At 43.4% G+C, this 112,330-nt stretch overlaps 6 protein-coding genes across 7 annotated transcripts; 2 read left to right on the top strand and 4 right to left on the bottom strand.

The window, feature by feature from the left end:
• Positions 1–3,597: 3,597 nt before the first annotated feature.
• LOC115007141 (gastrula zinc finger protein XlCGF17.1-like) lies at positions 3,598–9,519 on the bottom strand. Its single transcript, XM_029429859.1, has 4 exons — positions 8,954–9,519; positions 8,447–8,869; positions 3,992–4,045; positions 3,598–3,602 (listed from the first exon to the last, which is right to left on the bottom strand). The coding sequence occupies exons 1-4, from the start codon at positions 9,504–9,506 to the stop codon at positions 3,598–3,600; spliced, it is 1,035 nt and encodes a 344-aa protein (XP_029285719.1). The 5' UTR covers positions 9,507–9,519.
• Positions 9,520–12,339: 2,820 nt separating this feature from the next.
• Positions 12,340–35,744, bottom strand: LOC115007132 (zinc finger protein 135-like). Its single transcript, XM_029429846.1, has 6 exons — positions 35,326–35,744; positions 34,192–35,184; positions 16,851–16,903; positions 12,857–12,913; positions 12,547–12,698; positions 12,340–12,460 (listed from the first exon to the last, which is right to left on the bottom strand). Exons 1-6 carry the CDS (start codon positions 35,495–35,497, stop codon positions 12,340–12,342), a joined length of 1,548 nt encoding a protein of 515 aa, XP_029285706.1. The 5' UTR covers positions 35,498–35,744.
• Positions 35,745–42,835: 7,091 nt separating this feature from the next.
• Positions 42,836–50,120, bottom strand: LOC115003782 (fascin-like). The gene is made up of 5 exons (XM_029425739.1): positions 49,053–50,120; positions 47,011–47,167; positions 46,743–46,864; positions 46,293–46,463; positions 42,836–44,167 (listed from the first exon to the last, which is right to left on the bottom strand). Exons 1-5 carry the CDS (start codon positions 49,885–49,887, stop codon positions 43,962–43,964), a joined length of 1,491 nt encoding a protein of 496 aa, XP_029281599.1. The 5' UTR covers positions 49,888–50,120; the 3' UTR covers positions 42,836–43,961.
• A 4,904-nt stretch (positions 50,121–55,024) lies between these two features.
• Positions 55,025–70,054, top strand: iqce (IQ motif containing E). Its single transcript, XM_029459785.1, has 21 exons — positions 55,025–55,462; positions 56,047–56,088; positions 56,180–56,225; positions 56,310–56,459; positions 57,481–57,582; positions 57,764–57,834; positions 59,003–59,116; positions 59,211–59,261; positions 59,354–59,424; positions 59,518–59,590; positions 59,730–59,770; positions 60,519–60,670; positions 62,812–62,867; positions 62,950–63,179; positions 63,415–63,522; positions 64,800–65,022; positions 65,132–65,218; positions 66,089–66,216; positions 66,290–66,372; positions 67,602–67,700; positions 68,283–70,054. Exons 1-21 carry the CDS (start codon positions 55,391–55,393, stop codon positions 68,396–68,398), a joined length of 2,115 nt encoding a protein of 704 aa, XP_029315645.1. The 5' UTR covers positions 55,025–55,390; the 3' UTR covers positions 68,399–70,054.
• Positions 70,055–71,551: 1,497 nt separating this feature from the next.
• LOC115028222 (protein tweety homolog 3-like) lies at positions 71,552–97,928 on the top strand. 2 transcript variants are annotated; one of them, XM_029461845.1, is made up of 15 exons: positions 71,552–72,033; positions 73,522–73,707; positions 80,445–80,641; positions 84,572–84,683; positions 84,789–85,009; positions 85,454–85,549; positions 85,675–85,747; positions 85,886–85,961; positions 87,013–87,068; positions 87,497–87,589; positions 87,810–87,902; positions 87,985–88,121; positions 89,939–90,112; positions 92,888–92,963; positions 94,987–97,928. In XM_029461845.1, exons 2-15 carry the CDS (start codon positions 73,582–73,584, stop codon positions 95,119–95,121), a joined length of 1,665 nt encoding a protein of 554 aa, XP_029317705.1. In that variant the 5' UTR covers positions 71,552–72,033; positions 73,522–73,581; the 3' UTR covers positions 95,122–97,928. The 2 variants fall into 2 exon arrangements, with proteins under 2 accessions (XP_029317705.1, XP_029317792.1); XM_029461932.1 differs by lacking the exon at positions 89,939–90,112.
• Positions 97,929–97,938: 10 nt separating this feature from the next.
• LOC115006363 (beta-1,3-N-acetylglucosaminyltransferase lunatic fringe-like) lies at positions 97,939–107,731 on the bottom strand. Its single transcript, XM_029428568.1, has 8 exons — positions 107,227–107,731; positions 104,119–104,167; positions 103,595–103,697; positions 103,348–103,501; positions 102,265–102,350; positions 102,007–102,166; positions 101,828–101,913; positions 97,939–101,018 (listed from the first exon to the last, which is right to left on the bottom strand). The coding sequence occupies exons 1-8, from the start codon at positions 107,608–107,610 to the stop codon at positions 100,952–100,954; spliced, it is 1,089 nt and encodes a 362-aa protein (XP_029284428.1). The 5' UTR covers positions 107,611–107,731; the 3' UTR covers positions 97,939–100,951.
• Positions 107,732–112,330: the final 4,599 nt, after the last annotated feature.

Here is a 112,330-nt window from a genome sequence, read left to right as displayed (position 1 = left end):
CTGGACAGGCCGCCACATACTCCCTGACCGCCTTCTCCATGGATGGCGACCAGAAACGCTGCCGGATGACAAACAGGGTCCTCTGAATTCGGGATGACAGGAGACATCTCTCAGTGGATGGCTGCACACCACTTGAAACTCAACCTTGACAAGTCCTAACAGCTTTTCCCATCCAAGACCTTACCATCAACATCGGCTCCTGGGTTGTTTCCCTGACTTTAACTGCAATGAATCTGGGTGAGACACTGGACGACCAACTGTCCTTCAGTGCCAACATCGCTGCAACATCCCGCTCCTGCAGACACACTCTGTACAACATCGGGAGGATTCGTCCCCGACTGACTCAGAATGTGACGCATGTTCTTGTCCAGGCTCTTGTCATCTCATTTGGCTTTTTTTAAGCTATTGTACTGCATTTAAATAATTAAATCAATTTGAAGCTAATGTACTTAGAATATTCTTGTTGTTCGGAGTTGTATCCTCATGATTGTTTGCACTTATTGTAAGTCGTTTTGGACAAAAGTGACAGCTAAATTAACTGTAATGTAATAGGGGATGGCAGACCGTGGTGGTGGTTCCCCTATTCAAAAAGGGGGACCAGAGAGTGTGTGCCAACTACAGGGGTATCACACTTCTCAACCTCCCTGGTAAAGTCTACTCCAAGCTGCTGGAAAGGAGTGTTCGGCCGATAGTCGAACCTCCCATTGAAGAGGTGCAATGCGGATTCCGTCCTGGTCATGGAACAACGGACCAACTCTTCACTCTCGGATCCAAGGATCCTGGAGAGGGCCTGGGAGTACGTCCATCCGGTCTACATGTGTTTTGTGGATCTGGAGAAGGCGTATGACCGGGTCCCCCGCGTGTTACTGTGGGAGAGGCTGCGGGAGTATGGCGGGAGTATGGGGTGAGGGGGTCACTTCGGAGGGCCATCTAATCCCTGTACGCCCAAAGCGAGAGTTGTGTCCGGATACTCGGAAGTCGGACTCGTTCCCAGTGAATGTTGGCCTCCGCCAGGGCTGCGCTTTATCACCAATCCTGTTTGTGATTTTCATGCATAGAAAATCGAGACGTAGTCGTGGAAGACAGGGGTTGCAGTTCGGTGGCCTGAGGATCTCATCGCTTCTCTTTGTAGATGATGTGGTCCTTATGGCATCATCAGTCTGTGACCTTCAGCAGTCACTGGATCAGTTCGCCGCCGAGTGTGAAGCGGTTGGGATGAAGATCAGCACCTCAAAATCTGAGGCCATGGCTCTCAGCAGGAAACCGGTGGATTGCCTTTTCCGGCTAGGGAATGAGCCCTTACCCCAAGTGAAGTAGTTCAAGTACCTCGGGGTCTTATTCACGAGTGTGGGGAAGAACGAGCGAGAGATTGGCCGGAGAATCGGAGCAGCGGGGGCGGTACCGCATTCTCTTTAACGCACCGTTGTGACGAAAAGAGAGGTGAACCAGAAGGCAAAGCTTTCGATCTACCGATCGATCTTCGTTCCTACCCTCACCTATGGTCATGAAGGCTGGGTCACCGAAGAACGAGATCACGGGTACAAGCGGGGCTGAAATGGGTTTTCTCAGACGGGTGGCTGATGTCTCCCTTAGAGATAGGGTGAGAAGTTCAGTAATCCGTGAGAGAATCTGAGTAAAGTCGCTGCTCCTTTACGTTGAAAGGAGCCAGTTGAGGTGGTTCGGGCATCTAGTAAGGATGCCAACTGGGCGCCTCCCTCGGGAGGTGTTCCAGGCACATTCAGACTTCGGGGAAGACCCAGGACTCGGTGGAGAGATTTTATCTCCTCACTGGCCTGGGAACGCCTCGGGATCCCCCAGTCGGAGCTGGCGGATGTGGCCCGGAGAAGGGAAGTTTAGGGTTCCTTACTGGAGCTGCTGCCCCCGCGACCCGACTCTGGATAAGTGGTAGACGATGGATGGATAATATAATGTATCAATTATAACAGCACAATGATCTGACAGACAAGCATCAATTATTTCCATTTTGCAGATCAGAAAACCAGACGATAACACTAGGTCAACTGAGGGCCTAGGTTATGAGTAGGTCCAGTGGAAAGCAGAGCAAGATTTAAAGACTCAACCAGATGCATAAGTTCACTTACAAGAGGCTTAGCAGGACAGCAGACATGAATATTAAAATCTCCAAGAATCAGAAGTCGATCAAAGTTGTGTATAGTGTTTAAGAGGAAGTCCGCAAATTGAGTGACAAAGTCTTATGTATTTAGACTGTTTTAATTAATTGCACCTCAAAGCTTGGGAAATGATCAGCGTTCAGTATGCGGCAGTTAAAATGTTTCTTAAACACAGCGGCTACACCCCCTTCCGCGGCTGGAGGGTCTAGATCTGAAAAAGTTATAATCGTTGGAAAAGAGTTCAACAAGTGGAACAAGATCACCAGCATTAAGCCCGAATTCTGTCACCAGTAAGAAATAAGCAAGAGGATAAAAGTCTTATTGGATATGGAATTTACGTTGATGAGCACCACTTTGACTGGGATATAAATATAATCCGTCAACAGCTTGCACCACAGAGGGCGGAGATTCCAGAGAGTACACACTGGAAATTACTAACTAATAAAAAGTATTAAATCAATGTACGCTCTGAGAGGGCTAGAAAGCCTCTCTAAACCAGCGGTGCTGGTCTACCAGCTAGTTCCCATTAATGATGCTGGTCCATCAGCATGCTGTTGCTGGTGAAGCTGAATTACCATTTTAGCTCATTTCTCTGTACATAAATATGCAGCCAGTACTTACATGGCCCGTGTAGTTGTAACTTCTTTGATTGTGTATTTCTATGTATAAAATAAGTGAAATACAAGAGAACTGAAATAGAAATTAGGCGAGAGATTTAAAGGAGATCTTTAAGGGAAGTAAATACATTTATTGTAATTACTTGGCATGAAATACAACACATACCATTATCTCCATGTTCATACAAATGCATTTACAAAAACAAATTAAAACTGTAAAAACAAATAAGAAAATATTAAAGAACGTTAACATTTGATTGGTATACTTTTTTTTTTAATTACTTGATAGCATCTCTTCAAGACAATGTATACACACATTCATTATTTACAAACCGTAAAATGTGATGCACCATTCTACCTTGGTAACAAACATGTGTGATATGAATACGTTCTCCTTAAGCTTCTATATCTTCTGGCCTTTCCAGCAATAATGTTAGTCAGTCTTCAAACAATATGCAGCAGAATAACAAATTATATAAACAGTGTTGCTACAATCAGCCATGCAATCCAATAACCCAAAAAAAACATACAATCTTCCTCTAACGAAGAAATAACCTCAGTGACCTCATTGCTGAGGTAGTGTGTAGAAATAGTGTGTGATCCAACACTTATTACAGAGTGTAACCCTGAAGTCAAGAGTGTCAAACTCCTTTTAGTTCCACCCGTTACTCTTTAATCTCTGGAACCTCTGTGCTGCAGTGCTGCACCTCCCCCACCTCCCCCCCATGTGCTTTCTCATGACGACTTTCAAGGTATCATTAGACTGGATTTTCTTTTTGCATGTTGTACAAGAATATGGCTTCTCACCTGTGTGGGTTCTTATACGTCTCTCTCGTGATGATTTATACTTAGTCTTTTCCACATGTGTCACATTTGAAAGGCTGTTTACCTGTGTGAGTATCACAGTGCATCTCTGACAGGTGAGGGTTGTCTACATTGTTACTGTGACTTGTGCTTTCGTGATGTAGATTCTGTTCATTTGGCTCTGCAGTTCTAGTTGAGCCTGAGTCTCCATGCTTGCCTCCTTTCTGATCTTGGCTCTCAGCTACATGAGAGTTGTGAGAGAGGAGCTGGTGGTCACTTTCCTCATCAGTAGGAGTCAACATAAAAAGGTATCAGTCTCCTGCTTCAGTACAAGCTGCTCTCCCTCCTGACTGGTGCAGAGTTCCTCCTGCTCCTCTTTAATCTGTGGAGGCTCTGGGTCCTCTTGGTCCAGACTGGAGTTCCTCTCCTGAATACAGAGCTGCTGGTCAGAGAGGACCTCCTGATCCTTACAGACATGTTGCTGTGGGAGCTCTGGAGGGACAGAGAACAAAAGGAATAGAATACTACTGTGGTGGCAAAGTAAAAGAATGCAGACAACGGAGCAAATTAATACCAGTTCATATTTAAACACATGGAATTATATATAAATCTAATTCCTTTGTTTGTTATCAAACTTATAAAAGTTGTACACACAGTCGAGGAAGAGGACGCAAACATTAGAGCTAGAATGGAAGAAGAGCATGTAGCTCTACAGAAGACTCTGGAGGACAAACGGATGAAAATACAGCATTTGGAAGCATTGAAAAGTCTCAATGCAGCACAAGCAAGGATGTGGGTGTATGACCAAGAAGATTCCATAAAAGAGTGGAAAGACATGCTGAAGAATGAGATGGGGGTAAATGACCAAGTGCGGACTCCCACAAGGCCTGTTCCACAAGCTGTGGTCACCTCCTGAAATGAAAGCACAGTAGAGTTGGTGAAGACACTAGCAGGTGCTTTAACTGCCAGTAGAGTTCCAGTTCCTGAAGCTTCGGTATTCAGTGCGAATCCATTGAAATATAACGACTGGAAACTCTCCTTTGAAACTCTGATTGATCATAAAGGAATTCAAGATAAAGAGAAACTATACTACCTTCATAGATATGTAAGTGGACAAGCACAGAAAGCAATCGATGGCTATTTTCTACTCGGAACTGAATCTGCCTATGTTGCAGCAAGGGAGATTTTGGAGGAGCGATATAGTAATCCTTTTACAATTGCGAAGTCCTACCGAGACAAGCTCCATGCGTGGCCCAAAATAGGGTCTAAGGATAGCTTTGAGCTAAGAGAGTTTGGTGATTTTCTCCGTAGTTGTGAGGCTGCCATGGTCCACATCAAGGCATTGGAAATCTTAAATGACTGTAATGAAAACAGGCAAATACTTTCAAAGATACCGGATTGGCTAACTGCGAGATGGAACTGCAAGGTTATTGAAGTACAAGAAGAGATGAACCAATTCCCCTCCTTCAGCCAATTTGTCAAATTTCTGACAAGAGAAGCAAAAATTGCCTGCAACCCTATCACATCACTGCAGTCACTGAAACGGAAAAAACAAAAGTCCAAAGACGGCAAAGCTTTGGAGCAAAGGCACTGACCACAAGCTCCTATGAAAAGACTTTTGTTACGTGCATTTTCTGTAAGTCTATTGTAAGTCTAGTCCCAATCGGGCATATGTTGCACAAATGCAGGATGTTCATGGAGCAAACAATTACAGATCGAATTAAATTCATTCAAGCTGAAAAGCTATGTTTTGGTTGTCTCAGGACTGGTCATCACTCAAAGAGCTGTAGTAGTAGGAGTGTTTGTGACGCGTGCTGCAAAAGGCATCCTACCTGTTTGCACGAGGATCGAACCAAAGAACATTGACCACCAAAGGCTAATCAAAAGCTAAGTACAACTCAAAGGTACACAGAAAGACCTCAATCAACACAACACGAAGAAATGACCAAAGCCGCTACTTCAAATAGAGTAATTTGTGATGAAGTTAACACACAAACGGCTGCTATAGTTCCGGTCTGGCTTTCATCCACAACGCAACCAGCAGAAGAAATTCTTGTATATGCACGGCTGGATTCTCAAAGTGACACAACCTTTGTGCTTCGTGAAGTAGCTGAGGCTTTGGAAGCAGACAAAGTACCAGTCAAGCTCAAGCTCTCTACTATGACCTCAAGGTCCACAGTAGTAAGCTCCCAAAGAGTAAATCACCTACAAGTTAGAGGCTTTTACTCCGGTAAGAAGATCCCTTTACCACTGGTCTACACACGTGAGTTTATTCCAGCCAACAGAACTCACATACCAACAGACGGAACTGCAAGAGTTTTGTCCCATCTAGAGCATCTTCAAGAAGAGATTGCCCCTCTGCAAGACTGTGAAGTAGGTCTGCTCATTGGTTACAATTGCTCACAAGCCTTACTTCCAAGAGAAGTATCTGGCAAAGAATGTCAGCCTTGATAGATTATTATTGGCCATGGGAATCCCTGTGTAAATTATGGCGACGCCACTGGAATCAGCAATCGTATAGTAGTGAAACAAGTGACACCAGAGGTGGAACCTTCTCTCAATCTCAAAAATGAAATACACTATGTGAGCCGACTCAAAGTCCCTCAGACATATTAAGAGTCCTTGAATCAGACTTCTCAGAAAGGATTGGAGAAGATGATCCTGTTTCCCAAGAAGATCTCAAGTGTCAACGTTAAGAGAGAGCATCACACACAAAGAAAATGGCCACTATGAGATGCCATTACCGTTTAAAGGGGAAAGACCGAAATTACCGGACAACAAGACATGTGCGATACACCGCCTGAATAATCTTAAAAAGGAGACTGAAGAAAGATCCAAAGTACTACAAGGACTACGTAAACTTTATGGATGACATCATTTCACGTGGAAATGCAGAGAAGGTCCCTGAAGAAGAAATTGATAAAGATACGGCTTGGTACATTCCTCATCATGGAATTTATCATCCACAGAAAGCAGGAAAAATACGTGTAGTATTTGACTGTTCTGCTAAGTATCAAGAGACATCCCTCAACGACCATCTGCTCATCGGTCCTGACTTAAACACATTGGTGGATGTTTTGTGCCGCTTTCGACAAGATTCCATTGCAGCCATGTGTGATGTTGAAAGAATGTTCCACCAGTTTCAAGTGAAAAGGGAAGATCAAGATTATTTAAGATTCCTACGGTGGGAGAGTGGCAACTTGGAAAACAATACCTCAATCTACAGAATGAAGGTCCATTTGTTTGGAGCAGCCTCGTCTCCTGGCTGTGCCAACTTCGGCCTTAAACATCTGGCAGCACAAGGCCAAGGTCAGTTTAGTGAAGATGCCATTCGCTTCATTCGAAGAAATGTTTACGTCGACGATGGTTTGGCGAGCTTTCAAACTGAGAAGAAAGCCATCGAACTGAAAGAAGCCAGAGAACTTTGCCACACTGGAAAGCTAAGACTCCACAAGTTTGTTTCGAACAGTGAGAATGTGATGGAAACCATCCCAGAAGAAGAACGCACCACAACCAAAGATTTTAACATGGCCTTGACTTCACCGCATATGGAGAGAGCTTTAGGAGTAGAGTGGTGCATCACATCAGACTCTTTCAAATTCAGAGTGCAAGTAAAACTTAATCCTCTAACAAGAAGAGGTGTACTCTCTACAGTAGCGTCTGTTTATGATCTCTTGGGTTTCATGGCACCTTTCGTCCTTTTGGGTAAACAAATACTCCAGCAAATGTGCTGAGACAAGATCGGCTGGGATGAGGAACTTCCGGAAAAACTAAGGCCTCAGTGGGAGTTCTGGGTCAGAGACCTAACCAATCTGGCAGAAATATAAATAAAAAGATGCTTCGTACCATCAAGTTTCGGCAATGTCAAGACATATGAGCTGCACCACTTTGCGGACGCAAGTGTCTCTGGATACGGAGAATGTACTTACCTGCGTGTCATCAACGAATTAGATGAAGTCCATTGTAGTCTGGTAATAGGAAAGTCAAGAGTTTCACCAACCAAGGTTACAACTATACCAAGACTTGAACTCTCGGCCGCAGTTGTTGCAGTCCGAATCAGCGACATGCTCCGGAAGGAACTAGAAATCCAAGGTTTAAAAGAGTTCTTTTTGGACGGATTCCACAATTGTTCTTGGATATACAAACAATGATGTTAGAAGGTTTCAAGTCTTTGTAGCAAACCGCATACAGAGAATCAAGTCAAATACAAAGCCTGAACAATGGGCTTACATTGCCTCTGAAAACAATCCTGCAGATCATGCCTCTCGAGGTTTGACTGCAGAGCAACTTCAGACCTCCAACTGGTTAAGTGGACCAAAGTTTCTTTGGCAAAAAGAACTACCTGACAGAGAACACAAGGTGGGAGAAATCAAGGAGGATGATCCTGAACTTCGCAAGGCGGTTGAGTGTAACACTAAGGCAAAGGAAGACAGATCATTAATAGATCGCCTATAGAAATTCTCTGATTGGTCAAGGACAGTAAGAGCAATTGGTAGATTGAAAAGGCATGACAAATAATTCCACGGTTCAAAGGAAAGAACCAACAAATGTACAAGTATAGAAGCAGAACTTGTTATTATCAAGTTAGTGCAAGAAGAAGCATTCTCAGATGAGATAAAGAGATTAAAACAAAAGAAGCAAAGACATTAATCTGTACAAGTTGAATGCATTTGTTGCCGAAGATGGTATCGTAAGAGTGGGAGGACGCTTAAGTCAAGCCTCATTGCACCCACACGTAAAGCACCCTACAAAATTACATTTATTGTTGCATACATTTATTTGTTCTTGTCTGTGCTGTGTTGCTCTGTGAAGCACTTTGGGCGCTATGTATGAATGTACTGTATGTATGAAAGGTGCAATATAAATGAAGTTGAGTTGAATATTGTTTCTCACCTGTGTGGATTCTTGTATGATGAGACGTCAATGCTGATTTCCAAGTGAAACTTTTCCCACACGTGTTGCAGGAATATGGCTTCTCCCCTGTGTGGGTTCTCATGTGGCATGTCAAGCCACCACGAAATCTAAAAGCTTTCCCACATGTTTTGCAAGAATATGGCTTCTCACCTGTGTGGATTCTTATATGATAGTTCAATGATGATTTCTCAATAAATTTTTTCTCACATATTTTGCAAGAATATGGCTTCTCACCTGTGTGGATTCTTATATGACAGTTCAATGCTGATTTCCTAATAAATCCCTTCCCACATGTTTTGCATGCAAACGGCTTCTCACCTGTGTGGATTCTTATATGACAGTTCAATGATGATTTCTCAATAAATTTTTTCTCACATATTTTGCAAGAATATGGCTTCTCACCTGTGTGGATTCTTATATGACAGTTCAATGATGATTTCTCAATAAATTTTTTCTCACATATTTTGCAAGAATATGGCTTCTCACCTGTGTGGATTCTCGTGTGGATTGTCAAGTGACTATTATTTCTGAAAGCTTTCCCACATGTTTTGCATGCAAACAGCTTCTCACCTGTGTGGGTTCTTATATGACAGTTCAATGATGATTTCTCAATAAATTTTTTCTCACATATTTTGCAAGAATATGGCATCTCATCTGTGTGGATTCTCATGTGCTGTTTCAAGTGATCATTAAGTCTAAAAGCTTTCTCACATATTTTGCATGCAAACGGCCTCTCACCTGTGTGGATTCTCAGATGTTTCTCTAGTAATGATTTAATCTTAAAGTCTTTACCACATGTGTCACATTTGAAAGGCAGTTTACCTGTGTGAGTATCACAGTGCATCTCTGACAGGTGAGGGTTGTCTACATTGTTACTGTGACTTGTGCTTTCGTGATGTAGATTCTGTTCATTTGGCTCTGCAGTTCTAGTTGAGCCTGAGTCTCCATGCTTGCCTCCTTTCTGATCTTGGCTCTCAGCTACATGAGAGTTGTGAGAGAGGAGCTGGTGGTCACTTTCCTCATCAGTAGGAGTCAACATAAAGGTATCAGTCTCCTGCTTCAGTACAAGCTGCTCTCCCTCCTGACTGGTGCAGAGTTCCTCCTGCTCCTCTTTAATCTGTGGAGGCTCTGGGTCCTCTTGGTCCAGACTGGAGTTCCTCTCCTGAATACAGAGCTGCTGGTCAGAGAGGACCTCCTCCTCCTTACAGACATGTTGCTGTGGGAGCTCTGGAGGGACAGAGAACAAAAGGATCAGGATATTACTGCAGACATGCGAGCAAATTAGTACCAGTAACCTAACCTATTAAAACACATGGGGTTAAATATACATACAATTCCTCTGTTTTGTGTTATTACGTTTTACTCACCTATCCTGTGTAACTTTATTTCGGGTTTCCAAACGACATCCAGCAGTCTGCGCTGACGATGGATCTCTGCCTCGTACTCGACGACAGCTTCTTGGAAAACTCCGAATATTTCTTCAGCAACAGCATTTAGTCGCTGGTTGACAAACTCTCTCAAACACTCAACTGAAGACATTGTTGCTTAACTAGAAGTCAAATATTCATCCACGCAACGACTACAACCTCGTCTCCCTGCTAGTTTCATACATCCAGAGAGCTGAGCTAACGCTAATAGTGCCTGTACTGTTAACTTCCGCTGCATGGCTTCTTCTTCTTCTTCGTTGGTTTTACGGCAGGTTGTAACCAGTGTTAAGATGAATTACCGCCACCTACTGTGTTAGAGGATGGACTAGACTAGAAGGGTAGAATCATCTATTCCTTAAATGAAAGAAAGAAGAAGAATACACTTCACCGTAAATTCAATTATATTGATAAACTCAGTTTATTTCAAATATTGGACTAGTCTCCCTAACCCAATGTCCAAACATGTTTAAGACTCAGTTCTTTCCCTCCAAGCTTCCTGATTTCTGTTTTTTGTGTTTCTCGTTCTCAACAGTATTTTTGAAAGTGAAAAATGACATGCTCCACTGATTCCTCTACTTGACAGTGCTCACATAATCCTGAGGGAGGTTTCCTTATGAAGTGCAGTGTTTTATTAAGTCTGGTATGTCCTACTCTCAGCCTTGTTAAGCTGTTCTCCTCTTTAGTGCTCCTTCCAGCTGTCCTCACAGTGAACACTTCTCGCTGTAATGCGTAAAGTTGTAGTCCTGTGTTTCCTGTATCCCAACTGTGTTGCCACTCCTTAATTATGCTTCTTTTGATTATTCCTTTGGCTTCAGATTTACTGAGTGGAATGTCCATGATTTCTTTATGTTTAAGAGCATGTTTGGCTAATGTGTCCACAATTACCTTAAGGGAGAAGTATCTTTGTAGTTGGATGTTGAATCTCAGAATGCCTTTGAATATTTGCCCAGTAATGCTTCATTAACTGTTTGCGTCTAATAGGTAATGACATTTCACCCATCTCAACCTGTAGAGCAGACACTGGAGTAGTTTAGAAAGCACCACAACAAAGTCTCAAACCTTGAGCTTGTACCACCTCCAACTTTTTTAATGAAGTTTTTGGAGCGGAACCATAAGAAACACACCCATAATCTAACACTGATATAATCAGCGATGATAAATATTTTTTATAACCTATCTGCTACATTACATCATTATTACATTACATTACATTACAGGTCATTAAGCAGACGCTCTTATCCAGAGCGACATACAGTGAACTAACTACAGGGACAGTCCCCCTGGAGCAACTCAGGGTTAAGTACCTTGCTCAGGGGTACAAAGGTGGCAGCCCTGGTATTGTACTCACAATGATTTTGTGTTCTGTTTGGAAGCCTTACCACTAAACCACTAGGCCATCACCACCTAGCTAGCACGTGCTAGTTCCTCAATCAGATCTTGTTAGACATCTCATTACATTCAATATCTTTTTACACTTGTTGGTGTTTATCTTATGAATATGTTCACTCCATGTTAGCTCTGCATCCAACCACATACCTACAAATCTGAAAACTTTCACTCGTTCTATCCGTTGTCCATACATCTTTATCTGTGCATCAACCCCTCTTTTTCTGGTGAACAATACTGTTTTAGTTTTTCCTACTGAAAACTTGAATCCCCACAAATATGACCACTTTTCAACCACATTAACTGCCTCTTGTATTTTTCCCATATTATGATTGCTGTTCTTTCCTCTTTTCCACAAGGTCCCATCATCAGCAAACAATGATGTTAGAGCTATTGGCTTGAAGTTCATTGGACTGGATGGGTCCTGGCCTGTTTTCCTAATAGGAATAATCACTGCCTCTTTCCAACCCTTTGGTCATTTTCCCACTTTCTATACTTTGTTATAAAAACCTAGCAACCTCCTAGATACTAAATGTCCTAAATGTTTTCGCAGTACATACCAGATTTCATCCTTCCCAGGAGATGTTAGTCCCAAATAAGATATTGCTCTCTTAATTTCTTTCAAAAGTAGATGGAGCATCTGTTGTACTGTTCATATCATCTCTTTTCTTGATTATTATTATTCCAGGATGAGCTGCTCTGTTAATTTCCCTTCCTTTCTTGCCCTCTTCAGTGAAGTTATCTGACCTATGGATTTGAACGAGCGCTTTCGCTATCGACTCTGCCTTCTCTTCATCAGAAGGAGGTGGGGGTTTAGTTGTGGGACCCAAATGGTTCTCCTTCACAGGTTTCACTCGATACACGTGAAAAGTGGGTTGTACTCGCATGGACCGTAGTAATTGCAACCTCACCGCTACTCGGTTGATTACCCTGGAGATAAGGAATGGACCCACAAACCGTGGAGCCAACTTGCGAGACTCCACCTGTAACAGAAGGTCCTTGGTGGACAACCACAACTTAGGTCCCAGTGTATATCTGGGCGCAGGGATTCTCCTCTTATCAGCCATCCTCTTGTAGGTGGCTGAGCTGTGGAGGAGAGCTTGTCTTGCCCGACTCCACATCTGACGACAACGAAGAACCATGGCTTGGGCTGAGGGAACACTGGCCTCCAACTCCTAATCTGGAAACAGAGGTTACTGATACCCATACACAAACTGGAAAGGGGACAAACCAGAAGAAGAGACAGGTAAAGTATTATGGGCATACTCAACCCAGACTAAGTGCTTGCTCCAGGTTGTGGGGTTCTGGGAGATGGGAGAAGTCTCTAACTCCTGATTCAGCCTCTCAGACTGTCCGTTGGATTGTGGTTGGTATCCAGACGTAAAGCGGACCTTAGCTCCCAGAAGCTCACAAAAATCCTTTCAAAAACGAGAAACGAATTGAGGACCTCGATCGGACACCACATCTTTCGGGAAACCATCGATCCGGAACACCTGAGAGAGAAGTACCGCCGGCGTCTCTTTTGCCGTAGAAGACCCAATGGCGGTTTACGTGAGTACTTGTTGCGTGCACATACTGGACAGGCCGCCACATACTCCCTGACTGCCTTCTCCATGGATGGCGACCAGAAACGCTGCCGGATGACAAACAGGGTCCTCTGAATTCGGGATGACAGGAGACATCTCTCAGTGGATGGCTGCACACCACTTGAAACTCAACCTTGACAAGTCCTAACAGCTTTTCCCATCCAAGACCTTACCATCAACATCGGCTCCTGGGTTGTTTCCCTGACTTTAACTGCAATGAATCTGGGTGAGACACTGGACGACCAACTGTCCTTCAGTGCCAACATCGCTGCAACATCCCGCTCCTGCAGACACACTCTGTACAACATCGGGAGGATTCGTCCCCGACTGACTCAGAATGTGACGCATGTTCTTGTCCAGGCTCTTGTCATCTCATTTGGCTTTTTTTAAGCTATTGTACTGCATTTAAATAATTAAATCAATTTGAAGCTAATGTACTTAGAATATTCTTGTTGTTCGGAGTTGTATCCTCATGATTGTTTGCACTTATTGTAAGTCGCTTTGGACAAAAGCGACAGCTAAATTAACTGTAATGTAATAGGGGATGGCAGACCGTGGTGGTGGTTCCCCTATTCAAAAAGGGGGACCAGAGAGTGTGTGCCAACTACAGGGGTATCACACTTCTCAACCTCCCTGGTAAAGTCTACTCCAAGCTGCTGGAAAGGAGTGTTCGGCCGATAGTCGAACCTCCCATTGAAGAGGTGCAATGCGGATTCCGTCCTGGTCATGGAACAACGGACCAACTCTTCACTCTCGGATCCAAGGATCCTGGAGAGGGCCTGGGAGTACGTCCATCCGGTCTACATGTGTTTTGTGGATCTGGAGAAGGCGTATGACCGGGTCCCCCGCGTGTTACTGTGGGAGAGGCTGCGGGAGTATGGCGGGAGTATGGGGTGAGGGGGTCACTTCGGAGGGCCATCTAATCCCTGTACGCCCAAAGCGAGAGTTGTGTCCGGATACTCGGAAGTCGGACTCGTTCCCAGTGAATGTTGGCCTCCGCCAGGGCTGCGCTTTATCACCAATCCTGTTTGTGATTTTCATGCATAGAAAATCGAGACGTAGTCGTGGAAGACAGGGGTTGCAGTTCGGTGGCCTGAGGATCTCATCGCTTCTCTTTGTAGATGATGTGGTCCTTATGGCATCATCAGTCTGTGACCTTCAGCAGTCACTGGATCAGTTCGCCGCCGAGTGTGAAGCGGTTGGGATGAAGATCAGCACCTCAAAATCTGAGGCCATGGCTCTCAGCAGGAAACCGGTGGATTGCCTTTTCCGGCTAGGGAATGAGCCCTTACCCCAAGTGAAGTAGTTCAAGTACCTCGGGGTCTTATTCACGAGTGTGGGGAAGAACGAGCGAGAGATTGGCCGGAGAATCGGAGCAGCGGGGGCGGTACTGCATTCTCTTTAACGCACCGTTGTGACGAAAAGAGAGGTGAACCAGAAGGCAAAGCTTTCGATCTACCGATCGATCTTCGTTCCTACCCTCACCTATGGTCATGAAGGCTGGGTCACCGAAGAACGAGATCACGGGTACAAGCGGGGCTGAAATGGGTTTTCTCAGACGGGTGGCTGATGTCTCCCTTAGAGATAGGGTGAGAAGTTCAGTAATCCGTGAGAGAATCTGAGTAAAGCCGCTGCTCCTTTACGTTGAAAGGAGCCAGTTGAGGTGGTTCGGGCATCTAGTAAGGATGCCAACTGGGCGCCTCCCTCGGGAGGTGTTCCAGGCACGTTCAGACTTCGGGGAAGACCCAGGACTCGGTGGAGAGATTTTATCTCCTCACTGGCCTGGGAACGCCTCGGGATCCCCCAGTCGGAGCTGGCGGATGTGGCCCGGAGAAGGGAAGTTTAGGGTTCCTTACTGGAGCTGCTGCCCCCGCGACCCGACTCTGGATAAGTGGTAGACGATGGATGGATAATATAATGTATCAATTATAACAGCACAATGATCTGACAGACAAGCATCAATTATTTCCATTTTGCAGATCAGAAAAACCAGACGATAACACTAGGTCAACTGAGGGCCTAGGTTATGAGTAGGTCCGGTGGAAAGCAGAGCAAGATTTAAAGACTCAACCAGATGCATAAGTTCACTTACAAGAGGCTTAGCAGGACAGCAGACATGAATATTAAAATCTCCAAGAATCAGAAGTCGATCAAAGTTGTGTATAGTGTTTAAGAGGAAGTCCGCAAATTGAGTGACAAAGTCTTATGTATTTAGACTGTTTTAATTAATTGCACCTCAAAGCTTGGGAAATGATCAGCGTTCAGTATGCGGCAGTTAAAATGTTTCTTAAACACAGCGGCTACACCCCCTTCCGCGGCTGGAGGGTCTAGATCTGAAAAAGTTATAATCGTTGGAAAAGAGTTCAACAAGTGGAACAAGATCACCAGCATTAAGCCCGAATTCTGTCACCAGTAAGAAATAAGCAAGAGGATAAAAGTCTTATTGGATATGGAATTTACGTTGATGAGCGCCACTTTGACTGGGATATAAATATAATCCGTCAACAGCTTGCACCACAGAGGGCGGAGATTCCAGAGAGTACACACTGGAAATTACTAACTAATAAAAAGTATTAAATCAATGTACACTCTGAGAGGGCTAGAAAGCCTCTCTAAACCAGCGGTGCTGGTCTACCAGCTACTTCCCATTAATGATGCTGGTCCATCAGCCTGCTGTTGCTGGTGAAGCTGAATTACCATTTTAGCTCATTTCTCTGTACATAAATATGCAGCCAGTACTTACATGGCCCGTGTAGTTGTAACTTCTTTGATTGTGTTTCTATGTATAAAATAAGTGAAATACAAGAGAACTGAAATAGAAATTAGGCGAGAGATATAAAGGAGATCTTTAAGGGAAGTAAATACATTTATTGTAATTACTTGGCATGAAATACAACACATACCATTATCTCCATGTTCATACAAATGCATTTACAAAAACAAATTAAAACTGTAAAAACAAATAAGAAAATATTAAAGAACGTTAACATTTGATTGGTATACTTTTTTTTTTAATTACTTGATAGCATCTCTTCAAGACAATGTACACACATTCATTATTTACAAACCGTAAAATGTGATGCACCATTCTACCTTGGTAACAAACATGTGTGATATGAATACGTTCTCCTTAAGCTTCTATATCTTCTGGCCTTTCCAGCAATAATGTTACAGTCAGTCTTCAAACAATATGCAGCAGAATAACAAATTATATAAACAGTGTTGCTACAATCAGCCATGCAATCCAATAACCCAAAAAAAACATACAATCTTCCTCTAACGAAGAAATAACCTCAGTGACCTCATTGCTGAGGTAGTGTGTAGAAATAGTGTGTGATCCAACACTTATTACAGAGTGTAACCCTGAAGTCAAGAGTGTCAAACTCCTTTTAGTTCCTCCTGTTACTCTTTAATCTCTGGAACCTCTGTGCTGCAGTGCTGCAGTGATGCACCTCCCCCCCCCCCCATGTGCTTTCTCATGACGACTTTCAAGGTATCATTAGACTGGATTTTCTTTTTGCATGTTGTACAAGAATATGGCTTCTCACCTGTGTGGGTTCTTATAAGTCTCTCTCGTGATGATTTATACTTAAAGTCTTTACCACATGTGTCACATTTTAAAGGCTGTTTACCTGTGTGAGTATCACAGTGCATCTCTGACAGGTGAGGGTTGTCTACATTGTTACTGTGACTTGTGCTTTCGTGATGTAGATTCTGTTCATTTGGCTCTGCAGTTCTAGTTGAGCCTGAGTCTCCATGCTTGCCTCCTTTCTGATCTTGGCTCTCAGCTACATGAGAGTTGTGAGAGAGGAGCTGGTGGTCACTTTCCTCATCAGTAGGAGTCAACATAAAGGTATCAGTCTCCTGCTTCAGTACAAGCTGCTCTCCCTCCTGACTGGTGCAGAGTTCCTCCTGCTCCTCTTTAATCTGTGGAGGCTCTGGGTCCTCTTGGTCCAGACTGGAGTTCCTCTCCTGAATACAGAGCTGCTGGTCAGAGAGGACCTCCTGATCCTTACAGACATGTTGCTGTGGGAGCTCTGGAGGGACAGAGAACAAAGGAATAGAATACTACTGTGGTGGCAAAGTAAAAGAATGCAGACAACGGAGCAAATTAATACCAGTTCATATTTAAACACATGGAATTATATATAAATCTAATTCCTTTGTTTGTTATCAAACTTATAAAAGTTGTACACACAGTCGAGGAAGAGGACGCAAACATTAGAGCTAGAATGGAAGAAGAGCATGTAGCTCTACAGAAGACTCTGGAGGACAAACGAATGAAAATACAGCATTTGGAAGCATTGAAAAGTCTCAATGCAGCACAAGCAAGGATGTGGGTGTATGACCAAGAAGATTCCATAAAAGAGTGGAAAGACATGCTGAAGAATGAGATGGGGGTAAATGACCAAGTGCGGACTCCCACAAGGCCTGTTCCACAAGCTGTGGTCACCTCCTGAAATGAAAGCACAGCAGAGTTGGTGAAGACACTAGCAGGTGCTTTAACTGCCAGTAGAGTTCCAGTTCCTGAAGCTTCGGTATTCAGTGCGAATCCATTGAAATATAACGACTGGAAACTCTCCTTTGAAACTCTGATTGATCATAAAGGAATTCAAGATAAAGAGAAACTATACTACCTTCGTAGATATGTAAGTGGACAAGCACAGAAAGCAATCGATGGCTATTTTCTACTCGGAACTGAATCTGCCTATGTTGCAGCATGGGAGATTTTGGAGGAGCGATATAGTAATCCTTTTACAATTGCGAAGTCCTACCGAGACAAGCTCCATGCGTGGCCCAAAATAGGGTCTAAGGATAGCTTTGAGCTAAGAGAGTTTGGTGATTTTCTCCGTAGTTGTGAGGCTGCCATGGTCCACATCAAGGCATTGGAAATCTTAAATGACTGTAATGAAAACAGGCAAATACTTTCAAAGTCACCGGATTGGCTAACTGCGAGATGGAACTGCAAGGTTATTGAAGTACAAGAAGAGATGAACCAATTCCCCTCCTTCAGCCAATTTGTCAAATTTCTGACAAGAGAAGCAAAAATTGCCTGCAACCCTATCACATCACTGCAGTCACTGAAACGGAAAAAACAAAAGTCCAAAGACGGCAAAGCTTTGGAGCAAAGGCACTGACCACAAGCTCCTATGAAAAGACTTTTGTTACGTGCATTTTCTGTAAGTCTATTGTAAGTCTAGTCCCAATCGGGCATATGTTGCACAAATGCAGGATGTTCATGGAGCAAACAATTACAGATCGAATTAAATTCATTCAAGCTGAAAAGCTATGTTTTGGTTGTCTCAGGACTGGTCATCACTCAAAGAGCTGTAGTAGTAGGAGTGTTTGTGACGCGTGCTGCAAAAGGCATCCTACCTGTTTGCACGAGGATCGAACCAAAGAACATTGACCACCAAAGGCTAATCAAAAGCTAAGTACAACTCAAAGGTACACAGAAAGACCTCAATCAACACAACACGAAGAAATGACCAAAGCCGCTACTTCAAATAGAGTAATTTGTGATGAAGTTAACACACAAACGGCTGCTATAGTTCCGGTCTGGCTTTCATCCACAACGCAACCAGCAGAAGAAATTCTTGTATATGCACGGCTGGATTCTCAAAGTGACACAACCTTTGTGCTTCGTGAAGTAGCTGAGGCTTTGGAAGCAGACAAAGTACCAGTCAAGCTCAAGCTCTCTACTATGACCTCAAGGTCCACAGTAGTAAGCTCCCAAAGAGTAAATCACCTACAAGTTAGAGGCTTTTACTCCGGTAAGAAGATCCCTTTACCACTGGTCTACACACGTGAGTTTATTCCAGCCAACAGAACTCACATACCAACAGACGGAACTGCAAGAGTTTTGTCCCATCTAGAGCATCTTCAAGAAGAGATTGCCCCTCTGCAAGACTGTGAAGTAGGTCTGCTCATTGGTTACAATTGCTCACAAGCCTTACTTCCAAGAGAAGTATCTGGCAAAGAATGTCAGCCTTGATAGATTATTATTGGCCATGGGAATCCCTGTGTAAATTATGGCGACGCCACTGGAATCAGCAATCGTATAGTAGTGAAACAAGTGACACCAGAGGTGGAACCTTCTCTCAATCTCAAAAATGAAATACACTATGTGAGCCGACTCAAAGTCCCTCAGACATATTAAGAGTCCTTGAATCAGACTTCTCAGAAAGGATTGGAGAAGATGATCCTGTTTCCCAAGAAGATCTCAAGTGTCAACGTTAAGAGAGAGCATCACACACAAAGAAAATGGCCACTATGAGATGCCATTACCGTTTAAAGGGGAAAGACCGAAATTACCGGACAACAAGACATGTGCGATACACCGCCTGAATAATCTTAAAAAGGAGACTGAAGAAAGATCCAAAGTACTACAAGGACTACGTAAACTTTATGGATGACATCATTTCACGTGGAAATGCAGAGAAGGTCCCTGAAGAAGAAATTGATAAAGATACGGCTTGGTACATTCCTCATCATGGAATTTATCATCCACAGAAAGCAGGAAAAATACGTGTAGTATTTGACTGTTCTGCTAAGTATCAAGAGACATCCCTCAACGACCATCTGCTCATCGGTCCTGACTTAAACACATTGGTGGATGTTTTGTGCCGCTTTCGACAAGATTCCATTGCAGCCATGTGTGATGTTGAAAGAATGTTCCACCAGTTTCAAGTGAAAAGGGAAGATCAAGATTATTTAAGATTCCTACGGTGGGAGAGTGGCAACTTGGAAAACAATACCTCAATCTACAGAATGAAGGTCCATTTGTTTGGAGCAGCCTCGTCTCCTGGCTGTGCCAACTTCGGCCTTAAACATCTGGCAGCACAAGGCCAAGGTCAGTTTAGTGAAGATGCCATTCGCTTCATTCGAAGAAATGTTTACGTCGACGATGGTTTGGCGAGCTTTCAAACTGAGAAGAAAGCCATCGAACTGAAAGAAGCCAGAGAACTTTGCCACACTGGAAAGCTAAGACTCCACAAGTTTGTTTCGAACAGTGAGAATGTGATGGAAACCATCCCAGAAGAAGAACGCACCACAACCAAAGATTTTAACATGGCCTTGACTTCACCGCATATGGAGAGAGCTTTAGGAGTAGAGTGGTGCATCACATCAGACTCTTTCAAATTCAGAGTGCAAGTAAAACTTAATCCTCTAACAAGAAGAGGTGTACTCTCTACAGTAGCGTCTGTTTATGATCTCTTGGGTTTCATGGCACCTTTCGTCCTTTTGGGTAAACAAATACTCCAGCAAATGTGCTGAGACAAGATCGGCTGGGATGAGGAACTTCCGGAAAAACTAAGGCCTCAGTGGGAGTTCTGGGTCAGAGACCTAACCAATCTGGCAGAAATATAAATAAAAAGATGCTTCGTACCATCAAGTTTCGGCAATGTCAAGACATATGAGCTGCACCACTTTGCGGACGCAAGTGTCTCTGGATACGGAGAATGTACTTACCTGCGTGTCATCAACGAATTAGATGAAGTCCATTGTAGTCTGGTAATAGGAAAGTCAAGAGTTTCACCAACCAAGGTTACAACTATACCAAGACTTGAACTCTCGGCCGCAGTTGTTGCAGTCCGAATCAGCGACATGCTCCGGAAGGAACTAGAAATCCAAGGTTTAAAAGAGTTCTTTTTGGACGGATTCCACAATTGTTCTTGGATATACAAACAATGATGTTAGAAGGTTTCAAGTCTTTGTAGCAAACCGCATACAGAGAATCAAGTCAAATACAAAGCCTGAACAATGGGCTTACATTGCCTCTGAAAACAATCCTGCAGATCATGCCTCTCGAGGTTTGACTGCAGAGCAACTTCAGACCTCCAACTGGTTAAGTGGACCAAAGTTTCTTTGGCAAAAAGAACTACCTGACAGAGAACACAAGGTGGGAGAAATCAAGGAGGATGATCCTGAACTTCGCAAGGCGGTTGAGTGTAACACTAAGGCAAAGGAAGACAGATCATTAATAGATCGCCTATAGAAATTCTCTGATTGGTCAAGGACAGTAAGAGCAATTGGTAGATTGAAAAGGCATGACAAATAATTCCACGGTTCAAAGGAAAGAACCAACAAATGTACAAGTATAGAAGCAGAACTTGTTATTATCAAGTTAGTGCAAGAAGAAGCATTCTCAGATGAGATAAAGAGATTAAAACAAAAGAAGCAAAGACATTAATCTGTACAAGTTGAATGCATTTGTTGCCGAAGATGGTATCGTAAGAGTGGGAGGACGCTTAAGTCAAGCCTCATTGCACCCACACGTAAAGCACCCTACAAAATTACATTTATTGTTGCATACATTTATTTGTTCTTGTCTGTGCTGTGTTGCTCTGTGAAGCACTTTGGGCGCTATGTATGAATGTACTGTATGTATGAAAGGTGCAATATAAATGAAGTTGAGTTGAATATTGTTTCTCACCTGTGTGGATTCTTGTATGATGAGACGTCAATGCTGATTTCCAAGTGAAACTTTTCCCACACGTGTTGCAGGAATATGGCTTCTCCCCTGTGTGGGTTCTCATGTGGCATGTCAAGCCACCACGAAATCTAAAAGCTTTCCCACATGTTTTGCAAGAATATGGCTTCTCACCTGTGTGGATTCTTATATGATAGTTCAATGATGATTTCTCAATAAATTTTTTCTCACATATTTTGCAAGAATATGGCTTCTCACCTGTGTGGATTCTTATATGACAGTTCAATGCTGATTTCCTAATAAATCCCTTCCCACATGTTTTGCATGCAAACGGCTTCTCACCTGTGTGGATTCTTATATGACAGTTCAATGATGATTTCTCAATAAATTTTTTCTCACATATTTTGCAAGAATATGGCTTCTCACCTGTGTGGATTCTTATATGACAGTTCAATGATGATTTCTCAATAAATTTTTTCTCACATATTTTGCAAGAATATGGCTTCTCACCTGTGTGGATTCTCGTGTGGATTGTCAAGTGACTATTATTTCTGAAAGCTTTCCCACATGTTTTGCATGCAAACAGCTTCTCACCTGTGTGGGTTCTTATATGACAGTTCAATGATGATTTCTCAATAAATTTTTTCTCACATATTTTGCAAGAATATGGCATCTCATCTGTGTGGATTCTCATGTGCTGTTTCAAGTGATCATTAAGTCTAAAAGCTTTCTCACATATTTTGCATGCAAACGGCCTCTCACCTGTGTGGATTCTCAGATGTTTCTCTAGTAATGATTTAATCTTAAAGTCTTTACCACATGTGTCACATTTGAAAGGCAGTTTACCTGTGTGAGTATCACAGTGCATCTCTGACAGGTGAGGGTTGTCTACATTGTTACTGTGACTTGTGCTTTCGTGATGTAGATTCTGTTCATTTGGCTCTGCAGTTCTAGTTGAGCCTGAGTCTCCATGCTTGCCTCCTTTCTGATCTTGGCTCTCAGCTACATGAGAGTTGTGAGAGAGGAGCTGGTGGTCACTTTCCTCATCAGTAGGAGTCAACATAAAGGTATCAGTCTCCTGCTTCAGTACAAGCTGCTCTCCCTCCTGACTGGTGCAGAGTTCCTCCTGCTCCTCTTTAATCTGTGGAGGCTCTGGGTCCTCTTGGTCCAGACTGGAGTTCCTCTCCTGAATACAGAGCTGCTGGTCAGAGAGGACCTCCTCCTCCTTACAGACATGTTGCTGTGGGAGCTCTGGAGGGACAGAGAACAAAAGGAATCAGGATACTACTGCAGACATGCGAGCAAATTAGTACCAGTAACCGTAACCTATTAAAACACATGGGGTTAAATATACATACAATTCCTCTGTTTTGTGTTATTACGTTTTACTCACCTATCCTGTGTAACTTTATTTCGGGTTTCCAAACGACATCCAGCAGTCTGCGCTGACGATGGATCTCTGCCTCGTACTCGACGACAGCTTCTTGGAAAACTCCGAATATTTCTTCAGCAGCAGCATTTAGTCGCTCGTTGACAAACTCTCTCAAACACTCAACTGAAGACATTGTTGCTTAACTAGAAGTCAAATATTCATCCACGCAACGACTACAACCTCGTCTCCCTGCTAGTTTCATACATCCAGAGAGCTGAGCTAACGCTAATAGTGCCTGTACTGTTAACTTCCGCTGCATGGCTTCTTCTTCTTCTTCGTTGGTTTTACGGCAGGGTTGTAACCAGTGTTAAGATGAATTACCGCCACCTACTGTGTTAGAGGATGGACTAGACTAGAAGGGTAGAATCATCTATTCCTTAAATGAAAGAAAGAAGAAGAATACACTTCACCGTAAATTCAATTATATTGATAAACTCAGTTTATTTCAAATATTGGACTAGTCTCCCTAACCCAATGTCCAAACATGTTTAAGACTCAGTTCTTTCCCTCCAAGCTTCCTGATTTCTGTTTTTTGTGTTTCTCGTTCTCAACAGTATTTTTGAAAGTGAAAAATGACATGCTCCACTGATTCCTCTACTTGACAGTGCTCACATAATCCTGAGGGAGGTTTCCTTATGAAGTGCAGTGTTTTATTAAGTCTGGTATGTCCTACTCTCAGCCTTGTTAAGCTGTTCTCCTCTTTAGTGCTCCTTCCAGCTGTCCTCACAGTGAACACTTCTCGCTGTAATGCGTAAAGTTGTAGTCCTGTGTTTCCTGTATCCCAACTGTGTTGCCACTCCTTAATTATGCTTCTTTTGATTATTCCTTTGGCTTCAGATTTACTGAGTGGAATGTCCATGATTTCTTTATGTTTAAGAGCATGTTTGGCTAATGTGTCCACAATTACCTTAAGGGAGAAGTATCTTTGTAGTTGGATGTTGAATCTCAGAATGCCTTTGAATATTTGCCCAGTAATGCTTCATCAACTGTTTGCGTCTAATAGGTAATGACATTTCACCCATCTCAACCTGTAGAGCAGACACTGGAGTAGTTTAGAAAGCACCACAACAAAGTCTCAAACCTTGAGCTTGTACCACCTCCAACTTTTTTAATGAAGTTTTTGGAGCGGAACCATAAGAAACACACCCATAATCTAACACTGATATAATCAGCGATGATAAATATTTTTTATAACCTATCTGCTACATTACATCATTATTACATTACATTACATTACAGGTCATTAAGCAGACGCTCTTATCCAGAGCGACTTACAGTGAACTAACTACAGGGACAGTCCCCCTGGAGCAACTCAGGGTTAAGTACCTTGCTCAGGGGTACAAAGGTGGCAGCCCTGGTATTGTACTCACAATGATTTTGTGTTCTGTTTGGAAGCCTTACCACTAGACCACTAGGCCATCACCACCTAGCTAGCACGTGCTAGTTCCTCAATCTGATCTTGTTAGACATCTCATTACATTCAATATCTTTTTACACTTGTTGGTGTTTATCTTATGAATATGTTCACTCCATGTTAGCTCTGCATCCAACCACATACCTACAAATCTGAAAACTTTCACTCGTTCTATCCGTTGTCCATACATCTTTATCTGTGCATCAACCCCTCTTTTTCTGGTGAACAATACTGTTTTAGTTTTTCCTACTGAAAACTTGAATCCCCACAAATATGACCACTTTTCAACCATATTAACTGCCTCTTGTATTTTTCCCATATTATGATTGCTGTTCTTTCCTCTTTTCCACAAGGTCCCATCATCAGCAAACAATGATGTTAGAGCTATTGGCTTGTAGTTCATTGGACTGGATGGGTCCTGGCCTGTTTTCCTAATAGGAATAATCACTGCCTCTTTCCAACCCTTTGGTCATTTTCCCACTTTCTATACTTTGTTATAAAAACCTAGCAACCTCCTAGATACTAAATGTCCTAAATGTTTTCGCAGTACATACCAGATTTCATCCTTCCCAGGAGATGTTAGTCCCAAATAAGATATTGCTCTCTTAATTTCTTTCAAAAGTAGATGGAGCATCTGTTGTACTGTTCATATCATCTCTTTTCTTGATTATTATTATTCCATGATGAGCTGCTCTGTTAATTTCCCTTCCTTTCTTGCCCTCTTCAGTGAAGTTATCTGACCTATGGATTTGAACGAGCGCTTTCTCTATCGACTCTGCCTTCTCTTCATCAGAAGGAGGTGGGGGTTTAGTTGTGGGACCCAAATGGTTCTCCTTCACAGGTTTCACTCGATACACGTGAAAAGTGGGTTGTACTCGCATGGACCGTAGTAATTGCAACCTCACCGCTACTCGGTTGATTACCCTGGAGATAAGGAATGGACCCACAAACCGTGGAGCCAACTTGCGAGACTCCACCTGTAACAGAAGGTCCTTGGTGGACAACCACAACTTAGGTCCCAGTGTATATCTGGGCGCAGGGATTCTCCTCTTATCAGCCATCCTCTTGTAGGTGGCTGAGCTGTGGAGGAGAGCTTGTCTTGCCCGACTCCACATCTGACGACAACGAAGAACCATGGCTTGGGCTGAGGGAACACTGGCCTCCAACTCCTAATCTGGAAACAGAGGTTACTGATACCCATACACAAACTGGAAAGGGGACAAACCAGAAGAAGAGACAGGTAAAGTATTATGGGCATACTCAACCCAGACTAAGTGCTTGCTCCAGGTTGTGGGGTTCTGGGAGATGGGAGAAGTCTCTAACTCCTGATTCAGCCTCTCAAGACTGTCCGTTGGATTGTGGTTGGTATCCAGACGTAAAGCGGACCTTAGCTCCCAGAAGCTCACAAAAATCCTTTCAAAAACGAGAAACGAATTGAGGACCTCGATCGGACACCACATCTTTCGGGAAACCATCGATCCGGAACACCTGAGAGAGAAGTACCGCCGGCGTCTCTTTTGCCGTAGAAGACCCAATGGCGGTTTACGTGAGTACTTGTTGCGTGCACATACTGGACAGGCTGCCACATACTCCCTGACCGCCTTCTCCATGGATGGCGACCAGAAACGCTGCCGGAAGACAAACAGGGTCCTCTGAATTCGGGATGACAGGAGACATCTCTCAGTGGATGGCTGCACACCACTTGAAACTCAACCTTGACAAGTCCTAACAGCTTTTCCCATCCAAGACCTTACCATCAACATCGGCTCCTGGGTTGTTTCCCTGACTTTAACTGCAATGAATCTGGGTGAGACACTGGACGACCAACTGTCCTTCAGTGCCAACATCGCTGCAACATCCCGCTCCTGCAGACACACTCTGTACAACATCGGGAGGATTCGTCCCCGACTGACTCAGAATGTGACGCATGTTCTTGTCCAGGCTCTTGTCATCTCATTTGGCTTTTTTTAAGCTATTGTACTGCATCTAAATAATTAAATCAATTTGAAGCTAATGTACTTAGAATATTCTTGTTGTTCGGAGTTGTATCCTCATGATTGTATGCACTTATTGTAAGTCGCTTTGGACAAAAGCGACAGCTAAATTAACTGTAATGTAATAGGGGATGGCAGACCGTGGTGGTGGTTCCCCTATTCAAAAAGGGGGACCAGAGAGTGTGTGCCAACTACAGGGGTATCACACTTCTCAACCTCCCTGGTAAAGTCTACTCCAAGCTGCTGGAAAGGAGTGTTCGGCCGATAGTCGAACCTCCCATTGAAGAGGTGCAATGCGGATTCCGTCCTGGTCATGGAACAACGGACCAACTCTTCACTCTCGGATCCAAGGATCCTGGAGAGGGCCTGGGAGTACGTCCATCCGGTCTACATGTGTTTTGTGGATCTGGAGAAGGCGTATGACCGGGTCCCCCGCGTGTTACTGTGGGAGAGGCTGCGGGAGTATGGCGGGAGTATGGGGTGAGGGGGTCACTTCGGAGGGCCATCTAATCCCTGTACGCCCAAAGCGAGAGTTGTGTCCGGATACTCGGAAGTCGGACTCGTTCCCAGTGAATGTTGGCCTCCGCCAGGGCTGCGCTTTATCACCAATCCTGTTTGTGATTTTCATGCATAGAAAATCGAGACGTAGTCGTGGAAGACAGGGGTTGCAGTTCGGTGGCCTGAGGATCTCATCGCTTCTCTTTGTAGATGATGTGGTCCTTATGGCATCATCAGTCTGTGACCTTCAGCAGTCACTGGATCAGTTCGCCGCCGAGTGTGAAGCGGTTGGGATGAAGATCAGCACCTCAAAATCTGAGGCCATGGCTCTCAGCAGGAAACCGGTGGATTGCCTTTTCCGGCTAGGGAATGAGCCCTTACCCCAAGTGAAGTAGTTCAAGTACCTCGGGGTCTTATTCACGAGTGTGGGGAAGAACGAGCGAGAGATTGGCCGGAGAATCGGAGCAGCGGGGGCGGTACTGCATTCTCTTTAACGCACCGTTGTGACGAAAAGAGAGGTGAACCAGAAGGCAAAGCTTTCGATCTACCGATCGATCTTCGTTCCTACCCTCACCTATGGTCATGAAGGCTGGGTCACCGAAGAACGAGATCACGGGTACAAGCGGGGCTGAAATGGGTTTTCTCAGACGGGTGGCTGATGTCTCCCTTAGAGATAGGGTGAGAAGTTCAGTAATCCGTGAGAGAATCTGAGTAAAGCCGCTGCTCCTTTACGTTGAAAGGAGCCAGTTGAGGTGGTTCGGGCATCTAGTAAGGATGCCAACTGGGCGCCTCCCTCGGGAGGTGTTCCAGGCACGTTCAGACTTCGGGGAAGACCCAGGACTCGGTGGAGAGATTTTATCTCCTCACTGGCCTGGGAACGCCTCGGGATCCCCCAGTCGGAGCTGGCGGATGTGGCCCGGAGAAGGGAAGTTTAGGGTTCCTTACTGGAGCTGCTGCCCCCGCGACCCGACTCTGGATAAGTGGTAGACGATGGATAGATAATATAATGTATCAATTATAACAGCACAATGATCTGACAGACAAGCATCAATTATTTCCATTTTGCAGATCAGAAAAACCAGACGATAACACTAGGTCAACTGAGGGCCTAGGTTATGAGTAGGTCCGGTGGAAAGCAGAGCAAGATTTAAAGACTCAACCAGATGCATAAGTTCACTTACAAGAGGCTTAGCAGGACAGCAGACATGAATATTAAAATCTCCAAGAATCAGAAGTCGATCAAAGTTGTGTATAGTGTTTAAGAGGAAGTCCGCAAATTGAGTGACAAAGTCTTATGTATTTAGACTGTTTTAATTAATTGCACCTCAAAGCTTGGGAAATGATCAGCGTTCAGTATGCGGCAGTTAAAATGTTTCTTAAACACAGCGGCTACACCCCCTTCCGCGGCTGGAGGGTCTAGATCTGAAAAAGTTATAATCGTTGGAAAAGAGTTCAACAAGTGGAACAAGATCACCAGCATTAAGCCCGAATTCTGTCACCAGTAAGAAATAAGCAAGAGGATAAAAGTCTTATTGGATATGGAATTTACGTTGATGAGCGCCACTTTGACTGGGATATAAATATAATCCGTCAACAGCTTGCACCACAGAGGGCGGAGATTCCAGAGAGTACACACTGGAAATTACTAACTAATAAAAAGTATTAAATCAATGTACGCTCTGAGAGGGCTAGAAAGCCTCTCTAAACCAGCGGTGCTGGTCTACCAGCTACTTCCCATTAATGATGCTGGTCCATCAGCATGCTGTTGTTGGTGAAGCTGAATTACCATTTTAGCTCATTTCTCTGTACATAAATATGCAGCCAGTACTTACATGGCTCATGTAGTTGTAACTTCTTTGATTGTGTATTTCTATGTATAAAATAAGTGAAATACAAGAGAACTGAAATAGAAATTAGGCGAGAGATTTAAAGGAGATCTTTAAGGGAAGTAAATACATTTATTGTAATTACTTGGCATGAAATACAACACATACCATTATCTCCAAGTTCATACAAATGCATTTACAAAAACAAATTAAAACTGTAAAAACAAATAAGAAAATATTAAAGAATGTTAACATTTGATTGGTATACTTTTTTTTTTAATTACTTGATAGCATCTCTTCAAGACAATGTATACACACATTCATTATTTACAAACCGTAAAATGTGATGCACCATTCTACCTTGGTAACAAACATGTGTGATATGAATACGTTCTCCTTAAGCTTCTATATCTTCTGGCCTTTCCAGCAATAATGTTACAGTCAGTCTTCAAACAATATGCAGCAGAATAACAAATTATATAAACAGTGTTGCTACAATCAGCCATGCAATCCAATAACCCAAAACAGACATACAATCTTCCTCTAACGAAGAAATAACCTCAGTGACCTCATTGCTGAGGTAGTGTGTAGAAATAGTGTGTGATCCAACACTTATTACAGAGTGTAACCCTGAAGTCAAGAGTGTCAAACTCCTTTTAGTTCCTCCTGTTACTCTTTAATCTCTGGACCCTCTGTGCTGCAGTGCTGCAGTGCTGCAGTGATGCACCTCCCCCCCCCCCCCCCATGTGCTTTCTCATGACGACTTTCAAGGTATCATTAGACTGGATTTTCTTTTTGCATGTTGTACAAGAATATGGCTTCTCACCTGTGTGGGTTCTTATACGTCTCTCTCGTGATGATTTATACTTAAAGTCTTTTCCACGTGTCACATTTTAAAGGCTGTTTACCTGTGTGAGTGTCACAGTGCATCTCTGACAGGTGAGGGTTGTCTACATTGTTACTGTGACTTGTGCCTTTCGTGATGTAGACTCTGTTGATTTGGCTCTGCAGTTCTAGTTGAGCCCGAGTCTCCATGCTTGTCTCCTTTCTGATCTCTGCTCTCAGCTACATGAGAGTTGTGAGAGAGGAGCTGGTGGTCACTTTCCTCATCAGTAGGAGTCAACATAAAAAGGTATCAGTCTCCTGCTTCAGTACAAGCTGCGCTCCCTCCTGACTGGTTCAGAGTTCCTCCTGCTCCTCTTTAATCTGTGAAGGCTCTGGGTCCTCTTGGTCCTCTTGGTCCAGACTGGAGTTCCTCTCCTGAATACAGAGCTGCTGGTCAGAGAGAACCTCCTCCTCCTTACAGACATGTTGCTGTGGGAGCTCTGGAGGGACAGAGAACAAAAGGAATAGAATACTACTGTGGTGGCAAAGTAAAAGAATGCAGACAACGGAGCAAATTAATACCAGTTCATATTTAAACACATGGAATTATATATAAATCTAATTCCTTTGTTTGTTATCAAACTTATAAAAGTTGTACACACAGTTGAGGAAGAGGACGCAAACATTAGAGCTAGAATGGAAGAAGAGCATGTAGCTCTACAGAAGACTCTGGAGGACAAACGAATGAAAATACAGCATTTGGAAGCATTGAAAAGTCTCAATGCAGCACAAGCAAGGATGTGGGTGTATGACCAAGAAGATTCCATAAAAGAGTGGAAAGACATGCTGAAGAATGAGATGGGGGTAAATGACCAAGTGCGGACTCCCACAAGGCCTGTTCCACAAGCTGTGGTCACCTCCTGAAATGAAAGCACAGCAGAGTTGGTGAAGACACTAGCAGGTGCTTTAACTGCCAGTAGAGTTCCAGTTCCTGAAGCTTCGGTATTCAGTGCGAATCCATTGAAATATAACGACTGGAAACTCTCCTTTGAAACTCTGATTGATCATAAAGGAATTCAAGATAAAGAGAAACTATACTACCTTCGTAGATATGTAAGTGGACAAGCACAGAAAGCAATCGATGGCTATTTTCTACTCGGAACTGAATCTGCCTATGTTGCAGCATGGGAGATTTTGGAGGAGCGATATAGTAATCCTTTTACAATTGCGAAGTCCTACCGAGACAAGCTCCATGCGTGGCCCAAAATAGGGTCTAAGGATAGCTTTGAGCTAAGAGAGTTTGGTGATTTTCTCCGTAGTTGTGAGGCTGCCATGGTCCACATCAAGTCATTGGAAATCTTAAATGACTGTAATGAAAACAGGCAAATACTTTCAAAGTTACCGGATTGGCTAACTGCGAGATGGAACTGCAAGGTTATTGAAGTACAAGAAGAGATGAACCAATTCCCCTCCTTCAGCCAATTTGTCAAATTTCTGACAAGAGAAGCAAAAATTGCCTGCAACCCTATCACATCACTGCAGTCACTGAAACGGAAAAAAACAAAAGTCCAAAGACGGCAAAGCTTTGGAGCAAAGGCACTGACCACAAGCTCCTATGAAAAGACTTTTGTTACGTGCATTTTCTGTAAGTCTATTGTAAGTCTAGTCCCAATCGGGCATATGTTGCACAAATGCAGGATGTTCATGGAGCAAACAATTACAGATCGAATTAAATTCATTCAAGCTGAAAAGCTATGTTTTGGTTGTCTCAGGACTGGTCATCACTCAAAGAGCTGTAGTAGTAGGAGTGTTTGTGACGCGTGCTGCAAAAGGCATCCTACCTGTTTGCACGAGGATCGAACCAAAGAACATTGACCACCAAAGGCTAATCAAAAGCTAAGTACAACTCAAAGGTACACAGAAAGACCTCAATCAACACAACACGAAGAAATGACCAAAGCCGCTACTTCAAATAGAGTAATTTGTGATGAAGTTAACACACAAACGGCTGCTATAGTTCCGGTCTGGCTTTCATCCACAACGCAACCAGCAGAAGAAATTCTTGTATATGCACGGCTGGATTCTCAAAGTGACACAACCTTTGTGCTTCGTGAAGTAGCTGAGGCTTTGGAAGCAGACAAAGTACCAGTCAAGCTCAAGCTCTCTACTATGACCTCAAGGTCCACAGTAGTAAGCTCCCAAAGAGTAAATCACCTACAAGTTAGAGGCTTTTACTCCGGTAAGAAGATCCCTTTACCACTGGTCTACACACGTGAGTTTATTCCAGCCAACAGAACTCACATACCAACAGACGGAACTGCAAGAGTTTTGTCCCATCTAGAGCATCTTCAAGAAGAGATTGCCCCTCTGCAAGACTGTGAAGTAGGTCTGCTCATTGGTTACAATTGCTCACAAGCCTTACTTCCAAGAGAAGTATCTGGCAAAGAATGTCAGCCTTGATAGATTATTATTGGCCATGGGAATCCCTGTGTAAATTATGGCGACGCCACTGGAATCAGCAATCGTATAGTAGTGAAACAAGTGACACCAGAGGTGGAACCTTCTCTCAATCTCAAAAATGAAATACACTATGTGAGCCGACTCAAAGTCCCTCAGACATATTAAGAGTCCTTGAATCAGACTTCTCAGAAAGGATTGGAGAAGATGATCCTGTTTCCCAAGAAGATCTCAAGTGTCAACGTTAAGAGAGAGCATCACACACAAAGAAAATGGCCACTATGAGATGCCATTACCGTTTAAAGGGGAAAGACCGAAATTACCGGACAACAAGACATGTGCGATACACCGCCTGAATAATCTTAAAAAGGAGACTGAAGAAAGATCCAAAGTACTACAAGGACTACGTAAACTTTATGGATGACATCATTTCACGTGGAAATGCAGAGAAGGTCCCTGAAGAAGAAATTGATAAAGATACGGCTTGGTACATTCCTCATCATGGAATTTATCATCCACAGAAAGCAGGAAAAATACGTGTAGTATTTGACTGTTCTGCTAAGTATCAAGAGACATCCCTCAACGACCATCTGCTCATCGGTCCTGACTTAAACACATTGGTGGATGTTTTGTGCCGCTTTCGACAAGATTCCATTGCAGCCATGTGTGATGTTGAAAGAATGTTCCACCAGTTTCAAGTGAAAAGGGAAGATCAAGATTATTTAAGATTCCTACGGTGGGAGAGTGGCAACTTGGAAAACAATACCTCAATCTACAGAATGAAGGTCCATTTGTTTGGAGCAGCCTCGTCTCCTGGCTGTGCCAACTTCGGCCTTAAACATCTGGCAGCACAAGGCCAAGGTCAGTTTAGTGAAGATGCCATTCGCTTCATTCGAAGAAATGTTTACGTCGACGATGGTTTGGCGAGCTTTCAAACTGAGAAGAAAGCCATCGAACTGAAAGAAGCCAGAGAACTTTGCCACACTGGAAAGCTAAGACTCCACAAGTTTGTTTCGAACAGTGAGAATGTGATGGAAACCATCCCAGAAGAAGAACGCACCACAACCAAAGATTTTAACATGGCCTTGACTTCACCGCATATGGAGAGAGCTTTAGGAGTAGAGTGGTGCATCACATCAGACTCTTTCAAATTCAGAGTGCAAGTAAAACTTAATCCTCTAACAAGAAGAGGTGTACTCTCTACAGTAGCGTCTGTTTATGATCTCTTGGGTTTCATGGCACCTTTCGTCCTTTTGGGTAAACAAATACTCCAGCAAATGTGCTGAGACAAGATCGGCTGGGATGAGGAACTTCCGGAAAAACTAAGGCCTCAGTGGGAGTTCTGGGTCAGAGACCTAACCAATCTGGCAGAAATATAAATAAAAAGATGCTTCGTACCATCAAGTTTCGGCAATGTCAAGACATATGAGCTGCACCACTTTGCGGACGCAAGTGTCTCTGGATACGGAGAATGTACTTACCTGCGTGTCATCAACGAATTAGATGAAGTCCATTGTAGTCTGGTAATAGGAAAGTCAAGAGTTTCACCAACCAAGGTTACAACTATACCAAGACTTGAACTCTCGGCCGCAGTTGTTGCAGTCCGAATCAGCGACATGCTCCGGAAGGAACTAGAAATCCAAGGTTTAAAAGAGTTCTTTTTGGACGGATTCCACAATTGTTCTTGGATATACAAACAATGATGTTAGAAGGTTTCAAGTCTTTGTAGCAAACCGCATACAGAGAATCAAGTCAAATACAAAGCCTGAACAATGGGCTTACATTGCCTCTGAAAACAATCCTGCAGATCATGCCTCTCGAGGTTTGACTGCAGAGCAACTTCAGACCTCCAACTGGTTAAGTGGACCAAAGTTTCTTTGGCAAAAAGAACTACCTGACAGAGAACACAAGGTGGGAGAAATCAAGGAGGATGATCCTGAACTTCGCAAGGCGGTTGAGTGTAACACTAAGGCAAAGGAAGACAGATCATTAATAGATCGCCTATAGAAATTCTCTGATTGGTCAAGGACAGTAAGAGCAATTGGTATATTGAAAAGGCATGACAAATAATTCCACGGTTCAAAGGAAAGAACCAACAAATGTACAAGTATAGAAGCAGAACTTGTTATTATCAAGTTAGTGCAAGAAGAAGCATTCTCAGATGAGATAAAGAGATTAAAACAAAAGAAGCAAAGACATTAATCTGTACAAGTTGAATGCATTTGTTGCCGAAGATGGTATCGTAAGAGTGGGAGGACGCTTAAGTCAAGCCTCATTGCACCCACACGTAAAGCACCCTACAAAATTACATTTATTGTTGCATACATTTAGTTTTTCTTGTCTGTGCTGTGTTGCTCTGTGAAGCACTTTGGGCGCTATGTATGAATGTACTGTATGTATGAAAGGTGCAATATAAATGAAGTTGAGTTGAATATTGTTTCTCACCTGTGTGGATTCTTGTATGATGAGACGTCAATGCTGATTTCTGAGTGAAACTTTTCCCACACGTGTTGCAGGAATATGGCTTCTCTCTTGTGTGGGTTCTCATGTGGCCTTTCAAGTGACCATTTTTTCTGAAAGCTCTCCCACATGTTTTGCAAGAATATGGCTTCTCACCTGTGTGGATTCTCATATGACAGTTCAATGCTGATTTCTTAACAAATCCCTTCCCACATGTTTTGCAAGAATATGGCTTCTCACCTGTGTGGATTCTTATATGATAGTTCAATGCTGATTTCCTAATAAATCCCTTCCCACATGTTTTGCATGCAAACGGCTTCTCACCTGTGTGGGTTCTTATATGACAGTTCAATGACGATTTCTCAATAAATTTTTTCTCACATATTTTGCAAGAATATGGCTTCTCACCTGTGTGGATTCTCATGTGCTGTTTCAAGTGATCATTAAGTCTAAAAGCTTTCTCACATATTTTGCATGCAAACGGCTTCTCACCTGTGTGGATTCTCAGATGTTTCTCTAGTAATGATTTAATCTTAAAGCCTTTTCCACATGTGTCACATTTGAAAGGCTGTTTACCTGTGTGAGTATCACAGTGCATCTCTGACAGGTTAGGGTTGACTACATTGTTACTGTGACTTGTGCTTTTGTGATGTAGATTCTGTTGATTTGTCTCTGCATTTCTTGAGCCTGAGTCTCCATGCTTGCCTCCTTTCTGATCTTGGCTCTCAGCTACATGAGAGTTGTGAGAGAGGAGCTGGTGGTCACTTTCCTCATCAGTAGGAGTCAACATAAAGGTATCAGTCTCCTGCTTCAGTACAAGCTGCTCTCCCTCCTGACTGGTGCAGAGTTCCTCCTGCTCCTCTTTAATCTGTGGAGGCTCTGGGTCCTCTTGGTCCAGACTGGAGTTCCTCTCCTGAATACAGAGCTGCTGGTCAGAGAGGACCTCCTCCTCCTTACAGACATGTTGCTGTGGGAGCTCTGGAGGGACAGAGAACAAAAGGAATAGGATACTACTGCAGACATGCGAGCAAATTAGTACCAGTAAGCCTAACCTATTAAAACACATGGGGTTAAATATACATACAATTCCTCTGTTTTGTGTTATTACGTTTTACTCACCTATCCTGTGTAACTTTATTTCGGGTTTCCAAACGACATCCAGCAGTCTGCGCTGACGATGGATCTCTGCCTCGTACTCGACGACAGCTTCTTGGAAAACTCCGAATATTTCTTCAGCAGCAGCATTTAGTCGCTCGTTGACAAACTCTCTCAAACACTCAACTGAAGACATTGTTGCTTAACTAGAACTCAAATATTCATCCACGCAACAACTACAACATCGTCTCCCTGCTAGTTTCATACATCCAGAGAGCTGAGCTCACGCTAGTAGTGCCTGTACTGTTGACTTCTGCTGCATGGCTTCTTCTTCTTCTTCTTCGTTGGTTTTACGTCGGGTGGCAACCAGCGTTAAAATGAATGACCGCCACCTACTGTGTTGGAAGGTGGACTAGAATCATCTATCGAGGAGAAGCGCTGAATTTCTCCTGCAGAAGGACGGAGGAAGTGGAGTAGGTTACCTCCCTCTACCCTCGCCTTCCTTTCTCTTGTACAGTTTTGGCTCAGTGAAACCCCAAGGGTGCACGATGCAGGTACTTTCATCCTTCTCTCACACAAAGCAGCATTTGCAAAAATCATGACAATGGATTTTTTTCTTATCAGAACAAGATGGTTGCTACATGTGATAAACCGAGACAAGTCACTAAATTGAAGCCGAAGATGGCACATTTTTTATTTAGGTTTACAGAGGAGGAAGGTGACAAAATGTGGCTCATTGCTGGAGCGCTATGGTACAGAGGAATAAGCTACAATATTATGTTCTAGATAAATCAAATTCAAATCAAATTTATTTATAGCCTATAGCCCAATATTACAAATTACACATTCGTGTGCTTTACAGACTGTACAGCATATGACACCTTCTGTCCTTAGACACTCGTATCGCATAAGGAAAAACTTCCTAAAAGAAACCAACAATTAAAGGGGGAAAATGGAAGAAACCTCAGGGAGAGCAACTGATGAGAGATCCCTCTCCCAGGACGAACAGACGGCCAATAGATGTCGTGTGTACAGGATAAACAACATAGTACAAATCAGTGACGTACGGTGAGGTTCATGGCTGGGGAGGCACTGACTCTTTCAGAGTCAGATTTACAAATATATGAACCCAACTGAGTAGCTTATTCACCATTTTTTTGGCAGCATGAACATTGACTACTAGTTATTTTTCATATCTCATATCAGGATTATTTATACACACACAGGTAAGGTACATATTTGGCCAACAAAGAACGTTATATTACATACAGTAACTGGACTGTGGAAAGTCAGGACGCACAATAAAAGTGTCTGTAAACATTATATTGGCGACATACAGAGAGATAGCAACAGCCAAATGCATGCGCTCAACCTAGTTTGCAAGGGATTGCACAATCCGAGGGGAGTCTCAGGTCGTCGCTGCCTCAGCTCGCATCTCTCCTGTATCTGAACAGAGAATACGCACATTCAGCGAGTTTGACTATAAAAATGTTCAAATTATTTGAATCATACAGAAAAGGCAGTTATAGCACAGACCAGTGGACAAATATACATTAACATTTATTTTATTGTTATTTGTGTTTTTACTTTTCATGATGACGGAGGAGGCTCTACCTCCCCTGACCGCACGCGCCTGGTACAAATACAAATACAACATCCATTTGACATAAATTATGTTGTGATCAAAAAAGAGAAAGTATGGATGAATCCAGGATAAAGTCAAAAAGGCTTCCCGGTTTGTCCGGCAGGACCAGGGCACCAGGCGCAGCCACGATTCCTGATCCTGACGTAAACTTTATCAGTGGCAACCTGCCACATGAGAGACACAGAAACTCCGGGGATGATGCCCCAGGTGATGAGTTAGTAACATACATTTACATAAATGCATACAGATAGAGAGGGATAAGAAGAAAGGGAGGGGAGGAGAGAGGAAGAGAAGGAGGAGAGCAGAGAGGTGTCCCCCGGCAGTCTAACCCTATAGCAGCACAACTAGGGGCAGATCCAAGGCAAACCTGAGCCAACCCTAACTATAAGCTTTATTAAAAAGGAAATTCTTTAGTCTACTCTTAAATGTGGAGAGGGTGTCTGCCTCCCGAACACAAACTGGAAGCTGGTTCCACTGGAGAGGAGCTTGATAGCTGAAGGCTCTGGCTCCCATTGTACTCTTAGAGACTCTAGGAACTACAAGTAACCCTGCAGTCTGGGAGCGCAATGCTCTAGTTGGTTTATAAGGTACTGTGAGATCTTTAAGATATGCTGGAGCCTGACCAGTAATTGCTTTGTAAGTCAGAAGGATTTTGAATTCTATTCTGTATTTTACCGGGAGCCAGTGCAGAGCAGCTATTACAGGAGTAATATGATCCCGTTTCCTTGTTCTTGTCAATACACGTGCCACTGCATTTTGGATCAACTTAAGCGACTTTTTGGGACAACCTGATAACAATGAGTTGCAGTAATCGTAATAGATACAACATCCATCCATCGTCTATCGCTTATCCGGGATCGGGTCGCGGGGGCAGCAGCTCCAGTAAGGAACCCCAATCTTCCCTTCTCCGGGCCACATCCTCCAGCTCCGACTGGGGGATCCTGAGGCGTTCCCAGGCCAGTGAGGAGATATAATCTCTCCACCAAGTCCTGGGTCTTCCCCGGGGTCTCCTCCCAGCTGGACGTGCCTGGAACACCTCCCTAGGGAGGCGCCCAGGTGGCATCCTTACTAGATGCCCGAACCACCTCAACTGGCTCCTTAGAACGTAAAGGAGCAGCGGCTCTACTCCGAGTCTCTCACGGATGGCTGAGCTTCTCACCCTATCTCTAAGGGAGACGCCAGCCACCCGTCTGGGAAAACCCATTTCGGCCACTTGTACCCGTGATCTCGTTCTTTCGGTCATGACCCAACCTTCATGACCATAGGTGAGGGTAGGAACGAAGATCGACCGGTATATTGAGAGCTTTGCCTTCTAGCTCAGCTCTTTTTTCGTCACTACGGTGCGGTAAAGTGACTGTAATACCGCCCCCGCTACTCCGATTCTCCGGCCAATCTCTCGCTCCGTCGTCCCCTCACTTGCGAACAAGACCCCGAGGTACTTGAACTCCTTCACTTGGGGTAATGGCTCATTCCCTACCTGGAGTAGGCAATCCACTGGTTTCCTGCTGAGAGCCATGGCCTCAGATTTAGAGGTGCTGATCCTCATCCCAACCGCTGCACACTCAGCTGCGAACCGATCCAGTGACTGTTGAAGGTCACAGACCGATGATGCCATAAGGACCACATCATCTGCAAAGAGCAGCGATGAGAACCTCAGGTCACCGAACTGCAACCCCTCTCCTCCACGACTACGCCTCGATATCCTATCCATGAAAATCATGAACAGGATTGGTGATAAAGCGCAGCCCTGGCGGAGGCCAACATTCACTGGAAACGAGTCCGACTTACTGCCGAGTATCCGGACACAACTCTCGCTTTGGGCGTACAGGGATTGGATGGCCCTCAAAAGTGATCCCCTCACCCCATACTCCCGCAGCACCTTCCACAGTATCACCCGGGGGACCCGGTCATAAGCCTTCTCCAGATCCACAAAACACATGCAAACCGGATGGGCGTACTCCCAGGCCCCCTCCAGGATCCTTGCAAGAGTAAAGAGTTGGTCTGTTGTTCCACGACCAGGACGGAATCCGCATTGTTCCTCTTCAATCAGAGGTTCGACTACCGGCCGAACCCTCCTTTCCAGTACCTTGGAGTAGACTTTACCAGGGAGGCTGAGAAGTGTGATACCCCTGTAGTTGGCACATACTCTCTGGTCCCCCTTTTTAAATAGGGGAACCATCACCCCAGTCTGCCAACCCCTAGGCACTGTCCCAGACTTCCACGCAATGTTGACGAGGCGTGTCAACCAAGACAGCCCCTCAACACCCAAAGCCTTCAGCATTTCTGGACGGATCTCATCAACCCCTGCGGCTTTGCCACTGTGGAGTTGTTTGACTACCTCAGTGACTTCCATCAGGGAAATTGACGATGATCCCCCATCAGCTTCCAGCTCTGCCTCTACCATAGAGGGCGTGTTAGTCGGATTCAGGAGTTCCTCAAAGTGCTCCTTCCACCGGCCGATAACCTTCTCAGTTGAAGTCAGCAGGGTCCCACCCTTGCTGTACACAGCTTGGATGGTTCCTCGCTTCCCCCTCCTGAGGTGCCGCATGGTTTTCCAGAAGCACCTTGGTGCCGACCGAAAGTCCTTCTCCATAGCTTCTCCGAACTTCTCCCACACCCGCTGCTTTGCCTCTGACACGGCAGAAGCTGCCGCCCTTCTAGTCCTTCGATACCCTGCAACTGTTTCCGGAGTCCTCCCGGATAACATAACCCGGAAGGACTCCTTCTTCAGTCGGACGGCTTCCCTGACCACCGGGGTCCACCACGGTGTTCGAGGGTTACCGCCCCTTGAGGCACCTAAGACCTTGAGACCACAGCTCATCACCGCAGCTTCAGCAATAGAGGTTTTGAACATCGCCCACTCAGGTTCAATGCCCCCAACCTCCACAGGGATGGCTGAAAAGCTCCGCCGGAGGTGTGAGTTAAAGATCCCCAGGACAGGGGCTTCCTCCAGACGTTCCCAGTTCACCCGCACTACCCGTTTGGGTTTACCAGGTCTGTCCAGAGTCTTCCCCCACCCCTTGATCCAACTCACCACCAGATGGTGATCAGTCGACAGCTCCGCCCCTCTCTTCACCCGAGTGTCCAAAACATGCGGCCTCAGATCAGATGATACGATTACAAAATCGATCATTGACCTTTGGCCTAGGGTGCTCTGGTACCACGTGCACTTATGAGCATCCTTATGTTCGAACATGGTGTTTGTTATGGCCATTCCATGACTAGCACAGAAGTCCAACAACAAAAGACCGTTCGGGTTTAGATCAGGGAGGCCCTTCCTCCCAATCACGCCTCTCCAGGTGTCTCCATCGTTTCCCACGTGTGCGTTGAATTCTCCCAGCAAGACTACTGAGTCCCCTACTGGAGCACCCTGCAGGGCTCCATTCAGGGTCTCCAAGAAGGTCGAATACTCCGAACTGCGGTTTGGGGCATCGGCACAAACAACAGTCAGAGTTTTCCCCCCCATAACCCGAAGGCGTAGGGAGGCGACCCTCTCGTCCACCGGGATAAACTCCAACGTAGCGGCGCTCAGACGGGGGCTAGTGAGTATCCCCACCCCAGCCCGACGCCTCACACCTTGGGCAACTCCGGAGAAGAATAGAGTCCAACCCCTATCCAGGAGTACGGTTCCAGAGCCAAGACTGTGCGTGGAGGTAAGCCCCACCAGATCCAACTGGTAGCGATCCACCTCCCGCACTAGTTCCGGCTCCTTCCCCCACAGAGAGGTGACGTTCCACGTCCCCAGAGCCAGCCTCTGCTGCCTGGGTCTGGTCCGTCGAGGTCCCTGACCATCACTGCCACCCGTGTGACAGCGCACCCGACCCCAGCGGTTTTTCCCATGAGTGGTGGGCCCACAGGATGGATGGATTGGAGGCACCACGTAGCTTCTTCGGACGGGGGCCCCGGGCTTCCTGAAACCTGTTCCGGCTCTCCAATCCGAGGCGCACTGGAGAGACCGGTGACTACAAATGCCAAGCCAGCTCGACAATCGGGGCTGCTGGTGTTGTCAGCCATATGCTTCGTACTTGTGTGTGTGGATACTAGATTCTGTATATCGTATATTGTCCATTGAAATTCTGTGTTCTGTATCCTAGGTGTTGGAACTAGGTTTACCTTTGGCGTTAATTGTTGAGAAGTTTGCAGCGTTTTCTGTTAGACTTTAGGGTGCCCTGGCGCTGTTTTATGTGTTCTTTTGTTATCAAGTTTTCACCCCGAGTTTGTTTTGTTAGTTTGGCTTTGATGCCTTATTTGCTCTTGTGTTAAGAGCACTCCTTTTGTTCTTTGTGGTGTCGTTTAAAGCAATTGTTTGTCAAATTGTCCATCATATTTAATATATATATCTTATTTTACCATCAACATCTGGTCATATGTTACTCCCTTTTCCCTTGCCGAGCCGGGGCGTAACAGATTTAATGAAAACAAAACAAGCCTTTTAAACAATAATAATTGTTTCAGTTAAATGCTTATTTCTGATCGGACTCCAGCTGTTTCAGATGTGTTGTCAATGTGACATCAAGATGACAATAAGATTTCTGTCCCTCAGATAACCTCTGCAGCCTGATCATACATGTTGCACAATTGAGCCTGTTTTCTCTGCTTTCAAGTATCTGTTCACACAAATTACTTGCTTGGCCGACACTGCTGAGTTGGCAGTTTTGGCAGTCTATCCAGCGCTACAATGGCGAATGTGCTCTTGGACGGGTAGATACATGGTGGGCTAGTATAGAAATAAATGAACTTAAATTTGAACATTTAAATTGGAGGATACTACGACCAACCTGGCACTTAATATGTTGCGTTAGCTTGGCTCCAGTCGATTCGTTTCACAATTACATGCTAGTTAGCTAAAATGGATCGATTTCTTATAAAAAAAATAGTTGCACACCAGGTGGACAGAAACATGACAAACGAGGAAAATTAAGATTTGTCTTTGGAGCATCAAACCACAGCGGAATCGAGAGGAAGATGCTGGAGATGTGATTTGTGGACAGACAACAGCTGCTCCCGTTAAAAAAAGAAAAGTACGAGCCATACAAGACGAGCAAAGGAAATTTTAAGACAAGTGGACAGAGGAATTTGTATTTGTCCTCCACGAGTCGAACCCTTTGTGCTTAATGTGCAAACAGACCCTGGTTTCAAGAGAAGTCATTTGGAGCCGCATTTCCAAACAACGCATCCAAAATTCAACGAAACTTACGCACCTGGAAGTGAAATTAGTAAAAATAAATAAAAATAGAGCAGCTTATGACTGGATGTAGCTTTTCATACTTTGCGGTAAAAGTGGCTCTCCTATTGACTTTGACCTATCAATGTGGCTCTCACGTAAAAAATAGTGAAGACCACTGGTTCACATCAACGCCAGCAGCTCTGTACGGCTGCCGAGTACAATGCTAACACCAGAATGCTAACATGCTGATGTTTAGCAAGTAACGTGTACCATGTTCACCATCTACAGTACGTTTAGCATGTTTGCATGCTTACATGCTAATTAGCCCTTAACACAAAGTAGCTTACAGGTGTTGTTCAGACACAACTGTCTGAACAAAATGGATTCCATCCAATTGTATTCACTTTAGAAACACAAAACCTTGTGGTGGAGCTAGCGGAAACGTTGGGATCTTTGCTGTCTGGGCATCATGTATATCTGTTCAAAACGTATTGAAATGGATCAGTCTCAAACAAAGTGTTGGAGGACTGACGGACTGACTACCATTGCAGTTCCTAGAGCCACAACGCTAGCATAGCGCATACAATACACAGACTCTAATGTTAACAGTAATAGAAAATAAATCTAATTTAAACTGTTTTGCTGAAAGGTCTGTGGAATATCTATGTATCAGATCCTGGAAAAATAAAACCAATTGCAAAATAAAAATCAAGGCGAACATCCACTGTTAAGAGGGAAGATTTTATTGGGGTTTAAACTTTAGTTCAAATGTAAGAAGATGAAAAAGAAAAGACTGAAATGCTCTATGGAAGGCACAGACACAATAATAGCCAGAGAGACTCTTTCATTATGTTCACACAGCAGCGCAGTAGCACCCAATTTAAGACATTTCACTGCAACAAACATGTGCTTTTCACTTCTTGCAGTTGGACCTTAATGTGCAGATTTTGAGTCATAGTTGGAATAAATGTATCTATGACTGCATATTTGTATATGTGCATTTTAAATGCTTAGTAATTTACCCACAGTCTCCCCTTTCACTCGTTCTCAAAAGCTCCTTCTGAAGTATAATTGAAAAGCTTACACTACTAATCAGAGGAATGGATTACAGACTTTAAGAGAAACCTTTGACTTCTGAGATACATCTGTTCATATACAGATTGTGTCTGCCTTCATATCTAAGATTGAGAAAGGAAAAGGTGCAGCAAGTAGCACATAGAAGAAGAACATGTTATTTCTTTCTTATCACCCTCAACACACTTTTGCATTGTAAGTCTCCATGGTTACTATGTTTCTGAAGCAGTCAGTGACAATGAAAGCCTTATTTACAGCAGAAACATGTAAATCAGTAACATCCCTATATCTGATGTGTGTTGTGCTTAATAGTTTGAAAGAGAGCAGGAAATGAAAGCAGCGCAATAGAGCAAGCAGGACATTAAACAGGAGAAGGTTAGATATTGTAAGTTATAGCATTCAATATGTGTGTTTAGTAGTTACCACAGTTAGGCACAACTAGAGATAATAAATGTCCTGACATTCATCAGGTACAGGTTTTGTAGATTTGATGGGAAGTGAAACAGTTAACCTATGATTCATTCATTACACAACAAGTCATCAGTACATCCAGTTAAAAAGCCCAGTAGGAAGAGATAATGGTTGTGAAAGAAAATACAAAATAAAAAAACACCTGTAGTGCTTTGGTGCCATGACTTCCAGTTTATCAGTTTCCAGTTTCACATCCCACACACACACACACACACACACACACACACACACACACACACACGCACTAACTATCAATAGTTTGAAGCATTGTGTCAGATAGTGGAGAAGTCCGGCTCTGCTTTCTCAGTATTCCCAGCGGGTGGCGCTGTCCAGGGAGTCGACGCTGGCCTTTAGCCCTCCAGCATGGTCCCCTTTAAGGTACTTCCCCCCGAGAGCACGGATGGCCATCTTGTTGAGGTCACAGAACTCAAACTGGAACTGGACAGGTGTGGAGCTGCTGCACCCCACCGCTGTGTCGTCTCCAACACACCAATACTTCCCCTGGGAGTCTGGAGAAACAACAGTTTGTCAAATGGCCACTTGAGGCAAAAGGGAGTCAATGCCATGTTAAAATGCCCAATTTTAAAGCCTGGCACAAAAAGCTGTTAGTCTCTATAGCTAATCGTTACGACTCGGACACAGGGAAGGAAGACTCAATTGCACGACTCCAGACACAAATGTAAAGTGTAAAAAAACCAATACTTTACTTCAATAAAACAAAATCTTAACTCAAGCGCTCACTAGGAAGATAAACAAAGTTCTCTGAAAAAACACACTGGTACTTGGAACACTGGAACTTACACATGCTATGACAAGACGAACTGGCACAAGACAAAGGGAGACAGGACAATTTGTGCAGGAAACCACACAAAGACAGGAAGTAAACACAAGACATGACACAAGGAAGGTGAACTCTACAAAAATAAAACAGGAACACAAATCCAGAGTCATGACAGAACCCCCCTCTCAAGGGACGGATCCCAGTCCAGAGGAGGGAATCCAGGGGCCAACATGGCTCAGTAGGCCGGCGGAAAGACCGGGCAGGAGACCGGGCTGGAAGCTGGCGAAGCCACTCGGGAGGCCAGCGGACAGGCCGGGCTGGAGGCGGGCAGAACCGCTCAGGAGGCTGGGCTGGAGCCACTCAAGAGGCCAGTGGAAAGGCCGGCTGGAAGCCGGCGAATTCGTTCGGGAGGCCGGGCTGGGGGCCGGAGGAGACGCTCAAGAGGTCGGACTGATGGCCGGTGGAGCTGCTCTGGAGGCCGGGCAGGAGTCACTGGGGTCTCGACAGTCGGGGGGAACACATGGATCTCGAGAGTGAGGGGGAACACGGGGATCTCGGGAGTCAAGGGAAACACAGGGGTCTCGGGAGTCAAGGGAAACACGGGGGTCTCGGGAGTCAAGGGAAACACGGGGGTCTCGGGATTCAAGGGAAACACGGGGGTCTCGGGAGTCAAGGGAAACACGGGGGTCTCGGGAGTCAAGGGAAACATGGGAACTGGGGTCTCGAGGGTCGAGGGAAATGCAGGAACTGGGGTCTCGAGGGGATGGGGAAACGCAGGGACTAGGGTCTCGAGGGACCAGGAGAACGCAGCGACTGGGGTCTCGAGGGACCAGGAGAATGCAGCGACTGGGGTCTCGAGGGACCAGGTGAACGCAGCGACTGGGGTCTCGAGGGACCAGGTGAACGCAGCGACTGGGGTCTCGAGGGACCAGGAGAACGCTGTCTGCGGAGGACCGGCAGCAGGAACGGGGGTCTGCCGCGGCCCAGCAGCAGGAACCGAGACAGGAGAAGAGGAACCTGCAGCGGGTGACGTCACTGCAGGAGCAGTCTGCAGGTGAGTGAGGAGCTGTTGTATCTGTGTTGTCAGGAGGTGTACTTCAGAGAAAACAGAGGCTTGGAACTCTGTTTCACGGTCTGCTAAGTCCTGGATTCCTCGACTGACTGAAACCAGCTGATTCTCATGCTGCTGGATCATCACGCCCCGGAGTGATAGGGCGTCCTGAAGCTTTTTGGTCCATTCTGGCCAGTTCGTTCTGTTACGACTCGGACACAGGGAAGGAAGACTCAATTGCACGACTCCAGACACAAATGTTAAGTGTAAAAAAAACAATACTTTACTTCAATAAAACTAAATCTTACCTCAAAGCGCTCACTAGGAGGATAAACAAAGTTCTCTGAAAAAACACACTGGTACTTGGAACACTGGAACTTACACATGCTATGACAATCAGGGGCGGGGCAGATGCTGATGATGGCGGGAAACCACACAAAGACAGGAAGTAAACACAAGACATGACACAAGGGAGGTGAACTCTACAAAATAAAACAGGAACAGAAATTCAGAGTCATGACACTAATTTCCCTATTCATGGCAACAGTAGGGGGGTGAATTTTTATATCAGTCACCCCTTTTAATTATATTAAGGCTTAAAGTTAGGCTTAATTAAGGGGTGTGGCCGCTTTCAGTGACAGGTGACCTATATCGGGATATTTTGACCATATATACATATAGGTCAGCTCTATTATGTGCAGGATTTACACATTTCTGACTTTGGCTCACCCATGTGCAAGTATCAAAAAAGGCACTCTGACAAACATGCAAGAACACCACAACAGTTCTGTAAACTGCAAACCTTTAAGTGAGTAAGCTCCGTTGTGAAACTCCAGCTGGAAAACGTCGTATGATGCTCGGTTGGAGTCGAGGGTAGCCATTCCTGCTTTACGAGCCCCGATGAAACCGTGCTCCCCACGAAGGACTATGATCGGACGGTTGATCAGCTTCATCAGGAACTGTTCAGCCTCCCCTGAAGAGACAGGCAGATCAGGGTTGTGTCAAACAGATTGTTCCCCAAAAGCATCTTAAAGCTAATAATAGATAATTATAGCCCATCGAGATACAATTTTACAAAGATTATCTAAAGTTAAAGATGGTTTTAGAGTGTCTGGTGTGTCAGTACTTATATATCCTTTAGAATCCAGATTTTTAACTAGAATTAACATTATTTCCAATGAAGTCAAAAAAGTACATGTGCATGAAACTGGTTCATCGAGAGCATTTCAGAAACATAAGAAACGTCACTGACCTGCGCTGTCAACAGTAGCAGCTAGCTGCCCGTTCCTCTTGGCAATCACATATTTGTTGTTAGCCGCACGCACACACACACGGCCGTCACGCCACTCAAGTTCAAAGTAACTGTCGGCCGACCTGTGACACACACACACGTTAACAAACTCAATGAGCAGACAGTGAGGGATGTGTGTTATATTCAAAATGATACAGTGTGTGTGTGTGTGTGTGTGTGTGTGTGTGTGTGTGTGTGTGTGTGTGTGTGTGTGTGTGTGTGTGTTTACTTGGTGGAGGCAGTGCACTGCAGTCCCCCAGATGCTGTCAGAGTCCAGTATTTTCCGGCAGCGGTTCTGAAGGCACACTTCCTGTCTTCACGGCTCATCTCCAACTGAAAGACTTCCTGGTCTCCTTCCTCGTCCTGATTGGCTGACAGATCTATGCCTAGAAAAGTGGGGCAGTCTGTTGTCAGATTTAATTTGTCACTGGAGGTTTTCCTCCTTGTCTGAAACTCTCGATCTAATTTATGAACTTCCCAGATAGACTCTTAAAGGGACACAACAACCTGAACTCTCTGTGCCCAGCTGTTGAAGGTATGGTTACACAAGTTGTAATATGGCACCCATGCAGGGGGATGTGCGAGTCCTGAACATGACTAAGTAAAAGGAGGGGAATGATGGTGAAAATGATAGCTGAACAGAAAAAAAGATGAGAGTTGCAATGATCACACATGCCAAAAATGTCTTGTGACTGCATTCTGGTCTAATACTGTGGAAAAATAATAGGCTAAGTCCCAGTTATGTTACTGAGGCTCGGTCCCAGTTATGCAAGAGCAGTCGTAAAGCAGTATCAATGGATTTATGCCACCGTGGAGCAGAACAAGCTGTTAACAACACTGACATATAGTCTACTTTTAAAGTTGATTTGGTGGACATGTTAGCAAACAGATGCCAGTACATCAAGCAGACATGCAGCATTATTAACATTGATTTTGAGTCATGTTTCTGTCCAATATTCACTCCCTTAAAGCTCTACTTTGGTGTCCACCATGAGACCAGCTCTTTAGCTGCCTAATGCTTCACGATCTTCACCGGCTAGTCACTTACTGTGTCTGTGTGCCGTTTGGTGCTTGATAGGTAGAGTTTTTACATTAAAAACAGCTGCCTGCTGCATTTCAGGGTGATCAAAATGGGGTTGAGTAGTAAAAACAAAACAAAACAAAACAACGAGCTGCAAGATGCTAAAGCGCACTGTAGGGCTGAAGGGAACTGCAGTCAGGTGATAATTCTCTGTTTGTTCGTCACTACGAGCGACACCTTTCACATAACAGGTTGTCATTTGACCCATTGTTGACACAAAACCACTAATTAGTGCCTCTTTGAAAGATGACATTTTAAATCAACAGACCGGAGAGATTTGCATTTTCACCTGCAAGTTGCTTTTGAAGATATGAAAAGTGACTTATCTCTAATGACACAGCTGTAAATCTCTCCACCGTAGAATAGTTCAGGAATAAAAGCTTCGTTAAGAGACCTGACGCAAAAATCTGATTTTTACCGTTGAGCTGCCGGCTGACAAATTGTCTGAGCATGCCCCCACTGAGCCTCCCATCCCATTAGTTATCTACTGATGCAGAAGCACAGGTGGTCCATTAACAATAATGTTTACTACTTCAGTGAAAGACCAGGTCACAAGTCACTGGCCTGCACTGACCTCATTAAAACATGATTATCTTTCTTCTTCTGCAATCCCTCTCTCCTGGAATGCACACACACCATCTCTGAATGCTATCGACTGCATGACTGCCGTTAATGATCATTCCCATGTGCATGGCAGCACAGAGTGAGACGAGACAAAGAGGTTGCATGTGGCATAAAGATCCACATTCAGGACCGTCTGAGTCACACCTCACTCTGTTTTCTCTGCCTGTCCTCCATTTTATCCCTTTTGTCTCCGAAACAAATCCCTCCTCATTTTCTGTCTCTACTCTCAGTCTATTCTGAGATAAAGAATGATGGATAACTGTAGACTGAAGCTGACCCTGAACCGGCAGCCACAATGCAGGGGTAGAATTACTGCAGAAAAATGTTAGGCAGAGGCTGCCCAAAAGAAGGGAGGGGAGGGGGAGAAAGTAAGAGCATGATAATGAAAAACACATGGTGTGAGGAAAATGAAGTAACAGGGGTGTCTAATGCTCTTCTGCTCTCTCTCTCACAGACATAAAAGCATGCAACAGCTGCATCTGGTGTGCGCCCAGATATGCAGTGAATTCATCTGTACAGTGAAATATGATTTTTCTTTCTGGCTCTGTGTGGCTGCAGAGCCTCACCTTGCCTCGTGGAGACGTTTCTCTCGTTGCCTGCAGTCAGCACGACCTGCGCGTGGCTGCGCTCCAGGCCAAACAGTTCATCCTTCCCAACCCGGGCGCTTTTCCCAGATCTCATTGTGCCGGTTGGGCCCGTGGGCGCCAGGTAGCGGCCGTTGCAGTCGCAGAATGCCACTTTTCCAGAGCGGAACTCCAGCATGTAACCGGTGTCCTTGTCCGTTTTTGTGGACAGGCTGCCATCATTTCGGAGGAAGCGGTTGTCAGAAGTCTCGAGGTGGTAGCGCTGGTCACGGTAGACCAGTGTCACAAGCGAATCCACCCCCCAAGGGACATCCCGGTCTATTGACACCTCCTGCCGCTCCCCGTGCGCGCTCAGGTGGGCGAAGCGTTTGCGCGTAAAACTGTACAGGTTAACTTGCGGGTGCACAGCCAGGTGCACGCTCCATCTCTCTGCCGGTGTGGCAGTTTGCGCAAAGCAGGTGATCCGGTCCTCGCTGCCGCCGAGGAACCGGCCATAGGGCTCGGACTGCAGAGACCACCGCCCGTCTTCGTGCGCGGTGATGACGAAGCGGCAGTCCCGTCCGCCGCGCGTCTCGCTGTCCGCGGTAACGTTGCCGTCTTTGTCCGTGGCGAGGTAGCGGCCCAGGTGGGAGCGGAGGAACACGGCGCTGCCGTCCTCTCCGGTCTGCTCCAGGGTCCAGGTTTGCTTCTTCTTCAGGCTGCTGGCCGAGGCGTTGATTTTGAAGCCGAAGGTCTCCGCCGTCAGATACTTCCCCTCGCTGTTGATGAGCCCCAGAGGGATCTGCAGCAAGTCCCCGTCGACGCCGTTTGCGGACATGATTGTGTCAAGAATAGAAAAGAAAAGAGATGTTCGTGTTTAGAGAGACGGACAGGGAGAGAGAGAAAAAGAGTAAATGTGGGGGTGTCTGAGCGAGGGACAGAGAGAAAGAGAGAGAGAGCTGCTCTGCTGATGAGGAGGAGGAGGAGGATGATGAGTGTCCCCTGACTGCAAATCCAGGCTGCCTCGCTGGAGCTGCAGGAGTTACAGGACTGGGAGGTTTTTTTCTTCTTCTAACGGCAGAACACGCCCCAGATAGCTACAGGCAGAGGAGCTGGAGGGAGATTACTGCACTTTTGGAAAACCACCCCTCCCCTGTTCACCTACACATATATACATATAGTCTAGTCAGTGGGGGGAATATGTAGGCTGTTAGTCATGCAAACTATTACTAACAGCCTACATACCCCCCTCCCCCCCCTACTTTCCCTCCCTTTGAAAGTCGTGAGTGTGAATTTGGCTTTAATTGAGATCTGCTCACTCTCAGTTCCACATGGATAGAGCCATTCACCCACTGACAGAACAGTGTTTGTCTGCAGGGCTGCGTGTCTGTGCTGGGTTATGAAGACATTGAGGTAAATAGAACGAGATGATCTCGGCCTATATCTGACCAGAAGTATGTCTGTTCACTTTTACTGTGTGATGGAAGAAGCATTCATATCCTTAGAAGTGCCAATACCATAGGCGACTCTAAAGATACTGGGTTACAGAGGTAGTCTACTATCAGCAACATGCCTACTTAAAGGTTCAATGTCAAATTTACCAGAATTTAAACTTCAACCTTTACAAAAATGATACAATTAACTAACTAGCAACAGAATGTGAAGAGGCGTCAGATGGTGTTGTCCTATAGGATTAAGAAAACCCTTAACTCTTTCAACATAACAACAACGGCAGGTCCATAAAGAAACAGTTTCAGACTCTGCTGTGCACCAACCTCAATCCAGTCCCAACATATTTGGGGTGAATTTGAAGAGATAGAAACACACTCAAGTAGGCTGCGGTCAAATGATGACGTCCTATGTCTTTTCCTAACCACTTCTCATTGACCTCGATGGAAAACCTCATGAGGTTATGGCAACATTTGAAGGAGAATTCATAAGTTTGAGGGTCTAAGGACAGAGTGTGTCATATGCTGTAGAAATCGAACAACCTATTGTAGCTCCCCATTGATATCAGGATCTGTTGCAGACTGAAAACCCATCTGTTTTGACTGCACCTTGTCCAATAATATTAAAATAAAAATACATTATTTCTTTGATTTTCTCATTTGAAGCTAATATACTTGCAAGATTCTTGCTGTTCTGAGTTTTGTATCCTTATGGTTGTTTGCACTTTGAACAAAAGCGTCAGCTAAATGAAGTGTAATGTCTGCTATAACGTTCTCCCTCTCTTTGTTTTACACACACACACACACACACACACGCTGTGTTTTTGAATACACACATGGAAATCAGACGTCCACAGCAAAGTTTCTGTTATGAGCTTCAGTTGTTTCCTGACCTCGTTCCACCCGTTTCCATCCATTGGTGTCGTCAGCCCTGCCTGCCTCTTCCGTCCTCTCCCTGCACTCTGTCGTGACTCCTGCCTGCACAGTGTTTACACTGGACAGAGTTACCGGGTGTGTGCTTATCTTTTCCTCACACCTAACACAATAATATTAGCAGAGTAATGCAAAACCACATGAAAATCTAATTTATGTCGTTAAGTCTTTCGAGCCGTTTTAGTTTGTTTCTTCTCCTGCGGCAAGTCTCTGACTGTGAATGTGATGATGTTAATGAAATGTTTTGACCGTGTGTTGAAATATGATACAGCGGCCTGTAGTGTCCTGCAATGTCCATAATTCCAAAGTCCAAAGTCCCTAATTTGACCAAATCACCAATTAAATTAATATCCACTAAAACAGATACTGAAAGATTCAACACAATATCACACACGATAAGATTTATATTTTTGGAAATATTTGTCTCTTGCTGCTATTATGAAATATAAGTGCATTACTGTACGTTAGCATGCGGCACTGCAAGTAACAGTTTCTAACATTCACTGACAGTTAATTCACTGTGAGTTTGAATCCTGAATGCAAGAGTTGATTGGAAAGTAAAGCTGTACGTTTGTATTTTTCTTTATAGATCAGTGTATGGATAAAAAATATCATCTGTAGAAGAGATACATGACAACAAACATCTTGTAGCATACAAGAAAGCAGAAAAGAATACATGTAAAAAGTATTTATTTGTGATAGATTATGGGTTTTTGGTGGTCTCAATGATACACACAGTGATCAGTGTGAGAGGAGAATATAGATAGAGTGTGGAGCTGACAATGCAAACAGGCCACGGTTCTGAATACAGCTGGGAGTAGGACTTGGCCTCTGGTGGTGGGCAGGACATGAAGACAGATCTGGGACAGGTCTGGGCCTGTGAAGGTCATGTGAAGGTGGGACAGTTGGACAAAGCCTGGCCTGCTCCTGGGCAGCTTCATGCTGGAGACCGTGGAGCTCCTCAGACCACATCGCCCCCATCTGGTAACTCAGAGAACAACAGCAAAGACATGGATCTGCATGATATGCAGTTTGACAAAAAACAACAACCTTATTTGAATAATTAGCAAGCCTGAATACAGTGAGACTAAATATGCAACATTTTTTGGAAACTGTAGTTTCTCTGCTGGAGTTTGAAGACCACGTCCTGTGTGATGTCTTTAACGTGACGTGGGCCACACATGTTGACATGGCGCAGTAGGAGAAGCCCAGGTGTTGCTAATAACGTTAACGACGCCTCAGTTATATCCAGGTGTCAGTAAGACAGCGACCCTGAAACCAGAGCAGCTAATTAGATTTATTATTGACACCTGTGCGGTTCCTACTGTGACATGTCAGCGTGTCTTTCATGAAAAAGGCTTGTTCGTGTTCATTTACAGTTTTGTGGTTTTATCTATTTCTTTCAGGAACACTGATCTGTATTTGATACTTTTATTTAGCCCAAATGAATTGTCTTTTACATCATATTAATTCTGTAACTGATATCATAGTTGTGATATGATTAAGTTAAAGGGTAATGAAAAGACTGTCAGAGAAACTATAATTGTGATGTGTTGTTGGTGGCAAATGTTCAGCAATAGTTCAAACACATGTTTCTAAATGGCTAATTTTCCTGTTGGGGGACTAATAAAGGAATATATTTTCTTATCTTAAAACAGCTCTAACATGTTATAGTATTACATTCTGCCTCAGCAATTCTCAACATTTAAAAGTTGTGTTTAAATGACCAACACTGTTAAGGATCTATATTCTAAATCCCTGCTGTTCTCTGACCTCCAGGCAACGTGCAGTGCAGTCTGACGCTCACGAGGTGGCAGACATGCAACCTGTGCAACATTTAACATCCCATACGATATTCACAATACACACACAGGCTGTGCTCCGTATAGCCAGCGACAATGAAAAGAGAAATGTAATGCTGGTTATTATCTATATCAGGTGCAAGATTATTTTTAATTTCAATACCATGCACACTATTTTAGTTTACTTATTTAACTACATGTATCTTTTATTGTTATTCTATTAGGCACTAGGGTTAGTATTACTTCTTGTACACCTTATATTTATCAATGTATTGTTCATTAATGTTTATATCTTTTACTCTACTGTTTCCATTCTCATTTTAGAGCACAATAATCTTCCTCTGGGATAAATACAGTTCCATCTTATCTTAGAAGAATAAGGATTTAGTCTGTGAGGTGGTTGTTTGCACTTAATTCTTGTTCAAATGTTAGTCACACAGAAACAACGTCAACAATACATCAGACTCTGCACAGCACATTTCCCACATTATTAGGTGTTGATTCTGCAGTAACAACGAGAGACACAAGTGTTGATTGGGGTGTTGTTTGCTCACTCACACAGCTGATGTGGTGACTAATCTTCTAACACAACAACCACAGCTATGGTGTTTATGATAATAGCGAGTTAATGTTGTTTAAAACTCATGAACTCATGTCTGCAGATATGGTCAAACAGATGATGTTTTTTTAATTACACGTCCAGTAAATAAAAAGGTCCACAGCTACAGCACTAAGTGTGCCGGTTTGTTCACTCACAGAGTCAGGAAGTAGTCTTGTCGACTTCCCTGAGCTCCCAGAAAAACATTTTGTTGAACTAGTTTAACTCTTTTCTAAGAAAACTGACAATGTGTATCTTTGATGAGATCTGCAATAAGTTTGTTTGCCCTGAACGAAAGTATGCTGGTGTGCCTGGCTGTGAGGCTCCGGGGGTCCACCACCTGTAACAACAGTGTGCATGAGAATATGATACAATAACAAGAGGCCGGTCTCTGCAGAGCTGGAGAGAAGACGGGAGTGTGAAGAACAATGTGACGGGAGAGAAGTTCTCATATATTCCTGTTCATTAACATATAATGTACAGAATTCATTCAGCAATGCAGAATTGTGCATGTGTGGAGCTACTTTTGTTTTACCTGTATATTAATTAAATGCTCTTTCCTTTTACAAATCGGTTGCCTCGTTCTCACTTTCTTCACTTGGGTTATTTAATTGCTTGTTGTTGCTTCCCCACCAGCCCTAGACTAGTAGGGAACGTAACAATAAGTATTTTCAAATATGTTTTTTCATATGCAATCCTATTCTGTATATGTAAAATGTTATATTATATAGTGAACAACATGGGAGTCCCATTTTGACATGCTGTGGTGAGAAGGGAACACTGGATCAGCCTCAAAAGTCTCCTTTACCTTCTCCTGCAACTGGAGAAAAAACACTTTAAGTCCCGCCTTCTGGCACCTTTCTACCAATGGGCAACGTGAGGAATTGAGTCAGAAGGAAGGAAGGATATAAAATACTTTTGACACTCAACCCTGGACTATGGTTATAGTTATTAGCTCAGTCAAGCTAAACAAAGCCAAAAATATACAACCGATTTGAATTTTCAAAATAAGCCACATATTTAAAAAAAGTCTTGCAATAGTTAAAATGTAATAGTTATTTGCACTTTTTGAAAATGAATGTAATAAAAATTCTATAATAAAATGTTAATATATTTGACTAAACACGATTTAATATAAATTTGCCATCTTTTTATCCGGTGTGTACTCTTATTTTGAAGGCACATTTTAGTTTCCGGTACATGTTGGACTGCTTCTAGCTGGGTTGACGCAGCTCACTAACAGCTGCCCCCGTTGCTAGACGACTCAATGTGTAACACTGATGTGAAAACAGAAACCTCTACATGGAAAGAAAACAGCATTTGAACGGATTTGAGGAAGATATGGTCCACAGTGTGTACCACCGGCTCAGTGCGCGGAGAAACCGCAGTGTAAAGGTGCACGAACATCGGAGTTGTAGTTTAGCTAACGTCTCTTTTGTTGCCCCATGTTTGTACCACCAACGTTAGCAAGAGAGGAGACCCGGAAAACAATGAGAGGATTCACGCACACACGGAGGACATCACGTTTCTATACTTAATGTAACTGTTTGTTTACCAGCTATGTTTACTGCGACTGCTAAGATGTCTCTGGAGGCGAGTGATGTTCAAAGTGATGAAGACTGCGAGGAGCTGGTGAGTCCTTCGCTCTGGTTGGGTCCAGAATACGATTTACTTTTTAAATTAGTTATTTTAATAAGTAATAAGTGCTTATTTAAAGGCTGTAGTTGTGCCATTTACAAGTTTACTCAAGTAGAGTACAAATCCGAGGTACTTGATTATTTCCATTTTATGCAACTTTATACTTCACCTACTACATCAGAGGCACATATTGTACTTTATTTTCCTTATTAACCATGACAACAATGCATCATGTTTAAAATATGTGCTATACAAAATATATGATGAACATAGAAAACAATAATAAACTACCCAACAGCATTTAAAACAGAAACATGCTGCTTACATGTGAATGCATCAGGAATACTAATACAATATATAATAGTAAAACACTTATGAGTATTTTTACTTTGTACTTACATACTTTAACTTAAGTAATATTTTCAATGGAGGATTTTCAGTAGTCTAAGGGGGTTGATTTGACACACAAACTAAACATAGGCTAAACATTTCAAGCTGAAACCTGCATTATATATATTTAAATGATTATTACTACGGGTTAATGTTCTCTCTCTCACTCACTCTTGTGTCCAACCTAGGTCGAAGATGGCTTTTCTTTCTCTGCTGATTTTTTGGAAAAGGTAAACAAATGAACTGTTAATATGAATTTCATCTGCGTTCGATGAATACACGTCTCCTCTGCTTTAACGCCTTGTATTTGTTTACTATCAGAGAACAAGGGGGAAGAGATCTTCAAGCAAGCCTCCACCTTCTCCACGTAAGCTCAGCTGCTCTGTGTTGCAGATACTGTAACAAATCCACTTTTCTTTACTTTGTTTATATGCAATATGTATATGTGTAGGTTCTCCATACCTCTCCAGCATGAATGTGAACCCCAGAAGAGCAGCAGTGGCGGCCTGGAGACTGCCGAGGGCCTCCCTTGGTGACACCAGAGGGGACACTCCTGGGGAGAGTGGCTCAGCTCGCCTCACATCCCTCAGCAACGGCCATGGTAGGCACCGTACACACACACACACACATCTGAAGCTCCACAGACAGTGTCTCTCCTCAGAAGAGGAAGGTGGGATGTGTGTCTGCTGAGGCTTGCATCGAGAGCGAGGATAGAGCGAGAATGAGAGGCTGAAGTTTATCCAGCTGCTTTGCTGACTTTGTAGATATCCTGCTCAGTACTGATGCAGTTTGGAAACTGAGAAAAAGAAACTCTGCAAGTGTTACAACCGTTCCGTTTGATAAATCTGGGATTTTACTACATAATAGAAAATCAGTTCTATACCTTTTTAAAGCTGCGTTATTTTTCTGGCCACCTGGGGGCAGAATGACTCAGCAACAACCTTAAAAACATTAAATCGAACATATTTTCAGTTGACAAAGTTTCTACGTCTAACATTTAGTTGCTTCTTTATTAGGACCAACTAGCTCAAACTAATGTAGTCTAATGCAACAGTCCTGCACTAAATCATGAAGGTGTTAATAAATAAAGTTTTGTTGGACGATATATTGTCCCAGATATTATGCAATAAACGATATTGTCATTTTAAGACTATTTTTGCCACTGATATAATGATGATATAATGATGATATAATAATGCAAGTACATCCTTTCAAAGAGCAATGAACTTTTAATTATTTATAATATTTTGACATTGTAATTGTAAAAAGTATTAAAATATCCTGAAAAACAAACAAAACATTTACAAAAAAAGACGCAACGAAAACAATAAATAAAATGGACTCTCGTGCTGTTAACAAAGTGCATATATCGTACGATGAGTTGATAATAAAAACGATTGCGGTCATGTCCATATGTTGTACGAGAAGTCCATAACATAATTATTGTGCCTAGTTGAGAGCGGACAACCAAAAGAAAAAGGTTCTGTGGAGCTGCAGATTCTCTGTCATTGTGCATACTAATCATTTGATCCCTTGTTATATAGTAACATCTGATTGTTGTTCTTTAAGTGCTCACTTGTGTTGGGAAACATCTTGAGCATCTCTCCGTCTACCTTCTTCAGATGTGTCCCAGACGCTGAGATCAGAGTGTGATGTCACACCAGAGCTTCTCAAACAGACGTTGAGCATGAAGAAACACAAACAACTCGTCTCTGGATCCAACGGTGAGACAACGCGTATGTAGAAGAAAGTAGAGAAGGGGGGGAAGTTGAAGGGCAGCTTTTGTGCTCAACAGAGGGTTTGGCTGAGGAGGGGAGAAGGTATCAGAAAACAGGCTTACATAACTGTAAGGAGAGAATATGTGTGCTGTTATGGACCATCTGCGCATTATTGTCTGTGTTGCAGGCATCACCCTCAGCACAGGTGACTACAGAGACAAGGAGGACATGTACGATGAGATTATTCGCCTCAAGAAGGTAACGAATTACATAATCAATGCTGTGTCTTCAACTAGTTCATGAATTAATGTTATGCGTTCGGGGAAACCCCCCCCCCCCCACTGTTGTGCATCAGGGTGTCAGTCGTAGTGAGGTGAGGGGTTATTCTTGTGCAGGAGAGTTCAGTGTAACGTGATGTGTGCATCTCTGGTCTGCTCAAATGGCCTTGAGCAAAGCATTGGATGCCTACCCGCTCCAGTGTGCTGTTCTGTAGCTGACTCAGCGGCAATTCACGAAGGATTGTGTGGCTTTAGAGGCCCATAAACCTCCGGCAATAACACAAAAAGTAACCGTGCAATTCTCAAAGCACCTGCAAAGGGTCAAATGCACCCTTAATTGCGCTGCCAAGCAAAAAGCATCTCGTTGCTCCTGTGCTAATGGCACGTATTTATAATAATATATAATATATAATATATATAGTAATATGCAAACATTGGGCCCCTTTCATAAATCCTCCACTTCACAAAGGTCGCACTAATAGTTAACAGTTCACACACACGCAGTTACTGTGAGAGAGTTGTTGGTAACAGAAGAGCATTGTAAAGAAATGTCTGCTTACTTTTTATTTTGGGATGCAATGTTCTGTTCTGCCATGAAAATAAAAAAATAATAAAGCCCCCCCGATATGTCAGTTTGAAAATACATGAGATCAATAAGGTTATTATACAACTAAACGAGTAAACGCCTCATTTCACCGACTCCTGGGCTTACAGTCTTCCCTTTCCTCTCTTCCTTTGGGAGGTTTGGATGGAAGTGGCACTCTGGTCCGCCCCTCCTGACTCTCACCCCTCGTAACCAAACGCATTGGCCTCGAGCCCATTTATACTTTGCCACATGGATAATTGCAATCAGGTGCAAAAAAAGAACACACTCAGCTGCAAAGCTTTATGGACGTTTATGCGCTGTAGTGTCATTACTGCAATATCTTTTCCGAATGGCATTTCATGTTGCTATCAGCTGCCGCAATCCGTTCTTTGTGAATGTGCCCCTCACACTTGTATTCCTCTGCAGAAGACAGGTTTTCCTTCACAGATTTATAGTTTATTTAGATTTCGCACCTCAGGATTTCCATATGCACACTTTATATGTTTACATTTTCCTTTCATACCTTTGTGGATGTGTGATTAATCTCCAGTGATCTCTGCAGAGTCTCCAGGCACAGAAGTCTGATCACCAGCAAATGAAAGCAAAACTACGCCGCCTGGAGGAAGATAACGCCAAAAGAGAGAAACAGATCGAAGAACTGTTGGATCCCACTAAAGTACGATCACTAAAGGAAACATTTTGTCGTACAAACTTTGAACAACGGATACATTAAAAAAGAAAGAAAAAAAAAAAAAACATTTTCTCTTTAGGGATCTGAATATACTCGTAGTTTGGTGGATAAGAAGAAAGAAGGCAGTGTGGTGAGTGTGTCCAGTCTGGTGATGAACATACAAAAGATTATTTTTTGGATTGATGTTTGACAGATTTGGTCAACTTGATTCTGTCCATCAAGGTTCTCAATGGGCTGAAACAGAGAATCCTGAAGCTGGAGCAGCAGTGCAGGGAGAAAGAAAACGCCCTGAGGTGAAACACTCTCCCACTTTTGCACGAGTCCATTTGTTTTATGTGTAACGCATCAATAATGTTCAGGTTATTTGGGTTGTCTCTTCCCCACAGTAAACTACAAAGTGAGCTGAGGACCACCAACCTGGAGGAGCTGAAGATCACAGTAGAGACATACTTTGACGAGGTAACACCTGTCCCTTGACGGTTCTGTGTTCTGTTGCTGTGACGGAAGATGTTATCGTCACATTCATGTGATCTCAGCTGTAGAAAAGGAAATCTCCACCTAACTTGTAAAGTGTTCGTTATGTTGGTTCACATTTCAGATCCAGAGGCTGAGAATGCTTCTAGAAGCTGCAGAGAAAAGGTATGCATCTGCTGAATTTCTATTTCCTTGTTTATTTGTGCTAGAGGACAAACGGTGTCACAGGAAGTTGTAAGAACATGCAGTTCTACCACATTCAGCCCGACACAGTGACCCTGAATAAATCTGTGTTTATGTCGGTATGACTGAGTGAAGGCGGGTCATCAGGCGGGGGTCTAGTCTAATAATGGGATTACTTAAGTTTCACGTTCTTTATTATCATCTGCACAATTATAGTGAAGCAGTCGTCGGATCAAAAGGCTGTTCAATAAATATGTATTAAAACAAAAGGAAAAGTTAAAATATAGGGCTTAAATACATGCAGGAATCAAATATACAATAAAGTAATATACATTTGTGGTAGACAACTTTAACTTCAGTTCATTTTGTCTGTGACTTCGTGCCCTCTGCTGTTCTTTATCTCACAAGTATTTGAACATGATTGCAGGCGGTTGCATTAACTTTTCATAAAGCTGCCTAGTAAGCAAAATACATTTTATAAGGATATCGCCCTTTGTTTGCAATGTCATGATGAAATGGCAAATATTGTTTTTACAGAGCTGACATTGGACCATTTATTTAGTTTATTGAGTTGAGTTAAGATACGTCCGTCTGATATACAGTAGGTTGTACCTGTGTGTTTGTTACTCAGGTCACTTTCCTTCCCCTTCAGGCTTTTGTTGCCTCTGTCTTTCTCATTACATCATGAAATCCCCCCCCCCCCCCCCCCCCGCTGTCTTTCTGTCTGCAGTAGTCGAGCAGAGAGTAAAGGTTCCCAGAGGCAGCAGAAAGTTTTAAGCTCCACGGTTCATCGTCTGTCTGAGAACCTGAAGCAGCTCCAAGAGCAGAACACGGCGCTCAGGGAGGAGCTCAACACTGACAATCCTGCAGGAGGAATCAAAGGTCTTTGCTCACACACTAAACCGCACTGACGCTCTCATCCCAGCGCTTTAACAAAAACCAAAGAGTCAAAGAAATGTGCTTCATTTATTCCTTTTATCAAGTTCTAATTTTATTTTCGCTCCACTTTAATTCGCTCCAGCTTTGTTGCTTGACTTTCCTCCCTGTTCTGCTGTAACAGGTAACAACTAAACAATACTGTATATAGGAGTGTGCAATATGGATATAATCTTCTATTACGATATCTGTTATTTTATATCTTTTCAATATTGATATTTATCATGGTGTAGGATCCTGCAAACTCAATTGAGTAACTCTTTTTTAGATAAAATAACTAGATGACAACATTGATGAAACACTCCTGTAAATCTGACATTGCCATAAAGTAGTCCTGCCCATTGATTTGTAACATTTCCCACAATGACCTAATACCATCCAGCAATATTAAAGGACTAACTACCTTGGTATAAGCAGTATACACCTCCTTTTTCTATCGTCTTACAGTGTAAAACATTATCTGACCGCAAACAATACAGTAACACATACTGATTATTTTAACTTCATTTGACTGATTTCATTCTTATGCAATTTAGTTTGTTTTGTAGCCAAATATACTGTATGGATGAGTGATACGGTATAGAGCAGTGTGAATGTAGGAAAGTACTCACTGAAATAAAAACTAATAGCTAGATATAAACCAGCAAAACAAAGTAGCTAAATATTGTGCTTTAAAAGTCGTATCCAGTTCTATACATGCACACTCTTAGAGTGTGCGGGCCCGCCGGCGGGCCAGCAGGAGTTTTAGTGCCTGTACATGGACATTTTTTAATTCTGAAAAAAATATTTTTGTAAAGCTTAGAATCTCGTCTATTTTAATATGGAGATGAAAATCACAACAGCGGTACAATCAGCTCCTCAAACTAGCAAGTACACTCCAAATCAAAATCATAACTTTGAGCCCACTTACCTATAAAGCCTCATAAATATCCTCTTTTCAGCAATATTTTGAAAAAGACGCTCCTAAGGCATTGCCAGAGGTCCACACGTTCGTTTCCGGGGAAAAGATATCCACTGTGAACATCGTCACAATCGATAAAAGTCCATGAACAGGTGTTGCAATCTGTGAAATCAGCTGATCGATTTTTACATTGTGTGATCATAAACAGTCATAACTTAATATGTCGTGCGCTGATCATGGTACAGACACGTCCTGGTTTTAGCGCGGGCTCTCAGCATTAGATTGACACTTCATTTGAGCCAATCGGAGCTTCGATGGGTCTTTTAGAACCTTCATGAGCCAATGAGTGTCAACTTGATAAGAAAGTGCCCACCCACGTCCTGGTGGCGCGCGCATCGTAAAGGAAATGTGCGCCTCTTTCGTTAGATGCGTCACTTCCCATGGTTTGTTTTTTCAAAATAAAATGTATTTCCAAAATAATATTTATTATTTATTGTACAGAAAAAAATACAAAAAATACATATGTCTTTATACTTCACTTACTCTGTGTGATTACTACTAACAGGGAATATGGGTATATAATAGTTATTTATAAATAGATAAAAATAACATTAATTAATAAATATTATAATATGTACATGTACATATTGCACAGTTGGTGTACACCTGGTGTTACTCTTGGACAAACCTGTCTAATAAATTAAGTTTTTATCCTTTTTATCTGAAATTTGGTGGTGAACTTGATAACACTTGGTTCTATGTTTCTATTGTGTATTTCAGCTCTGGACTATCAGCTATACCCATCTTCAGACATCTTTTTCAACAAAGAAATTCTGGCGGAGTGTATTTTCTTCAAATTCAGTATATTCAGACCACTATTACTCAGTGCCAGAAGCACTTGGAGTGATTATTCACTGTTTTGCAAGAACAATAAGAGAGTTATCTTTTGAATGAGACCAAAATCATGCAGCTGGTGAAAATGGTTGAAGAGCAGCTTTCAATTTACTTTGGGTATGTCGTTCGTAGGTATTTTCGGGTAAATTCGTCCACCTTCTAAGACAGAATTCATACGAGTCGTCTATTTAAAACAAGTAGAAATTCTGCATTAAAAAACCCCATTGTGTTATTGTATTCTGCACTGTAATGCTGATGAAAGAATGTGTGTGTCTGTGTGTGTGTTCTCTAGGTTACAGAGAGTGGAGTAAACAGAGACTGTTGAGAAGGCTGCTGGAGGTGGAGAAGGTGAGAGGAAACTAGTTGTCCGTGTAAACACATGCAGTCACCTGTGACACAAAGCCAACCGACTCCTCTCTCCTCCAATCAGAGGCTGGAGGACAGCAGAAGACGCGCCCAGTCAGCAGAGCAGAGCGGCCGATTGGAGAAGGAGGTCCAGGCCACACCCGTGGAAAGTCTGGGGTTTGCCATAGCAACAGAGGCAGTGGTCTCCGTGGGAACGAGCACTGAGGCATGGGAGGAGGCTTCTGATGTGAGCGAGCGCCTCGGCCAATCGGAGAAGGAGAGGGTGGAGCTTCAAGAGACGCTGTCAAGTGCACAGTGAGTGAGCTGCAGTTTGTATATGTGACATGCAGTGCATACATCTTTTCAAGCAATACTACATGTTAATACTCTGAATCCATCATATACACCAGAGACCAGAGGGAGAACACTGTTCTGAGGAGGTTCATCAGACTAAGTTGGGCTGCACTCTATAATTACATCAGCTGCTATGGGTATAAAGCCTCCGGGTTTAGTTTTTGAGACTGACTCTGTGTCGTGTTTGTGTTTTCAGTGATGAATTAAGACAGTTAAGGACAGAAAGAGAAGAATTGGAGACGGAGACGGAACGATGGAAAGCTGAGCAGACTAATGAACGTGACAAAGAGAGACAGCAGCATAAGTATGTTTTAGTTGTGATGATGTGTCATCAACAGGCCATAGCATAGTATACTGTATGTAACATCTCTAGGGCTGTACCCAATGTGCCCGTGTCTTATGAGGATTTTGAAGGAAGCTTCGAACGTCTGTCGTCATATTCTATGACTCATTATCCTAAAAATGTAAATCCTCAATTTGAAAAGTGATTAAATTAGTTTTTTTATTCTTAAATGAACTTTCTTTAATGAATACATCTCGTCTAAAGATAACGTCTAGGCTAAACCCCAACAAATATGGATTGAAGCAGAATATTTCATTAGACAAAAACATGTTGTGAAGTTTTGACTTTTTACAATGAATTTTGACTTTTAGACTTTTAAACTTTTGAGTAATTGAAAATGTTTGGATCACACGTGGAATATACTGTAATATTAATATTCTAGGTTTAGCCTAACCCTTATCTACATCTGTGTAGAAATACCAGGTTGAAACTCAATAAAAAGATGCACAGATATAAAGCTTATGAATGAAGCTGTTGGGTACAGCTCCACATGTAACATCTACAGTCAGATTTCTGTTCTGCTTGTTTTTAAAATCCAAAGGCATTCTTACACATGTACATATTCTTTGAATGTGTGGTGGAATTTAAAAGACAGCATTTCCTTATGGATTTACATTTTGAGACAGTAATTTTATGCCCGTCGCACAGATCAAAGCTGATGTGTCTGTCACACAGACGCTTTGTAGTTACTTCCAAAATGTCCCAGCAAAACACCGTTGGCATCATTACAAAGATCCACTGGAGAATTGTCTGCATGCAAATAATGTCTAAATATATAACAGCCAGGCAAGAAACCGAGATGACTCAAAGGGATGTGGCTGTGTGTGAAGGTCAAATCAATATTCTAAAGAAGTGAAATCCTAAAGCAGAGTTGTTTACAGATGCAGCATCTACCACCTGGAAAGAGTCGCTTTTGCAATTAGTTTCACCTAAACAAACAAACTACAAGCCAATTTGTATGCTAACTTATACTAGATATGTTAGTTGGTGTGTCTGATATGATCAAAACAGCAACGGCAAACTCACTCTCATCCCATAATAAGTGCTTGAGTCCATGATTGAAGTCAAATATGATGTGGAAAATAAAACGTATATTTAGCTCAAAACAAAAGTCACAGGTGGAGAAAGCGTCAGCTGACTAATTGCTAACTGTTTAAGTACATCCACTATGGCTGCTAGTTGTATCACATGTTTGAGTATCATTTATGTGTGTGTGTGTGTGCGTTCGTGTTTCTCAGACAGGAGTGGGACCAGTTGTGGACGAGGATCCAAACTCTGGAAGACGAATGTAAACCTGCACAAGCTGAGCTCCCCTCTCTCTCTGCCGCATCGCCAGAAGAGGGAGGAGAGAGGGACACTGGAGGTAAAGCAGAGAAGGAGGGGGAAGGAGATGCAGAGAACAAACAAAGAGAGAAAGCGACGTTGGTCATCCAGACAAACTGGAGGGAGCACAGAAACAGAGTATGTAACGCAACACCTGTCAAATGTGTCAGCGAAACATTATATAAAATGTCCTGACACTTTCTCCCAGATTTATCTTTTCATCTCCCTCTCTGCATTCTCTCTGCAGGACATTGTGTTGTTGCAGTCAGCATTAAGAGGTCATCTCCTCAGAGAGTCACAGCTCAAGGACCTGCTGAAAAACACACAGAATAAGGTTTCACCCACACACACACACACACACACACACACACACACACACACACACACACACACACACACACACACACACACACACACACACACACACACACACACACACACACACACACTCACTCTATATCTGCATAGCAGCAAGACTCCCGTAATACTTCAGAATCGTTGTGCATCCTGTTCATATCACAGCTACCTTTTAATACTATTGGCCACTGTAAAAAGAATAATGTTTTAAGTGTATACTTAAAGGGATAGTTCACCCCTGTAGTGCTGTTTATCAATCTAGATTGTTTTGGGGTGAGTTGCAGAGTTTTGGAGAGGCTTCTCTTGAATATAGTGGAACAGACGGCACTCAGCTTGTGCTGCTCAGTTATATCTTTCCACAAATGATGACCCGATTACTCAAGATAAGCCACAGACCTTATTGTGAGCAGGTTCATGTAGGAACTACTTTCTTTCTACAAAACTACAACCAGTAAACAGTGAGCACGAGCCTCTCGCCCATGAGCAGATGCAGATGCAAACGTTGTTCTACGCGGTTGATTGTGGTTGGTACGTGCATAATGCCCATAGAGGAACACATTACATAAGTAGAAAAGTGAAAATTGAGAGAGTGGGTAGTAGCGCTTGACGTATCTCATGATGTGCGTCACAGGAAGCAGCGTGGCGGCATCGAACGGCACTAACGAGAGAGTAAAGACTAAATCATAAAGTGTGATGTATGCCCTTGTCTCATCATCGACAGTCAAACTTTCTATGAGTCTCTCCCTCTGCCTCACCTCGCACTGTATATGTTGTTCTCTGTCTCCCCCACTGAACATCCGCTGCCCCTCCTGTACGTTTATGTCTCTTCATCATCTCCTCTTTTCAGGATGTAGAAGGAACAAACCGCAGCGACGTCGCATCCTCCGTAGAAGGAGAGCTGGATGTGGTTGCCTTGACGATGGTCCAGTCTGCGTTCAGGGGACACCTGGCTCGCTGTAGTCACGCAATAGAGAGGTGACTCATTTTTATCTTTTTAAAGAAAACCGATCCATAAAGTGCATTTTCCAACTTTATGTTTGTGCATCAGCTCGAGAGTCTCTGTGCCTTCTCCGATGGGAAACACGCTGGTACCAAGGAGAGCTCGCTCAACACACACACCCAGCAGCACAGGTGAGGTTCACACTTTATTGTTTAAACGAACAAACACACAGAACAAAGTGGGGAAGAAAGTAACTGATTCATACTAACCATAAGGAACAAAGCCCTTTCCTGCTCCACTATTTTACCCTATCCCATATCTATCTTCACCAAATCTCTTATTAAAGGAAGTTATTTCATGCTACTTGCCTAATACACACAGTACATGACATGACATAAACTGCAGTCAAGAGAACAGAGCATTCCTGCACACTGTTGTTTGCCTGCAATGAAATGTACTAATTACACATCGTTAGATGAAGCTCTAGGGACTGAACCGTCGTGTAACTAATACACTTCACTGCAAGTAACAGACAGTGTGTGCGTAAACATCTAAACACAGAAATGTGCATACACCTGCTGTATTTAATGCCTCTGTGCCCTTTGCATTCATTTATGTGTGGAGGTTCATGATGTGCGTCTACTTTCGCTGGAGAAAGTTATGTAACGTTGACAGAAAAGGCGCCATTGATAAAACCACTGAAGAGTGTCAGGCAGGCTTAATGTTTACCCGAGTATGTAACACCATGGCATCTCCCGACCTCGATATCTCTCATCACGTCTACCTTGTCGCCTTTATGAGGCGTGATGAATCCTTCCTGCACACTGATCTTATTCCAGGCTGCCGGTCTACTCTGCATCAGACGGAGCTTTTACAGCCTCCCTGTCATAGACTGACGAGGACACTCAGCAGCCCTGCGGACCAATAAAGTGGCGACCTCATATGACCCCTAAAGATCACTGTTCAAGTGCCATATTCTAAGCTTCTACCTCAAACCACCCTGTTAGACTCCACCAGCTTCCCCATGGCTTTCCCCTCCGTCTCCCTGACTTTCATTTAGGTTGACAGCAGATGGGTGCATCGACCAGAGCAGCATTGTCAGCGTTATTTTTCTGCATGCTTACAAGTCTTCCCCTGCATTTGATGTGCGGGGGGCTTCACTGAGAGGCTTTGGACTGCACCAGTTTTAGTCGCGTACCTGATTTATTAAGGGTTGTTGTTGTTCTTCTGCGATGTTGCTTAAAAACATGCAATAATGTACATGGTACAGTGTTATTGTATGTGGCATGTAAATGAAGAAAGCTTTAATTCCAGCATGACTTGGCAACGTCCATATATTTAAAAGTATCCTGTTAAAATGACTATAGCTACATCACGAGCTATGTGTCTGAATTTATTTGCGTATGTTGTTTGCTGCCAGGCGCTGCATCCCCCCATAAAGACGAAGAAAAGCATGACGAGGGAGAAGAGCCCTGGCTCGTCTCTAGCACTCAGTCCTCCAGGATGACGCCCACAACAGGTTAGAGACGGGGGACATTTGCCTTTTTGTGCTTTGCCCGTTAGAAGCACACAAGATCTTTGGTACAGCCACCGTTTTGTATGTATGTGTATATACTTTAACTTTGATATTAAACAAGTGTTATACTGAAATGATCTTTACCAAATGATAAATATTCATGTTAAAAACTACTTAAGATTGATTGCACTTTCTATCGTGTCATGTTGTCAGGTACAAAGTCTTGAAAGTTTGTAAAAAATGCTTAAATTTAAGCGTTATATTTTCAAGGTTAGTATTTGTGAGGACCACAGCTAGCTATGCATTAAATAATCGGAATCAAAACATACAATCAAAGTGAATATGAAGAGCTGGTAAAATTAACAATATACATTGTGATGCTGTGGGAATAAAATAATTCTGTTGATTTTATTTTTCGCAATTGCATTCATAGTTACAATTTAGATGTGATGATAAAAGCGTCGAGATTCAGGACATTTTAGGTTTAGGTACCTTGAAAGTGCTTGAAAACCCTTAAAAAGCTGTATGAACTCAGTGTTTGTTTAGGTTAAATATAATAAATTGATGCCTGTGTATCTCCTGCAGAGCTTCATTGCACAGCTGAGTCTGGAGGAGCCGCTGCAGTTGATTCTGACGATTCTGATGACATCATCGTATCTCCTTCACGTCCTCTGAGAAGCAGAGAAGTCTTAATGTTATAGACTTTCTGGGTTGTGTGTTTGTGTGTGAGAGAGAGAGAGAGAGTGTGTGTGTGTGTGTGTGTGCAGGAAGAATTTCTGCCTGTATGTCAGAGACTTGCACAGTCATACAGCAGCAAATCTTTGTGGTTTGGGTTCTTACTGAACACGCAGACGGTAGTTGGAATATTCCAACGTTAGTAAGGATAACATTCATACACGATGGCTGTGTCAGAAATCACTCAGTACTCACTATGTATCAGAATGTATCGTGAGAATTAGTATACCCTAGTGGACTCAAAGTATCCCACAATGCATCGTGAAAAGTAGATATACATCCATGTGTACAACCATTCTTCACTAACAAAGCACTACCAGCATGCATTGCGCTGAAGGAATCATGGCGGAGGGAAGAGAGATAGAGAGCAGCGCGTATCCATGGAGTTGTAGCGCAAACATTTTTAAGAAGAGCAGCGCATCACAAAACAAACGCACTCACCAAAGTACTTTGTATTTATTCATTTGGGAAAAGTATAAACTATAATATCATGTGTTTTTCACAAACGCATGGAGGTATTTATTATGGATGGTTTCACCAGCCGACGCTGATCTGGCACGTTTTAATTGTGCGACTGGAATGACGTAATTAACGGCAGAGAAAGTGACCGCGGTATGAAGCTGTGCACATGGGAGAGGTTAGGCTGCCAGAGATCTCCTCATGTTAACACAACTCCATCATGGCTTGGGTTCAAAGAGATCCTTTGTTGTTGGCAGAAAGCCCTGAAGACTAACTTCTCCCACGTGCGAGTCGTCTCCAAAAGTGGATTCTCCTTTTGCCCATGAGCTCATGATATAGTCCTCTACATAGAACTCCCTATGAATGAGTGAATGATTTCGGACACAGCCAACATGTGCTGTCTGCAAAGAGCGTTTCCTCTCTACAGTAATAACCAGGATATTCTGGGGCGTCGGGGGCAGGTTTATGACATGAAGTTACGAGGCACTTAAACGCCTCACGTTGATCTTATTTATAATCCTGTCCTGGACAATATGTTGATGCATCCCAGTGTTGACATGAGGTTATAGGATATTCTCTTAAATATCATCCCCCTTTAATGTTTGTGCTTTATCATTTCAGCCAAATAGCTTTTATTCAGTAGTCTTGTTTTCTCAATAGTTGTTTTGTTTACCAAAGTGCCTGCTGCATGGTTATTCAAAGTTAGACTACGGTAATAAATGTATTAATTGATCTTAACCTGGCTGGCTTAAGGGAGCCACGTCCCTGTAAACTCCTCTGGATTTCACAGGCTTTAAATAATTAATACATCTTCTTTTAACATGCCTGATTTGTAACACACAAACGTACACTACACTAATCTATCATGTGCGCTTAATAAATAATGGCTGATTCTGAGGTATGATTGAGGGATGACGCTCAACTACTGCACTATTGAGTCAAACTGTGAATAAATTATAGATCAGTCTGCTGCAATACGAAACACACAGTCAGTACAGTGGGGGATACACAGGGAGTATGTCTAATGCCAATCATGTTTGTGCTCTGAAATAGACAAATGATGACCTATAAGGTGGTCAACAGAGAGAATGTGCAGTTTCCCCACATGATGTGTGTAACTTAACTTCTGAGACATTTAATAAAATGCTGTTTTTATAGTGAAATCTGTGCGTCTGTAGTTTTTGACAGAAAGCAGCGCTGGAAAGTGTTGACGTGCATCATGCTCCATGACTGTATTATACTTCTATATTTGTACTCCACTACACTTGTTCTCTTTTAATCAAATTATTCACAAAAAAACAAGACTCAAGAAACGTCCAAAAGAACATGTGCCTGTGGCACACTATAACTTATAATACTTAAGTGTTAAAAGTATTCATTAGAAATGTAATGTTTTGCATTATTTAGCTTGACTAAATGATATGATGGCTAAGCAACGTTTTTGGTTGACTTTTTGGGGCTTTATGTGGACCACAGTGGGTGTTAGGAGACTGTATGGGACATGACACAATATAATATAATGGATTAAATGTCAATAAACTACACATGTCTGGCTCTTGATGGGATTCTCAATTCCCAGTGTGGCTCTCAGTGAAGCTGACACAACCCTGAATGACCTTGCACCGCTGTACAAGGTCAGCTCTATTAAGAAGGCCCAGTCAATCCTGGATGATCCTGGTCACCCCGCCTAAGAGTTTAAGTTGCTTCTGATGCCGGACCAAAAGACTTAAGAACTCATTTGTGCCTGCTGCCATTGGCTTTTTAAATAAGTGATCTTTCTATTATTAACAAAAATAATAAATGGAGAAAATAGGGGAGTAAAAAACAATACTTACTTCCAAAATGTATAGAAAGTATAAAGTAGCTTTAAACGTAAATACTCAAATACAAATACCTCCAAGTAAATGTAATTAATTACATTCCACCTGTTTGTTTCTACTATTTAAAATAAATAAATAATTTGTACAGGCAAGAAATACACAGTAGGATGAGATGATGTTCCACCACTTATACTTTGTTCACTTAAAAGTAAAGCTCCTTTGTCTGTAACATGTACTACCATCAGTTCAACGTTAGAGGGCGGCCTCTTTGCGCATTTGCTCTCTCTCTCTCTCTCTCTCTATCTATCATCTCTTCTATCTTTCGATATCTTTTCTATACTCGCTCTCGCTTCTTCTCTCTCTCTCTCTCTCTTTCTCTCTCTCTCTCTCTTTCTGTATCTCTCTCTCTCTCTCTCTTCTTATCTCTCTCTCTTTCTGTCTCTCTATCTTGCTATCTCTCTCTTTCTCTGTCTCTCGTCTCTCTCTTTCTATTTCTGTTATCTCTCTTTCTGCTCTCTACCTTTCTGTCTCTCTCTCTTCTGTCTCTCTCTCTTTCTTTCCTTGTCTCTCTATTTCTGTCTCTTTCTTTCTGTCTTCTCTGTCTCTTTCTGTCTCTCTCTCTCTCTCTCTCTCTCCCCCCATGTCTCTCTCTCTCTCTCTTCCAGTCTCGCTCTCTCTCTCCCCCTCCCCCCATGTATCTCTCTCTCGCTCTCCCCCCATGTATCTCTCTCTCTCTCTCTCTCTCTCTCCCCCCATGTATCTCTCTCTCTCTCTCTCTCTCTCTCTCTCTCTCTCTCTCGCCCCCCCCCCCCCCCATGTATCTCTCTCTCTCTCAGAGCTGCCGCAAAGCCCCGTCCTCCAGGGCTTTTTAAACACCGTGTTTGCTTCACGCTCCAACAATATCATCCAATTGAAGAGCCGCAGCGCTAAAAGCACTGAACCGACGGTCAACGTGGGAACAGCGCCGACGAGCACAAACCGTTATGTTTTAAGAAAGACAACGACGGCGTAAACCAAATTGAAGAAGATATTGTGTTGCGGGTCAACGAATTTAACCCCCAATCTGCCGTGTCGGGGGGGGGTAGGCAGTATCAACAACGGGGCGTCTCGGTGAAATGAGAGCGGACCGGGTCGGTGACCGTTATTCCGTTGTTTTCAATGCGGTTGGGGCTAGCTCGGTACGGCCGCGTTGATGCAGCAGCGCACGGCTGTGGTGTTCAAATCCACCACCGGATCTGGGAAGACAATAGGTGAAATACACGCCGGCCTGGACTCCCAAGACAACACTAAACGAGAGTCTGCATCCGCTTTGGCTTCACTAGGTAGGTTGTAACACGGTTCCTATCCCCCCCCCCCCGACACACGGAGACGTTGATGTCCGCAGACACGAAGCCCTGAAGGGAACTACGGCCGTTTCTCCTCCTCGTTGCCTTGACGACTCTGTGAGACTGCGGTAGTTTTAACGGACACAGCGGGATAACGCGGGACAAAGCGGGATAAAGCTAGCTAATCCGTTTGTCTTTTTAGCTAACAATGTATTAAAACAACCGAGGCTTGAATATGTGAGGAAACCCTCGACTGAGTTGACCTACATGCTGTTGTACAGTAAAGTCAGTAGGCTGTACAAGAAAGAGTCGTGGCGGTGTGTGGGGTTTAATATATATATAAATATATATATATATAATATATATATAACGGCCATTTCATCGTCCACAACATATTATCTCACCAAGCCTGTGTGTTTCTCCGTATGGGCGTAAATTGGGGGATGCGATGTAGCTGTCAGCCATGATATTGTTATGCTATAATTCACGAAGAGTATGACCTCATGTGTTTGTATTACAATGGGCTATTTAAAATGACATTTTTAGGACAGATATCATCATCATATCAATGTATATTTAATGGCTTGTCGTTGGTTGGAGTGGGAATGACGGACGAGCTGTTTTACTGACACTAATATTACTCACAGTTATCATGATACAAGCACATTACATATCGCAATGCTGTAACTCACAGTACAACAGGAACTGTAAAGGAGAACAGCCCAGCAAATGGCAAAACAATCATTTTTAGCCAATCAATATAAATGACTTCCAGCTTCACAGAATCTTTAAAGAAAACTGAAATGGAAAAATATGTCATATTGCAGTGTTTGCAGTGATATTGGTCCTAAAATGCCATTTTAAATAGCCCAGAGGACAAAGGATATATTTTGGCTGCTTAATATGACGTTTTGGGACACATATCATCATCATATGAATACATTTAATGATTTGTTGTTGATTTAGAGTGGGAATAACAGATGAGCTCTTTTACATTTTACATTTATCATGACATGAAATACAGAAACTGCCAGTCCATAGTGAAGAAGGGATGTGTTTCACAATTAAAATCTTTTCAATCGATACAAATGATTAGAAAAGCAAATTATTAATGTAAAACTGTATAGGGCATCTTCATAAAACTGTGCAAGGAGTGTGTGCAATATATTGACATGTTGATGTTAACTGGCACGTTTGTCCCACCCCTGTTAGTGACTAATCACAGATAACTCATCACATTGACTTAGTAATAATGTCAGTCATGAGTAATTACTCCAGTTGATTGAAGCAGGCTTTGATGTTTTGGTGGTTAACAGTATAAGCAGCCAGGACTGTGGATACTGAACCTTCATCGTACTTATATGTTTAGTGAAATGACATCAATACTACTTTTCTAGCTCTGCCTGACATGACAGGTGGTGTGAGTTGTGCATGAAGTCATCTCAGTGCACTGTTAACCCACGACGGTCGTGCATTTCTCTACAGTGTCTGCGTGAGGAATCGGTTTAGAGAGTGAAGTGACAGCCAGCCGGTAGCTGGATCAGGATGGCGGCTGTAGTGAACTATTCTCCGCCCTGGTGGGTGAATCTGCTCCACCGGTTGCCTCATTTCAACATCGAATTTCAGGTTGTGAGCAGTGACTTCAGACCGGAGGACTCTGAGTACCAGAAGGTAAGACAAGTACGGGGGATATATAACCTCCCACTCAGAATTCATCATCCCCTTCATCATGCAGCATCACCTTATCATCCCACCTTCTGCCACCTGCCCACACTGTAATTTCACAGCAGAGTGGCCAAGTGGTGACTGAGGCTGTCCTGCAACCGCAGAGCTGTGGGTTCCCTCCCTGCGTCGATCAATGCTTTGTGTGTGTGTGTGTGTGTGTGTGTGTGTGTGTGTGTGTGTGTGTGTGTGTGTGTGAGAGAAATGTCCTTGAATCAAGTCACAGATCCCCTCCCTGCTCCAACATTGTTATTGATAGATGTAGTGCAGAATGTATTATTTGATTAATCAGTAGTCATGTGGTGGAACACTTAATGGTTGCAGTATCTGAGGAATTGCAAGATTAATAGTGAGATAGGAAAGAAAAATACATTTTTGCTCAACAAAATTGTGATTGTTTTTGACATTTCACAAATGATTGCCGTTTCCTTTGATTAGACTATTAGATGATTTTAAAATGACACTGTGGATGAAGTGCTTGCAGCTCCTACACATCATCTACACAATGTGATGGCTCTCAATATGTCTCCAGATAAAGAGTGTGGGAACCAATGGTTTTGTCAATGATCGTGATCATGACAAGTTTAAGTACTTTATAAAGTCAAAATGCTTAAAATGTTATTGTTCCAGTTTATTAAAAACGAGGATTTTCTGCTTGTATATATTTGTTTTCGATTTAGTACCTGGTTGAATAGTTGAAAAAGCAAGCGATTTAAAAAACCCCATCTTGGGCTAATTTATGATGGCTATTTTCACTATTTCCTTAAATTGTTATTGAATTTAACGACTAACTCACTAATTGAAAAGATATCCAGTTAGAAAAACAATCATTGGAATGAGTTAGAAGCACTCGTTCTATGATAAACACTGAGTCTGCAGCGCTGCCTTGTTACAGAGCAGCTCTGTCTCAAAGAGGGGCTTTGGCCCAGTTTTGCTGCATTTCATTTGAATCCTCAAACAAGGTGACTTCCAGGTCTCTGCACCAGAAAACACATCCCTGCGAACCCACAAAAAGCCGAGACACATCGTTTAGAATCCCACATTTCATGGGCTGCAGTCACCCCTCAATGTAATTTGCTGACATGTACGGGGAAAGGAGGGAGGGCGTGCAAGTTCAAGAGCTGAGCGTGGGAAGGCACCCACAGCCATGAACAAGGGAGGGAGATGGGAACTGGAGAGAGAAGCAGGGAGAGAGGAGGAGTGAGGAAGATAAAAAGAGACTGATTGGAGGCGAGAGGAGAGAGAGAAGGCTCGATGAGCCATGGGAGGTGCTTCTAAATTGCCAAATAGCCACTTCCTGCGAGCTATTCAATGTTTCACTAAGGGCCTTTGTGAGTGTGTGTGTCAATGTGTGTCACCACTGGAATTTTAAGGACTCCCTTTTTAGACTAATTACATCCTGGCATATTTTCGCCGACGAGGCTGTTTCTATGTCAATGAGCATCCTGCTCTCTTTCATATGTTTGTTTGTACGTTATTTGTATGTACAGATGTTGTGCATGTTATATATGCTTGTATGTTCATATGCCACATACAGTATGTTCCCTTTCTGTGTCAGTGCGTATTTAGCACTTAGTGTTGTTTGTCGAGGTGAGGTCACAGATCTCCCTCAGGGGTTGTGTGTGTGTGTGTGTGTTATTGTGTTTGTGTATGTGTGAATATAGGGGTTCTATTCAGGGTGAAATCATTAATTCTGGCTAGACGGGAGGAGGGAGAGGGAGGAATAGAGGGTGAGAAGAACAAGAAGAAGGAGGTTGAATTGGATTGAGGGAGGGAGGGAGGGAGGGAGGGAAAGGGGGGGGACAGAGAGTGGGAAGGGGAGGGTTGTAGTCTGTTGTGAAAGAATGCTCTCTTTCTTTCTTTCACTCTTTCACTGAAGCCCGTCTTTAGATTGGCTCAGTATATCTGTCTCAAAGGCTTTCATGCATCCAATCATCCAGCTGAGAAACACACACACACACACACACACACACACACACACACACACACACACAAGGTCCTACACAGTGTCCTTCAGTGCACTGAGTCCGTCACCACAACACACAATAGAGAGAGATTCTTCTGTGCAGTGTTTTTCTTTCTGATGTGATTTGGCACAGGTTCATTTGTATTCAGCTCTTGAGCTCTGAAGCTGCTCAAAACTTTCTTCTCACACAATGTCATTCACTCATTCACTCGTGTTTCTTATTCTAGAACTTTCTTCTCTTAAACAAACACAATAAAAACAACAACAACTGGTGAGCATTCATTCAAAGGAGCAGTTGGTCTCTGATGGCTTTATTTGGGATGCTGACTCCGTGTCTTTTTGCAAGACAACTGTTTTATTTTTTTCTCCTGAGGAGCTGAAATAGGAGCTGTTATCCTGAGGTTCTGCAAAGGCATTGGAATAACTTGTGTGTGTGTGTGTGTGTGTGTGTGTGTGTGTGTGTGTGTGTGTGTGTGTGTGCTTTCGTCTGTTTGTATTATGGTAGAATCGCAGAGTCAGCTACCAGCCGCAGTTTAACAGCTGCAGAACATTACAGAGGAATCATGTGACCTGTAATAACACATTTTCACAGTTGTGGAAAGTAAATCTGTAATTGGTATTTTAAATAGAATGCTGTAATTTGCACAGTGGAAGATATTATCTCACAGCTTTTTTTTTTTTAAAGGATCAAAGTGGATCCAACGAGAAAAGGTGCCACTCTTTAATCTTTTTCTTGTGTTTAAAATGGTAAAGAAGCCACACATGTCATTAAAGGCCTTTGTCTGGCTACAGATTTAGCCGTTGGGGCTTCGGTTGCTCTTTGACACAGTAGTGCAGGTGAATACTAGCAGAATGAACTCGAGGTCAGTCAGAGCCTCAGGAAAGAAGTGGAGAGGATAGCAGGCAGGGCCCGACTCCAGGGTAACACGCGGGCAGGGAGAGCGCAAGGACAATTCACCGAGGTGGAAGGGATTGATCCTGTCGGCTCAAACACACACATGCGCATTCACAGGCGTGCACGCACACACACACACACTTAAATGGACAGATTGAAAGTAGATCACTGTGCTTGGGCGTTTAACATTTAGCCACTCCTCCGGCCTGCGAGCTGATCTCCAGTAGCGTAGTGTGCACACACTCTTAAGTACACACATGCACAGCCGGGCTCACCGTGCTTATTAGTAGCTAATTGATCCACACTTAATCTGCCCTGATGGTTTGTCAGCCTGACAGTTAATCTAGCAGTCATCATACACAGCGAGAGCAGAGACCTGCTTTTAAATCAGATTACAAATGTAACGTTCATCCCATACGCCAAATATCAACAGGTGTTGTTGCTTTATATTCAAACTGGTGCTGACGTGAGCAGAGTTTACTGTCAGGTAGTCGTTAAAATCATTTGTCAATGTCAAGCAAAGATGTCGCACATAAGCACTTGTCTTTGTTTTATCACAGCAGATTGAGTACTTTTGTGTTCAGGACTAAGGTTTAGGAAGTGTTTTACATTGAGATAGTCCTTTACTGGATTTACTGGAATAATGAGACTGCTTTAAATAGCTGCAACTAATTATTCATTTCATTGTTGATTATTCTGCTCATTAGTTTCTCTATTCTTCTTTTTTCCCCTATAAAATGTCAGATAATAGAAAACAAAATGCACATTTTAATTTCCCAAAGAACAAAGTCACATTGTCTGTTTTATCCCACCAAGAGTTCAACAAGTTGAATATATGGTAACAAAAATAAAATGATTCTTTGATTAGTTTTCTGTTGATTATCTTATCGATTGACTGATTCAGCTCTACAGTTCAGTTCATAATGAAAATAACCAGCGTTCTCTATCATACCGTGCACATCAGTGTGTCTGTGTCGTCACATTGTCTTTCTTGTTGCGTGATTTCTGAAGGACGGTCATGAAAACATCCACCGTTATATAGCGCAAGGTTTCATTCTCGTTCTTTAAAGCTTATTGCGTGTTACTCTATATTCAAAGACACAAGAGATCAAACAATGCATTAGTGGAGCACAGTACGCCTTTACCATGGCACAACGTCTCTAGCACTAAGCCTATAGATAATAACATCGGATAATACCAGAGACTAAGAACGGAGAGCGCTCATCTCCCCCTTCCTCTCCCATCCTACGCTCATCTTCTTTAACCTGTTGGAGAAAAAGCAATCAGCTGACTCTTATTCCACTAATGGATGAGTTGATCCACAGAAGAATATTTGATAACTGTTTTGATTTTAGAAAATGCTGTTTTCAGCCTCTGAAATATTGAAGCTTTCTTCCTTTTCTCTTTCACATCATATCATATTAAACTGAATATCTTTGGGGTTTGGACTGACAAAACAAGACGTGTAAAGACATCACCTTGGACTTTATAGACCAAACGATTAATCCATTAATATAGAAAACAATCAGCAGATTGATTGATAATGAAATGAATTGTTAGCTGCAGCCCTATAACTGATTATTGTACAAGTTGTAACCCTATAGAGCCACAATCTCTTTGTTATATTTAGACTGAGATGGTCTCCACCACCATGTGTGAATATTTAAAGTGAATTTTAATGCTTGTAATTCATATCTCCTTGCTGAGAGCTCAGACAATAGAAGTACAGTGATGCCTCAGCAGGGACTGAGGCTTGTGGTCTGGACTGCTGCTTGAACATTAGTCCTCTTCTCTCCCTTCAGATGTCACATCACACCACCGCAGGTCGCATCATATTATATATCATAATGTATCATTTCTAATGTTCTAGTGACCCACTAGCCTGGCTGGATTTGCTGTAGCCCTTCAGATTTGATGCATTGCCCTTTGCTGGCCTGGTTATCCATCTGCCACAGTTCACACTTTACTTGGAAACGCTGACCTTATTAGGCTGCATTGTTTCTCAATGTGAAGGGAGATTTGTGCCTCGGAAGTCAAGCTGGTGACAGCATCTCAGCTGGCTCCAGTGTGACCCGGGCAGCGTGAACGGTTATTTCTGCGATGCTTCTGAAGGTCAGGAATTTCCTCGGAAAAGGCGGCACGACAAATCAGGCTCCAGAGATAAGAAGCCATCTTTCAGATAAGCAACAGATCACATTTGGTATTAACAAATCTCAAACTATTCTTAATGGAGATATGAGTGTGGGTCCAATGCTTCGGTCGGACAAATCTCAACAATTATCAGATGAAGTGCCAGAAGGGCTGCTTCCTCTGAAGCGAATAGTCGACTAAGTCGTTTTGATCTTAGTGGTTCTTTAGTCAATCTGTCATTTTTAATGCTTTCTTCATGCTGATTGACTTATTTCCAAACGCATGAGCACATCTCTGGTGGCGCTTTTCCATGATTCTTTGTAGAGAAACTCAGTTTTTACAGATCTGTCCAATAAATCAACTAATCAATTAGCGAGTGATCGTCAACTAAGCATGTCTTTAGTCGAGGACAGCCCTCACGACCAGGAAATCTTTTACCGACATTCATGGTGTCCAGGGGATGAATCGTAACAACTTTGGAGATCCCTCTCATCAGATCAGCACTAGTTGAGCTGAAAATGGTTTAAATTTATGAGCTCTACTTTATGTTTTGTGCTAATTAACAAATGTCTAACACGCCGGAACGTTATGCTTTGCTTTGCCAAAATGCAATCCCCGATACATTTTAAGAAACGAAACATTATAATTAATGCATTTTTGAGTATGATGTCAATTTTGGCACACATACACTCATACAATACCCACGCATATTTACAGCAGAGGGGCATAAATTGCCGCAGGTTGGGGAAATCGCTAGCTGGCAGGGAGGGGAAAATCAAGTCAGCACAAAAGCCGGCAGTTAAAAGGCCCGTGAAGCCAGGAAGTCTGAGGATCTTACAGGCGGAGTCAGGTTTAGTTATCATCCATAGAGGAGTCCCCAGAATCACACTGCCGGTTTTCTAACAGAATTGTGGCACAATTCCTTTGTCTACTGTAAGTAGTCGAGCAGGTGGAGAGTTTTGGTTTTCCAGAAACGTGCCTTTGACTCTCCACGGTCCTGCAGTACAATGACTATTCCAGACATTCCAAAGAACTACCATTGGTGTGTGTGTGTGTGTGTGTGTGTGCTATAAAAAAAGATTTCATCAGTTCCAGACAAATTGCTGTAACAGCCCTCATCTCCGTCTTTACCCATTTCTCCGTTTTTAGATTTCAGTTCAGTCATCTTCTTTCACATCTTCTTCTCTTTCTGTCTCTCGCGCGTCTCTTTTCACCCCACCCCCCCCATCACTACTCCCTCTGTCTGGCCCCACCACCCCCTTCCTTATGTTACACTTCAAAGCTTTTAGAGGGTGTGTGATCCGTGCGGTGGGTCTCTAGCGCACACAGCTCCCCAACTGCACTGCTTCCGCTCACCCCATGGAGGTGTGCGTGTTTGATGGTGTGCAAATGTGTTTTTCATAGTATCCATCAAACACCCATTTAACAGCCACTTTCTCTTTTCTGGCCTCAAATAGCTAAAGCGAGGAACACAATCTGTGCGCGTCTGTGCACACAGGAAGAACTAAATCACGTGTTCTGTCTTTGTATCTTGGTTTCTGCTCATATCAGCCGATTGGCTTCCTGTGTATTTAACCTACTTCCTAAATGGTCCCCTTGTGATGAAGACTAAAAGATTCAAGTTCAAATGTTGACAGAAATATAACATAAACTGTATTATGACATTGTTTCCCCCCCCCCCCCTCTTCTCTCTAGTCCATTTTGCTGCTCGGGTCTGTGGCGTTGCTGTGTTTAGGCCTCGACCTCCTCTTCCTCCTCTTCTACTCATTCTGGCTTTGCTGCCGGCGACGCAAGAGGGACGACTCCTCGCACTCCCATACGCACTCCCAGCAGCCCAGCCCTGACTGCTGCTGCACCGCCTGGTGCGTCATCATCGCCACGCTCGTGTGCAGGTGAGAAGTTATCCACATTACTTAAACGTCTATACATTTATAATAAAGTTATGTGTGTTTGAATGTGTTTAACCCCTGCAACCATAAGATTGTTTTATGAAGAATGCTTGAGCGAGTAAAGATTGATAGTTTTAATTATTCCGCCAAATTAAAGGAATTTCCCTGTAGCCTTAAGTGGAGTTTCTATCTTTCCTCTGGGGATTGATGGGGGGGGGGGGGGGATTGGCACTCATTTGCTGGCTCTGTACATTACAGCCTGTTGCTGTACAGCTATATAGGCCATATCACGAAAACTGAACACGACAAACACTGTGTTTGAGTCCCATAGTTACACAATTAACATGATGTGCAGTCACTGTGCTGGTAAATTGGTATTCCCTTTAACATTTTTGTATATTTCTACCCAATTATGCACATTTTCAATTTGCACTTGATTAGACTGATACGCTGAAGAAAAGACATCTTTAAAAAACATTTTTTTTACGATTGTCTGAGGTTAAAAAGTTGGCATGTCGACTCCACCGGTAACCCCAAGAACAGAACATTAATATAGTGCGAGTGTCAGTGACGTACATACAGTAACTGCAACGTCCCAGGTTTGAGTCCAGAGGGCGCCCATTGCTGCATGTCACTACTGCATATATGACCACAGCAGCTGATAAAACAAACAACATTGTAAAGATGGATTATAACAAGAAAACTCATTCTGGAAAAGTGAATGGAAACAACAATGTGATGCCATAACATGTCCGAGTTACTAGAACTCAGTTATTTGTGCAATCTTGTCGTGTTCTGTTCCTGGACGCACACTGATTCACAGTAAATCTACATACGTGGCAACAATCAAGTCCACTCAGTCCATGTGGTGTTACTGGGAGGCAGCCAGGTGGTTACACTCCACTGTTTGTGTTTATGTGACTCTGCAGGCTGTGCAAACTGTGAGATGTTTCACCCACTGGACCCCGCAGCGGGTCACAGAGAGGTGTCTGACCACAGATCCTGAGCTGCTGTGTGGACTCTGCTCTTCTAAACACACACACACACACACGCCCACAAACATACAAACTGTTCCTCTTTCATTCACTCCTCATCCCTTTTCTACTTCGCATCTCCAGACATTTTCACCCTCTCGTCCCCTTTTCTCCATCTCTTTTAGCCCCCCCCCCTTATTTATTATTTCTCTCTGATAGGCCTTCTCTCTGGCCTAGAAAGGTTGCCATGGAGACAGAAGCAGATTTGATGCAGAGACGAGAAATGAATTATACAGTCGGGGGGAGCTACGTCTGTGTGTGTGTGTGTGTGTGTGTGTGACTCAGAGCTGAAGAGTGTTTTAATATTTTATGATTACATATAATATTTCTTATTGAATATTTGATATGGATCTGAGCATGTGTGTGTTTGTGGGAGAAAGTGTTTGCGTGCGGGTCTTCCCATGCCATTCTTTAAACACAATTGAATATGACATCATACTTTATTTTTGGCACAACACCAACCACATGTGTGGACTTCCTCCATGTGTGTGTTTGGTTCAGATAAAAGAAGCTGTGTCTTGAATTCTACTGTTTATGCTGCTGAAAGATTTAGTCAACCAGTCGATCAACGCACAATTCCTCGAGATTTGGATTTTCAAATCATTCTTTGAGTCAATTATCGAGAGAGTATCTGCCAATACCACGTACTCACCCGATACCAGTGCTCACTTTCCCCCATTGAACTCATTGTAATAATTCTTTCTGTAAGGTGACATGAGGCCAGAGATGCTGCTGCATTTAAACTTATGATACTTAATATTTCAGTCCTGGTAATTAGTCTGCACCCGTGGCTCCTGGTGGTGCAAGTAGGGAAATTAAATCCAGCATGGGAATGGCGAACATCGGCAGTGATGATCAAAGCTACTCAACGGAGAAGTTCTTACAGAATGTAAACATTAACTGCTGAATATATGTCAGCAATACATAGAATCAAAAATGGTTGATCATGAACATATTAAGGATTATAACTTTGATGTGGATTGCTTCTGAAATGGCGTTACCCAAAGCGCTAATTAAAGTCAATATGGGCGCAAATACAGAAAAAGAATCATTTCATCAACATGTTATCACTGTAGTGTGTAGTTAGTGCGGGGATTAGGGGTCTGTATGATGCCAACTGTTTACATGGAATAGCAGTTTGTGTAATCATGTTCTCAAGACATTTACTGTACCACTTACTGGATGCGTTTGGACTTGAACTCATCATGGAGCCAATTCTGACTGAATTCAACATTTACTGTCATCTCTTGAGCTCCAGCTGCGTGCATTGTGTTGTGCTCATTTAGGTACAGCGCAGCGTTCTTAGCGTTATGATGTCAGTCCATTTCAGCTGAGAGTGGATGTAAGCAGAGACCAATGCAGCGCTCCATCTCTCTGTCTCCGTGATGTATGTGTGTTTTCTGACCAACAGTCGCTGTCAGTTAATTGACTTCTGAACTTTTGCCTCGGCCCCTCCCTTTTACGTCTCATATCGTAAGCGGTTGTTTGTTATTCAAGTCAGTAAGCCCTTGATAGGAGCGGCAGGTATTAAAGCATCGACATAAAAGTCATAGAGAGAGGAGGGATGGAGAGTGGAGTGAGAAGGGAGTGGCAGGAGAGAAGAAGATGATGATTGAACAGGAGTGGAGGGAGAGGATTTACTGTTAAAACTGAGATGACATGGAGGATGAAGGAAGACGGCAGGAGGCGGGGATGGGGGGGGGATGGGGGGGATGGGAGGGGAACTGGAAAGATAAAAGAGAAGATATTTACTTCATTCCTTTATTTAACATTAGTCTGTTTCCCTCTGTACTTGTTATTTTATGTCAGATGTACACATAAAGTCCATCGTAAAGCTCTGAAACACACACACTTACACAATGACGTGTGTGTGTGTGTGTGTGTGTGTGTGTGTGTGTGTGTGTGTAAACCAGCTGTAACACGGGGCTACTTAAGATCTAATGGGCTAGAATGAATTGCCTTAACAATGGCCATTAATGTCCCTCTACAAATCTGTCTGTTGTTAGTGTGCAGGCAGAGACATCATCAATACAAAGAGTGCAGTCATACACACACATGCGCACATACAGTACACTAAGACAAAAGAGGGAGCTGCAAGAGCTTTGCAGGGCCGAGTGAGAAAATAAGAGCACGGTGGGGAGGGGCTGAGTGGTGAACGAGGGTTACATGTGAAGAATGAGTGTAAACGGGATTTCTTTGGAAGAGGTGGTGGTGGGGGTGTTGGTGGTGGGCGAGGGGTTAGTCCTGATGTGAACATGGTTAAGGAGTACAAGGTTTTTAAAGAAAGGGTGTTGGAGACCTCAGATATTGTATAGCATGTGTCATGTGTGAATGTGGACGCAGAGCTGCAGAAGGATCATATTATGTGCGGTCTGGTGACCCAATTATTGTGTGTGTGTGTGTGTGTGTGTGTGTGTGTGTGTGTGTGTGTGTGTGTGTGTGAGAGTGAATCATTCCTGGTAGTCCTGTGCCCGCTGGAGGCCAGAGGGTGACACCAAAGCAAAGAGCTCAGCGTCGCCTGTTGCTGGTTAAAAGAGGAACTGCACTTAATAACAACCTTGTTTTGTTGCGTCTCCTCGATATGAGGTTGATATGCGATAACGTTTTTGAATATCAAGATAACGATATAACGTCTCAGTTCTGCCTTCCTGCTGCTTTCAGTTCACTGCTAGAATACAACAAATTGCTTGCATTCTTTTATTGAGCACATTAAACATGGAGTACACAAAAGACGGCAATAAAAAGGGATTTGTCTGAGTTAGTTGAAAATGTAACTGTATGTGTGCGGATGTATGACCGTTATTGAACTCATTCATCCATATTGATTAATTTTATGCCATCCGATGGTTGAATTAGTCATTTTGTTAACACTTGGCACTTCCTGTCGTCTGCCTCCCAGCGCTGGCATCGCTGTAGGATTCTACGGAAATGGGGAGTCGAGTGATGGAGCCAATCGTTTGGCATACTCCCTCCGTCATGCCAACCGCACCGTGTCCGGAGTGGAGAAACTGGTGAGTTACCTGCTGCTTCCTCATCGCTACACCAATGAAAAATAAAATAAAACACATGATCCATGGCAGTTTCAAGGTTAAGTTCTCTTCCCTGTGACTCTCCAGGTGTCAGACAGCGCCCTAGCCTTAAACCAGACCGTGGAGGAGAGCTTGGTGCAGTTGGAGACAGCCTTCCAGGAGCAGACAGACTACGTGTCCATCGTCCAAAAGCTGCAGGGACAGCTGGACGAGCTGGTGAGGCTGATGGTGGAGGTTCCCTTCTGGTCCAATACTGACATTTCCCTGGAGGATTTGGCCCGCAAGACGGAGGCGTTTGATTTTTACAGGTCAGATTTAACAAGTAACGGTGTGTGTTTGTAACGGAAAAAAAGTATTTGCTGGAAGTGAAGAGGAGAATTCAACAACGTCATGGTTTGGTCTCTCCCTCGAGAAAGAGATTTTAATCAACAAGGGACTTCCTGGTTAAACAAAGGTCAAATTAAGACTGGAGGGTGCCGGTTAAAACCATTAAAATCAACCACTCTGGCACACAGCTGGTAGAAGTAGAAATGAGAAAGCCCAGTGAATAAACTGATGAACCTTTAACAAAAATAAAAAGCTAGTGATCTGATTGTGAGCGTGACCCTGAGATACGTGAAATGTCCTACGCGGTGTATGTTAAAGGATTATTGGCTCAGTGGCAGATTAGCACCCTTCACTTTGTGGCTTCTGTGTGTTATGTAATCTCTCTTATTGGTATGACACACTGTGTAAAATGTGTGTGTTTACAGGTGGCTGGGGTATCTCGGCCTGCTGCTGTTCGATGTACTCATCTGCCTTCTGGTGCTCTTCGGCCTGATACGCAACTCAAGAGGCACTCTGATTGGGTAAGCTACTTTACATCACGCCCCAAAAGCTTCTCCTATTGGACGAGCCAAACCCTTTGTAGACTCTCCGTCTGTGCAGTGCATGTCCTGTTGGCGAGCTGAATCTGTATTTGTGTGTCCTTCAGAGTGTGTCTGCTGGGTGTCTTGACTCTGATCATCAGCTGGGGGTCTCTCGGGCTGGAACTGGCTGTCGCCGCTGTAAGTGTAACCATGGCAACATCACCGAGCTCTCTGGCTCTGCAATGATGTAATCTTTTTTTCCCACCGCTCGAGCGAGTGTGTTCGGCGTCGATGTTACTGTAGCCTGATGTGTCATGTGTGCTCGCCCTCTCACAGTCAGCCAGCGACTTCTGCGTCTCCCCGGATACCTACATCACCAGGGTAACCAAGGAAAACGCTGTCATCGACCAAGGTATGCAGAACCAGTCAACTGACAGCCGCCGCTTTTAAGCATTTTGTTCAAGAAAACAGTTGTTTCCAAAACATTCAGGCGGGTGAATCGTGAAAGACAAAGCAGCAAACACTTCTTACAGGTTCCACGTGTCCAACATCTCCTTCTCAGTTTTATTTGAGTATCTTTAGAGGCCTGAGGAGGTGAAACAGTCCAGGATTGCTCAGGAAGATTGTTTGTACCATTCCCCTGTCACGACTGCTCAAAGCGTTGCTTCTCTGCTCCACCGCTGCACAAAGACACATTTTATAACTCGTGATAGAAGGAAGGAATAAGAGGATTCGTAAATAGACTCCTCGTCGGAGTTACTGCAGGTTGACAAATAAGCAGACACCTCTTGAATAGACTTTAGCATCTACGCTGACAGTTGAATCTCACCCTGACATGTTGCTTCTATTTTAAGAAACAAGTGTGTGTGTGCTTTTGTATGTACGAGTGTGTATCCAAGGGGATTGCGTTTGACTGACACTCGAGTATCTAAAAGCTCTTCCTCTTTCTCTCTCTCTGCCGACTGCAATGCATCAGCAGTCCTGCACTCCCCCCGCTCGCCCTTCTTCCTGCCTGTCCCAAATGTAAAAACAAATAAATGAAACATTGAGAGCACATTAAGGCTTTTTCAAGGATCATTATCTGGTTTGTTCTCTCTCTTCATCCTTTTAGATCCCTCTTTACCTCTCAATTACTCCTTTTCTTCCTCTCTCTCTCTCCCTCACTTCCCTCTTTGCACTCATCTAATGAGTTCTGTTGTCTGTCAGTTGTTTCCGCTCTGTAGAGCACAGATGTTGCCTGTGTAACACACACACACACACACACACATATAACACACACACACACACACAGACATTATTATGCCCGAGTACTTCTGCTAATACAAGTCTCCATGGAGAGGTTCTGGACTTAGTCTTAATACATACAGTGAGAGTGTTTTCCTTTCTTTCATTAAACTATGTATTATTATTATTATTATTATTATTATTATTCTATTGACATGTGTGTATTGGTTCATTCCCAGATATCCTGCAGTATTACCTGAGGTGCAGCCCTGGACAAATCAACCCCTTCCAGCAGGTTGGAGTTTTTCTATTTATTTGTTTAATTTGATATATAATACATTTCTTACATTTCAGGTGGTTTACCTGCTTTAACCTGCAAAGCAATTACAGTTGTGTTCACATTACATTGTCAGAACTCTTCACACAGTCAGAGAAACAGAAGTCTTTGTGGACCGAACTGGGAATCATTTTCTATTGCTTTCTAATAAAATGCATTCAATGAACACATTTCATTCATACACCACCACCTGCAAAAACTCTATATTGGTAACAAACGCTAACACATCAAAACAGAATGATGGCACACTTCATGCATTTCTTCAGTAACCATATTGAAATCTATAGAACATATTAGCAGATTATTTACAACACTGTAAATAACCAAAATATGTATTTGTGTGTGTTTCTTGTGTCGTCTCTTGTGTCTCTGTGTGTGTTTTTCAGAGGCTGTCAGGGAGTCACAAAGCATTGGTGGAGATGCAGGATGATGTGGCAGAGCTACTGAGATCAGCAACACGTGACTATGCCAACACCAAGGTGTGTGTGTGTGTGTGTATGTGTGTGTGTGTGTGTGTGTGTGTGTGTGTGTGTGTGTAGTTCTTTATCTTCACGGATGAGTGGTGTCGCGTTAGTGGGAGCGTGATGAAAGTGGCAGCTACTAAAGTGCCACGTGCTTTTATCTGCTGCGTGAGGATGTACATGAAGGCGAACATCTATATTTGAGCATGCATGTGTAACCTCTGCTTCTTTTGTGCAGGGGAGTCTCGAGCAAATCCAGTCTGTGCTGAATTCCACTGAGGTTGGTCTTCACCAGCTGACTGCTCTGGTCGACTGTCGCAGCCTACACATGGTGAGTCACGCTAGTTGCGCTAGAAGAGAAAAGTTCTCATGTCCAACACTTTACTTAACTGACTCCTCTCCTCTCCATGTAGGACTACGTTCAGGCGTTGACTGGCCTGTGTTATGACGGGGTGGAGGGTGTCATCTACCTGGTTCTCTTCTCTTTTGTCACTGCTCTGATGTTCTCCTCAATTGTGTGCAGTGTGCCACATACCTGGCCTGGCAAGAGGTAACACACACACATACAGTTTCTCTCGCACACACACACGACCCCCGCAAGCCTTTACGTTCCTGAATCTCTTCAGCTAACCTGTACACTAACAGCTAACATGTTACTACTTCTAACTTCGTAATTGTTTAACTTAATTCATCTTATGACCTGAAAACAGTGGAAGAATAAAGAATCTCCTCAGTGCCCACGCATGTCATTCTTTAAGTGTTTTTGCCTCCTGAGCTGTTGTATCCTTCCGTTCGTCCTCCTGCCTGTCTTTGCATCCATCCAGTTTTCTCTGCAAGTTTTGTTTATTTTATTGTTTACCGTTAGCGCCGCCAGTCTGGCTGATTGTCTGTTTCCATGTTTGTATTCATCTCTCATTTTTCTTTTCTTCGCTGTGGACTTGGAGCACCAGTGTTGTGTTAGATTGTGTATCACCACGTTCCTTTTTTTTCTGTGTCCCACTTCCTCCTTCTGTTCCGTCCCTTCCTCCTCTCTCCCTGTCCTGATTTGGAAATGCTTCGGGCTTCAGCGAATGATGGTGGATATCGGGGAAATTAAACGACCCTTTGGTCCGATAAAAGCCGCCCGTTCAAATAGCCATTCAAACAAACAAATCATTATTTGTTAAAAATCATTGCAAAGAGCTCTAGACTGCACATGCAGTGACGAGTTTCACTCAGCTGTGCCATAATAATGGTGTTTTACGCTTGGTCGTTGGGTGTGAATTGCCAATAAATGCTAATGCATGGCCCAGCAGGTATATAACAATAATACATAATGTCCCCGAATTTTGCAAGAATAACTGCTCATGTCAAGTTGCATATTAGACTGACTGTGCCGCAGCTGCTGAGTCTGTTCGATGGGCTGCACAGCTTAGCTCTTTTTTTGGTTGCCTGAGTGAAACACCTCCATCTGGTGGCCAGTCAGCGCAGTAACTACTGTTGTGCCTCGTGTCTCTGTTAACATACCGTAGGGCCCTGCTAAGTATGTTCTCCATACAGCTCCCTCCATCGTTACTTCTTTGAAACATTACCAGCCTGATGTGACTTTCCTAAAACAACAAAGAAGAAACAAATAAAATAGTCTGGATAATAGGGTCTACATATGTATTCTGTGGGTGAGCCATACGTAGTAGAAGCCAGGACATTTCTGTAGCCAGAGATCCAACTTCCAAATCAGCACATATCTTATTTGATGCCTCATTCTGTTACGTTGCTGGACGTTTTTTACATTTTTGCTCAAACCAGCCATGTTATCTCCTTTTTTCCCCGATGTTTTCTTTGTTGCTTTTAAGTTTCATGGAGCGCTCAGTGATGCATGAAGTACTTCAGAGAATTTATTTTTCCTTTAAATTTGATTCAGTTTGGACAATTTGAAATGGACAGTTATTACGAGGAGAGAATCCTCCATGTCAATAAAGGATGACTGCATGAAGAAAATGACTGCATGTTTCTACGTATTAAAAGAAGTTCGAGTATGCTATCTTCATACACTTTAATTATGTAACGCAGCAACAACAAACTGCTTCATGGGTCCACTCCGGGCTGTGTAGTAATACTAGAGACCCCACTGTAGTGGACCTGTTTAGTAGATGAATGCTGCCCATGTTCCTTTTCTTCTTGTTTAGTTGCTTCGGTGATGAAGGCATGGCCTTACCCAGTATTGTGTATCAGGGGATTCCACATAGTACAAGTACACCTTCCCCTCTCCTAACCTCCTCTTCACTTGTTTACACTCTGTTGTCTCTCTCGGATCTCCCTCCCCTCTACCTTTTCCCCTCCTATCCATCATGCCCTCTCGTGCCCTGCCCTTACCCTGACCAATTGAAGGACGGATGAGGAAGACGGAGAGGACGAGTCGGGCGCCTCACGGGGCGGTGTGCACGATAACCTGTACCGCGTTCACATGCCCAGTCTCTACAGCTGTGGCTCCAGCTACGGTAGCGAAGCTAGCCTGCCCGCTACAGCCCACACTGTCAGCAATGCCCCCGTCACTGAATACATGTGAGTTAGCACCCACCGCTAGCTAGAGGCTAGCAGGATCAACACACTGCCTGATCATAGGTAGCTGATGCTTGCCCCTCCCTGACCCAGACTAGCAGCATAGCAACGCTCACTGCCTGCAAAACCATAAGTCAGAACAGCTAGTTGCTCTGTAAGGCTCGCATGTCCCTCGTGACACATCAGTGAGTTAAAATCCTTCACTAGCTTTCCCTTTGATGCTGATAGAGAACAATTGCTGCTGCTGTATCAGCCTGCTTCAGTCCACAATGTTAGAATAACAGATTTCAGGTTTGCACTTGCCGTAGCAAAAGTTATTGCTTTCACCCTGCTGGCTACGTGTTACAGTTGGCCAAAGGACTGCTCTGAATACAACACGTAATACAGAAGACAGCATATATATCTCTGGTCTCACACTGCTTGCTACTATTTTAGCTGCGAGCTTATAAAGTACTATGTGCTGCTTACTGCTGTGTAACAAGAGTGAGTTTATTGAACAATTAAAGGACTGTGTTTTTTATGTTTTGGCCCATTAACACATCCTGTATGCTCAACAACACTGAGGACGCTGAGCTGATGTTCCAAAGCATACAGACAGATTTATCTCAGTTAGGGTTCATGTCAGAATAATATAAGATTTCCTGAGATAGGTAATCCCTTACAGTGGATGTTTGGTCATATTTGCTTTTTTATAAAGTTAAGCTGTCATTGCATGATTATACAGTTGTGAGCAGATGTTTCTCCCGTGTCGTGCTTCTGGAATCTGACATTCAAGAGTCCAAAGGACCAGATTCACATACTCCTTGGAAATCAACTCAATAACATAAAGTAGACGTGTAAATGTAATGTAACTATGTATTTATAGTTAATGGACCAAAACATAGAAAACCACGTATTTGTCCTTTAAACAGAGACATCTTACATTTACAGAAACAGCTTTTAATACTGAACAATGATGTATGTGTGTTGTTTATATCAAGCGACCTGGGTACAAATACATTTGACTAGTTTAAATCTTTGGACTGTTTCAGGTAACTTTGAATAATTTTCCTTTCCTTTCCTTATTAAACTATTATTATTACTATTAAACGATTAAACTATTATTATTACTATTAAACTATTATTATTAAATCTATTACTATTAAACTATTATTATTACTTTTAACTATTATTATTACTATTAAACTATTATTATTAACTATTACTACTATTAAACTATTATTATTAACTATTAACTAGTTATGATTAAACTATTACTATTAAACTATTATATTACTATTAACATTAAACTATTATTATTACTATTAAAACTAAGGAGGAAACGAGGAGGAGGAAACGAGGACGAGGAAACGAGGAGGAGGACGGGGAAACGAGGAGGAGGAAAGGGGAGGAGGAAACGAGGAAACGAGGAGGGGAGGAGGAGGACGAGGAAACGAGGAGGAGGACGAGGAAACGAGGAAACGAGGAGGAGGACGAGGGAACGAGGAGGAGGAAACGAGGAGGAGGAAACGAGGAAACGAGGAGGAGGACGAGGACGAGGAAACGAGGAGGAGGACGAGGAAACGAGGAGGACGAGGAAACGAGGACGAGGAAACGAGGACGAGGAGGAGGACCAGGAAACGAGGAGGAGGACGAGGAAACGAGGACGAGGAAAACGAGGAGGAGGACGAGGAAACGAGGAAACGAGGAGGAGAACGAGGAACGAGGAAACGAGGAGGAGGACGAGGAAACGAGGAGGAGGAAACGAGGAGGAGGAGGAAACGAGGAGGAGGACGAGGAAACGAGGAGGAGGAAACGAGGAGGAGGACGAGGAAACGAGGAGGAGGACGAGGAGGAGGAAACGAGGACGAGGAAACGAGGAGAGGACGAGGAAACGAGGAGGAGGACGAGGAGGAGGAAACGAGGACGAGGAAACGAGGAGGAGGACGAGGAAACGAGGAGGAGGACGAGGAAACGAGGACGAGGACGAGGAAACGAGGAAACGAGAGGAGGAAACGAGGAGAGGACGAGGAAACGAGGAGGACGAGGACGAGGAAACGAGGACGAGGAAACTAGGAAACGGAGGAGGAAACGAGGAGGAGGACGAGGAAACGAGGAGGAGGAAACTAGGGAGGAGGACGAGGAAACGAGGAGGAGGAAACGAGAGAAACTGGAGGAGGACGAGGAACGAGTAATAGGAAACGAGGAGGAAACTATGAAACTATTATTAGGACTATAAACGATTACTATTAACTATGATATTCAACAGTACTATTAAACTATATTATTAAAACTATTATTATACTATTAAACTATTATTATTAAACTATTATTATTAAACTATTAAACTATTATTATTACTATTAAACTATTATTATTAAACTTATTATTACTATTAAACTATATTATTAAAACTATTATTATTACTATTAAACTGTTTGCGAGGGACATTTGTACACACTATGTGTGCCTAAGACCAGTTTCCTTTGGGTACACACACACACACACACACGCACACTGGTAAAATATACTATTTTCAGTGTGCCTTTGTGAGACTTAATGTTTATCTTTTGTGCATTGTTCAGAAAGAATGTTAACTATGTTGGACTGGGGCAGAGGGCTTTGACCCCTGGCTACATGGTACCACCCAGCTTAAGTCCCTGACTTGTAATTATTACTGAGGCCATTTGTCAGAGAGTCTTTAAGTCGTACTCATGAGCAGACCACAGACAACAGCTCAGCATCTGAGCGCCAGTGGCACGGCGACCACATGCAGTAACCTCTTATTCTATAATGCAGGAGCCAGAACGCAAACTTTCAGAACCCTCGGTGTGAGAACACCCCCCTGATTGGCAGGGAGTCCCCTCCACCCTCTGTAAGTGCACACTTTCTAGAACACACTCTCCCTCCACTGTCTTCCAATACCCACAATGCAGCTGGGAAATCCGCAAAACCCACAGAGACGGCATTTTATCATTTCAGAATGCAACAAAGGAAGCATGGTGTTGACAAATGTACTTGTATCTCATGTCTGATGTCTTTTTAGAGCATGCTAGTGTGGATATTGGAAGGTAGTGCCCTCTCCCTACACCACTGCAAGTGTCCTCTGTGCTCAAACTAGACCGTAATCATGGATCGCCGTTATGAAGGTCATTTTGGCAGCCTGGGAAAACTGGAAGTTTGAAAAGACGTCTGTTGTTAGTAGGTTTCGCACTTGCATCAAAAGAGACAAGTGTGATTGTCGGGTCATGTTAGACACAAAGCTGTCCTCTATTTCTGATGTAAAAAGTCTGCTTGGTTTCACTGTGGCTGTGAGGGCCATGTGAGGAGAACTTGTCCCACAGATGACCAGTTCAGAGACATCATTGAGACCTTTTAGGGATTTATTTTGTAGTGCATCAACCTTTTCCTTCAATACCAAAAGACACAATTCTGCCAGTCTCGCAGGTGTCTGTCACACCTCTTGTTTGAACTATTTGCCACTAACAGGGCGACTATTGTGACTTTGACACGGTGCTGCTGGGCCTGTAGCTGTGGATGTCGTTCCATGCAGTATCAACTGTATACATCTGGGGCTGCAATACTGTGGACTGACCAAATTTAATCCACAAATCTAGCATTATTACTTCTGAACACCTTTTAGGATACATTTCTGGTCAACTGGCCGTACACCCTGCAGTGAAGATGAACATTTTTGAGCCCAAACCTCTAAACTTCCTGCTCCCCCCCTCCCGTCCCCCTCCCCCCACCCGCCCCCCTGTTCCCACAGTGTGTCTATGTGTGCATTTTCTTGTCGAGGTGTATGTGTCCTCTGTTTCTGTGCCCCCTCACCCTTCACCATTAAACAGTGACAGGAGCACACGTTTCCCACCTCCACTGTTGCACTGTAGTAGCCACCAAAATGGCCACGATTCATCATTCTTAGGCAGGGCTGTCGACCGGGCTGCTGTCCAGAGTGCTCACCCGTCATCAGCGTCTGCAGCGATGTGGAAACCAGAGACCTCCGACAGTAACTAGCCTAGCTGCTCACAAGAGACCACTAACTCATACCAGGCTAACCTACTACATCAGAACTAGAGCACTAACTACAAACCACTGACAAAACAGACCACATCTGCTAATTTACAATAACATCATCCAGACCTAATCAGCTGTAAGAAATAACCAATAACTGTTGTAATCAAACCCCCGGCTGTCCAAATGACTGGTCAAAGTATTTCTGTCGTAATCCTATCTGAATGTACGTCTATCTGTCTGTCACTTACAATCATTCACATGTCCTGATATAATGTACATTATTTAATGAATACTTCACCTGCAAAAGGACCGATTGTGCATCAATTACTCCGTGTTGGTGAAGAAAACTCTTGTATCTCGCGTGCCTCCTCGTGAATAAAGGATTCAAAAATGGATGGGGGCGGGGGGGGGGACACATCCAGACGAGTAACACGCCTGCGTAACCCTGAGATGCAGAAGTGTTTGGAATCGTCCTTTAGCACAAATGCACGTGTTTGTGAGACTTATACATATATATAGTTTGGCTGTTGTTAAACCCCCCCCCTCCCGATGACTTCAACTCATTTTATTCTTCGTTCACGTGGAGGCATGCGAGAAAAAGAAGGTTTTGTTGGAGGTGCCACAGGGAGAGTAACTGACGTGGTCATCTTGAGGGTGAAGCATTAAACTGTTTCTACATCTCTTATTGTTCTTCAGTGTACTGTAAATACGGCTTGATCATAATCCATACATGATTCTGTTAATGGTCTTCCCTCCTGCTTCTAATTGTTTCCCACTTCAATTTCTCCCTCTGGTTGTCTTCTTTCCCAACATCTTCCCCTCTTCACTCTTCCTCTACACTCCCTCCTTTGTTTCCTCCTGGCTATCCTTCATCTCTTCAGTACACCTCCAGTATGAGAGCAAAGTACCTGGCCACCAACCGACCCGAACAGAACCGCCGCTCCGTTCCCAACGACCAACTGGACCCTGGTAGCCGGCCTCACCCCACTGCCCGACCACAGTCTTCAGTCCACTAGAGACCAGAACCGCACCTCTTCCACCCCAGTACTGCCGAAATCCAGTTTTCACAGCCAATAACGAGATCCAACTCAGCGTTCGCCGAGCTCAAGCAGAGCGGAGCGTTTAAACACCCCGGTTTGGCAACATCCGCCGAATTTACCCGAGCTGCTTGTTCCACCACTGCTGTGATGGATCAGCCCCACATACTACCCACAATGCACAGCTACTCAAGCGCCTTGGCAGTTTCTTCCACTTTTCAATTCTCTCCCCTTCCACTGGGATCCGTTCACTGCCCTCCAGTGGAGACAACTCATCACCACTCAATCCCCTCAAAACACTTCAGAACACACACACACACACACACACACACACACACATACACACACACACACACACACACACACACACACACACTGTACAGACCTGTAAATAGTAAACGTGTGCTTTACTCTATGAGAAGTAGACTGTTCATCATTACTGGTAATGTGGTGTGCTGCGTGTTTATCATGGAAACATTTGCTGTAACACACACACACACACACACGCGCACACACACACACACACACACACACACACACACACACACACACATATTGATACATAAATAGAAGGACACATCTGTATAAATAATAAGCCAGTGAATTAGAAAGCCATGTTTAGATAGAAACAGTACCACCACATCCTCTTTAGCGTAACATTGTCGTCTAACTAAGACTTGAATCATGAGCTTGAACAGTGTGTCCACATCTCTCTGCGTGTACATGCAGCACACGTGTTGATTAATGCATTCTGAACACGAGCCAGGAGTCCCGTCGTGGAATAACTGTTTTGAATTTTGAGAATTGGAGTGACAGACGAGGGACATAAGAAGGCTCAACCTGTGCCAAAAAACTCTGAATAATGAGGGATGCCTTCTTTGTGTTCTCTTCTTCTACTGCCTCCATTCGTCTCAAAAAAAGGGGGAAAAGCTCATGTGGACTGTTTCCCCTCGGACTGTAAATAAAAAAGGGAACGGGAAAGACACTTGAAAAAGGAAAACGATGGACAGAAATGGAATAAGACTCACGTAAAAAAAAAAAATTGCGACTACACATTTGCCAGGTGCTATGTAACCAGTCACGGTCCCAGGAGACGATCAGGACCGAGGAGGGACGGAAACGTTTTGTTTTATTACTTTAATGTTTTGTTTTCATTCAGGGATGTGATCAGGAATTTAAAAAGCAGTAAAAATAAAGCAGCTTTCCATCATTACTGAATGGAAGTTATGTCCCGAATCCTGAGAAACCCCCATGTCCCTGATAATTAATGTTACTTAAAAGTGTTACAAAATGAAGGAAAGTGGGTATTTTTTAAAAATGTTTTATCAAAAACTGAATTCAGGAGGTGATACTGTGACCAAGTAGTATTCTGTTTCTTCTATATGTTTTTGTTTTCTTTCTTCCTATGCTTTTCTGTTTAAGCTTGAGTTAACTGGTGACCTTGTATCGACCTTTAGCCACCTGTAGTCTTTCTGTCATTTTTATTTTTTTTTACCCGCAAGCACAAATTCTCTTCAAGGTGACTTTGCGAGCTGGAGAAGTGAAACGCACTGCCAGTGGTTTTTTCCTCCCGCTCTAAAACTCTCTGTACAGTGTATAAAAACTGTATTTGTGAACCTGTGTGTGTGACATCACTGCTGCGTGATTGGCTATCGCTCTATTCTCAGTGTTACTGTGTGTAAGTACAGTGATCAGTGTGTCTGACTGGCATCAGCCTATCTAGCCTGAGTCATTTCTACACAGACGCCGCGCATGCCCTCATATACACACACACACACACACACATGCTGTAGAGACATACGCATTCAATACACACACACACACACACACACACACACACAACAGTTTCTTATAATAAAAACAAATCCATCTCTCCCTACTTTTGGCCAGTTGACATTCACACCTAGAGCTGTAGTACCTGCACGCCCTCCCACAGCTGTGACATCACACTGATTTGCATTATGGGTGATGTAGTAGGAAGTAACCGCATTTCAGAGAAACCTGGAATCTAGTGATTAGCTGAGTGAGCAGAGCCCTAACATTCAAACACCTTTCAACCACCATTCCTGTACAGCATTTTAATATTTTATTATTAATCAATGACCACTTCTCGTCGTAGCGAGACAATCTTACATGTGTGATTTTACTAGGAAGAAAATGTCCATGTTATGGTAACAATGCTACCTATGGTCTAGTACTTTACAGTGTTTTTTGCACCATAAATGCAAACAATGTTAAGATCTGTGGACTAGTCACTGATTAATGGCCTTTCATAATGTTTTTAAACTCTTACAACACTCTTCATATCACAACATTTTTTTTATTTTTCTCTGTCTTGTAAAAAATCAAACTTTAAAGATAAATAATAGCTAGCTGTTTTGTAGGAGAATAAAGGCAAGAGCAGCATTGTTCCTCTCTTATTAATGGTGAATGACTCTCTGTCTTGCAATGTTTTATTAAGACTATTCCCGTGTAATCTGCATTCCTGACTTAAAGTTGTATTTGAATTCCTGTGCAATGCTTTCTGGGATTTAACCAGCCTGAGACCCACGCTCATGTTTAAGAGTCAGCAGTGTTTGTGTGTGTACGTGGTATTTACAGGACTTCAAGTACACCTGCCGTCCGGACGTGACAGACAAACAATGTTTTCTATGGCTGTTTTTATTTTCTGATGGTTTAACTAAGATATTAATGATGTACATGTCAAAACTGTGGTAATGATATCATTCAGCCTGGAATAAATGTTTTAAAAAAAGAAATTAAAGCAACTTTAACGTACTGATCGAGACTGCGAGATGTTTGTGAAGGTTTTTATTGATTCAGCTTCCAACATTTTAATATGAATGACATTGTGCTTAAAGAGCCATGTCTGGAAGTTAGAAGAGGTTAGGCATTGACCTTGAATGGTTAACTGTTAGGATAGATCAATCAATTATACATACATAAAACTGCATTACTAATTATATAAGAAATACCTTAATCTCAACTCACACTTGCAGTATTAGTATTTCTACATTTAACCTTCTTAGGGTTGCATTTATTTTACTGCAGCTGCTGGACGTGACTGTTTTACTTATTAGTGTTAGTGTTAAACATGTTGAGAACAAGAACCAAGCTCTACTCCCCCCCGGTTCTGTTATGTGTGTGTGTGTGCAGCAGCCCTGGATGTATTCAGGATCAAGTAGTGATGAACATGTGAATCCAGGTCCTGCAGGTTTCTTCATGAATCCTGTTTGATTCCCCCTGACAGACTAATCACACACACAAGATATAGAACGAGAGGAGCTTCAGTGTTATCTCTTCTGTCCAGACACAATATCCTGAGCTTATCTCCATCTTTGTCTTTAGTGTTTACACAGTTCAAAACACTTTAAAATACCTACTTTTGATAATAAAAGCTCAGGACAAGCAGCAGTGAGACCGTTTTAATAAACTAAACTAGCGTTTAATCTTTGCAGTAACACATGCAGCCAGCAGGTGTCACTCAGAAGCAGAATAACCTCACATTCTGACATCTGAGCACACACACACACACACACACACACACACACTTTTGCTTCGGCCTTTATCTCTCCAGGGCCTTGTGTGTGTGGCTTGATCAGATAAGAGGACGGCTTTCTTTGTGGGGTTACAGATGCAGGGGGGGGGGTCAGGAAGCCAACAGCTCTTAAACAAGGTTGGAGGTGAAAGGTGGAAGCAGTGTCCTTTACAAACCCCATTTAAACCCCCCCCCTCCAAAAGTGTTGTAGCAGACAACCACAGAAACATATTCACGGAGCAAAACCTTTTTTATTCCACGTCTACACACAGTCCAGATACTGGATGGAGCACATACGCTTCAGAAGCAACGGTTCATCATTTACATTCATTTAACACGGGACAGAGTTTAACTTACAAACTTTCATTCAGTTGTAACAACTGCTTTCAACGCACAGAAAGATAAAAGACGACCCAACGTGAGTCATTAGGGTTTGTTCCTGTTACACTGCGTAACGCTTTAAAAGCAGTCAAAGTTCAGCCATTTAAAATGGATAAATGCAGGTGATGTCCCCCCCCCCCCCCCCCCTTTTAGAAGCATACTTTGTAACAGAGGCTTCACTGGAAAAGTTTACAATATGAAATTTAGACTTTTTAAAAAAAAAATCGCTTTCTTGCCAAGAGTTAGATGATAGCGCTCTCATGTCCTGTACGCTAAATGTGTAGCTTGAACCAGCAGCTAGTTAGCTTAGCTTAGCACAAAGACAGGAGCAAACAGTTAGCCCGGTTTAGTCTGAGGGCAACCCAATGAGTTCACGAGAACCTCTGCAGCTCACAAGTGACCACGTTGTCTAACACTCGTCAAGGAAAGAAATGAGCGTATTTCCCCAAAATGTCAAAAGAAAAAAAAAAGTTGTTTTTAAATATGATGAATTGCAAACAGCAAAGTCCTCGTCATGATGATATACTTCAGAGAAAGATAATAATGAACATACTTTACAAACTGAGTAACATGTCGGCAACCGTGTTACCTGATTCACTGACTTCAAAAGAATTATCTTTCACAGAAAGTGGAGAGAAGAAATTGGAAATGTTGGAGGATGTGAGCAGAACAAGCTTCTTTAAACAGCAGCAGGTAAGAGATCGTCTCCGTCTGTTGGTCCAGCGGGAAATATCGCAAAAACTAAAAATCGGACGGATTGTCAATAAATTGGTGCCGACATTTATAGTTCCCAGAGGACGAATGCTTTAGTGACCAACACCAACATGTCTAATCATCCAGCACTGGGATCTGGGAATGTGGCAACGCTGGTAAAAAGATACTTTACGATGACTTCGTGGTCCAACCTTTGACCTGCTCTACTTACTCGAGTTGTTTTCCAGTGCAAAGGGATTATTGGTGACTTTCTCGTGCTCAGTTTTTACCTCCAAATAAAATGGTTTAGATCATTTGACTTAAAGGAATAATTCCACATTTCGAGAAAAAGGCTTTTTTGCATTCTTGAGAAGATTCCATAGCGCTACAGCTGGCAGCTGCTTAGCTTAGCTTAGCTTAGCGTAGCGTAAACACTGGAACCTGGGGGAACTAGCTAGCTTAGCTCTGTCCAACAGTAAAACATTCTGCCTTCGCTCACTGATTCAACACGTTACATCGTGTTTGTTTACTCCCAACAAACACGTACACAAAGTGTTTGATTAACTCTCTGAAGCCTTATGTTTCTTGTTGTAGTTATGGATCTCAGCAGTTACTTTGATGAGCACAATATTATTAGAACTAATAAAATGTTGGGCAAGAATTAAGAAACAAGCTGCAAAAGACCAACACGACTCTAAGCCTCAATATTAAACGTTACATATTACGATAGCAAGAAGCTCAATGCAGCAAACAGACAAGAGCTGAAAGGGACACAGGACAGCTGAGGCCGGGGGCCGTCAGGCTGAGACAAGAGGAAACACAGGGCACTCTGTACGGAGGATAAATCCTTCTGACTCATGTAACAGGGCTTTTCCGTCGGGATCTAAAAATAGCAAAAGTTCTCAACTTGTCATCCATCCAAGAATTTTGACCTTCAATCTTCTTTACTTGTTGCCATTTTTCTTTTTTGTCTTTTGACACCTTAACAATAATTGACAGGGTCAGAGGTCATGCTGCTTCTCCTGCTGGACGTGAGGAGAACCTTTCGCAGCACTGGGGAGCCAGAGGAGGGCGGCAGTGACACTCCCTCTCCGTATTCCTGGATGTCTGCAGTGATTTCCTCCTTCAGAGAAAATTGAGTTAAGCCAGACATTTACTTCATCCTCCTGCAGCAGTCAGTCCGTCTCTGGACGGGAGTTAAAGTCGCAGAGTGCTGGGGCACCAAGCAGTGTCTGGGTACAGCAGACAATGGACCGACCTGAACCTGAGGACGGGAGGGAAATGAGTGTCACAATGCCTGGAAGCCGCCAACTTTTCAAAATAAGACTGTGAATACAATTAGCCGTACAATTACACTCACACACACACACACACACACACACACACACACACACACACACACACACACACACACACACACACACACACACAATGAACAAAGCCAGGAAGCTTGTCATAGTAGTAAAACATACACAACGAGTGGCGATTACATGAAAAGGAGAACACATGTTTTGAAACTAGTTTCCTGAAACAGAGCAGCTGCAGAACAAAATACAATAAACGTCGATTTCTGAGGGTTTGAAAAGCTTTTGAATTGTTTTCGATTAACCCAGTCCGGGAATAGCTTGTCTTATCTCCCTTCTCCCCTCGGGGCAAACTGCCATCAGTGTCAGAAATAATGATAATTAGCCCGATTCAATAGACAATGATACGATTACCGACTAGAGGACGCAAAGAAGGAGAAAGAAAGAAAGAAGGGAAGCCGGACAAATAAAAAATAAACACCCTTAATGTCAGGAAGGGTTGAGATAAGATCCGTTTGTGTTTTATCCTTTGTATTGTTTTGCCTGTATTGTCAACATGAATGCCTCTCAGTGCACGACACTGTACACATTCAGAGCAGGTCTCCTGTGTGAGGCTGAGAGTCTCATAGTGAAATGATCATTTCTCACTATTGTCTTACAATTTATAGATCAAACAATGAATCAGTTACATCATCAGTTGTATATGTGTTACTGTTTTGTGCTGCCACGCACACAGACACACACACAGACACACACACACACACACTACCTTGTATGATCTTCATTTATTGAAAACGGTCCCTTCACGTTGACGGTGTTTCTGCTGTTCTCCACTGTGCCGTAGCTGAGAGTCACCTAAAGAGAGACAACCAAAACACAAGCTGTTTAGACAGTTGTCAGATTAGTGAGTCTGTGTGTGTGTCTGCGTGTGTGTGCGTGTGTGTGTACCTGGTTGTGTATGTCTGACACCAGCCCCAGGTTCTCCAGGTGGGAGTGGAACAACGCTGAGCGGATGAGGCTCACGCCAAGCAGCGCCTCCACGATGTAACCGACGGTGCAGTCGTCCGGGAGGCGAATGTGTTCAGCTGTCGCCACGAAGGTGCCGTCGCTGGACAGAGAAAGAAGTAGAAAGAGGAGGTTTTTATGATATGGATGAAACAGTGGCTAAAAATATCTGACTGTGCAGATGGTGGAGTGCAGATTTACCTCGCCCAGGGTTTCATCTTGAGAGCGAGGCCATGGCTCAGACAGAATCCTGCTCCTCCTGTGGCAAACCAGAAACGCACCTGCTTCTGCACACAGACACACACAGACACACACAGACACACACAGCCTGAGTGAAGGAGTGAAGGGGCTGTAAACACACACACAGCATGCTGCACTTCAGCGTTGGGATCAGTGAAGGACACACAAAGTAGATCTCACTCTGTGTGCAGCTGAGCTCAGGGGAACCAGAGTGACCTGATGTTTCTTCTTTTTTTAAAGGGATAGTTTGGATTTTTTAAGTAGGGTGTGCATGAGGTATTTAAATGCTGGTCGGCGTGCCCCAAGTTTGGAGAAACAGACAGGAGTGAAGTAATGTACAGCGGCAGCAAAACATATTTAGCCACATATAAAATCAGTCTAAGTGTACGCTGTGTTTAGAATATATTTACCGCTTTACCGGAACAGACAGGCCTTTCCTACGGGGAACTGAAGCCGTTATATCCATGCTTTGTTTAAAGCCACCAGACTCCTTTGACAAAAACAGTAATTTAACCTTGCAGAACACAAGAGTTGCTGGTCTGCCGCTGCCTCGATCTGTGAGTTCTCTGTGTTATTGTGTGACTCTGGTGAATTTGAACTAACCCTTTAAAACACCGAAGTCGCACAAGAACAATAACAAACTAACCGCTCGAGGCAGCGGTAGTCCGGCAACTCTCGTGTTCTGCGAGGTGAAATGACTGTTTTCATCAAAGGAGTCTGGTGGCTTTGAAGAGAGCAGAGATAACCGCTTGAATGGCCTGATGGCAAGGTCTATTATTATATAACTATTCTAGACACACCTCACACTTAAGGTTAAACTGATAGGTGGATACGTTTTGCTGCTGTCCTCGTCCACAGCAGTACATTGATTTGCTTCCACGCCGCAATCCGGTCTGCTTCTCTAAACTGGGGTCGTGTCGACCGCCATCTACTGTAGGTACGAGATCTAGATGCATATTTAAAATATGAAGCAGGGAATAAGGAAGTGAAGCTGCAGAATCTAAGGTGCTGTCCGAGCAGCTGCAAGGTCAATCAACCAATTACCATGTCAGTGGTGCCGAGCCTCTCCGTGGCCTCGATTGGCCGCTCGAGGCTCGGCCTGCCGATGTAAACGTCCTGTTTGTGACTGTACTGAGACAACAGCTTCAGGAGGGGGCCGACGTTCAGGTAGTTATCATCATCGACGTGACAGAACCACCTGCAACAGGATGAGAGTTAGTGATGCGCTCTCTGCGTGTGTTTATGTCCGAGCGTAATCGTGTGTGTGTGTGTGTGTGTGTGTGTGTCTTACTTCTTGCCAGACTTAATAAAAGTGTCATATTCCAGAGCCATTTTACAGGAGAGGGCCTGACGATTGTGGGCCGCTGAGCAGTTGGTGTTTATCAGGTGAGCCCCTGTTGATCGATGACAAACACAAATCAATAACCAGCGCTGACACAGTTATAATTATAATAAGACAGATGTTTACTCGATGAAGCAGCTTTGACAAAAGACTCAGAAGCAAGCGCCACGCTGCTTGAGAACACCCTAATAAATATCCTAATTATACATTGTTTCTGTTTTGCGTAGTACAATGTGTCCGATAGTGAGAAGAATACCTCATTGAAAGTAAAACAATTCCGTGAGTAAGACGAGGAAAGGCCTGTTGATAAAACTGGAGTGACTTCCTGCACTTTATGGAAACACAGTATTGCCCAGTCAGCAGCCTGGTTCCTGCTTTCCTGCTCACAGACTGCAGATAACACTGTTGCTACTCAGCAAAACTGCTCTGCGCGTGTGTGTGTGTGTGCGTGTGCGTGTGCGCGTGTAGCTCACCCATCCTTTTCCTCAGCTTGTCGTCCTCTCCATCAGTGAACACGAATGTCTGTGGAAAAAAACACAAACACACAGTTCATGTTATTCCAGCCTTTAGAGCCCAGCGGGGAAACCAAAACACCGTCGTGCACAAGCTCTCACTGCTCCCCCCCGTCATTGTTCATGGATCATTGTTTATGATCTCAGGTGAGACTCCACCTGTTTCCTCGGTCACACACACACACACACACACACACACACACACACACACACACACACACACACACACACACACACACACACACACACAGCAGCAGCAGCAGCAGCAGCAGCAATGTGAATATTGGAGGGAAGCCAAGAAAAAGGTAAACCTCTTGTCTATCAGCAGCAGAGCAGCTGGTGTGTGTGTGTGTGTGTGTGTGTGTGTGTGTGTGTGTGTGTGTGTGTGTGTGTGTGTGTGTGTGTGTGTGTGTGTACGAGAGTGTTTATGTGATGAGTGACAGGGTTGAGGGTCACTGCGCTCTCAGGAAGCCGTGTAGACCCCTCAACTATCCACAGGAAGTAAACACACACCCTGGGTGCATAAACAAAGTCTCGGCTCTGAATTCCAGGACAATAGATTTGAAATGAAACAATAACTAAGAGGCTAAACTGCTGAATCTCAGCTTTTAGTTTAAGGGTGTTGAAATCCACACTGGGATCCTGCTGGGGGAAACACTGCGAGAACGACTAAAAACATTTATGTGTCTGAGTTCAAACTGGGCTGAATTTGGTAGTAAAGTCAATCTAATGAACTATAGTCATTTAAATGTTAAAACAATGATTTTGTGTCCTTGGAGGCTCTAAAACTTGCACTTTTCTAAACGGTGCCAAGTCGACTTTCGACCTGCGAGCCAACAGATGAATACTTAATGTGTGCTGCAGTGCAGGCTTGGCACCTCATCAGCAGAGAAGAAGCCAAACGTCTGCTGAACTCTGTGCATTACAGTAAACTGTAAATAACCTGCCGCCAAATACAAAACATAATGACTTCCTTTTATGTGTAAACTCAAAGATCTATAATTCATACCAGTCAGCTGCTTTAACCTCATAGTTAATGCTTCATGTCAAATCCAAAAGATACTTTCTGTGTTCCCTGAACTCCCCCAGTGAGAAGATCAGGCTCAGAGGGACGCGGCCTGTTGTCCAGAGAGAAAAACATATCTGAGCCAGCTGTGAGTTTTCGTCAGTCTTTTTTTTTTTTCCACTCTTAAGCCTCTCGAGAGCAGTCAGCTTCTGAGTGTGTGTCATACCAGTGTGTGTTGAGCCAAGCTTGGAAGGCAGAAGTAGGAGGAGGGTGGGTGGGGGGGGGGGGGGGGGGAATGTGGATTTCAAGGGGGGGTTTGCCAGGAGTTGAGCTTTACAACACAGGAAGCAGCCATAACAACAACAACCAAGGCAGGAGGAGAAAGTGTTGTCTTTGAGTGTTTACACACATCTTTAACTTCCCGTGAGAAATCTGGTGAGTTCCCAGGAATATGTGTGTGTGTGTGTGTGTGTGTGTGTGTGTGTGCTGCTGTATTCCCATTACTCAGCAGTCTTATAGTATAGAGGTGTGTCTGGGAAACAGGTAGTTACACACACACACACACACACACACACACACACACACACCTGAGCGTGAGAGCCGAGGCAGGAATGCTTCGGACACATCAGCTGATTTCTCCGACATAAGCTTTGTTTACATGTCAACAGTCTGTGTGCAGCATGAGATGAGACTTGAGTGAGTTCCTTCCTCAAACACTGAGGTTTAAATGGATATCAGAGCGACCGCTCGGCGCTCCACGCTCCCGTCTGCATTCGATTACGAGCTTTGAAGCCACTGGGTGCAGTCCACCACAGCCCCATGTGTTCCACAGCAACAGATTTGACTCACTCACCACCGAGAGTCCGACCAAAGAGTCTGTTTGTATCATTTGATCTCAAATATTTATCTGTGAGGCTCGACGTATCTCTTTCAAATCCAGCAGTCACGTTACGATGATCCATAACACAGGGCTGCTCTAATAAGATCAGCAGGCAGAAGAAGAATTCAGATTTAGAGCTGCAATGATTCGTCAATTCATTATTAATTAACAGCCAACACATTTCATGATTGTTTAGGTCATTTAAAAAAAATACAAATATGAGAAGGTTAAGTGTGAAAAGAGAAAGTAGTTGAATTACTGCGTTACGTTTATAATTAAGGTGTAAAAGACATTTTAATGTTGAACCTGTTCCAGGTGGAGCATAATCTCAACTACTTCTTGTGCTCTGTAGTTTATAGTAGTTTCATCGCAAAGATAACGAAAAAAGATTATACATTACATCATTTCCCTCTTAAATGTCGCGGAATAGAAGAAGATAAGAAAAAGTATCAGTACTTAAATACGCAGACTCCAGAGAATCTCTGCATGTCGATGACGGTGTAAACTACAACAGAACATTTTCAGCCTTGAAACACATCTGCATCTCACTACTTAATGAAATCCAGAGTCCATTCATCCATCTGAGTCTCTTCTGTTTCTGCCCCCTGTTTGTGTAATGTCAACACGTTAGCCCTCAGATCTCCCTCTCATAAATCACAAAGGCCTCCGTCTCTGTTTTACAATTCACTGGCAGGCTGCATCAAAGAGCCGGTGCACGCAGTCACATTACAATCACTTGCAATTGCAGCAGGAGAAACATGTACTGTACATATACAACTTCCCTTGATATGGGAACTACTTACACGGGTTCACACTTTGCATAAGAGCAGATAATGATCCTAAATGATCACCACTGAAGGACTAATGTTCCTTCACCGGCTGAGGAATCACATTAACACAAGAAGTGTACAAGCAAATTCAAAGTACTATCTTGTAGCCTGTTTATTCTCCTATTGTTTGCACAACATTTCATAATAGAGGCTAATAATTATTCACTTTCTGAATAGTTTGTACCCACATACACACAGCAGTTAGTTTCTAACAGCTGCAATAGTCATATTAAGTCTCAGTTCTATGATTGTACCTGTACTATAAAGTCTGTTTCTGTCGTCTCCTGTCTGAAGTGCTCCTGTTTTAAATTCATCTGAATTGTTTCCAGGTAAATAACGCGCCACTGGCTCACCTGTTGCATGTTTCTGGAGATCCAGGTGTCCAACAGGAGCTCCAGTCTCTTCCGGTGATATCTCCCGGTGGTTTTCACTGCTATGAACAAGTCAGCCGGGGAGAGATGCTCCACCGGTCCTGGGGGAGCGCTTCTCCGCGGGGGGGCGCTTATAGCTCGCCTCTCCCGGGTGAGTTTCTTGAAATACGCCGAGAAAACTTTTCCGCTCATCGCCGCAGCAGCTGGAGGCACGTCCGGGTCTCCGCTGCTCGGGTGTCCGACAGTGAAGACCAGCAACCCGGTCACGAGCAGGCAGGTGACCGCGGTGGAAGTAACGGGACTGAAGGTGCTCTTTGATCCGGCGGAGGGTTTCCACATTGTGGTGCTGAGGACGGCTTCTTTCATGGAGAGAAAAAAGTCTCAAAACAATGTTCCTCCGTTTACAACATCTCCCCTGTGCAGACTCAAGTCACATCCACTCAGCTGGTCTCCTTTAGTGAATGACCTCCTGCTGTGTGACTCCAAGTTATTATATACAGTGAAGTTTAACTCCACCAGTGGGCAGGACGGTGTCTCTTTGAACCAATGGCCGGTTTGAGCGCTCAGTGTGGGCGGGGTTAACCCGCAAAGAGGCGGCAGGGTCTCTGGATGAACACATGGCAGCATGAACTGATTTCTGCAAACAAGCAAACTTATTGTTAATACCAATGTTCAAAACAGATGTTAAGAAGTGCTTTGCAGGAAGAATAAAAATGGAAATAGAAGAAGATATAGGCTATAAAACAAAGATGAGTAAGTGTATAATCCACATAGTGAAATGTAAAAATCAAGAAAAAGCCAAAGAAAACTAGATATAATTAGATTTGTCGTCACAAATGTTTTCCAAAAACCTTTTTTTGAGATGTGCACTGCTTGTCTTTTGTGAGATTTTGCATGAGGTGTCATTTTTCAGCTTTGACCTTGGAGAGGTCAAAGTGAGTGCAATCACTCATTATGTGGGGATATCTGCAAGAAACTTATTTTATAGTGTTATTTTAGCAATAATATGACTTATTAAAGACGTTTTTTTCTTTTTCTTTCGGGGTTTGGTTCTGGATAAGCATGCAGTGGGATGTATTTGCTCTCTGACTGTATATGTACACAGACGGGGGACATATTAAAGGCAAAAAGGTCCTCACTTTTAATGTTGTTTTTATCTTATTCAGGGTTTTTTCTTTATTTGAGCACCTTTCTGTAGGCTATCTGTGTGTGTGGTGCTAATAGAGGCCTAATAGTGAATTACAGGGAGCCAACACCACAGAAAAGTGTAGTTCTTGAAGGGAACAAAGGGGTAATATTAGTCTCCACCTCGCTGCTACTGATGAACTAGGATTAATCGCAGGTTTCATATGCAAAGTAAAGCGTATGATAACTGGTTGGAAAGCCACGTGCCTGGACTTCCTCTGTGTGGGAGACTGGCGGGTCATTCTCCAAGTGGACAGATGTTGAACACGACCGTGACATTGGAGTGTGTGTAGTGCTGCCAACTACACACTCACACACACACACACGCACACACACACACACACACTCACACACAGAGGACAGACATGCCAAGCAGCCAGGTTGCCAGATCCACCAAGTAGCTGAGGAATGTTTCTTCCCTAATAAATTGTAGTCTGTGCTGCATAATCTGTGCTGATCCCTTCAGCAAAGTCAGTGTAATATTACATTTTAAGAAACTCTCTGAAACACGAAGAAGAGTGGACATCGCTGCGAGGGTGGAGGGTTGCATTTGAATGAAGCACGTGTTAGACTTTTGGCAGCCTTATCCTGATACACCACATCGACCTGGTGCACTTTACTGAAATGGACAAAATGTTTAATTTGACAAAACAATCTCAAGCTCTCTAGTTTACTTTCATTCAAAGAATTGGAGGACTTGTCCATGCTGTCTTGTAATTCTAACATGAAAGTTAAATCTTCGTTGTGAAATGGTTAAACACAGTAAGTAAACCTTGAGTTTGGATTATTTTGAAGAACTTCTGTTGCAAGATGAATAATGAATTTCCATTCTTCAAATGTTTAATCAGCATCTGCATGTTAATGTATTGCGACATACCGCAGAAGTATAACAATATCGTAACATTAAATCTTAACTTCACATCCTGCAGCTTAACACCATTAAGATAAACAGCATGTTACCGAGAACTCTTTTAACTGATAGAAGGGTTTACTGGGAAACACAGTTAGCTCATTAGCACGCTTTGAAGACACATTGAAGACGTGAGCATGCACGTATGCCTGCATTGATGCATATTAGTTCAAATGCTCTTTGCTTTACTTTTTGATTACAGTGCAGCTCCTTCATGTGTTGGCGTATACAGATAGATAAGTACCTTATTATTGCCTCTCTATTTGTTCTTCCCTCGCGCTGGGACTGAACTACCATGCTATACCGAACAATTGACAAACACCATAACCATTAAACACTCACAAAAAAGGAAGCACGTGAATGTGAAAATATGTGCAGTGATATTTTATGATATGTACAGATCATGAGTTCAGTGTCTGCAGAGCAACATGGGTCACAATATAGGAACTTGTTGTAAGTGTAGGCTACAGTATTAAATTAAAGCCCAACACTAATCTTCACAAACATGTGACTCTGTTTCAAACATTAAGTGTGAATAAGAGTCCATGCTAGCGATTCTGTGCATAGCGGTGCTTTAAGCTAAACGCTAACATCAGCATGCTAACGTGTTCACAATGACAAATATACTAACATGCTGAGGTTTGATGATACAGGTATAATGTTTATCTTGTTCAGTATCTTAGCTTAGTGTGCTAGCTTGATATTTTAGTCTGGACCAAAGTGGTTTACTGCCATGCCTAAAGCCGCTAGGACGGCTAAAAATGAGAAATAGTGGCAATATTAAGTTTAGGATGTGAATTTTGTTTCTGTATTTCCTACCGCACTGGCAGATTTCCTGCTCTGCACAACATACAGAGGAAACACTGTTGATAACTGACAGAAACAGACACATATTGAGTGAATCAGCACGAGAAGAGCCAAACCAGACCTCCCGTTATTTCCACTTATGTGTGTCTTTGTTAGGAAAAACTTCTTTATTCCCTCTCTTCAAAGATAAGAGCAGCTTACTGCCTTCACTTTCATCGCACTGGAGATCATGTAGCACAACAGCTGAAATGCACATGCACTGACACACACGTTGCCCTCTTTTTGGCTTTCATTTCCTCTCAAACCGTACGGTGCAGCCGCAGTGTGAGCTGAGGCTGTGTTTGTGTGTGTGAGTGTGTATCTGGAGAATGTTGTGGTTGTTGAATAGATGTGGATTGAAGAATCTCTATTTATAGTCCTGTCAGAAGCTGCGTGTGCGTGCGGCTCTCTGTGTCTGTGAGCATAATGGTCCTCTTTGACTCTGTGTGTGTGATATGTGCACCAGTAACATACAAGGACAGTCAAGCACATTTTTTCCAGAGCTTAATCCCTCTCTCTTTGATTTCTGCTCAAGTCTCCCTCCTCTCTCCCCTTTCTTTCTTTGTCTTCCCTTCTGTTTTGCTTTCTCCCCTTCATCTGGTCGTCAATATGTTGCAGGATTCATAGTGCAAGGTCACAATTTTCCAAACCTCCATTTGGGACTTTTCCCTCCGTTTCCTCTCACTCTCTCCGAACTGTACAAACGGACAAGAAATTACACATTCTTGAGTTTTATAAGTCCCTTTCATCTCCAGGTTTAAATGAAATGAAGATCAACTGCATCTTAAATGTGGTTATTACCGTGAAAAGAGAAACTGTAGAGCTGTGTGATTGAGTGGGAAGGAGAACAAACAATAAGGATGTTTTTATTCCTTTCTTCTTGCCAGAGTGAGGGATCGCTCTCAGACCACATCTAGAGGAGAGGAGGATGCAGTGGTGAGGGGGGGAGCAAGTGATGGGGGTTGGGGGGAGAGGAGGAGGAGGGGGAGTTAGATATGGCATAGGTTGCCGTCTGGGACAGAGGTTTGTGGCTATCGTGGCGTCAGTCAAGATTCCAGGGGATTCTGGTCCACAATGTGATATTGATTAAAGCTTTTCTCCGCCGCAAAAAAAGGTTCGGGAAACAATTCATCTGCTTGTGTACTTGAGGCTGTGTGTGTGTTTAAAAGAATACTTCACTGAAAATTGTGTTTTTTTAGTAGGTGGATGTTACTAGAGTCTCCAAAAGTACAAAGGGAGCCAGAGCCTTCAGCCATCAAGCTCCTCTCCAGTGGAACCAGCTTCCAGTTTGTGTTCGGGAGGCAGACACCCTCTCCACATTTAAGAGCAGGCTAAAGACTTTCCTCTTTGATAAAGCTTATAGTTAGGGCTGGCTCAGGCTTGCCTTGATAAAGCCTCTAGTTATGCTGCTATAGGCTTAGACTGCCGGGGGACTTACACCTCTCCCCTCCCTCCTCCCCTCCCTCTCTGTCTGTCTGCATTCATGCCCCTTAAATGCATGTTACTAACTCAGCATCTGGCAGATTGACACGCTCCTGCTTGACTTCCACGTCACCTGCAAGCTTTTTTGACATCCTCCCTATATTTCATATATGATCACAGTATAAATTTTGTCACATGGATTGTCTATGTTGTATTTGTACTATGTTGTTTATCCTGTACACACGTCATCTATTGCACATCTGTCCATCCTGGGAGAGGGATCCCTCCTCAGTTGCTCTCCCTGAGGTTTCTTCCATTGTTCCCCCTTTAATTGTGGGGTTTCTTTTGGGAAGTTTCTCCTTGTGCGATGCGAGGGTCTAAGGACAGAGGGTGTCGTATCCTGTACAGTCTGTAAAGCCCACTGAGACAAATGTGTAATAGTGGGCTATATACTTCATTTTATTTATTTTTATTTGATACTTAATTTTCTTTAACTTTTTTCCTATTTTTATTGTCATTTCTTTCTATTCTATTCTATATTTATGTTTCTGTTTTGTACTTGCTTTTATTTAGAATTTTGTCCATGTCTGTGTTATGCATCAATACCCAAAATCAAATTCCTTGTACATGAAAACATAGTTTACATGTAACGGATTCTTATTCTGAAATATCCAGAAAAACTTCTCAAAACATCTGAAGAAACTTATCAAACTGCTCCTGCAG

Source organism: Cottoperca gobio, chromosome 1 (assembly GCF_900634415.1).
Source record: "Cottoperca gobio chromosome 1, fCotGob3.1, whole genome shotgun sequence".
NCBI classification, from domain to species: Eukaryota; Metazoa; Chordata; class Actinopteri; order Perciformes; family Bovichtidae; genus Cottoperca; species Cottoperca gobio.
This window is presented reverse-complemented; position numbering and strand designations above follow the sequence as displayed.

Bases quoted from the DNA above. Each gene is read 5' to 3' on its own strand.
- LOC115007141 (XM_029429859.1), bottom strand. From the start codon at position 9,506: ATGTTGACTCCTACTGATGAGGAAAGTGACCACCAGCTCCTCTCTCAC. The intron at 8,870-8,953 runs GTGAGAAGCCAT...GAATCCACACAG, and splicing joins CCACACGAGAATCCACACAG to GTGAGAAGCCATATTCTTGC. The intron at 4,046-8,446 runs GTGAGAAACAAT...CTGTCCCTCCAG, and splicing joins TCATACAAGAATCCACACAG to AGCTCCCACAGCAACATGTC.
- LOC115007132 (XM_029429846.1), bottom strand. From the start codon at position 35,497: ATGTCTTCAGTTGAGTGTTTGAGAGAGTTTGTCAACGAGCGACTAAAT. The intron at 35,185-35,325 runs GTGAGTAAAACG...CTGTCCCTCCAG, and splicing joins AATAAAGTTACACAGGATAG to AGCTCCCACAGCAACATGTC. The intron at 12,461-12,546 runs GTATGCCCATAA...CTCTGTTTCCAG, and splicing joins AAGCACTTAGTCTGGGTTGA to ATTAGGAGTTGGAGGCCAGT.
- LOC115003782 (XM_029425739.1), bottom strand. From the start codon at position 49,887: ATGTCCGCAAACGGCGTCGACGGGGACTTGCTGCAGATCCCTCTGGGG. The intron at 47,168-49,052 runs GTGAGGCTCTGC...CCACTTTTCTAG, and splicing joins AAACGTCTCCACGAGGCAAG to GCATAGATCTGTCAGCCAAT. The intron at 44,168-46,292 runs GTTTGCAGTTTA...TTGTTTCTCCAG, and splicing joins CGGAGCTTACTCACTTAAAG to ACTCCCAGGGGAAGTATTGG.
- iqce (XM_029459785.1), top strand. From the start codon at position 55,391: ATGTTTACTGCGACTGCTAAGATGTCTCTGGAGGCGAGTGATGTTCAA. The intron at 56,460-57,480 runs GTAGGCACCGTA...TACCTTCTTCAG, and splicing joins ATCCCTCAGCAACGGCCATG to ATGTGTCCCAGACGCTGAGA. The intron at 62,868-62,949 runs GTGAGAGGAAAC...TCCTCCAATCAG, and splicing joins GGCTGCTGGAGGTGGAGAAG to AGGCTGGAGGACAGCAGAAG.
- LOC115028222 (XM_029461845.1), top strand. From the start codon at position 73,582: ATGGCGGCTGTAGTGAACTATTCTCCGCCCTGGTGGGTGAATCTGCTC. The intron at 87,903-87,984 runs GTGAGTCACGCT...CTCTCCATGTAG, and splicing joins ACTGTCGCAGCCTACACATG to GACTACGTTCAGGCGTTGAC. The intron at 92,964-94,986 runs GTAAGTGCACAC...TCATCTCTTCAG, and splicing joins GGGAGTCCCCTCCACCCTCT to TACACCTCCAGTATGAGAGC.
- LOC115006363 (XM_029428568.1), bottom strand. From the start codon at position 107,610: ATGAAAGAAGCCGTCCTCAGCACCACAATGTGGAAACCCTCCGCCGGA. The intron at 103,698-104,118 runs GTGAGCTACACG...ATCGATCAACAG, and splicing joins CAAGCTGAGGAAAAGGATGG to GGGCTCACCTGATAAACACC. The intron at 102,351-103,347 runs GTAATTGGTTGA...GTCTGTGTGCAG, and splicing joins GGCTCGGCACCACTGACATG to AAGCAGGTGCGTTTCTGGTT.